Source organism: Trichomycterus rosablanca, chromosome 19, assembly GCF_030014385.1.
Source record: "Trichomycterus rosablanca isolate fTriRos1 chromosome 19, fTriRos1.hap1, whole genome shotgun sequence".
In the NCBI taxonomy this organism is placed as follows: domain Eukaryota; kingdom Metazoa; phylum Chordata; class Actinopteri; order Siluriformes; family Trichomycteridae; genus Trichomycterus; species Trichomycterus rosablanca.
In genome coordinates this window covers 4,170,206-4,314,384 of record NC_086006.1, presented here as the reverse complement: position 1 = coordinate 4,314,384, position 144,179 = coordinate 4,170,206, and the positions used below count along the sequence as shown (strand labels likewise).

The 144,179-nt window shown below is 39.0% G+C and overlaps 5 protein-coding genes across 6 annotated transcripts; 3 read left to right on the top strand and 2 right to left on the bottom strand.

The window, feature by feature from the left end:
• The first annotated feature begins 14,261 nt into the window (after positions 1-14,261).
• Positions 14,262-53,320, top strand: znf385a (zinc finger protein 385A). 2 transcript variants are annotated; one of them, XM_063015623.1, is made up of 7 exons: positions 14,262-14,372; positions 22,618-22,728; positions 29,742-29,907; positions 40,998-41,309; positions 47,091-47,269; positions 48,122-48,211; positions 49,268-53,320. In XM_063015623.1, exons 1-7 carry the CDS (start codon positions 14,277-14,279, stop codon positions 49,493-49,495), a joined length of 1,182 nt encoding a protein of 393 aa, XP_062871693.1. In that variant the 5' UTR covers positions 14,262-14,276; the 3' UTR covers positions 49,496-53,320. The 2 variants fall into 2 exon arrangements, with proteins under 2 accessions (XP_062871693.1, XP_062871692.1); XM_063015622.1 differs by lacking the exon at positions 14,262-14,372 and adding an exon at positions 18,468-18,867.
• Positions 53,321-82,773: 29,453 nt separating this feature from the next.
• tac3a (tachykinin precursor 3a) lies at positions 82,774-86,459 on the top strand. Its single transcript, XM_063015832.1, has 7 exons — positions 82,774-82,903; positions 84,371-84,483; positions 84,998-85,097; positions 85,243-85,275; positions 85,382-85,435; positions 86,034-86,103; positions 86,275-86,459. Exons 2-7 carry the CDS (start codon positions 84,382-84,384, stop codon positions 86,291-86,293), a joined length of 378 nt encoding a protein of 125 aa, XP_062871902.1. The 5' UTR covers positions 82,774-82,903; positions 84,371-84,381; the 3' UTR covers positions 86,294-86,459.
• A 4,096-nt stretch (positions 86,460-90,555) lies between these two features.
• On the bottom strand, positions 90,556-96,745 carry c1galt1la (core 1 synthase, glycoprotein-N-acetylgalactosamine 3-beta-galactosyltransferase 1, like a). Its single transcript, XM_063015591.1, has 4 exons — positions 96,574-96,745; positions 93,995-94,199; positions 92,122-92,786; positions 90,556-91,252 (listed from the first exon to the last, which is right to left on the bottom strand). The coding sequence occupies exons 2-4, from the start codon at positions 94,173-94,175 to the stop codon at positions 90,899-90,901; spliced, it is 1,200 nt and encodes a 399-aa protein (XP_062871661.1). The 5' UTR covers positions 94,176-94,199; positions 96,574-96,745; the 3' UTR covers positions 90,556-90,898.
• Positions 96,746-115,408: 18,663 nt separating this feature from the next.
• On the top strand, positions 115,409-128,241 carry b4galnt1a (beta-1,4-N-acetyl-galactosaminyl transferase 1a). Its single transcript, XM_063016012.1, has 11 exons — positions 115,409-115,414; positions 115,938-116,161; positions 117,338-117,514; positions 117,977-118,083; positions 118,184-118,221; positions 119,358-119,538; positions 119,790-119,882; positions 120,757-120,944; positions 123,193-123,333; positions 123,962-124,199; positions 128,033-128,241. The coding sequence occupies exons 1-11, from the start codon at positions 115,409-115,411 to the stop codon at positions 128,239-128,241; spliced, it is 1,602 nt and encodes a 533-aa protein (XP_062872082.1).
• Positions 127,954-142,108, bottom strand: slc26a10 (solute carrier family 26 member 10). The gene is made up of 18 exons (XM_063015670.1): positions 141,850-142,108; positions 141,168-141,278; positions 139,403-139,560; positions 138,698-138,862; positions 138,056-138,208; positions 137,679-137,761; positions 137,279-137,426; positions 137,061-137,174; positions 136,890-136,967; positions 136,574-136,669; positions 136,381-136,487; positions 135,383-135,452; positions 133,038-133,217; positions 132,725-132,779; positions 132,548-132,636; positions 131,826-131,880; positions 130,018-130,124; positions 127,954-129,941 (listed from the first exon to the last, which is right to left on the bottom strand). The coding sequence occupies exons 1-18, from the start codon at positions 142,106-142,108 to the stop codon at positions 129,906-129,908; spliced, it is 2,064 nt and encodes a 687-aa protein (XP_062871740.1). The 3' UTR covers positions 127,954-129,905.
• Positions 142,109-144,179: the final 2,071 nt, after the last annotated feature.

Below are 144,179 nucleotides of genomic sequence, written 5' to 3'. Positions count from 1 at the left end.
ATCACACCAAAATCAGGGCTTAACAAGTAAAGTCATGAGCAGGAAAGAGTAAGAGATGCTTATGAAGTAAAAGGACAGAGACTGAGATGAAGAGATGAAGTTTTTGAGACAGGGAGGCTGATATGGATTTCGCGGCACGTGTATGCCGTGTAGATAACCATCTTTCCTGCAGCTCTTCACCAAAGTGCTGTTTGCTCAATCATTGACTGCAGAGACACACAGGAGAAAGCAGGAGCAAGTGCTAGAGAGAAAGAGGGGATAAATGGAGGGGGTTAGTGACGCAGAGAGAAGGAAGTGAAGGAGTTTGAACAAAAAGAATGAGGAGGAAAATTCACTTTGGAGATCCAGGCAGAACCAGGCGGACTGTGAGCACTGCTGCAGCGTGACGCAGACAGCCAGACGTGTGTTTGTGTGAGGCTGGGAGTGAAAGCAATAACCACACACTGTTTATTTATCAAGAGAGGTAGTTCTGTTTGTCTGGTGTTCTCTACTGGGTCCGGTCTTTGTAATTGCACCACCATTCTGATGGCTAGTTTAGTTCATGTGTGTTCCCGTGGGCTCTTGTTACTTGCGCAGTCTTGCATAACAGTCCACTGCATACCACGGCGCATTTCTTTTCGTAAAAGAAGGCTGACGAAAGCACTGAGGATTTTACCTTCCACTCTTCCTCATATATACAGACCATAATTTTAATCTGTGAGCCTTTGTGATCTGTGAGTGAATGCATGCCCCAGTACGTAGCAATTACTCAGATGATATCAGCTGTCAGTCAGTGGTGCGTTGATGAAGCCTTGGCTGTTTTACATGCTAATGGAATTCACATTCAATCAGGCATCATCTAAACAGACGTCTAGAAACTAACACAGTCTATAGAATAATAATAATAATAATAATTAATAATAATAAGTAAAGAAATCTGCGCCATCATACAACGGCTAACCCATTTCTGTTCTCGGTAAAAACCTAGGAAGTGTGTGAGTTTTCTGGATCTAAACCGAAGCAGTAAACAAGAAAAGGATGCAACCTCAGCATTGTCATTCTGTCCCTGTCTCTCCCCAAAGAGCAGTGGCCTCTGCCAACCGCCGGCCAGAGCACAAGGTCAGCGGCAGGACTTACATAAGGAGCGTGTCAGCAGGCATTTATAAAAGCTTTGCATGCAGTACTGCAGTCATTCCTGACTTTTCGGTTTCATTGGGTAGGAAACAATACACAGATGCTCAAGGTTAATGGAAAATCCTCATACATAGTGTGGCTTTTCAGAGGGTAAAAGGAAGCATAGGAAGGTTTATTTATAGACTTGTGCCAGCAGTAACGTGCTAATTAAAGTGAAAGAAAGGATTTTGTGTGCTAACTGTACTTCTCTTAATTATCTGGACTCACAAGCCTGCACAGAGATGTTACTTTTAGCCGGGCAATTGAGGATTTCCTTTTTTGCAACCCTTAATCTCACTGCTTTTGTTTTGCTGCCAGATGCCTCTGAGGTCTTTATTTGGAGACATGATTCTAGTCTAGTCTAACCTAGATTGGATGTGTTTATCTTAAATTAAAATGTTAAGTCGCAATAACAAATGTTCGCTGGCATATTGCATGAAATGAAGTGAAGCTCTAGGCATAAAGCAGAAGTGGGTTTCTTTTCTAATTTATACTTTCGTCAAAGATGTTTTCATAGTGTTTATTTAATCGATGGTGCTTTTTTATCTTAACGTAACTTAATATAACACAAAATAACCAAGTGACAATTAATGGTTTTGCTGAATGGCCCAATAATGGCAGCTTTGTAGATCAAGGATTTAGACTTACAACCTTTCAATTAGTAAATCAGTAGCTTAATTTCAGAGCCACAACTCCTCTTTTATTATAGATTCATCTACATTTTCTATAATCCTGATGTTTGTCTGCAGAAAACAATGAGTGCTAAATGTTCCACTCCTAAAATGCACCACATGTTGACTTTTGCTGTCATATTACAAGGACAATGGTGCACTTAGCCAGATTGGACTCCAGCTAATAGCATACACACACATACACAAAGTGGTTGTTTTGCCAAGAACTCATTTGTTAAGTAGCTACATATTAATAAAAAAACACACACACACACACACACACACACCTGAACCCATTTTTGATTGATAATCCAGTACGATGACATTACTTGATTTGCATTTTTCCCGCTTTTTTCCACAAGATGACAAAATTCCGATGCTTCCAGGCACCACTAATAAAATGAGCTCTGAGGAATCATGTTACCTCCGGCGCTGTTATCTGTGAAGGAATCTTATAGCCCTCCTAGATGAATTTGGGCTAATCCACCCATTTGCGCTGAGTGCTAGAATTTCATACCTGAGGGCAGGAGGCTTTCAGAAGGTGGGTGGGAAAGAAAGGGTAGCTATTGTTTTGTCTGGGCGTGCACTCCTGACTTTTGGAAGTTACGCGAGAGGAAGGCGGATGGGGGTGGGTAAAGGCAGGAGAGATGAGAAGAGCTTGCAGGCTGGTCTCCAGGTGGAAGGAGATTCAAAGGAGTGGCTTCGTTCCACAGAACTAGTCAAAGGTGAAATTCTTTTGTCTCCTTCGCTGGACGATAAGTAGCCATTGGTTTGGTGGAATATGTCACTTCCTATCAGTCACAGACCAACAAACAAACATAACACACATTTTAACAGAGTATTTCAGAAACTGTAGTACTACATATAGTTCCTGGTCACATTCCTTCAAGGCAAATACTCAGATACCTCCCATACCGGAGTGGAGGTTCAGAGCGAGCTGCTACTCTCCATTACAAGCAAAAATGCTGCAGATCTGAAAAACCAGAACTGAGAAAAAACCATATGATGTGTTCAATCAGGCAAAGAGTTTCATTTAAACCTGCCCAACATGCAGTGAGTTTATTTTTCATATTTTCATTCCATTCATTTCATTTTTTCATACTCCTGGAAACAGACAATGCTGAATATTTTACAGTGTTCACTGAGAAACCCCAGACACAACATTCAGTCATTCATTGTCTGTTTTACCACCGCTTTATCCTGGTCAGGGTCACAGTGGGCCTGATTCATTGGGCGAAAGGCATAAAACACCCTGGACAGATCGTCACCCCATCACTGGGCAGACACGCATGCGTTGTATTAGTCTCAGTTGGCCTGACTGCATGTTTTTGGACTGTGGGGGGAAACTCACGTGGACACAGTAGAACATACAAACTCCACACAGAAATGACCCTGGCTGCCCAGCCAGAGAATCAAATCCAGGACCTTCTTGCTGTGAGGCAACATTAACATGCATAAAACTACAGAATATCACCACAAGCACACTACAACCACTGCACTTATTTAGGACCATGTCATATTTCATTAGAGAACTTTGTGTCTAGGGTCAGTGACCTGTCAAATCTTTTTAAACTAGAGAGACTGGTCAGGATTAACTTTAGGTTCTGGTAGGTTCAGGGTAACTTTAGGTTATAATGAGATTACTTATTGGAACATATCCCACAAAGGAGGAGGGTCCATTGTACTACATTCATTAATAAATAGGGACTTAGAAGCACATTTTGTCCCGGTGCCCTGACCTCCCAATTTGATTAGAGGTGTAAAATTACAGCTTCAAATAATAAAAGTCCTACCAGAATTTTACGTAATCTTACTAAATTTTACCAGCTGGCTTGAGGTCATTGGAAAAGCCAGATGGTTGAAACTAATTACTGAATACTCACTGAATATTCACAGAATACTGTGAACGACACTTTCTTAACACATTTTATAAACCACGGCACTTCTTCTGGTGTGACTCCATCTATTAAATACATTCACAGGTGAAACTGTGATATGTAGACAATGTACTGTATCAATATAACTTAAAGAATGAACACCCAGATTAACAGTTTTGTCACAATGTAAAGTTGTGCCAATTGTATAAATATATAAAGAAACATGATTTTTAAAAATGCAATGAATACAGGGCAGTGTTTGGTCAGCGGATTAAGGTACTGGACTATTTCTCAGAAGGTTAATGGTTCAAGCTCCACCAGCACCAAGTACCAAGAAACCTTTGTTGCTTTGTAGCTCCAACTACGCCAGCAGTACCACCATGCCACTCCAACAGGAAACCATGTTTGCCACAAGTTATAAAGCAGCCTACAAGGACAACAGACTTCAGAGCTGTGTCATCAGCAGTATATAGAATCTGAAAATGACTAGGTGTCATGCCAATCTGTCATGTTCATGCACATTGACAGTGGGGTCTAGCTGTTATTCTCTTCCTTTGTACAACCTAGTTCCATCTATTATGTCTCTTTTGCATTTACTTATTTTCTTTTCGCAGTAGGTAGAATGTCAAGAGCTTCACATCACTATTCTGGCATCAGTGAGTCAGTCGAATCTGCCTCAAAGCTAAAAACATGCAGTGGCTAAGATCAGATAATCTTCCCAGGCTGGATTGCAGCCAATCCTACAACATATGAAGAATAACTGATACAACAGTGAATAAATATTGGAAATAAAAACATTATGAGCATTAACATCAGAAGAAAAAAGAGAAAGTGTGGCTTTGGAAAGGTGTTTGCAGTGTTTTGGAAGACTTGTCTGCAGTGTTTTCTAGCACAGCTAAATTGTGGCACAAGCTCAGTGACGGTATTCATTGTAATAGATATGGGTACCTTGAAGCTATGAAATATGATCTCTGTGGTGTGTGTGTGTGCTTGTGTGGTGGGGGTGGACAAGCAGATTTACATCTATATTTTTCATGTTGTGGGTACCATGTTGGTGTTACACGTTTATGATATGTTTTCTTTGTGCCTGTGGGGCTTCCTTCAGTTAACTTCCAGCTCTCAATAAAATGCCAGCAGGTATATTTGCCCTTTAGGCTTAAGTGTGAGTGTGTAGGTTACTGTTTAAAGTACTGAAACGATCGGAAATAGACACCGTAACCATGTTTATGCTAAAGTGATTACTGAAAATGAATAAATAGGAGCTGCTCGGATGGGCAGGAGCCTAATACGCACCTCTGCTGAGACCAGAGTCTCTAGTTTGAGTCACAGTGGTGCAGGTGCTCGACAGACACAAATAGCTGTGTCTGAGGGAGGAAAGGCCTCCCTGCAACTGGAATAGCGACGGCTACTTTATTAGTTAAGGTACTGGAAAGAAGCGTGGTACTCTGTATGTACCAAGGCTCTTTGTTGGCTACTTCAGGCATGTCAGAAATGGTGTGTGCTAGCCTGTGATCCTCTTTGGCCTATGTGGGTGCCAGGATGTTTAGTTTAGGGTTTTAACCTGTGAGGTACAAGATAATAACATAAGATGTTAAATATCTTATCATCCAGCTCTGCCCAGCACTATAGCTTTATTTCTGTGGCCAGTGAGCCACGGTGGTCCTCCCAACTCTCTGAGCAGATTCTTTAAAAGATTAGGGAATGTATCCACTCCTAGACCTAAAACATGATCAGAGGTGGGAGTCCGTGGAAGGGGGTGGGATGGGATTCATAGAAAATGCCTGTAATCCCCTGTTAAAATTTGCTTAGCTTAAGGCAGCTTCCTCAAACCCGTGTGCAGGTGGTCTGTAATTCAGAAGACACGCCGGCACTTTTTCATTAGAGCAACAGACTGGTAATTAAAGCCTTACAGCCTGAATTCACCTACTTAAATGATCAGACCGTCATCCATTTGGGGATTTTGGCTTTCAGTCATGTTATTATCTCAGCAGGGTGTTATTATGGACCTACTGTATACTTTATTATTTAATTCGACTGCATTTAAGTTGTTGCTGTCTGAATATATGGAGGCTGGACAAAATAACAGAAACCCTAACTTAAATATTTATACAAAGTGTTAGGATAAATCTTTTAGTTCAAAAGGTCCTGAAGAAAGCAGTCGGGAAGTCCAGAAAGTACTCTTTAAAACACTTTATTAAGTGTAAAAATGATCTGTGAATATATATCAGAGCTAAGCCGATCAGCGCTCCTTTCTCCTGCAGTCTAGAAAACCAACCACCAAGAAAGAGACCGGCGTCTAAGCCCGCCATTCTTTTAAACTAGTCTAGGCTCCTCCTCCGCCGCTGCTGTTGGAGCCAATGAAATGTGCTAAAAAACCCAGGGCTCCGCCTCCCCCCCTTCGGTAGGAGTCAGGGAGGACCTCTGCCAAGAGATCATGGCAGCCGCCATTTTGAAAGACCATGCGGCATGAATGTCGTAAAACTTGGAAAATGCCGTAAAACTTCCCATATTGAATTTATGTTTAATAATGATGTTTAATAATGTTGTTATGTTCCAAAAATCCTAACAAAAGGAACTATGGACATGCCGGACCTGCTTCAGCCTCCAGAACAGCTGAAATCCCTGCAATGGTGTGTGGTACAGTAATAAAGCATAAAACTAGAGATCTTCTTTATGGCTAGGCTGTTTAAGCCAACCCCCGCCAGTTACAATCATGTCCATGCAGACGCCTAACCGGCCGATAGACGGCAGACATTTAAACCCTGGATTCCAAGATCTCAGTGTGGGCTAGCACACTTTACCTCTTAAATAAAGCTTTTTATTATTATTATTATTATAGTAGTTATAGTAGTAGTAGTAGTATATTATACATTATTGTGCTACAACATGGTTGTGTATAAGCACTATTAATAATTGACTTGCCCAGTGTACTAGTGTTTAAATTTGTTTTGTTTCCCCCTGTGGAATATAATCTACTCAGAAGACTCCACTGCTCCACCGTTAATCATGTGTTTGTACACAGACCATAACCCATCACGTAATCCTGACATAGTACATCAAGTTAAAAATAGTGAAACAACAGCACTGGTGCGTTACCTCAAAGCCACTGTGATGCCACGTCTCATGTAGGCATGTAATTTGACGTGACGTTTTAATTCACAGGTCTGTCAGCATTTACAGTCGCACATATTTTATCTCCTGCACTCTACCCTCGGGTCCCTCTTTACACACCCACACAGTAACTCACATGTACATCAACTGGTATTGAGATTAAAGTAAGACATGCTGGGACGTTCTTCTTCTCTTTACTGTGCTTAAGGCATCCCAAATCATTCTCAACCCGTTCACCTCGACTGAAGCACTGAAATGCCTTATTTACGCGGAACCAGCACATTACTTCTTGTCTGAAGGGGATAAAACTATTCACAGTACCCAGCGGGCAGAGTTAATATGACATTTTAGTAACAACTTATTACTGGGCATGACTGAAACGAGTGTAGCACAACCCAGAAACACTGGACACAAGGCAGACTTACAGTACATCCATGGCATGGTTATGCTAGCGCCTCCTTGTGGATAAAACACGTTTTGCTAGAAAAAAGACAAAACTGCAATGTTGGCAGGTCATTGAGTTGATCTGTAGAGATTTGGAAAGGGAAAAGTAGTGTACTTTTCATTATAAATGTTCAATTAAGGCACACATCGGTACCTTCAAAGAAAATTGAGCAAGTTTTTTTCTCTGTACATTCTGGGAGCGGTGATTGGTATGTTCTCCCCATGTTCACATGGGGTTGTTTCTGGGTAATTAATTTTCCTCATCTCCTAAATATTGATTCATTGTCTGTTTTACCACTGTTTTATCCTGGTCAGGGTTGAGGTGGGTCTGATAGATTGAGCAAAAGCCAGAAAGCACCCCAGACATGTCGCCAGTCCATCACAGGGCACACGCACACACACTTACTCTTAGGGCAGTTTTTAGTATCTCTAGTTAACCTGACAGCATGCCTTTGGGCTTGTGGGAGGAAACCGGAGCTCCTGGAGGAAATCCACACAGACACAGGTAACAGGGCCACCGAACCCCAGAGCAAAGTGATTATTCAGGCAAAATGTGACCATTTAAAAGAACTTATCATATAATTTTAACACTTTTTAACACTTAATCAAATATCTTTTTAATTTGTTTACCACTTTTTGTGTCACTGCATAAACATACATGATTACTTTATTTTTTATTATATATATTTTACAAATTAAAAGGGAAATAATAAAATCCTCAAACTGATTACATTTTATGCATTATGTGCTTCTGCTTTTAGCTGTCTTGTGTGAAGCCTTTGTAGCTGAGTGATAATAACCATCCCAGGATGTTTAATCATGGTGATAATTGCAGCCCTACAGCAATAATTGTATAATTTATATCAGAATAATTTCAGCCTGTATTGCTTAATCATGTTGATTGACCATTACTGTTTTCTGGACCCGGTCACCTATGAGTTAGCAGCAAAAATGTGCAAATAAACTTTGCTGCTTGTCTGTGGGGAGAGCGAGTGTGACTTTCATGTGTTGGCATTGAGGTAACATGATTGCCAGCGTTAGTATTGTTGCCCAAGTTGCTCACAGTAGAAGTGCTGCAGATCATTTAAACAGCAGCTATGCATGTGTAGAACTGTAGTCTACACACGGATGAGGAGTTTGTCTCCAGATTCAGTTTATACACCATCGCAGCACAGATTCAGTTTGGATGGTTGATTTAGATGGTTGATTTGGATGGTTTATTAGCTTGACGGTCAGGTGAAGGCCCTGGCTCTGCTTTGTCTCTCTGCAGACGGCAGCGGAATACAAAGCAAAGCTGTGTTGGTGCTCTGCTAATTGGACATAAAGTAGCTAAATTAATGTGTTATTTCTGCAGCATCAGTCACAGCTGAGCACAGGACGTACATGGAAACAAGAGAGGACAGCTTATTTTTTCTAAGGAAAAGTGGGTGTTGCATCCCAACAGCTGATGTGCCTTTACTGCTTCTATTTTCTGTCATTGTAAACAGATTTCTACTCCAGTGCTCATCCAGAGTTCTACTCCATTAAGAAATCACTGGAAAACCTAGTAAAAGTCAGTAAATGTTTATCCAAATGAGCGCTTTTGTAATATTATAAGAATTCATCTCCCAAATGTATTTATTTAACATATTTATAGTTGAATTTATGTGCAAATAGTGAGGGATTAATACTGAAACTGCACGCATCAGTGCAAGTCCACAGACACACAGTTTATGGTCAAAGTATGTAAAAATTTCTCCAAATTTTTGAGTTCAGGTTCAGGATTTAGACACACTATACAGTATATAAAAAACAACATGTTTTTAACTTTAATGCAACAATTTTACCCTGATCAGTTCCAGCGCACAAAACAAGGTCCATAAAGACCTGATCATGAGGTTTTCTTTATGACGAACCTCTAGTGACCTGCACAGATCCTGCACAGATCCCTGACCACATCCCTTCTGATCACCTTTGGGACGAATTAAAACTTCAGTGCTTGGCCTTACAAATGCTTCTTTGTCTAAATGGCTACAAATTACTATAGACACACTTAAAAATCCTGTGGAAAGTCAATGCAGAAGAATGAAGGAGGACTTAGTGTCTGGATTTGATGAATAATAAAGCATTTTAGCCCCCTTTTAATTTTCTGTATTCAAAGAAAACTACAGAAAAGTTGCAGCTCTTCTATAATAACGCTCTTGTAGTAAGTTGTTATGAACAGCACATCTGAGACTCATTCCTGAATTATTAAAGTGTCAGAGAGACACTGTGTATTCAGAACATAATGATGATGAGTGAACAGTGCTTTCCTTGTTGATTGCCACCTCAAACAAGCACTAAATGTTCCTGTTTAGCTCCTGCATTTGATCAGCGAGAGGCGTTACCTGCCGACTGGTGTTTAGTGCAGAAATAATTACTGCTTTTTTCTGACCCTATGTTATTCAAAGCCAATGTTCGTCTAATCAGACGGTCCTGATCGTTCTTTTGCTTTGTTCTACTCTAATGATGCAGGCATGCTAATAATGCACTCAAAACCATCCTTGTTATATCGGGAAACGCTTTCAAAAGGAAACAGCATGTTATGTTTTATATGCAATTGCTGCTTCTGTGGTGGAAAAAACCCTAAATGAAATTCCTCAGAGACTGAATTATGGGTAGGAAAGAGTTTTATTCTTGTCTGCAGAGAAGGATCGCACTGATAAAGTCTCACATAGAAACTTGGTGAATGTGATAAGACGGAAAGAAAATAATCACCTTTATACTCCCATCAGTGACCTTGTATGATTTCTTGGTTAGAACACAGGAACTGGTCTAAACCAGCTATAACTGGGTTTTGGAGGTCATACAATGCCATTGACACACTTCTTGTCTCATACACTACGTACACATCCAGTAACATTCTACTGTAGCAGTATTTTTGGTATATTAGAATGTGACTACTGGCAATCCTGCCCTAAATATATCTACATGCTCTAAGTATCAATACTTAGGGTACAGCACTGTACAAGGGTCCCAGGGAACTGGGTTGAATCCTCACTTCCCTAAACTGCCTGTAAGTGTTGGCATGTTGTCTCTGTGCCAATGTAAGTTTCTCTGGGGACAGTAGTTGTAGTTCCAAATGTGCCATTAAATATGAGTTGGTAAGTAAATGGGTGAGTAATAAAGTTTTGTTTTGTGATTGACTGACGCCCAACTGTGCACTTGGTGCTTTGTTTCAGTTCAGACTCATGACTTACTGCAGTCTTATTCAGGATGAAGCATTACTCACATTTTTACACTGGTAGCATGGTGTTTGTTCAGCATTAAATGTTGTGTAAATGCTACAACCAGCAATAAGTTGTCAGAGAGCTAGGTGAATCGCTTTCCCTCAACTTTTGATCCTTCCATGTCCTGCTGTCTATAAATAAACCTGTAGCACATTCAATCCTGTTCCTGGTTATTAACAACCAGCTTCCAAATCCTCCTCCAGCACTGAGGATTCGTTTCACATCAGCGTCAGTCCCCCTTCACTCTTCTTGTTAACTTTTATTTGTATACAACAGCTCAGATGCCGCTGGCTGCAATACTGTGGACATTGGCTTGGTCTTCCTGCTGCAAGATGTGATTATAGCCTGTGCATGTGTCACGACATTCCTAGCATGTCAAAAGCTTTCAACGACTTTAAAAAAACATACTGTTCCCCTCCCGGTCCCCACAGACAGCCCTGTCTATCATTTGCCCATGCATCCACCCAGGCTAGATCAGGTTTTTGTAGCCAGCTTGTTCAGATTAGGAAGCACAACAACATCTGATGGTCACCGAGGGGGTTCGATGAGGCCGATAAGACCATCATATTAATATCACGGCTTTCAGCAGAGGATCTGATAGGACGATGATGGCCAATCAGCAGTGATGTTCAAGTTTATCTAAAGCACTGTGATCTGAAACAGCTGCACATTTAATTTGGTTTTTGTTCAACACATGCTGATGATAATTGAACCTAATCCACCAATCATGAGTCTATCAACACAGTTTGAGATCAGCTTATTACAAAAACAATGATTCGTCTTTTATAGATATTTAATTACAAACATTACAAATGGATGTTTCATTTTACCCTATTAACTTTATTACATTTTGTTAATATACAATAATTAATAATTTGATGTCTGCAACTCCAATACAATTGGGACAGAAGCAATATAAAACCGAGAGGATTGTAAAATGATCAAAACACTTGCTGATGCTATAAGAATTTGAAGAACCTAAAAGTAGATTAAAGAAAGGCTCAGTTTTTATGAGCACGGATGGCTGAAAAACAATTTAAGAACTTTGTTTCTCGATGCACACTCGCAAGGAATTTAGTGACCCACAATTCATAGAAATGTCAAACTGTGGTCTGACTTTTGAATTGTTTTAGAAAACAGTGGACGTTGTGTTCTCTGTTCTCTCAGTGTGTTCTCTCTTATTACTAAAACAAAGTTCAAAAGCCAGAATCTGTCATGATATAGTATATACACTGATCAGCCATAACATTAAAACACCTCACTGTCCATTTTATCAGCTCCACTCACCATATAGAAGCACTTTACTTTAGTTCTACAATTACTGACTGTAGTCCATTTATTTCTCTACATACCTTTTTAGCCTGCTTTCACCCTGTTCTTCAGTGGTCAACATGGTGAACATGGGCCCCTGTCCCAACATTTTTGGAGCGTGTTTTAGACATAATTTAAAATCAGTACATATTAACAAACCACTAACTTAAAAAACATCAAATATCTTGTTTTTGTACTGTTCAATTCAATGCGAGATGAACATGATTTGCAAATCATTACTCTCAGTTGTTATTAATTTATTCCCCAATGACCCAACTTTTTCAGAATTTATATTTTTACTTATTTATTTCACTAAATAGTACATTGCATTTTGATATACATGCATACACACATGTGGTCATATGCAGAATGTGATTTATAGCACTAACAAGGTCCCGAAAGGGTGCTTTAATTTAATGTGGTAATTATACACTGGATCCGTGAAGCAGCCAGGACCTGATTTATATGTGCTGGCTGTGCTGTGCTGTCAAACACACTGCGACTCTCACAACTGCAAGGACAACTGCACCTGCGACACTCGCACACACACACACACACACACACACACACACACACACTATATATATATCTCTCTCTCTCTCACACACACACACAATCTCTATCTCTCTCTCACACACTCTGTCTCTCTCACATACACACACACACTCTCGCTCACTCTCTTTCACAGACAGACACACACACATACACTCTCTCCCTTTCTCGCTCTCTCTCTCTCTCTCTCTCTCACACACACACTATCTCTCTCTCTCTCACACACAATCTCTATCTCTCTCTCACACACACACTATCTCTCTCTCACATACACACACTCTCTCTCACTTTCACAGACACACACATACACTCTCTCTCTTTTTCTATCTACAAATATGAATAAAAACAGTGCAAATAGTAACAATAAAAATGGTAACATTAACAGTTATGAGGTCGTCATAAAAATTAGCTCTGTGTGTGTGTGCATGCGTGTGTGTGTGTGTGAGACATGGTCACCCACTGTCCCTCACCTGGTGGCAGGTGTGTGTGTAGCTGCTAGTGTGCAGCTCTCTCTGTTCTCCCCCAGCAGGTGGGGCAGTTTGTCGGGGTCTGGGAGGGAGTTGAAGTTGGGGATGATGTTATTAAATCTGGGAAAGAAATACTCTCTTTCACACACTCACTGTCACACACGCACACACACACACACACACACACACACCCCTTGATCATTATGATTTTGCTATATTCAGCCTCAGTCTTCTCTAACCCCCCTCCCCTTTTCACCCTTGGGTGCCGCAGTTTCCATGCTGTTGCACTCAGATTTGACCCTGAATCAAAAAAGAGCAGAGCTCAACTTAAATTCGATCGGCTTTACACGTTCACAAACTGCTCATGGCTGTCTAGCAGTGTGCTAAAGTTACCTAAACTGCAGCACAGCAAGCAAGCAGTAAGAGTTCATGCACGCTCACGATTAGACTTATCATTTATATAAAAGATAGCCCAAAATCTGGTGCACATTAGACTTTTATGACTCAGATTTCCCTCAGTTATCTCTTTTCCCCTGTTGCCTCTTTGGAATAGTATATAGCATTGTGTACTGCATAGCCCTGCCAGCATATTGCTTTAAAGGTGGATATTTAGACACTTTCTTTTTTCAATATTATTTCAAAGGTAAAATTACTCATTTAGAGTACTTTAGTGATGCAGAAGCAATAGAGCAGCTAAGCCTTCGTGAAATAGTTAGCTAAATCCCATCTATGTCCTAAAGTCTAACATTTTTTCTTTGAATTAGCTATTTTCCCTTCTCTCTTCACTCATCCAGGCAGCTACCTTTAGCAACAGCAGCAGCCACCGAAGGCTTTCTCCTCAGCTTATTCCAGTGATAGGTCTCACTGAACCATCTATTTGAAAACTGTACTGAAGAATCAAGTCACAAGAGCTGACAATATTGAAAGGAAAGAAAGGGGGTATGGAAAGAGAGAGGACAAGAGATATGAGAGAGAGAGAGAGAGAGAGAGAGAGAGAGAGAGAGAGAGAGAGAGAGAGAGAGAGACAGAGAGAGAGAGAGAGAGATTGAGAGAGAGAGATGAAGCGAGAAGCTTTAAGCCTGCTGTGAAGTGGATGCAAGGAAAATCCAACTGTGAAAATTAAGCAGCTTTAAGCAGCTACTTGCTAAAGCTGCATTCTGAAGAGCAGCTCTTTTCAAAGAGTCCTTCACAAGATTGCACAAGTACCAGGTGATTAAAGCGAGGGAAATAAGAAATAAAAAGAGCAAAACTTGGCAACAGAGACTTAGTGAGATGCAGGACTGACAGCCAAATGTACTCACTTGAAACTAGAAAGACAAAATTAGATTGGATTTTGTTTCCATCTCTGCATGAGTAAGATATAAAATAACACTTGGCTTCTTTTCCTTAACAGGAAGTATCAACAGGACAGGGGCAATCCCTACGTTTTTGCGGACCCCCACAATGATCCAACCACATCTGGATATGAAGCCCTTCCTGCAGTTCCCCATAGAGACACCTATTCCCCACAACGTTGGGATCTTCCACAATTTTAACACAGTAAGTAAAGTCACACTCATCCAACTGCTATGGTGTCACTTTTTTTTAAAGACACACACAGCCTTTTTTCTTAATGTTTCCTTATTCATCATGTTTACTTATCTTAACTTTTATGTATTCGTCATACTGCAAGTGCAATCCTTAACAGAGCACCTGGATCCCATTGTCTAAGCTTGGTGCTGGGTCCTTTTTTATTATGGGTTTTATAAAAGACTAAAACACAACACACATAACCACACAATCCACTCAATGAATCTGGATCACTGCTTGTGATGGCCAGGATCCAATCAGGAAACGTGTCTGTGGGCAGTGTATTTTTATTTATTTTAATTTGCATGCTAGTGGTGCAATATCCAATCAATTTTCTTTCATCCACACCTAAAACATCTCCCGGGTGTTTTTATTCGGCTGTTAATATTAGTTTCCCTTGATTCATGAATAATAATAAGTCTGCTATGGCTAACTATTTCATATCCTGGCCGATACTGTCACCCAAAATCTTTCCATGTCTGCAAGGAGTGTAAAAAAGAAGCAAGCGCTAGATATGAGTCAAAGCCAATCGCAATTTGCAATTCTAAAACTGGCTTTAGTCTTTGCTAGCACTGGTCGCCAGTGTAAAATATGCAGCGTCCTTCGACTGTGTTTGATAGCCAGAGATGGAAAGAAAGAAAAGCTTCATTGCCAGCTTAGCAAATCAAAACCAAATGACTGAAACTGTTCATTTTTTATTCCAATCCTAACATCATATTTCTCCATAAAGGCCAGACAATCTTTTAATGCTGTAAAACTATGAATGATGGGATGACTTTTGAATACTGATAAGAACTCAAAGCAGTGTCTTTTGAAGGCGTGCTCAGAGAGAGAGACTGACTTCATAGCAGTTTGAACTTGTAGCAGTTTAAAGCAATCTAGCAAGCCTTAAATGTTTATGGTTTTTGCTCCTTGGGGCTTTGGTGATGGTAGAGTTGTATCTGCTGCCCAGCAGATGGGGGTGTTGGAGAGGCTGGAAGGACAGACTGACCTTTGTTTGCTTTAACACTGCTGAAGGCACACTGCAGTGTCGACGTCGACGTCATTACTTAATGAAATTAGCAACAATTTCACCATGCAGGTAGTACTGACAAGGCTTTCAATGAGTAGGACAGGACACATGGACATCAACTCAGGAGTTGCTGCTACGTCTTTAATTGGTCTCTGACAATGAGTAACATTGGCCAAAATGATGGTAAAAGATCATATATACTGGGTTGCTGCAGGTCCAGTTTCACTAGAAACACTGTTTGCAAGGCAGGAATACCCTGGACCAGGAGCCAATCCATCTCAGCCTATCATATCTGTGTAGATGCCTGTGCAGCCAGTAGCACCTCTGAGATTCTGGAATTTGTGGCCTAATGTAATAGACTGCTGTTCCATCTAAGCGCCTTCATCAGATATATGTGAAGCACATCTTTACACCAGTCAGCGGTCGATTTCAACATATAAAGAAAATTAATTTCAACTTCTTATGCTGGTGTTGCTACAGTAATAACCTTCCATACCTTATACATGACCAGTTATGTCTGTTGAGCACCCAGCCATCCAATGACACTGCTGGGACTGGGATTTGGGGTGGGGTAGTGCATTAAACTGCTTCAACTTCAAACTGAGTGTCTATCAAAATCAATGAGTCATTTTTAACTGTTTTTATAACTAGAAAAAGCAAGGTTTACTAAACCAGATGCTGACCCTGATATGTGTTTGGTATGAACATGTTTGAGTCACCTGCACAGCAAATACAAATAGAAAGTGAAAGAAACTTGGCAGTCCTTCAGGTTTGAACATAGTCACATTGGAACAAAGTGTTTATTATTTTTATTATAGTATTAAAACACTCTAAGAATTACTTTAAAATAATCTCCAGTAATTGAGAAACATGGTGGGTCCTGAGCCCACATGGAAACACTTAATACAAGACAGAAATACACACTGGGAAGGGCAACAAACCCAGTGGCTAATCCACCTACAGTGATGTTTTTGGGAAGTGAAAGGCAGCAGAATTAATCCCACTCATACATACTCTAAACTTCTTCTCTGTCTTGTCTAGAAGTAATATTTAAACCTAGGTCTTCAGGGACCTGAAGTCTTGTGGTCTTAAGATGTTTGAAATGTAAACCCCTTATACCACTGACACAGACAAGCTGTTTGTGGTATGATGTTCAGAGCAGCAGAACAAAAGCATCGTGTCTATGTGTGCTGTTTAGGTTCAGTGCCTTTCCTGGCTATCAGACCGAGAAGGAATCTATAAACAACTGACGAAAGCAGATTTCTGCATTTGATGAAGCCCCACAAATGAAAAGAAGCAGACCGCTGTAAAGAGGTTCCTCCTCATGTAACTCATACACGGGTCAGGAGAGTAATGCTAATACAACAATAAATCACCCAGCTGGAGGCATTGTGGCACACTTCCACCACAGTGCAGCAACCCTTATAACTGAAAGGAACGATACGTCCGCAAATAAAATTCAGAAAGATTTAGGTCTCTGATATCGAGACATGATACTCTTTATATCTAGGCTAACAACATTTTCCAAAAGTAATCCACCCCTGTTTAAACCAGACCTTGTTTTGTGTACCTGAGGGAAAAGTACCTGCTGTGTCCTGTTTGCTGGAGCTTTTATGTGACTTTAATGTGGTTTGTCATGTACCTGCTGCTCTGAATGGATGTGCTCATAGGTGGTGACATGCTTCTATAATTTATAGCAGCTGGCTGTAGTGTGGAGCCTTGTAACCGCCTGACACAGGCTTACATTGCTGATTCAGGAATTTCCGAGTCGGTTCTATGTTATTAGATATGAGAAGTTGTTGATGTTCACATGATGCATTCTCTAGGAATCCGGTCTCATTGCGGTCCTGCATGATGCAAAAGTCCTGCAGGATTTCAGAAACTTGTTGCTACTTTACTCAGCTGTTTTCAGACACATTATTCAAGATTTACTGAAGAATTAAAACGTAAAAAAAATCCACATGACTGCTCAGGTGGCACAGCGGTAAAAACACACGCTGGAACCAGAGCTGGGATCTCGAATACATCGTATCAAGTCTCAGCTCTGCCTGCCGGCTGGGCTGAGCAGCCACATGAACAACAATTGGCCTGTTCAGATAGAAGTGGGATATTAAAAAGCCGGATAGGGACAGAACTCTCTCATAACTAATGCAATTACGACCTCTGCTGGCTGATTGATGGTGCCTGCACAGAGAAGGGAAAAGTCAGGGTGTGTCTCTCCATACTCAGTGCTGATCCGCATTGCACTCGTCAAAGTGTAGGTGACAAGATGATTACAGCTGCTGCCCACGTGTCGGAGGGGGCATGGGTAAGCTTCGTTCTCCTCAATTGGAGCGGGGATCGGCATTGGTGGAGAGGAAGCATGACGCATTCGGGACAAAAAAGGGGAGAAAATGCATAAACAAAATAATAATAATAAAAAAATTCAACATAAAATGTAGCAAGGTTTTGGAGCACCACAAACAACAAGTAGAGATCCAATGTATGAAACACACCTGAATGGTTGGCTGGAACAACATTCTACAAAATTAAATTCCCTTAACTGTTTGTTTACGATGGTAATAAAACAGTGCTGTCCAAAATCTCCCAAGATGTTCAGCTGGTTGGAGATGGTAGCCAAATTTTGCAATGACTTTTTCCAGACAGAACTTGCAAGATTTAATAAGCTGAAAAAATAAAACTGGCTGTTCCTCTAAACTTAGTTATTAAAATAGGGATACTTATTTGTGATAATATCACACAGACTACAGAGGAAGTAATCAAGATTAGATTTAAACAAACTCTGGAGTATGGATTTAATTCTGAGACAAGAGCTGTAAGAGTTATGGTCTGATGTTATCACGTTCTTGCTTTTGAGGCAGAGCTGCAGCTGCTTGAGATCTGCTGAAGGTTGGGAAGTATTTAGTGTCAGAGTTTGAGTCACTATAGGGGGGCAGGGGGAGGGCTGACTTTGACAGGCTGTGCTGAGCCTAATGGGGGCGTGGAGGAAATACAGACAGAGTTTCTGAAAGAGAAAAGAGAGAAAGCGGCTGAAAGAATGCCGGGCAGTGAAGGAAAGTGCACGACATTTCCTCTGCATCAGGAAAGTTTAAGTCAGTTTGGTGTTTGGATGTGACAGAGATAGAGGAAGGAGGAGAGAGCTTGCTGGAGCATCAGATCCAGGCGTGAGGTCGATGGCAAGGTTCAACACTACAGTGTAAACTGTGAAAAGAGGACAGGGAGGAGGAAGACAATCAGACCTGTATATGATTTATCAGAAATGCAGGATGTATGTATACAGAGAGGTTCTTGACTGTTACATACGATGACTGCATGAGAGTCAGGTGGTCCTGTGGGAAGGGACCCTTTCTGGACACACACCCCTTCTTAAATTAAACACAAACATACACTCACATGCATGTGTGCATTCTCACAGAGGACGGATGCAGCTCTACGAATTCTGAGGACGAAAAGGTGAGTGTCTCACAGTGACAGTAAAATAATAACATATAGTCCTGTACTGGGAAATAGAAAGGACAATGCTTGGGGTATTAGATCTTCTTACCAGTTTGTGCTTATATGCTGTGTGTTGTTTTTTGTTGCCATGGCCAGAATAGTCCACCTTGGCATTGTGTGTTCATCTGAAGAATGAAGTTTGCTCAGGTTGTGCAGTAATGGAATGCAGATGCAGATATTCAGAATGTGTATTAATAATACAAATGATGATACGAAATAGAGAAATTGTATTTAATTTGGTTAAAAAAAAAGGCACAGCGGAACCCAATACAGTGGCTATACAGTATACTGTCTGCAAGGATCTTCACCTATTCAGCCTGTGTTTGGTTGGGTTTCCTTTGTGTACTTTGGTTTTATTCCACTTCTCAAAATATTGCTAAAGGTTAGCCCTAGATGTGAGTAAATGTGTGTGTGAGAAACAGTAGGCTCTTTTCCCTACAGCTCTCCATACTGTGTAGTTAGCATAAAAGTGCCAGCAGCTCATACCAGTGCATTATTTAGTGGATTGATTGTTGTGCATGATAACTGTAATTATACACATGTAAAACAGTATGATTATTATCAGATGTAATGCTGTTTAACTTTAAAATGTGTAACTATTACCTTTCTAGTACCCATGTTGTTTAATTTTAATGTTGTTTAATTTGTTCTTTAATTTCCTTCGGGATCAATAAAGTATCTATCTATGTATCTATGTATGTATCGATGTATGTATCGATGTATGTATCGATGTATCTATCTATCTATCTATCTATCTATCTATCTATCTATCTATCTATCTATCTATCTATCTATCTATCTATCTATCTATCTATCTATCGATGTATCTATCTATCTATCTATCTATCTATCTATCTATCTATCTATCTATCTATCTATCTATCTATCTATCTATCTATCTATCTATCTATCTATCTATCTATCTATCTATCTATCTATTGTTATGTTTTAAACTTTACTATAGAGATGGTGATTACATTATGTAACTATAGACCTTAACTAAATCATTGTTTATGCTTGTTTTATAGTTACATTATTACATAGGTTTTATTGTAGATTATCAGGAACAATTATTTATTTATGGAGGAACAGTGGTAGCCTAGTGGGTAGAGCTTTGGCTATCAACTGAAAGTTTGAGGGTTCGAATCCCAGCTCTGCCATGCAGCTACTGTTGGGCCCTTGAGCCTTAACCCTCTCTGCTCCTGGGGCGCTGTACAATGGCTGACCCTGCGCTCTGACCCCAGCTTCCAAACAAGCTGGGATATGTGAAGAAAGAATTTCGTTGTACTGTACATCTGTATATGAATATATAACAAATAAAGGCGTTGTCTATTTTTTTGCTGTAGCGATGGAATAAAAGGCAATATTTATTTATAGATTATTAAAAATATTATAAAATAATTTATAGATTATTTATAGATTAGTGTGTGACATTGTCTTGCTTAACTTGCTTGGCAATGTTTTTCTGCACAGTTGGCCACTGTGTTGTTCCATTGTTAGACTTAATGAACATGGCATACAAATAAAGAAATCAATAAAAATATTACTTCTTTTATTCCATTTTTATTTAATTATTGATTTAATATAATATCTAATATTGCACCATTCTTTAAAAATTACAAAAATGCCAATATGACACTGTTTGTTATTTTAGCTGAGATGGTTTGTTGCTTGAGAACACTGAGTACTCTTACATTCCTGGTCTAATGTCTCAGTCCTCCAAAGTAAGTAAAATGAATGTGGAGGTAAAAGGCAAAAAAATGCAGTCCTCACCACTTAAGGCTATTTTTGTTCAAAGGACAGAAGGGCGATTTCTGGATTTGAGGCTGACGCAGCGTTGTGGAACCTTGTACGCTATTAAATGCTTGTTATGTTTCATCACCTTAAAACTGATTTCATTTCAATAAAAGGATTTTTCAGAGCTGAGCTTTTTTGAATGGTCAGCCAAAGTCTGTTGGTTTCTGGCTGAGATGGTTATTGATGAACTGAATCTGTTTTGTTGAGGCTTTCCGGCTTATGGTGTTCCAACCATTTCAAGTTAATCCCTACAGGATTCATGGCAGCGTGATCATAGAACATCATTACTGTATCTAGCCCAGTGCTTTTCTGTTGGGTGTTATAGAATATGCATGTGCCCTGAAAGGCTTTGGTTTACAATTTGCAACCCAAGCGAGTTTGTGATGCTCAGCCAAAAAAGATAAAGCCTGTGAAATTCAGGAATATCCGCTGCTCGGCCTGTTATTTCTCAGATGGTGTAAGTCTGCACTGTAGTTATTTGCTTAACCTCTTGCATATTTTCTTCTAATCAAGGGTTGGCTGGACACAGTCTGTACAAATCTGTTTTTGTTTAAGTTGGCAAATATTAATTGGCCTCTCCTCTCTTATCCAGCCATGAAAAGCTCTTGTAGGCGAGCCTGTTAAAGCCGATTCTTCGTTTAAATAAAACGCATGAACGTCATGATAATTAGATAGAAAATGTCCTACAGATTCTTTGTATTAATTAAGCAAATGTTCTATCAACCGACTGAAATGTTAAACACATCCAGTGTGTCTATATTAAAGCTTAAAATACACTGATCAGCCATATTATTAAAACCACATCCTTGTTTCTACACTCACTGTCCATTTGATCAGCTTCACATATAGGAGCACTTAGTTCTACAATTACTGCCTGTAGTCCATCTGTTTCTCTGCTTGCTTTTTTAGCCTGCTTTCACCCTGTTCTTCAATGGTCAGGACCCCCACAGAACCACCACAGAGCAGGTATTATTTAGGTGGTGGATCATTCTCAGCACTGCAGTGACAGTGAGGTGTTTAAAAATTCCAGCAGCGCTGCTGTGTCTTATCCACTTACACTAACACACACCAACACACCACCACCATGTCAGTGTCACTGCAGTGCTGAGAATGATCCACCACCTAAATAATACCTGCTCTGTAGTGGTCCTGTGGGGGTCCTGACCATTGAAGAACAGCATGAAAGGGGGCTAACAAAGCATGCAGAGAAACAGATGGACTACAGTCAGTAATTGTAGAACTACAAAGTGCTTCTATATGGTAAGTGGAGCTGATAAAATGGACAGTGAGTATAGAAACAAGGAGGTGGTTTTAATGTTATGGCTGATCGGTGTAGGTTTGAAAATTAAACCATTAAGACAAATAGAAATCGTTTACAGTGGAGGATAGAGGATACAGTGTGTAAAAACTAAATTATCTAATAAAATGAAAGCTCTATTTGACACTTTTTATTGTACTGTAGATAGAAAATAGATAACTCAGCACAAATCTAAAGTGGTGTGTTTTCAGAATGAAAGCTATAAATTCAGAATGATCTCATAAATTGAATATATATTGTTTATAATTCATGAAGTATTAATTAAATAGACCTGATGTGCATTCTCATTGTTTAATCATCAGAGATGGCATACTGAGAAAATCAACTCAATTACACTGGGAAATTTGTCTGGCTTTCTTAATGAATTACTTAGGTCTTTAACTTACTGTAGTATAAATTAGAGAGGCCCAATCCATAATCACTCACTTGGACTAACTCACAGTGTCCTAATCTTTTTCTTTTCCCAGCTCTGCATTCCCAGATGATTTCTAACTCCCTCTTTCAGAAATGATTAATGACACTGTAGATTTATGGACATGGAGTAATTTCACTCCTTTTTTTACTCTTTGTCTTTTCCCCTCTCTGTACTCCAGATGGATCCTGTTCAGAAGGCAGTGATCAACCACACCTTCGGGGTTCCACTGGTCAAGACCAAGCGACCCATCATATCCTGTAATGTCTGCCAGATTCGATTCAATTCAGAGGTAAGCTGTCTGATCAGGATGTTCTGTTCGGATGTTCTTTTAATGTTTCCATGCTGTTACTGTTATTGTTAACTTTTGAGGTTGCTGGTGTCACACAGCAAAATGGGTCCTAGGAACTTGGGAGCAATAATCACTGCCATTTACTCTCTGTTAGGATTTACTGATGCTTTCTTTATTACTTCTCACCTCACATAAACATGCCAGTAAGTGTACTGGTCACACTTACTTGCCCAAGGTGTGAGTAAATGTATGTGATGCCCTGCTTTAAAGTGTCGCCCCTGTCTAGTGTGAATTACTGCCTTGTGTCTAGCGGTTCTAGATGCCACCTTATCCATTCCCCTGACCAATATAGCGGTTGGTAAAATGAATGAATAAACAAATAAAAATACTTGATTTATATAGTAATTATTAGGGGTGTGCACTGGGGAAAAACTCTGTTTGAAATTTGGTTAATAATAACAAATTTACATGGCAGAGTCGTTTGATTCCCAGGTGTGGTGGTCTGGGTCCTTTCTGTGTGGAGTTTGCATGTTCTCCCCATGTCTGTGTGGGATTCCTCCGAGAGCTTTGGTTTCCTCCCACAGTCCAAAGATGTGCAAGTGAGGTGAAGTAGAGATACAAAATTGTCCATGACTGTGTTTGACATTATAGACCAGTTATTACCTGTCCTGTCATCAATGTAACCAAAGTGTGACTTTAAAATCCTAATAAATAAATACATGACAGAGTCAGTTCTGTGATTCTAGGCATTCAGAATGAAGAGTCGACTCTGAAGCTGTGTGCAATATTTCACACATGTATGGGTATGGGGACAATATTGTGACAGCGTTACTCCTCAAAAAAACCACCAGCATGATGTCCCTGCATGTGTCGTTTTTATTTTAAGCACCTGTCTTTTTAAAGGCCTGCATGGTCCTCAATCCTATTTGACAGTAAACATGAGAACTTACTGTCTTCATGAGGCTGAACTATCATTAAAACAGCGATCCTTTAGACACTATTATTATTTCTCTTAAATGTGCGGGGTTATGCGTGTTAAGGAAATCCAGAGCCTAAAATGTACTGGCTCCAGGTTTAGATGGCAGCTGGGATGAGCAGCGTGCCTAGCATAGAGCTAGTTATAGAGCAAAGCTTGGGAGTGTCCCACAGTCCTGCGCTATTTTTATGGCGCAGCACTGTAATCATGGGTAGAATGTGGCATTTTTGCTGGAAGGGTGTAATCTTGAGCTTCCACTCGGCAGATGCAAAACTCTTTTTAAATCCATGCCACAGACTCGGAGGGGCGAGGACGAGGTGTAGAGGTCTGGACTGCTGGTCTGTTTAAGGCCAAAAGTAGTAACAAATGATTTATAGGGAGGCCCCCTTAAGCTGTCCAGCTGGCAGTAATAGTTACATAGTAAGAACTACATGTTTTTATAGAGGGGATATTTGGTTTGGCACCTCATGCTGCTTTAAATGTTTTTCTTTAGATGTGTAATGGTTGTTGACTCTGTTTTGAAAACATTTTTAATGTGATGTTGCAACCAGTTGCAACCATTATTACTATTATTATTATTATATTATGTAAGTAATGTAATGTGCCCTGTGATGGACTGGCACCCCGTCCAGGGTGTTACTGTGTGCCTTGCGCCCATTAAAAAGCTGGGAAAGTCTCCAGTACCCCCGACGACCCCAATTCTTTAAGCGGTTAAGAAAGTGAGTGAGTGAGTAATGTAATGTAATGTAACACAAGTAATGGCCAACTAACATTACCAAATGATTCATTAATTCATTTACTGTTTTACCACTGCTTTATCCTGGTCAGGGTCGCAGTGGGTCTGATTCATTGGGTGAGAGGCAGGAAACAGGACAGGTGGCCAGTTCATCAATTTTTAGTAGCTCAAGTTAACCTGAGAGCATTTCTTTGGATTTGTGGAAGGAGCACTGGGAGAGCTCAGGGAGAACATGCAAACTCCACAGTGAAAAGACCCTGGCGGCTCGGCCTGAGAACTTAGTCCAGGCCCTTTTTAAAGTGAGCCATCATGCTACTAGGGTCAGAACTTAAGTATATTTATTTCTGCAGTTCTGATCATGTTGTGTTGACCTTTTATAACCTTTGTGGGCGTGAATTCCAGATTGACCCATGTGGTCTGGTGATGAGCTCCTGACCTCCCAGCCAACCCCATAGTGCCAGCATGCCTGGGAATTTCAGCATATTTTAATTAATGAAAGATTAAACACTTTAATTGTTAGTGGTCATCTCTGACACCAGTGGTCAACTTTGAAATAATTTCAACACCCTTTATGTCCTCAGTGTCCCTCTCACACACAACCACAGTATTTAGCCACCACACAAACACTGATGCTCTCTTTGACAGAGGTTTATCCTGGTCAGAGTTTTACATGGACAGAGGTAGGAAGCATAGAAGAAGGTCTGCTCACTGAAGCTCATAAACTTTGGTAATTTGGTGGAAAATAAAGTGCCACTGTCATTCCGCATTATAGCTCTCATGGCTTTAATATTTCAGCTGCATTTTGTCACTTCATTGAGGAAAATCATAAAAAAATTCTTGTGTCAGCAAACACATCAGGTTTTTTCCCCTCAAGGCCTGAAGAGCACAATACGTTGAGTTCTTCTATCCTCCATCCGCCCCATGCCACCATCATTTCACGCTTCATTATGGATCTGTATATTTCTAATCCGCTTCTCTGATAACAGAGCATATTTACTGTGGGAACAGCTGCACATTGCCTGCCAGCTTTCATCACGCGCTGTATTCATCAAACCCGAGCACGGGGGCTTTCTCCAGCTTTGTTGCTGCGCTGGTGTTTGCAGTAGCTTTTAAATGTCCCCGTGTCCTCGCTGTATGTCATGTGGAGGTATAACCTTGCCGCGCTGCAGTAGTGATGTCACCGCTTTGTAGCACTGATGCTGCAGGATTGGGTTGTGTGCACTCCGTTCCCTCCTCCGCCGCCTGGTTTTCGAGCTGCAGACGGCGTCCCCTGTGGCTCGCTGGCTGTCAGTCACTGGGCATGTTACCCCCTCTTTTTTGAGTGAGCAGGGTTTAGGATACATCAAGCTCGAAAATTATTGTGGCTGCTGCTCCCCCTGCTGCCACATTTCCAGTTTTACTATTGGGTTTTACGTTGATTGCGTCTTTCACTGTTGCCACACATGGATTAGTGAAAAATGTTCTTCTCCACAGCTAAGGTGCAGTTAAAGTGCTGGTTTTAGAGCATAATTTAGTTCTGTTTTGCATTTATCCACCCAATTTATCCACTAATCAAGTCTTAGTCAGCAAAATTGGTTTTGTTTCAGCACCAAATTGCTGCTGGACTTTTTTACTATCAATATTTGTAAATTTCTCAAGTACTCTTGACAAACTGATATTGTTTAAATGGTTAAAAAACACAGAAACTAACAAATAACACAGCCAGTGTACATGGGGGTGGGGATTATTGTTAAAATAGCTAATAGAGCTCCTGGAGGAAACCCACACAGACACTGGGAGAACATGCAAAGTCCACACAGAAAGGACCCGGACCGCCCCGCCTAGGGATCGAACCCAGGACCTTCTTGCTGTGAGGCGACAGTGCTACCCACCAAGCCACCGTGCCACCCCATGGCTAAAACACCTGAACTTAATTAGAAGGAGTGTCCATATACTTTTAGTCATATGTAGCACAGACATTACATTTGTGGATAGAGCCTAAAATAATTTTATATCAGTAATAGGTAAATGACATTCTTTTTGTCCTTGGAAATGAAAATGTATGCATATTTTAATTCAGTATCATAAGCTGTTGCCATGTTTCTTGCTTTATTTGCCTTGAATCTTAATTAGATCTCTTACTCAAAGCAAACAGATATTAATCACCAGCCTAAACTGATCTGGCACTTTTGTCCAAACATGGTGTGGTGACGCAGATGAAAAGTATTTGTTTAGCTTTTTTACTCTAATGTTTTGTCTCCCTTAATCAGCTATTTTTTCCTCCTGACATTTATTTTCCTCTCCACATCCTTCACCCGTGTGTCTGCTTTTAGCACTTACTCAACACCTGGACTGCGACAGGGTGCTTGTGTTGTTTTGGTCTAAGTATGTGGACATCTGTTTTAACCTTTTAGCTTCATACATGCTTCCAACTTGTCCTAGAGATCTGAGCTCCTTAAGCAGTGACATGCCTCCTTGGTGTCACCCAATCTGATCTCACAGCTTTAGACACCCATCAAGTAGCCTAAAGGTCTTTAACTACTGACCACAAGCTATATAAAGCTCTGTCAACACCAATTACAGTCTACAGCCTGCCATCAGGGGCTGGGAGTTCTGGCCAGATTTCTCTCGCAGTGTGGCTGTGTGGTGCCGCTACACTTGTGTGATCACGTCAGAACTTCCTCTGTACTTTTTTGTCCATTTCTTCGGGTTTACTTGGTGTACCTTAATTATTAGTTTCCTTTTTGCTAAAGTATAATGTGTTTGTTTGCTGCTTTAAGCACCAGACGCTCTCTCTCTCTTCAGGACTCAGTGCCAGTAGCAGCTGTCATCAGCTCTCAGCTTTTTTGGAAGAACGACAGCAGGATAATCCCGCTGCTTTTTATAATCATCGTTGCCATTCTGATAGGGACCTCAGTGGACTGTTTGTTGCTGTAAGTTATTATTAGGTCATGTGTTGGAGTTCCCTCGCTCATGGTGACCGCCAGACGTTAATGTTTTAAACCATAACAAGCCTCTAGACTGCAGGCAACAGTTTCTGAGTGTGCATGTGCATTTGTTTTCCCAACCTGAGGTCAAGCCAGCATTATGATGGGTGACCAGATATACCAGTCTGCATGACAAAGGCAGGATTACTGTTTTTGGAGATTAAGGATTACACAAATTTGTATTTGGTGTCCGTCTGCGGCTTGTATTTTGTTGACCACAAACTTCTTTATAAATATCTATTTGTCCTGCCTAATAGCACAGCTAAATATGAGGGTTTAACTCTATTTATCACCTTCTGATGAATTTTTCCAGCGTCGTACCAACTTTTTAATGCCATCAGCAAAAAATGTTTTTTGTTGGGCGTGTAGCCACTGATGCGCCGCTGCTTTCATATCATCATCACATGAAAATCTTCTTCCTCTTAAAGCTTCTTTAAGCGTCCAAAAAGGTGGAAATCAGATGGCGCTAAATACATATTATAAGCGTCTCTCAGTCTCTCACACATGATCAGTTACTACTCCTCCCATCTTCACCATTTCCAACCAAAATATAAAAGTGAGGAAACTTTTTGAAGATCCCTCGTATATGGTGTTAGCACAATAAGATTTCCAAGATAAATAAAGCACACTATAATACTTTCAATATTAATTCTAATATCTATCTTAATCAAAAAAAAAAAAACAAGAACAGCTTTATAGCATGTTTACTAAGCAGTACCTGCAGCAGTTCCAGCCTCATATACAGGACACTGACCCTAAAACCACGTCTGTACAGGTTTCAGTAGACAGAAAAAATCCAGCAACACAACAAACATAAGGAAGGTTGAATATCAAGCTGTGTTGTTCTCACCAACAGTAACAGAGACTTCTGAGTGTAGAAAATTGTTTTGAAAAACCTTGACAGGTAACATACAATTAGGCAGCTTTCACATGATGCGCATCACCGCATGGCTGGGTGCGTATTGGCCCTACCACAGCATTTAAATGTTTTACATAATAAACATCAAAACTGTTTTCTGCTGGCTGTGCCAGTGAGTGGCAGACGTAAAAATAGTATCCAGTACTGCAAGTGTTGACTGAAATAAGGCATGAGAAGACAAAAACACAGCAAAAACTAAAGTGGGTTCATGGATATAAGCAAATTAAAGCTTATTTAAGAGCTCAGAAGCCATGACAAGCATTTTCAGCAAGTCTTAGAAGCAAATACAAAACACATTAAAAGTATTTTGGTAAAACAAATTCAGTAAATGCATTCTGAGCGAATTATCAATCATAACACAGGAATAAATTTGTTCAGTCCACTGGAGAACGGAAGATAAAGGTGCACATCGCTATTTTTATAAGCTTAGTAATAGGGTTGGGGTTGTATTCTGTTTGTGGTGGTATATCTAGTGAATAGGTGTCCCAAGACAGCAAATACAAATGCTTCTCTTTTGAACTGAAATTGGTTTGCCATGGCACATCTGTAATACAAAATTAAATTAAAATTAATGGTAAAAAATGGCCAACAGGTAAAAATGTGTTTAAGAACAGTCCTGGGTCCCTGCAAGCATTTTTATGGATGGAAAAACACCTTAAACACAAAGATCAGTACCGGAGCCACTGCAGTTTATTTGCAGGTTGTTGGCTAGCGCAGCTTCTCGGCAGCCTTCTGTCCTTCAGTTTCCTTTGGGTATAGAATGACACTTGTGGTTTTATTTAGGTCTTTGCCTTTGACCAAGGTCAGCATTATAAGTTCCTCTCCAACAGTTCTTGGTCAGCAGTAACGAGACTATTTTGGACTAGAAAGGGTTTCTAAGTATAGTTTAAAAATAAAAATAGGCATGAAAGATGTGTTCAGCAGTACTGAAATGTATCAGATCATTTGCTGTGTGACTTCCAAAGTTTAGTACTAAGCAAACTGGTGCTGATATCACTGGTGCTCTAATTGTTAGCACACAATTGCTAGTTTCATGTCTCTGGTTTACTTTGTCGATCAAACGGAGACTCTGCTGTGCCTTATTTAGAAGGTGATCATTATGCTCAGTGCTACCACTTTGGTGTACTTGTTTCCCTGCAGCATTACATCACGACTGTCATTGTTGTATTTTCACAGTGTCTAATAAGTAGCTTGTGTTGTTAATGAGCATTTGCTGATCCCTTGAGTTTATTTATACACCCAACTATGCCAACCCTGAAAAAGATATTTATTTCCAGCCTCAACTACAAATTAGCCCTGAAAGCAAAGAAATATGTCGCCTGTTTAGACCTGATATTGAACAAAACAAAACCAGTCTCATGGGTTCTGAAATCAACCTCTCTGCATTATTCTAAAACATTGTTTTTATTATTTCAGAGCCAGGCAGAGGCACATTACAAAGGAAACCGTCACGCCAGAAGAGTTAAAGGCATTGAGACCTCCAAGACTCGTCCACAGGACAGTGACAAGCCTCCTCCTGGACCTACATCCTCCCCGTCTCCCCTGGGCGCCACAAACTCTGACAGTGACTCCACCAAAGCAGGTCAGAACTGCAAACTCTTCACACAAGTCAAAAAAACAAACATAGGAATAATTTATTGCAGATAATAGCAGAATCCAAACTTAAGTCCACTTCTAAAAACTTGGTATGAGAGCCTAGATTTTACTAAATTATATTCTGCTGAATAAATTTTGGAAAAGTCATTACCATTAACACAGGAACCACAACAATCAACGTTCACAGTTCATGTGCTGTTTAATAGGTGCAGTCTAGTTCTATTTAAATGTCCACAATGAAATGACTGACTATAATCAAGCATAATCACTAACAGGGAATTAGTTCTGCCACAAACTTTAACGTTATTATAGAACTTCCTACAGTGACTAGAGCAGATAAAATTGCCCACCGAGTCTGCTGAGTCTGCTGAGTTGGAAAATTCTGGACTAAGTGGGTGGGGTCTTTAAAACACTATGCAAGGACCCTGGTTAGCAGACCAAGGCGCCTGTGCAGTAGTGGAGGAGCCTTATGTGCGAATCCACCAAAGCACGGGCAAAAAAGAAGGGGTTGAGTACTGGCAATGCATCCGTGGAGGCTGGAGCAGGTGAATATACCCTCCTCGCAAGCAATCGGGATCCCCATGCAGTGGTAGACTAGTTGGCTTTCGATGCATAAATAAACAGAAAATAAATGTATGTAAATATTCAATTTGAACACTATGCTGTGTCTGTATCTATCATGGCTCATACTAGGCCATCACATCAACAGCTGTTCTTTATGTAAAACTAAGAACTACTATTCTTTACAGCTAAAAACAAATATGTGAATTAACTAGAATCCTACCTGATTGGCTAAAGTCATCATTACATACTATTGCACTTAAAGTGTGTGGCTAGTACTCGGTCAAAAGTAACCACCTTTGCTTTTCAGACACTTGGTCTGAGTGGTCAGCGGGAGCCTATAGGCACCAAAGCTCTGACCCTATAAAATCAAGAAATAGCACAACCTGGCTGCTAATATTCTATAAAAATCAGTTACTGTGCTTAAATTTTATTAAGTCTAAGACTTAATTCTAATCCCTATTCAGACACTAATCTCACATGGATGGTGTGACTTTGCATGGTGCCACAGGGCATCGCACTTGTTTCAGAGCTTTATTAGGTGGGACCAACAGATGAGCTCACAGCAATGTATGTGGTCTAACTAAGTATTAGAAGTCAATTTATCCCTGAATCAAAATAAACTGTGGGATTTACAGCTGTGGCTGGAGGTGCTTGCTGAATAGTGAGAGAGAAAGTAAGGAATGGTGCGAGATATTAGAGATGGAAAGAAAAGCAAATGAACAAAGAGTATATGAGGCTGATAAGCTTACAGTGAAGGTCAGATGCATTGTATTGCAGAAAACATCACAGTTGATCCCTTTCTAATCAGAAGTGATTAGATGTTGGCAGCTGATCGAAACATCAGGTTATAAGAAGAGAATAGAGAGGGGATATGGGGAGGACAGAGGGTGACCAATGTTATTTTTTATTTACTTTACTTTTATTTACTTTTTTATTTACTATTATTTAATTTAATTTAGTCACCATCAACGGTTGGATCAAATTATTAGAACAGTTAAAGCACACAAAGCTGATTGTCCAGACGTATTAAGCAAAAGTTAGACATTTTAATAAGGATGATATTAAGTTATATATGTTACTATTAATGTCAGTATGTAATTGCCTTTTAACTTGTCACTAAAATACCGTCTGCATTCGATTAAGGAACCTACCATTCAAATTGCATTTAACACTCATTGCTATAACTTTTAAAGCCTAGGAGCTCCTAAAGGGGGCAATAGTGAAATGATTTTAATCCTGACACTGCCATAAGCATCCTTTATGGGGAAAATCGGTTGATTGCTACCTAGTCATCTAGCTAATTAAGACTAACTAGTGTGTAAAGCCTAGAGGTTAGCTAGCAGTGTATTACATTTTCTACTTAATTTTTGCTTCCCAGATTTCTTCCCAGAAGTCTGTGTGTTGTAATAAGCAACTAAGCCTGGGGGGGAAGTGGAGTAAAAATAAAAAGCAAACATGTAACGCTGTAATCAAATGAAGCAAATACAAGGTCTTACAATAAGCAACTGGCAGATGTGACACAGTTGTTGATCAAATATGGCTTTGTCCTGGCTAGCTGCTTTTCTGTGAATGCAATGATGAATCCCAAGAAGAAAGACAGTCATACACAACAGTCATTATTGATGTGCGGAGAAAAAACATTCCAGATCAGACTTTATGTATCATAACTAACAGTATAGCCCTGTCACGCTTGAGGATTTGCCTGTACTCTTACAAAGCTTTTATCTATTCATCAGGCCTAGAAAGAATTCCAGCAGTAGGGAGGCAAAAAGCTGACCATGATCTAAATGTGAAACCGGATCCATGTGAAAGAATGCCTTTTTCCATCCAAATCTCCAACCTGTGACCCTGCCCCCCCCCCCCCCCCCCCCCCAGTACACATACACTTTTGTTATTCCAGTGTATTGGCAGTAATCTCAGATCTCCTAGCAGCTTCATATCATCTGAATATCAGCCTTTCTGCAATACTAGTTTCACAGAGAGCTTTAATAGAGCTCACAGCCCTGAAGGACTCAACAGCTGCACTTCCATCTGGCCGCTGGAAGCCCTGTGTTGGGGGGTAGAGGAGAATAATAGAGTGTGATTATATGTCAGAACAGTTTGGAGTTCACTGAGGTTTTTCATCATCTCACACTGTGACTGAAATGTGTGTTTGCATTATAGCAACAACTTGTATTACAGGTTTAGATTTTTTTTATACAATTTAGTTATATTATACATTCATTATGGGTTGTCTGAGAATATACCTGTATAAAACAACTAAATTAACTGTACCAATGAAAACATATATGGATTAGTGGTATTTGCCAAAGTATTTGTCCAAGAAAACCCAAACCGTCACGTTATGCTGAGAAAACATTTGTCTAGATGGCAAACAATTAGAAGCTACTAAAACATGTGACAAGCTCTACATCATTTATGTAGTTAAAGGTTACCCAAGATTTGCACCTTAGAGCTTAAATAAAGTTTGTTGCTAGTTGCACAGGGAAAAGCAGGACCAGGGGCTTCTATCTTGCTTGACAGCCTCTAAGCCCATGGCAATGCACTGACTCTGGACAGTGTCAGTACATTGCCTAATTGCCACTAATTTCTAAATAAACACCTTTATTTAAAAATGATACATCAGAATTGCTTGATATTAACTGAGTGACATCTACAGATGGTGTACTTTTATTATGAAGTGGAATTGTTCTGTGGAAAGTAGATTTCTTTTAATAACAATAAAAATTAAAGAGCTAAGATTAAATTTTAGTTGACTTTGAATTTAAAGTAAATAAAAAATCAAACTAAAGTAAGAAAGGTTTGCTTAGATTCCCCAGAGATTAACAACGCTTACTCAAATTAAATGAATTAATTAATGCTTTTTACTTACATTATGTGCTGCATTTAGAATTTCTCCACTCGTTTCAACAACTAAAAATATCTCTACACCACGGTTTGTTAACAACGTTTATAAAAGCGAAGTCACTGTTTCACACACGTATGTGGATGCAGAAGCATCTGACAGCAGCATCCAGTTGCTTTAATGTTATTTACAATGCAGTAACTCAACAGGCTTCCAAAATATTTGAGTAAAATTCAGAGTAACGGTCCAAGAGTCGGTTTGCTAACAGTGTAAGAGTCGGTTCCTTAATAGACACGGCTAGTGGTGGAAAGATTCAGTAACTATCACTAGTTTGATACGGTGTTTTATCACAGCTTAACAGACTCTGTCTATAGTTATTTAATATTCAGACCAAAGTAAAAGCGGTAGTGGTGGAGTTACGTTTAAAAACATATTAAAATGATGGAAACGTCCTCTGTGCAGCTTTCAGTTCAGTTTCAGTTCGTGAATAAGATGTAATGATGTTAAGATACTTACTGTTTGTTTGAAATCTCATTGTTAATATAAAACGGTTGTTTGAAAGTTCTCTTCTCTCCATAAAAACTGGCGCGAAGACGTCCCTCTGGAGCGCATGCGCAGAAGTTTCCTCATTCTTTTTTTCATTTACATTTTCAGCATTTAGCAGACGCTTTTATCCAAAGCGACTTACACAATGAGCAATTGTGAGTTAAGGGCCTTGCTCAGGGACCCAACAGTGGCAACTTGGTGGTGGCGGGGCTTGAACCGGCAACCTTTTGTTTACTAGTCCAGTATCTTAACCACTGAGCTATCACTGGCCCTTTTTCATTGGACTTGAAATGTTGAGTGAAAACAGTTGTACTCATTTACTGAACCTAACATTTTAAGTTGAAGAGTAAAACTACTACAGCTAACGGCACAACACATTTTTTGTTTTTGGACCAACTATTTCCATAATTCATGTTGTGCCAACATTTATTTTTACATTCTCAGAACATAACCAAACAAGGATTTTTTACAGTGCATCCTAGCATGTTCCCTCTTATCATACAGTGATTTCACAGCAGTTGTGATTAATGGGAGTATGTAGCTTCATTTATATGGGCACAAAGATGACACCAGCTATGCCATGCCACAAAGTAAACTTTATAAGTGTATTGATTTATTAAGGTTTCTGATAATCAGCTGGGTTGAAAATACACACACAGCAACTTAGATTATTTATTTAATAGTGTAGAAAAATCTTTAACCTTTATCCATCCAATATATTTTTTTACACCTGCCCAAATAAATGACCAAAAAGTTTATAAACATCTACAGGAAGGACATAGACATAATCAATGTGGCCCAGCAGCAATGGACTATGGATAAATATGCAGAAAGTACCCCCACGGACCAGTTGTACTGGCCATAAGAGTGCAATGACATTTTGGTCTGGTCCAGCAGAGCTCGACTTATAAGCAGATAAATAACAGTTGTAAATATCATTATATGTATGTAAACTTTCGACTTCTACTGTATTGTACACTAACACAAAGAGGTCTGTCAAAATGGAATGTCAAAATACATAATATAATATATAATGTAAACAAATAATAAAACAGACATTACAGGATGGCATAATCCAGTTTTCATTGCTAGGTTACTCATAACAAAATGATACCCATGGTAAAATGGACCACATCTTTTAATCTTAGGGTGGTGAAAGTGTGGTGGAGATGGGTGAAGCAGACCAATTGGAAAACATAAGCTATTTAGATTGCAGCTTACTCTGAGGCTGCCACATTGAAAGATAATGAGACCTTTAGTATGGTTCATTTGTGCAGGTTAAACTTTCTAGACTCACTAATTAGAAGGAGTGTCCACATACTTTTGGCATCTTTAAACAAGTAGCAGATTTACTGTTCATCCCTGGTGATCCTGTGTACGTGTGTGTGAGACTCGGCTCCAGGGACTGAGCTGGTGAGAACAGGGATAATTCCCACGCTTTATGAGAACCATCGATGTGCAATGTAAACCCACAAACTGCCTCCAACTTATTATTTATTGAACGTTTTCTCTCACGCATCACTGGAGCCGGCGTAGTGCAGAAAAAAGAAATTCAATACACAGATCAGCAGCATCACCTTATAACCAGCACGGGTGTAGAGTTTCAGCTGCTCAGAGCAAAGCCAATCGAATTATTCTTCACAAGGGAAAAAACATTCTTTACTGGACAATGAATTCGTTCAAGGCCCTTGAGGCCCGACCGATCTGAGGGGATTTGGGTTGATGGGTTGAATTGGATCTCAAGACACTCAGTTTACTCCTTTTGGTTTATTTTTTCTTACTCCTCACCGTTCTGTCAAAGGGTCGTGCTTAAACCAATATGCAGTCTTAAAAACATCTACAGCTACAGCAGAACCTTGATAGGTCAGGATTAGACTTACTGTGTGACTAGTATGTTTAGTATGTTTACTGTGCATAGTACATTTAAAAGGAGTTTCAGAGGCTTGCATTCCTTTAATGCGCCTGATGATTTTGAAAGATCCCCACTGGAAATCTGAACAGTAATAAAACCATCTAAAACCAGCAGGTTATGTTTCAAAAGCATAGTAAGCAATGGTAATTTGTCATTTATACATATACAGACGTACAGTTTTTGCATATCCCAGCTTGTTTAGAAGCTGCGGTCAGAGCGCAGGGTCAGCCATCTGGAGCAGAGAGGGTTAAGGGCCTTGCTCAAGGGCCCAACAGTGGCTTCATGGCAAAGCTCTACCCACTAGGCTACCACTGCCCCAATTAGCGTCATTACTGTTTTATGTTAAATAATTATTGGAAACCATGGTAAAGATGAGTATAATAGTTAAAATAAATCAATCTTCTGGTTAAAAATTAAATCTAACTTCACTTGACCCATTTTTAGTTTCTTGACAGAGGCAGACAGAATTTGCTTTAAAACACCTGGTATGTTATGGATTCCATGATACTATGTACCCTAGCAAGGTTTCCCAGGGCTTTTAGAGGTAAAACAGCCCCACATCATTACATACTCTAAACCAGAGTATCTTAACAGTGGGCACCTTTATAGTATAGTATATAGTAGACATCTTTATAGTATAGTTATCTTTAGTTACCAAAATCGTAATTTTTGTTTTATCCGACCATAGAATGTGGTTCCAGCTGGAGTTCCAGTAGCATTTAGGAAACTCCAATAATTGTGGAGGAGACTGTATCTGTTTTGTAGCCACATGGAGAGTCATACAAACTGTAAATCTGTATTTTTTTTAAATGAGCCACCATTGTAAAATGGGACAATTGTGAATTAACAGGATTACTATGTGGGGAAGTCGTAGCAAAAGTTGCCTTTGATCAACACTGGAAATGAGCATGACTACACCCATAACCTTTCTAAAACTCACCCTGTCTCCAACTTTAGTAAAAATAATGCTTTATTATAGGCTTACCATTAGTTCAGTTCTCTCAGAGGATTTTCAATGCATTGCTGTACTTTTTGCATTTTTTCTCATGAATGACAGCAACGCACTTACCTCCATCCTGTGTGCTACATTGTGTGTAACTAGACAGTTTAAGTTAACTTATTAGACGTACTCATTAGTATGCCAGAATTTATTTATGGAACCACTTCTGTAAGTCGTTCTGGATAAGAGGGTCTGCTAAATGCCGAATGTAAATGTAGAATTTCATGTGCAATGCAACCTGTTTAATCAGTTTCTTTAATTTCTGCATTTAGGAGGCTTTTAAATCTCAAACTGAGTTTGGCCTTCCCTTGTGGGATGTCATTTTCACCCATCTTGAGCCAAAATCCCTCACAAGTTTCTCCCAACTCATCTGGATTAAGATAAAGTCTGTCCATTTGAGACTATAAGCAAGTATAATCCAAGCTTAAGTGTGTAAAGCCTGAATATAAAAACTAAGATCGTACTGTAGGACTTGAATTTTTCCAGCTGCTGTGAAGCTGCCTGAAGCTGCAGTGGCAGAACAAGTAAACATTTAAGTGTTTCTTGAGAAAAGAGATGCATGTAGAGCTTTGTGAGACTTGAGCAAATGAAACCAAGCCAGACAGAGAGAGAGAAAGAGAGAGAGAGAGGTAAAAGAGTGTGAGTAAACTTAGCCCTCTTCATAATTAAACACTCCTAAGCCTTGTGATTTCAGAGCTGATGAATGATTAATGATGGGAGGGAAGTGGTGCTATGGTGAGCGACTGGCTCTCGATCCTGTCTAACCTCTATCATCTGATCCACCTGTGTGTGAGGTTCAGCTGTTTTTGCACCGGTCCTCTGCTTCATCTGGCACAAATACACAGGCTGTGTTTCTGCAGCTCTTTGCTGCTGTAGATCCCAGTAACACCACAGCAAGCTGACAGTTTCCTGCTGACAATACAAACATTTAGGTTGCACTTTAAAAGGTGTGTTTATGGGATGTGTCTAGCTAAGACACAAACAATTTTTAGCTTTATTAAAATATATAGAGGCGGTACGGTGGTTCGGTGGGTAGCACTGTCGCCTCACAGCAAGAAGGTCCTGGGTTCGTTCCCCAGGCAGGGTGGTCCGGGTCCTTTCTGTGCGGAGTTTGCATGTTCTCCCCGTGTCTGCGTGGGTTTCCTCCGGGAGCTCCGGTTTCCTCCCACAGTCCAAAAACATGCAGTCAGATTAACTGAAGACACTGAATTGCCCTATAGGTGAATGGGTGTGTGTGTGTGTGTGTCTGCCCTGCGATGGACTGGCGCCCCGTCCAGGGTGTTACTGTGTACCTTGTGCCCATTGAAAAGCTGGGATAGGCTCCAGCACCCCCTGTGACCCTGATTGGATAAGCGGTTAAGAAAGTGAGTGAATAAAATATAAAGACCACCTCTGAATTCTCGGGTTGCTTAAAACTCTGGTCACGACTACATCCAGTGCATTCACTGACTGACACTTCAGGTGTTTTAGACATACTCATTGCTAATGGGTGTATTATTATGGGTGGGAAAGATCCTTACTACATGTTTTAGCATGACTGTACCTATGTGTACACAGCAAAGTTCACGAACACATGGTTTGATGAGTTTGGTGTAAAGGAACTCCAGTGTACGCAGAGATCTGAACTCAACCCAAATAAACACTTTGGGAATGAGTGGAACCTTGACTGCAAGCCACTTCTTCTTGGCCTACATCGGTAACTCAATGAACATAAACTTCTATAGGCACATTCTAAATCTTGTGGAAAGAAAACTGGAGACTGATATAGCTGCAAGAAGGTGTAACTACATAGCAAAGGCTTTGAATGTGATGTCCAGCAAGCTCAAGATTACGTGTCCACAAAATGTTAACGCTTTTTATATGGGGTAACTAAAACTGCTTTAAATAGTTTATTCTGTTCAGTAGCTAAGTGTACGGTTTGAAATGCAGAATTTTTCTGCTCATCTTCACACTTCACAATAGAAAAACACACCAAAATAAATTGTTTAATAATTTGCCAAGTATCAAAAATCTGGGAACATTTTTCAAAGTTGCCAGAAATATTTAAAGTTCATTAAAATACAACAACCAACAAACATACAGTATGACTCTCAGTTCTTCTACTACCTCTTCACAGCTCTTGAGCACTAAACGGATTATGAAATCCTCTATCACACTTTCTCCACCCACACTCACTCGTACAGGATTCAACCCAAACCACTTCAACACTCAGATCCAAAAACATCCCCACACCCTCTCAGATTAATGTTCCTTCAACAGCGAGTTAACTGAGTGCTTAGAGAGAAAGAGAACATGTTTAAATGTGTGTGTGGCTCTGAGTTTCTGCAACATGAGATGAAAATTTATGGATGTGTACAAGAGAGCGCTGTGTTGGTGCTATTTAGTTACATTAGGAGTTCAGACCTTTTCAAGCTACACCTTATAAACTTAATTAAAGAAACAAACCGTTCGATATATCGACTCCTTCACAGTGCAGACAGGGCGCAGTGGGGATTTTCGTAGGTGATGTCATTTATCTACCCCATCCAGTAATGGGTCACAGGCGCTGTTTGTTTAAACAGCCTGCAGGACCATTCAGATTCATTTTGCACTTTAGTGAATCTAAAAGGCCTTTGAAAGGCTCGGAATGTATTTCATACACTTATTAATATTTACCAGCTGATAAATCATGCGGGTTCTGTGTCGGCTGGAAACAGGGGGAACCTGGAGTACCGTCATGGTTATAATAACTTTGTCAGTTGCCCATAAAATTTAGTGCAGGTGTAGTTTATAAAATAATCAAAGTGTGTACATAACATATAAGTGTACCTAATAAAGTGCTCAGTGTACGATCCTATGACCCAAATGTTTTGTGATATATTTTTCTGGATTGATATTAGCTTTAAATCCTGTGGTATTGCTCATTTGTTTTTCTTTTTACTGATAATACTCTCCCACCAGTTATGGGGGTATTTGCAGCAACCCTCCCAAATCATGCCGAATTCCAAAAACTTTACTCATACAGTCACTGATTTATTTAAAACAGCTGCGGTCTGTGAGCACAATGCGTATGTACAGTGCTGTAAAAAATGATAAGCCTCTGCCTGACTGCGTCTGTAACATGCGTGTTAGTCATGCTACATGTTTTTGGATTATTAAACAAAGCTTTATGCAAAAAATAAAATGAAAATAATAAAAATTTTTTGCAATGTACCTTTATTTTATTTAATGTTTTGCATTTTTTCACCATTGTTGCATTTGTAATGGCACTGAGGAACGTTGTCAACCTGCTGCCTTCAGAAATAGCCAATTGTTCCTGCCAGATGCCCAACGAGGTTGATAGCACAGTTGTGATTGGAACTCAAGTGCTCAAGCTCTAAATGATGGTGGACTGTTTCATTAGACTGCTGTGCCACATAAGCACCAGAAGGAACACACTTTTCTCTCTGTATTCTTTTACCGCTTGTGTCAGTGCCTAGATAAGACAGTAGAAGCTGCTGTTGCTGTGTCACTAAGGTATTTCCCCATTTGGCCTTCCTTTCATCACACTTGGCTGGTTCTGCCTGTTGAGCGTCCAACCTCATCTCACCACATCTCGTCTTAAACCTCATTCTTACAGTCAAGGTTCAAAGTCTTTACAGAAACACTTTTCATTTATATAAATATGTATATAGAGGATACATGTTACAGTATTTGAACTTAAGTAGGGCAGTGATAGCTCAGTGGTTAAGGTACTGGACTAGTAAACAGAAGGTTGCCGGTTCAGGCCCCGCTACGACCAAGTTGCCACTGTTGGGTCCCTGAGCAAGGCCCTTAACCCTCAATTGCTCATCGTGTTCAGCTCATTGTGTACGTCGCTTTGGATAAAAGCGTCTGCTAAATGCTGAAAATGTAAATGTAAATGTAAGTAGGGCAGTGCAGTGCTGCTGGGCTTCTAAGCAGGGCCCCTAGTGTTCAGTTGCTTGCATTGTATTTGGTCATAATTGTACGTCTTACTCAAAAATCAAAGGGCAAGAGAAATATGTTTGTATTTACTTTGGAAAATTACACAAACTATTTGTCCAAACTATTCTTTGAAACTTTCCAGTTGTACCTAACCAGTTCAGTCTGGGTTTGTGATTCAGGACTCACATTTGAATCCAATAGGTCATCAGAATTGCAAAAAACAAAAACCTAATGGCATTGTAATGACATTTTTGTTCTAACTGTTGTGTTTGTTCTCTTTTGTAGAAGAGACACAGCCTGTACCACCACAGTCAGCCCAGGAACCCATGATCGTGTCAGCTCCCCCTACTCCAGACTCCCCTGGTCCATCCTCTGGTGCTCCCATACCAAGCCCATCAACCACTGTTCCCCAACCTGCTAGCAGCTCCTCGCCTGGCTGTGTCTCTGTAAACCCGGAGCCGTCTGGAGCCCCTGGCACGACCACGCCTAGCCCGGGCAACGGCGAGACTGAGGACGACAAAGCCAAAAAATTGCTGTACTGCTCACTGTGCAAAGTGGCTGTTAACTCTCTCTCGCAGCTGGAGGCTCACAACAAAGGTGAGGCTTTCACACACGTGGGTTTATGTTTCATCTGTAGTGGTTCTTATCTGTCCTTTAAACAAGTGACCAGGCCAGGGTGGTATTATGGGATGGTGTGATGAGATGAAATGCTGACAAGCTTTAACAACGGTGAGGATTTTTGGTCTTGGCGACTTTGATTTGTTCATTTCATTTTCGGCAGACACCTTTATCCAAAGCGGAATACAGTACTGGGACAGTATACAGTCTGAGCAAATGAGGGTTAAATGCCTTGCTCAAGGGCCCAACAGCAGCAACCTGGCAGTGGTGCGGCTTAAACCAGCGACATTTCGATTACTAGTCCAGTACCTTAACCACTAGGCTACGGCTACGACTTGTTCCTGGTGAATTCTTCATGGTGGTAGGGTCATGGGGATGTGATGCCCTAGATACAGATCAATGCAAATATGACCTTAACTGCTGTAATGGAGGAGGATGACCGTAAGGCACAATGCCATGGGCCTGATGTGATTAAATCCCTGCCCTTTTGTGTTAAAGATAATAGGGTGACCGCAGGTATAAGTCTTAAGAAATGGCCAATCTTATTTAGCATGTGATAACCCTCAATAATGATGCTGGTCAAAACACAAAATAAATGTAGATGGTTTAAATAACTATAAAAAGTCTCTGCACTTTTTAATTGACTGTCAAGAAATAAATAAATATGAAGCAAAATTTGATGTTGTACTAATTTAGTATTCTGTTCAGTAGTCTGTGGTTAAGCACGCAGCTATGGGACTAATTTTTAATTTAGAGAAACACTCTTCTGTATCTGAACAACAATATAGCTGAAAAAAATCAATACAAAGTAAAACTAAAACCAATATGTTCTCATTAAAATGTTTTGACTGGTCTCGCTGTTCTGAACAAACCCTCTGAGTTTATATCATTTTTATTTATAATATCGACTCAGCAAAAATCTGAGACTAATTTTCAGTTTTCTGCTTACCACAAAATATGCTTGAAATGGCAATTTTGCTGATTTTGTTCTGTACTTGAGATACACGGTTTATGTTGCTAACAAGCAGGGAACCTTTAGCTATCAGTGTGGCGTTGTGCAAAGTTCATGCTTGATTTAAAGGTTTGCATTGTAGGATCATTTTTTTATTTATGTATTTATTTATTTGATCCTTTTACTCTATCTAGTCATCAAATTTATCCTGATTGCATCCTTTCCCCTGCTGCTGTAGCCACCCACCCCTAATCGAGAAGAGCCAGAGCCTGTCGCTCAACCCCTTAAACACGCACCAACCACTTCTTTTTACTTCGTTTCTTCGTTTTCATAGAGTACAATATCACATATGTAGAGCCATGCTTTGCAATCTGAGATCAACTTTCCCTGCCAGCAGAGAGTACTTGTTGCAGCAATTATGAACCACTGCCCAGCCATTTCCTTCTCCCACAGGCACATCTACATTTACATTTACATTTTCAGCATTTAGCAGACGCTCCTATCCAGAGCGACTTACAGAAGTGCTTCCATAGTGAACATTTCATTTCTCAAGTTTAGGTAAACAACAGTCGAAGAACACAAATCTGCTAAAACCTGTTAGAACGTGTTTTTTTTTTTTTTTTTTTTTTTTTTTGGAAATGGAAAAGGATGGAACAAAATGTTATTAAATAAGTACAAGTCAGCTTAAGTGCTTAAGTGTTTTTTAAAGACAGCAAGAGGCTCAGATGTTCTGACAGACAGAGGAAGTTCATTCCACCACTTGGGCTCTAGAACAGAGAAGAGCCTTGATGCTTGTCTTCCTTTAGTCCTGGATGGAGGCTCAAGTCGAGTGAGACTGGTGGCTCGGAGGTTGCGTGGTACAGAGCGGGGTTTGATTAGACCACGAAGGTAGCTTGGGGCTGGTCCATTTTTGGCTTTGTAGGCGAGCGTCAGTGTTTTAAACTGAATGCCTGCAGCTACATGTACATGTACAAACATCTATGTTTGTACATATTTGCCAAAGTATTTCATTAAGATGCAAAGTGCTTTAAAACAAATGTTGGTTACAGGTATACTGAGGACTTTTTTGTTCCACTTTCCCAAACACAATCAAGTCTTATAGGATATGAGCCAATCTGAGCATTACACCTGACTGAGTTAAAGGCTGGACTATCAACTACAGCCAATAAGGAACATCACACTGACCTATTTGTGATTTACACATGACTAGACTCCATAACTATGTCCCAAAGGCACAAAACCCCTTCAGCTAGCAGTTTCTTTAATAAAATACATATTTTTTTTCTTTCATAAAAATGCTTATTTTAATAAATGAGCTGCTTCATACTGCACACTTAGCAAACACAAGCAGTAAAATATTACTTTTACAGCACATGGCTGTAGCTTTTCTTTGGAAGGTAATTGAAAGAAAATGGCTGTGGGGATGCTCTGACTACAGCAGAAAACATGCCACGCTTATTAAGTTAAACATTCATTCAAACCATTTTTACAATTTCCAGTTGATTTTAAGAACCTGAATCAACATTTGATGCCGAACCTGTTTTTTTTTTTTATCATTTAACCTCACGCTGTGTCCACATCTAGTCAAAAGCACAGTGCTTTTAAACTAACTTTGTAGTATAGGTGGAGACTATTTTCATTTATTGTCTGTTTTACCATGGCTTTTTCCCGGTCAGGGTTGCGGTGGGTCTGATTCATTGGGCGAAAGCCAGAAAAAACACCCTAGACAGGTCGCCAGTCCATCACAGGGCAGACAGACACACACACACACTCACACCCGTAGGAAACCCACACAGACACAGGGAGAACATGCAAACTCCACACAGAAAGGACCCTGGCCGTCCAGCAGAGGAAAATAACCCAAACCCATTTTGCTGTGGGCCCACAGTGCTACTCACTGTGCCACCGACAATGCAGCAAAAAATACAACGTTAAACTCAACAACTCAAAGACATTTTAATAATCTCTTATGTAGTCTGTACTTCCAAAATTATATCCTTGCAAAGAAACGTCCTAAATATGCTCAAATTTACTTCACATTTTTATTTTGATATCAAAAACTAGATATTTTGGCAGATTTTTGCTAATCCTGCTGTACTGGTAGATCATTCTGGGAAATATCTGCCAGTGAAATGAACTGTTGATGATCTAAGAGTCTGATAAATCAGCTCTTGGTTATACAGAACAAATGAATCATACATCTGGATTATCAAACAAATGTTTTTACCCTTTCAGGGCCCAAAATAATATGCACATGTTGCTGGTGTGAATAAATACACTATGTGTAAATGACATTAGGACTGGAGGAGTGTTTGGTGATGGCTCTGCTGGTTTCCTCAGTTCATTCTCCACGTTCAGCCTTCAAACTTTGATCATCTGTTTGCTGTTAATCCATCTGTTTGTTTCAAAGCTTGACTGTCAATGCAAGTGAGAATGGATGGAGGTAAACACTGCAAACATGTATTTGGCAAGAATGTCACATACACACACGTTCCCCCACATTCCCCCAATGGCTGAAACCCAAACTCTTACACACAAACATCACTCATGGATTTGGGAGGGTCGTGCAAACTCTTGGTCAAAGGAATCTTGTGGCTTCTTTCAGTTTGTAAAAGATGTTTTAAATAATTACTAAACAGCTAGAAAGGAACATTGTGTTTTAAATAATTTTGTTTGGCATTACACACATGAAACAGACTTGTGTTCATTCCAAATAACAGATCCATGATTTCATTCACACCCACACTAAAACACTTCAACAGAATTGTTCTGCTTCATCAGTTCATACAGAGAAAGTAATGAAGTTCAGTGCAGTTTGTAAATAATACACTCAGAGTTTTAACTAAGAAAGGTAGTCTGATAAAAAAGCTACACACTTTTCTTCAGCTGAGACTTGTTTGTTATCTGATTGTTGCTAAAGTAATTTAGGACCAATTAATATGTATCATAAAGAAAATAATATTAATTCTGTGAAGCACTACAGAGTCTGTGTTTAGAAACCAAATCTTTAAGATTTGTCCAATACTGCAGTGGTCCCCAACCACCGGGCCGTGGACCTGTACCCGTCTGTGGGTCATTTATTACCGGGCCGCACAGAAAGAATAAATAATTAGAGATTGCTATAAAAGCAGTTTTCACTCTCCACCAAATGGATCAGCAACCAAATGAATGGTGTAAAATACTCTAGCACACCAGATCTGGGATTTCAAATACGTATCGAATCTCAGCTCTGCCATCTGACTGGGCTGGGCCCTTACATGAACGTTTGGCTGATGTTCATACAGGGTAGGGAGCCGGATAGGGACCTCATAACTGATGCAATTATGACCTCTGCTGGCTGGTTGATGACGTTTGCACAGAGTGGAGGAATAATGCTGAGCAGGGTGTGGCTGTCCGTGCACAAAGCTGATTCGCATATGAACTCTCCTAGTGCAGGTGAAAAGAGGCAGTCGGCTACTGCTCACGTGTCGGAGGGGACGTGTGTCAGTTCCCTATCCTCAATCAGGGGCGGGGGTTAGCACCAGTAGAGAGGAAGCATAACACAATTGGGTAAAAATTGGACGCGCTAAAAAATCAGCAGAAAAAGGTGTCGATTCTGTAGTAGTGACCTCCTTTTTGCAGAGCAGCCTTTAAACACATGGTGATGTAACACTTGCTCTACTGTGAACAGTGACACCCGTGTTTCAACACCTTCTAATTCATGGCAGACCTGTTTTTGATGATTTTTGGATTATATCAGACCATCTAGACCATTTTCCCTTAGCATGAACTGACAGTTTGTCTTTTCCTACTAAACTTACATGTAATTTAAACCTAATGTTTCCAAACATCTCAAAGTGGCATTTCTGACTTCTATGAACTGCTTCCTTTTTCTCAGACAAAGAAGTATGTTTTTAATAATTTAATCATAAAAGATTAACAGTTGATAACAAAACTTTCAAGCTAACTACAATTTAAAGCCAGGAATTGTCCTTTAGTTACATTTAAATTGCTTAGCATTTTCATGGAAGTCTGGATGTGTTTGTGTTCTTTTCTTAATGGTTGGTTGTTTTTTGGAACAGCATTAAAAAGTAGTTAATTGTATTCTGAGCATAAGTGCATTTTTGGCCCCAAATGGTCCATGCTGTTCTCATACATCAGTCAGTGATCTGTAAAATGTACCTGATTTATTAGGTTGTACCATCTTCGATATATTAGAAGATTTGATTTCTGCTGAGTGGTTTTTAAAGCTGAACAAAATGCACATTTTACTCTAAAGGAACTGTTTCAACAGGAACATGATATTTGGTACATTATGAAATATGTTTAATGTTTTTGTGATTGAAAGCATGTGGATTGTATTCAGTCCTGACAGCTTTAGTTTTACGTCCCCATTCATCACGTCTTTTGGTGCCATGAGCAAATCACCATTTCTAGTCTGTGACCAGGTTTACTGGCTCAGATGATGTTTTTTAGAAAGTAAACTTAAATTGCATGAATTGAAGATGGCAGCTCTTAGAGCCAGCACTTCCTGTTGGATACCACACTAGTAGCAGTTCTTATAATGTCTTTATAAGCATGGTGATTGCCGACTGAACCCTCTAGTGCTGGAGGACTCATGTGTTGAGTTAAATCCAAACAGCTGCATGTATAATGAAATCCAGAGTGAAAAGTCAATTGCGGCCCTCACTGTGGGTGACAAAACGAGGGCCAGCAGTTGTCTGATAGATGACTACATTGCAGGAATAGCCCCAGGTTTTATAATGCTAATATGTTTAGACAGTTTTTTGTAACTTTATGATTAACACTGATGGTATTTTGTCTCCTAGGTACCAAACACAAAACCATTCTGGAAGCCCGAAGCGGCCTGGGTCCCATCAAGGCGTATCCTCGTCTGGGTCCCAAGCCCAGTGGAGAAACCGGACCTACAGACCCCAACACTCAGGAACGCACCTTCCACTGTGAGATCTGCAATGTGCGGGTCAATTCAGAACTGCAGCTCAAACAGGTGAGGCACAATAAAGTTGTATAAGAACCTGTGTTATAGATACTTCTAAACAAGTTTAGACACAAAATAGTGACATACTGCATTTATTTGCTTGTAGCTGTTGGGAATCTTTATCTTGTCTCTATGGATTACTTTATAAGTGTTGAGAAAAAAATATTTTTAATATTTATTAATCATCAAAGAATAAAAAAAGAAGTCAATATCAATATGAACAGAAAGCTTTATACAACTAGATTTAATATAGAACTACAAATATATATAGAACTTGAACTTTTAATGTAATCTGAAAACATCTTACCAGTCGAAAAAACAGCCATTAGTTAAGCTGTGAGTAATTAAGTATTTTTTTATTTAAATTGTAATTACATTTAGTATTTTTACATAAATTTTAAATTTAGAATGAAGTTCTCAGATGGCCTATACTGCGTAGGACATTAGTGATGTATAGATGAGCAAAGTCATTTAGAAAACATTGTTTTTCAGTGTTTTTCCAGGTTTGGGTAAAGTGAACAATACGATAGACTAACATTTCTAGATCATACTTGAATTTGGAATCCAGCAGAAATGGCTTAACGTATAAGGTCTTGGACTATTAGACTACTGGCTGGAAGGTCAAGGGTTTAAGCCCCATCATCTGCTGTAGTTGCAAGTAGACATGCAAAATAATAATAATAATAATAATAATAATAATAATACAATGCAAAGCAGCTGCAGTATTTGGTTTTCAAATGTTTACTTTGCTGTAGTGTAAGTGTTTTTCTGCAGTATAAAGAATGAAAGGAACTTATAGTAACTCTAACTGCTTACTGGATCTATACGTGTATTTATTTTTGTATGTGTTTGAATCTTCAGCACATATCAAGTCGAAGACACCGGGATGGAGTAGCAGGAAAGCCCAACCCACTTCTAGCCCGAAAAAAGCTCAGGGGTGCAGAACTCACAGTAAGCTTTAATCAGTTAAATACTCTTATTGCACTGCACTGCTGACATGTGAAGAGCATCTTTTATTCCCATTCTTCCAAGTTTACAATTTTTCCATCTTCAGTCATTTGTATTGGAAGTGGATCACTAGCTCACTCACTCAGTTACTAAAAGTGCAAGAGGATTTTGGTGAATTACTATTTTTAAGCAACTTGGTGCCACATGTAGACAGATAAAGTGGTTGGATAAGGAAGCATTGAGACTGGATAAGGAAAACAGACTCTTCTTTAGAGTACATTATGTAGGAACTGGCTGTGGTTTGAGGCGTCTGTTTATAGTAATGTCTTTGGAGTCATGAAGCTTAATCAGTTGTTGAATACATTAGCCTCATAGTTTTAATGTTGAACTAAATAAGTAAACTTTGGGGAACAAAACACACAATGATGTCTGCAACAGTTCTTTTTTGAGTGATTGCTTCACTTACTGCACCCAAGTCCCTCAATAAAAAATGGAATAGAGGAGGTCATAGCTGCAAAAGAGGGGCCAGCTTAATGTTCAAGTCCATGGTTTTCTTCAGTTCAATTATTTAGGCCAAATTCTGAAGAACTACAGGTACAAATGGTCCTGCATTTGATTTAGTAATCATACTGTGCCATACTTCACTGTCCATACTGCACTGGGCAGTTGTAGCCTAGCAGATAAGGTACTGGACTAGTAATCAAAAGGTAGCTGGTTCAAGCCCCACCACTGCCAGATTGCTGCTGTTTGGTCCTTGAGCAAGGCTCTTAACCCTCAATTCCTCAGACTGTGTACTGGAAAAAGGCGTCTGTTAAATGCTGAAAATATAAATGTCCAGTAAAAAGTGGCAGTGATTTGTTAATTCTATTTCCATACTTATATACAGATAGCATTAAATTCTGATCTGCATATGAACAAAATTTATTGGTGATTCTAGATTTTCTAATAATAGCACTGTGTATCCACACAGAGAGGAAGGACACAGCTTTAAGAGTCAGGATTTATTGATGCATGTCAGCTTAAGCTGTTTTTAATCGACCTTCTATGTCCTTCATGCAGGATCTCACTAAAGCATTGGGTGCCGGCCTCCTCCCGAATCCTCTGGCTATGGCTGCAGCAATGGCGGTGGTAGCTTCGTCCAATTCACTCGCTCTCCGCAATGCAGCTCCCGCCCCTCACCCTCATCACCATCTCTTACAGGCCACGCCTCTCAGCCACGCAATTTTGAGACCGGCCCCGGGGCCAATCCGCACCTCACACGGGCCGATCCTGTTCTCGCCCTATTGACACCCAGTCGTGAACTACAGTCAGCCGGAAGCAGCACCTCCAAAAGCACACTGTGAAGTAATCAAGGGGAAAAGGAAAGGCAACCACAGCAAAGGCTTTACTCATACACTGACTGCTCAGATCACAAGCTGGTAAAGGGAGAGCAAATGAAGATGACCTGACAGGAGTCCAATTTACTCTTGTGTCCTACCTATTGACCTTTTATTGGAGCAACGGACTGATTAGTGAGGAATATAAATAAAACAATGATGAAATGGAGAGCCGTATTTACTCCACTTCTGCTTTCATCTCCTTTTCTCACAAACATTGTCAGACAGAAATAGATGTATGAAACCGAATGCTGTAACTACAGACAAGTGTAACTTGGATGCAAATATGTAACATACACAAACACGCACAGTAAAAGACTACTGCTGACTGGTTCCATATGTAGGCAGCCACATCATCTGCAGACGTTTAGTGTCCTCAACCCTATGCACCTTTAAAAAAACCTACAAAACCCAATTCTGTTAGTCGAATAGCTGCTTCAGTGATCTCTTCTTTGGTCATGTTTAAAAGCTGATAATATTTTTCCAGAAGAGAAACGTTGCTCTGCATAATGCACCCACATTAGTCCTGCACAGGAACTACATTCTGAGACAGGACACTGGGGGCAACACTGTTTGTGGCCAGTAAAAATTGGCATTTCGTTTAATGCTAGTGTATACCCACATCACAAAGTCCTCCGACAGTGGTGAATACATTTAGCTCTGCAGAAATGAAAGAAATAAGCTGATCTGCTGGTTGGCTAAAATCAAATTTGCAGATCCAACCTCCCAAAGGAAGACCAGCCTACATTGTTTATTGTAGCATAGTGTAGCGTAGTCCAGAACTTCCAACCTGGTTAATATTGACAGTAACGTTTATAAGATAAATATGTAGATGATGTTATAGCAGTTACTAGACTCATGGATGATGGTGTTCAATAGGCGGTGGGGATCTCAAAGAGAGACAGACCATATAAAAGGGGTGTCCAAACTAAAATCCCAAATCATTTGCAGCCTGTTATCATTTTTAAAAGCTGGTTTGTTCCCATTGAATGAGAGCTACAACCTGGGTGAGAGCCACCTTATTCTGTTTATTATGGCTTCATTATAGATGAAAATACTTCCATAAATTGAGGAGTTTTGGTTAAGCTAAATAAAGAAGAAGACTTAAGAATAAACTTCCTTTTGGAAAAGTAAAAACTACAAACGTATAGTGTTAGAGAGAGAGGAAAGCCTCTCCTGATTAGTATTGACCAATTATACAGTTTTGGACCTCTAGCCACAGAGCTAAAGCACCATTGGCAATCACATGTATGACCTCCTCTCAGTAAGGTGATCATTTTACTAGGAAATCAATGAATTTACAAGTGAATTAAATCTAGCCTACTATTAAATTCATTTAAACAATTGATCTGTAAGTGCATGTGAGCGAGTGTGTGATACCTTGTGATAGATTGGCGCCCTATCCAGGGTGTGTCTTGGTGGTACCAGACCCATCATGACCAGAATGAAAGCAGTTACATTGAATCCACAGATCCTCCAAAAGCCATACACCAAACATGTAGACTCTCAATAAAGCAGGGTAATAGTGACAATCGGGCAGGTCTTTTGTATTTTTATTATTATTATTTTAATATCACCACAAGCTTGTCTCCTGCAAATTATTATGAGCTTAAGTTTGGACCCCCCTGCATCATAAGCACAGGTATGAACTCTCATGTGTTCCTCAGTCCATCTTCTCTCTCTCTTCCACATATATGTGATTAAACTGATTATGCAACCTTGAAAAAAGTCCAGCAATATAAAAACCCAGCTCCTTCAACACTCCCTTCCACCTGCAGCCCCGCTAGGATCGACGCTCCATACTGTGAGGGGCAGACGAATAAACGAAGTGTAGAGAGGGACGGGGTGAATAATAACTAACAAGAAAGGAAATGAGAAGATACCCAAGTAGCCAGACTGTGCAGTCTTCTGGGTTATGATCTGAACTTCCTGTCTTGAATTTAAAGCCATGCAATGCATATAATTTCTATTCTTTTATTATGATGATAGATTTAAAGTTAATATTGTTGTTAATTTTCATAAAACACTGATTTGATGCTTATCGTTGTGAAGACTGTGGTGGGGATAATATTTTTTTATGTAAGCCTGTACAGGAGAGGAAATTCAGGGGGGCGTGGCCTACTCTCTGTAGATAATAACTCACCTGGTGAAATATATTATTTGGACACGTTTCTCCACTGGTAACCATCTTCAACCGACAAGCGATGCGCTAAAATGTCTTACTGTCTGGATTTTGCAATGCAATAAGCAATCGAACTGTGTTCTAGATGAGCATAAACCAAATGTACAGGGTTCTGTGAATGGATGCCATGCTCATGGGTATCTGGGATCATTCTCAGAGATGCCGACCTTTCCCCGAGCACCAGGACGGGCTGGCATGGACTCGTTTGCCCTTCACATTAAAGGGCTTATGAATCTGCAGAAAATCTGAGTGAAAATATTTAGTCAGCCATACTATTCAAACATGTAGCCTAGTTTTAGTTTCAGGTTGTTTGTTTCATATATGTGTGGACAGCAGGTTTAATAGTGTGTCATTATCATGAAAATGCCATTACGAAATGCTAACACTTTAGCATCCACCATTGTGCTTTGATTAAAGTGACCTCTATTTCAATTATTTCATTTTGTCATTAGTAAGGCACTAGGGTGCTTATAGGGTTCCATGGGCACTATCGGGTGCTATAGTTCTAGTTGGTGTGTATCCTTTAGTGTTAAGTGTGTATAGACCAACAGCTGGATGTATAAAATGAAAAGAAAAAAAAACACATCTGGCCCCGGTGTGCTCAGTGATGTACAGTTGAGGTCAAAAGTACACTCGTAATGGACATGTGTGTCATAGCAGTCCTGGGATTTCAGTGATTTCTGCAACTCTTATTTTGAGTGACTAAATGGTTGGAAATTGATTTAGTCTATATGTGCTGACGCCAATATAAATATTATAACTTAGTTGCTGAATTCAGTATAGATTCAGTATATTTATTAACCATTAAACTCAAAAAGAAGAATGTGTTCTAACAATTCAGTCACACAAAAAAAATTGTTGCAGAATTCCAGTACAGAAGCCATGACGTACATGTCACCTGTGTGTAAACTTTAGACTTTAATTGTATGATAAACTACCTGTAATTCTGGATCTGTGGCTGTATTTTAGTACACCACTGTGGTGATTACTGACACTGGATACGTGTATAAGGGGCGATGTGATGCCATCAGGGGCAAATCAAATGATCCACTTCCCAGCACACTAATCATAATACAGGTCATGAACTCTTTAAAGAATCTGATTTTCTCATCTGTGGTCGTCATCGTTTGCATCGTCAATGTACATAAATGTCTGAAATTCCTTGGTAGATTCATCCACTGTTCAGGGCAGGTGTAATGTTAGTGATACAGTGTGTTTTAGCCGTAGCCTTACTCCACCCTAAGCCTCTCCATGAGCAAAGAAAGGGAAATACTGGTGAAAAATACTGGTGAAACCTTGTCTCACCAAGGCTATTTCTGAATTTGTCCGAGGGGAAAAGAGTACGTCTGGTGAATCGTAGCAATATTCAATCCATACTGGCTACTCTTGTTTATTGCAATAAGGAGGTCAACCAATAAATGCATAGCCTATGTGAGTAAATATTATAGTGATAATTTAAATGAAACACAGACGTTTATGGAAAATATTATTGGTATCAAAAAATAAAAATAGTAAAAAATGTCTATAAGTCAATAAAGAATATTAAACATGGTACACATGTCTCTCAGTTGGTTTGTTTTATTATGTTTTATTACAACTATTTATTTATTATTAATTACATACACTTTACTTACTCATACTACTAGATTAGATAACTTCTACATGTTTTTTAAGAAAGAGGAGAAAACCAAAGTACCCACAGGGAACCCATGTGGACACAGAGAGAACAAGCCAAACTGCTCACAGACTGTGACTGGAGACAAGGACCGAACCCAGGTCCTGTGCTGCTCTGAGGCCCATGTTGTTATACAAGTAAATCAGCCAAAGAAGAATAAGGATTTAAATTCACTATTTTCTTACACAAGAGTCAAGTCAAGAGGGGCTTTATTGTCATTTCAGCTATATACAAGTACATATTGAAATGAAACGTTCCTCCAGGACCAGAGTGCAACATAGAACAAAAAGTGCAAGACAATACAGCACACAGTGCAGATAGACAACAGTACAATAAATACAAAAAGACATTTCTAAAAACTTGTGCAAATTGCAATCTTGTGCAAAGATGCAAGTAATACAGTCCAAACATTTTTCGTATGTTTTGTAGGTTTTCTTATGTAATAATAATATTAATATGAAATCAGATCTAATATAAGACACCAAGTTACAATTATTAATAACCCAGTTGGCAGGTTTTTTTTTTATTTTAGGATTGATTTTAGGATTTTATTTTCTCAAATGAGGAAAAAAACATCATATAGCACTAAATTATTACTGACCTGCCTGTCTGCTTCTGCATCTCTGATTTAGGGTTATTTGTATAAAAGTGTTTGTACACTAGATGGCGCTCAAATCACTGTACTCAGCCATCGTTCTCTTAACCTTTACTAGCTCTACTGAGCTGTACCGCATTAAGTGCACCAGAGGGCGCTGTTACTCCTGCTACTGAATAGAAAAATCGCCTGTTACCAGCTATATTAACAAGATATACAGAACATAACCAGAATGAATGTTTCACATCATATAAAATATATACAACACATCTTCTGAACCCGATACATGACTTCATGAAGATCAGGAGCAGCACATTGGCACAGCTGACAGAGTGGGTGCCTCACAGAGAGGGTGTTTTGGGTAAAGTGACAAAAGTTAAGTGAAAGTGATTTGTGTTTACTTTCATTTTTTTATATTTAATTTTTTTTCAACAACATTTTTAATTCCTCTAAAAAAATAAATATTTTTATTATATCTATTATATTTAAACATTTGTGTGAAACAACTGATGTTTAAAATAATAATAATAGTTATGTTATGATGTAATAATAGTTATTAGTTATGACTTGTAGATGAAGTTTCTCTGAGCTGCAGAGGGTACACCAATACTTTTTTGACCCTTGTTTATACTAATCACTGTGCTCAGAATCCAGGTGAAGGTTTCAGTGCTTTTCAGTGTGCAAGATGAATGTTGCTGAATAAGTGTAGATAAATAAGTGATGTTTCCAGGCAGTGCGCTTCATTTCTAAGGTAAACCCAGATCTGCAATAGTGCAGTGACATCTGACACACAATGATGTAAGTTCAGCGCCAGTAAGTCAGTGTGCTAAAGTTCAAAACAAAGAGAGTACAAAAATACGTACATGAAAAAAAAACATACAGACAGACAGACAGACAGAGACATACATACATATAGACATACAGACAGACAGACAGACAGACAGACAGACAGAAATACATACATACATACATACATACATACATTCAGACAGACAGAAATACATACATACATACATACCGACAGACAGAAATACATACATACATACAGACAGACAGAAATACATACATACATACATACAGACAGACAGACAGAAATACATACATACATACATACATACAGACAGAAAGACAAACTACGTAACATACATACTTACATACAGAAATACATACATACTTATATACATATGTACATACGTACATACAGACAGACATCAGACAGACACACATACAGACAGACAGGCAGACATCAGACAGACAGACAGACATACACAGATACATACAACCCCTGGCAAAAATTATGGAATCACCACTCTTGGAAGATGTTCTGTCAATTGTTTAATTTTGTAGAAAAAAAAGAAATCACAGACATGCCACAAAACTATCCTTTCTCAAACTGTCAACCCTCTGGCATTAAGAAACAATAAAAAAAGAAACAAATATAATAGTTGTGGTCAGTCACAATTGCTTTTTTTAGATCAAGTAGAGGAAAAAAATATGGAATCACTCAAATCTGAGGAAAAAATTATGGAATCACTCTGTAATTTGCAGTTTAAAAACAAAACATCTGCAGCAGATTAGATTTGCTAATTATTCTTCAGTTTAAAAAGAGTGCTCACACCTCGGAGAGCTGTTGCACAAAGCAGATTGTCATGAATCATGGTTCCAACACAAGATATGTCAGTTGAAACAAATGAGAGGATTATAAAACTCCTTCAAGAAGATAAATCATTGTGGAATGTCGCAAAAGATGTTGGTTGTTCCCAGTAAGCTGTGTTTAAAATCTGGACCAAGTACAAACAAAATGGGAAGGTTGTAAAAGGGAAGCATACTGGTAGACCAAGTAAGACATCAAAGCATCAAGATAGAAAACAAAGCAATATGTCTTGAAAACAGAAAATGCACAACAAAACAAATGAGAAACAAGTGGTTGTACATGCATACATTAGTAAAATCTGCAGATACCACACTGATGCTAAGCTTGTGCAATTATATAAGGCACTTGCAGCACAAAACAAGTAGAAGTGGCACAAGTTCAAGGTTGAATTTCTCCTGCAACAATATTTAATCTAAGATATTCAAGATTTTACAGAGAACAGTCTTCTATCCACAAGTAGGTCAGATTTAAATTGATGCAAGTCCTCTCTGTTTGTACAGTTTGTCCACCAAAAAGCTGCTAATGGTTGAACCAAAGTATTAACGCTGAAACACCCAGTATTTTACCTGTTTCAAACACTTAAAAGCAAAAGAGACAGGACAGGCATGGAGACGGAAGAAAAAAACAAGGTGTTAGAGGTACTACATCTCCTAAAGAGAAACGTGGCTGATACTGAAAGGTTCAGGCTTTGCCCTTACAAAAAGAAAAACTCCATTAGCTGCCAAATACAGGTTTTTTTTCATCAACATTTTAAGGCAAAGCTAATGTACACAACATTGAAAAGACTGGAGCAAGACACTTTTAAAAACTAGCTATGAGTGAAATATAGCATGTTTGGTACAACAGAAGATAACAAATTAAAGAAAAAATGGACAAAGTTTCTGAGTAAGCCGTCAGAACTTTAACACACTGTGGGAGAAATGTTACAAGCCTCTAAAATTATATTAGTTGGATGAAGGACCATTTTTCTATCAGACGTTCCATTAATAGAACCCCCATTCAGGGTTCAACTGAGTTTAAATGTAGTGGCTGGTAGGGTTATTGCATATGATCTACATCATTCTCATATTTATTGAACCATTCAGTGAGAAACTCATGCCCTGTGAATGCGGATATTGTTATTCGGAAGGAGACCACTCTCATCAGGATAATCATATTGTTCAGGTGTTTGGTCAGAAAAACCAAAGATGTCTCCCTGACTGCAGGGGTCATGCATTTAGGCCTGTACCATTCTTTTGGTGTATGCCAAACATGCACTCAACCATTTGCTGTGAACATGGAACACTACTCTTGATCTTTTCTTCTAATGGAACAGTTGAACCTAAGCCGTGCAAGCTTTTTCTCTCACACAGCTTCAGCAGTTGTTGTCTTATCTAGTGATTTTCTCATTTTTTTGCTAACTTTTGTGTACATGGTGATGTGAAGATGAAAGATGAAAGGCTGTAAACAAGATGGTTGTTCTCACTCACATCACAGACTGTTACCCACATGAGAAATCAACATGACACAGTGCCAGTGTAATCAAATCATGATAATTAGTTTAATATGAGATGAAATGATAACGCTGCCATCCATACAAATCACTGCAAGAGAAAAAAAAACAAGTGGTGGAAAATCACTAATTCATCATTTTACCTTTATTTATTTTGTCATTATGACCACCTTCCTAACTGACTGGTCTGTGGCTATGCAGCCCCATACGCAACAAACTGTGATGCTCTGTGTATTCTGACACCTTTCTATCAGAACCAGCATTAACTTTTTCAGCAATTTGAGCTGCAGTAGCTTGTCTATTGGATCGGACCACACGGGCCAGCCTTTGCTCCCCACGTGCATCAATGAGCCTTGGCCGTCCTTGAACCTGTCGCTGGTTTACCACTGTTCCCTCCTTGGACCACTTTTGATAGATACTGACCACTGCAGACCGGGAACACCCCACAATAAGTCACCCCTACCCCCCTACCCCCCTACCCCCCTACCCACAAAACAAAATCATATACATGGTAAACTGTATACCCTAAATGTAAGATAACTAATAAAATGTTAATGAGTGAACATGTAAGTATGAATGGGATTGTTGTCAGACTTACTTTTTTTCTATTTTATTTATGCGTTGTCTTCCATTTTCTCCCAATTTAGCTTAGTCAATTTTTCTTCTGCTGCTGGAGGATCCCTGATTGCAGTCGAGGTGGGTATATTGCTGCTCACGCCTCCTCCAACCCAAGGGCAGGCCTTTGCAGAACCCTTTTTCTTTCTATGCATTCTGCACAGGCGCCTCTCTATCTGCTAATTAGGGTCCTTACACAGCGTTTGAAGACCCCACCCACGTAGTTTGGTCATCTCGCCCTAGCAGAAACACGTCTGCTGCAGGCACTGCCAATTATGCCCGCTAGATGGCGCCCAGCCGACCGGTGGTAACTCCGAGTTTCGAACCGAGGAGTTCAGAATCTCTGCGCTTTGTCATCTAACATCAGTACTTGACCTCAATGTTTCTTTAACTAAATTGGCACAAATCCCCACAGACACAGAGGGGACAACTCTTGGGATGTCCAAAAAAACCATAATCAAGTAATATAGAGTACTTCCCAAAAACATAACATAGGTGGCTTGGCTACTCTAGATTGATTAGTGGCTCACTTCTAGGTATTTGAGCCATTTGCTCTCACTGTTGGGTTACAGCTAGATTTAACTTGTCTGGTCTCATCTTAAGCTTTAGTTGGTTCAGCTTACATTAACTGATACTTATTTTTGCAAATATGTTCACAGTTGGGCTGTCCAAAGAAAATGGGTCACTTATTCATTGTACATTTTCTTTATAGTGTCTGTCCTCTTGTCTCATAAGAGTATAGAGTGAAGAAATAGCCTATCCAGGTTGCTCTGAGAAAATAATACAAGCTCTCAGGTGAGATCTTGTTACTCAGATAATTAGTCCGAGCTCTTCACATGCTCTTTCACACCAGAAGCTTCACTCCGTGACCCTATTTCGATTTCTTGCTTCCAGATGAGTCAGCCTATAATAGACTGATAGAGAATCAAATATCAGTGACAAGAACAGCTCTGTCTCAACCACGGAGACAAGGACGAACGTTTTGGCTTTATGAATACATGAATAGATTGGGATAGTCTGGATGTTTGAATGGATAGCTGGATAAATGAGACTTAAATGAACATTCATATGTCAAAAGCAAATTCAATTGAACTCTTCACAGCACAGTGTCTGATGAGTCTTTCTAATCATTTATCTTCCACCAAGACATCTTTAATCTTTAATTAACCAATTTATAATCGGAACAGTCAGGCTTCTCCCAGTATCTGTTGTAAAAACTTTATATGAGACCTAGCACCTCACAGAGACAGAGATGGAAACAATTTTTTGTAAATGTCCTGTTTAAAGTTCAACAAACACAACAAATATAATCAACAGAATTTAATAGCAGGGTTGTAACAGCAGCAGACCAACTACAACTACATCTGCAGATTTCTTCCCAAGTGTTCCCAAGCCACCTGGATCTGCATTGTAGGCTGAAACAGTTCCAGCAGATCATGACCAAAAGGTCTCCTTGTGAGTGTCACCCTTGTTGAGTAGAAGTAACAATATCAATGCCTGCCACCTAATTGGCATTGCATCCCACGACGGTCCTATTCAGGTCAATCCTGTACAAAGCTTATTAGCTCCTCTTAGTTGTACAAATATTGATTTTTATCTTGCTGCTTATCCTGATGTTGCAGAGGGTCTTGCACTATCCAGAAGTACTAGGCCAAATAAAGGAAGACAACCTGGACATGCAGGATACAGATCATACACTAACTTACCCATATATAAGGACAATATATGCCACACATGTAGAGCATACTATGTAAGCATGTTTTTATTTGTTTTAAAATGGGGTTAAACATTTAATATTGCGTGTAGTTAAGTGCTGTTAGTAATAGATCCAGGAAATGTTTTAACGACTTTATTAAATGCATTAGGACATACGTTTTATCTACAGTTATCCTTCCTTAAGCTCTGAATTTTGTGACCCCACCCCAATGTTTTTTTTATTATTATTATTAAAGAGCATTAGATTTCCCAGTACAAACTTTTAACTCATTTAATAATAAAAAAAAACATTAGATTTATTGCTATTGCATATAATTGGGATTAAGTCCAGTGTTCATACCAAAAAGGAAAAGATCACATAATATACACTGATCAGCCATAACATTAAAACCACCTCCTTGTTTCTACACTCTCTGTCCATTTTATCAGCTTCACTTACCATATAGAAGCACTTTGTAGTTCTACAATTACTGACTGTAGTCCATCTGTTTCTCTACATGCTTTTTTAGCCTGCTTTCACCCTGTTCTTCAATAGTCAGGACCCCCACAGGGCAGGTATTATTTAGGTGGTGGATGATTCTCAGCACTGCAGTAACACTGACATGGTGGTGGTGTGTTAGTGTGTGTTGTGCTGGTATGAGTGGATCAGACACAGCAGCGCTGCTGGAGTTTTTAAATACTGTGTCCACTCACTGTCCACTCTATCAGACACTCCTACCTAGTTGGTCCACCTTGTAGATGTAAAGTCAGAGACGATCGCTCATCTATTGCTGCTGTTTGAGTTGGTCAGCTTCTAGACCTTCATCAGTGGACACATAATGATGCCCATGGGGTGCTGTTGGCTGGATATTTTTGGTTGGTGGACTATTCTCAGTCCAGCAGTGAAAGTGAGGTGTTTATAAACTCCAGCAGTGCTGCTGTGTCTGATCCACTCATACCAGCACAACACACACTAACACACCACAACCATGTCAGTGTCACTGCAGTGCTGAGAATCATCCACCACCCAAAATTATACCTACAGTACTCTGTAGTGGTCCTGGCCTGACCATTGAAGAACAGCATGAAAGGGGGCTAACAAAGCATGCAGAGAAGCAGATGGACTTCAGTCAGGCTGATCAGTATATACAGTGTATCACAAAAGTGAGTACACCCCTCACATTTCTGCAGATATTTAAGTATATCTTTTCATGGGACAACACTGACAAAATGACACTTTGACACAATGAAAAGTAGTCTGTGTGCAGCTTATATAACAGTGTAAATTTATTCTTTCCTCAAAATAACTCAATATACAGCCATTAATGTCTAAACCACCGGCAACAAAAGTGAGTACACCCCTTAGTGAAAGTTCCTGAAGTGTCAATGTTTTGTGTGGCCACCATTATTTCCCAGAACTGCCTTAACTCTCCTGGGCATGGAGTTTACCAGAGCTTCACAGGTTGCCACTGGAATGCTTTTCCACTCCTCCATGACGACATCATGGAGCTGGCGGATATTCGAGACTTTGCGCTCCTCCACCTTCCGCTTGAGGATGCCCCAAAGAGGTTCTATTGGGTTTAGGTCTGCAGACATGCTTGGCCAGTCCATCACCTTTACCCTCAGCCTCTTCAATAAAGCAGTGGTCGTCTTAGAGGTGTGTTTGGGGTCATTATCATGCTGGAACACTGCCCTGCGACCCAGTTTCCGGAGGGAGGGGATCATGCTCTGCTTCAGTATTTCACAGTACATATTGGAGTTCATGTGTCCCTCAATGAAATGTAACTCCCCAACACCTGCTGCACTCATGCAGCCCCAGACCATGGCATTCCCACCACCATGCTTGACTGTAGGCATGACACACTTATCTTTGTACTCCTCACCTGATTGCCGCCACACATGCTTGAGACCATCTGAACTAAACAAATTAATCTTGGTCTCATCAGACCATAGGACATGGTTCCAGTAATCCATGTCCTTTGTTGACATGTCTTCAGCAAACTGTTTGCGGGCTTTCTTGTGTAGAGACTTCAGAAGAGGCTTCCTTCTGGGGTGACAGCCATGCAGACCAATTTGATGTAGTGTGCGGCGTATGGTCTGAGCACTGACAGGCTGACCCCCCACCTTTTCAATCTCTGCAGCAATGCTGACAGCACTCCTGCGCCTATCTTTCAAAGACAGCAGTTGGATGTGACGCTGAGCACGTGCATTCAGCTTCTTTGGACGACCAACGTGAGGTCTTTTCTGAGTGGACCCTGCTCTTTTAAAACGCTGGATGATCTTGGCCACTGTGCTGCAGCTCAGTTTCAGGGTGTTGGCAATCTTCTTGTAGCCTTGGTTATCTTCATGTAGCGCAACAATTCGTCTTTTAAGATCCTCGGAGAGTTCTTTGCCATGAGGTGCCATGTTGGAACTTTCAGTGACCAGTATGAGAGAGTGTGAGAGCTGTACTACTAAATTGAACACACCTGCTCCCTATGCACACCTGAGACCTAGTAACACTAACGAGTCACATGACATTTTGGAGGGAAAATGACAAGCAGTGCTCAATTTGGACATTTAGGGGTGTAGTCTCTTAGAGGTGTACTCACTTTTGTTGCCGGTGGTTTAGACATTAATGGCTGTATATTGAGTTATTTTGAGGAAAGAATAAATTTACACTGTTATATAAGCTGCACACAGACTACTTTTCATTGTGTCAAAGTGTCATTTTGTCAGTGTTGTCCCATGAAAAGATATACTTAAATATCTGCAGAAATGTGAGGGGTGTACTCACTTTTGTGATACACTGTATATATATATATATATATATATATATATATATATATATATATATATATATATACTGTATATATATATATATATACTGTATATAGCACTGCATTGTCTCTAGCCAGTGCAGAATTAACTTCAAAAAGTAAAATAAGATTTGTCAAAACCAAACTCTGTAATGAGAGAAAAGTGGAGACAGACTGTTAGGGTCTATATATTACACAGCTGATAATGAGGTGTGAGTGGAGCTCCAAACTAAATCAATAGTCAATAACATTATAAAATGGCACAAAACCTTTAATTAAGCCAGAGTAGGTTTTGAAAACCACACCCCTGGTGTCCCAGTGCTAATCAGTAATCATTGCTGTCAGCCGTGAGGAGGATTTAAAGCCAGGCTGGTACCTCAGCTCTGTGCTGAATCTTGCATGTTGCATGATTAAGCTGGTAAGATAATCGGTCGGTTTGGTGCGATCCAGCTTTAAGTTAGAGAGTAAAAGAGAGATAAATATTATATAGTAGAGAAAAGGAAACGATCAGTGCTGTCTGACAATCACGTTTGCCTGTTAGATTTTTTTTTTGATCATCTGGCTGTTTAGGGCTGTACAGCACAGGTTCAAACCCTGTGCTGGCTGATTTGAGTTTGTCACTTATTATAGTATAATTATTGTTATTTTTTTTCTTATTTGGTTCAGCTTACTACACTTCAGTCCAAATTATTTGGTTGGTAAACCTGTTGATTTGTGGTTTTCATCCCACTGTTTCATTATATTTGTAAAAATCCTAACTGAATGTGCTGTAGGATTAGCTGAAACAAGCTGATTAAAATGCTTTATTTTATGACTCCAGTTTTGGATGGAAGCGATGGTTAATGAGTGCTGTTGCTTCTAATCAGAGCTACCCGGGGCTGCCACACTGCTCTTCCGTTATTTCTTGATTATTATTTATAATGAGGCCAAATAAATCCTGCCACTAAGCATGATGTTTTAATGAAAAAAAATAAAATGTCAAGAATATTACTAATAAGCAACCGTTGTGTTGAGCAGTTTTGTTCTGTTCACTCCCAATACTGTCCACACACTTAAGCATGAAGAAAGGAAAACACAACTTACCACATAACCTATGTAGTGTTTGGCCAAGACAATTGGTCTTGTAATCAACGTTGTCTTCAGTTGTGAGTCTAATGCAGCTCCTAATAAAGTCATTCACCCAAAGTATATACATGATGTATTTAGTAATAGAAATAATACTTGCTAACTTAAGGTCAAAGTCTGTCATTACAAACAGCCTCTATTTATCCTGTACTAATCCACATTTCTACATCTTGAGAATGGGCCCATTTTATATAGAACTGTAAGGTTGTGAGTAACCTTTAATATGTGTAATATTCTGAAAAGTAAGAGCATGTTTTACAGTTTGTGTAAATGTTGGAGTGAATTACATTTGAAGTTGGAATAAACTTTACCTGTCAGCTGATTTCACTGAATTTTATCTTTCCACGTATGCACACTAAGTAAATCAGAACTGGGTTACAGTAATGATCCCTGGCATAGACACTACAGACAGTTGCCAGTTTTTATGTGAATTGTGCTGTTTCTAAGGATTAGATCATAGAGTTTATTCAGAAGTGTATTTGCCAGTAGTTGAGTTTAGATGTAATTAGATTTTTTTAGTACTTAGCAGCCAAGATGCAAGCAAGCACAGCTCTGTCAATCAGGCTCTTCATGACTTTGGATGGTTCTGCTATTCATGCACAAAATGATCATTAAGTTTTATATCCTTCATGATTCTACATTAGAAAGATGAAAACTAACCCAACACCCATGTACTCATCCTGATGTGTCTGTAATAGTGCACATGATACAGTAACTACAATAAACTACTTTCATCATTGATTTCTTTTTGCTGATCTTTACAAATAGTGTACATTTTTATTATTGTTTTGTATAATCTTTGATAAAGGGTGTGAATCATGAAGTAATAAAAATATTTGAAGTATGTTGGTGGAATACTGGTGTGTCAGCACATTTGCTCTATTTCTCCATCTCAGTAGTATGACATGGTCATATCTCTTAGTTGATCTTACCATGAGGTCATGCTATCATCCACCAGACTAATTATCCATCTCTGAGACTAACTGATTATTTAACTCGGTTAGTGAGCAGATGGAAAATGGATTAAGATTATGTTTGCTTGTATACACAAAGGGTAATGAGTTTCTTCAGAACTCACATGAACACCTGCTTGTCTAATACATTAGAGATCCTCTCATGTTAGACTGATACCATTACTGTTCTTCTTTAAAGGTTAATATGCAATAAAAGTACAGCTAAACCGATTCTCGTTCAGATAACCCAGAAACCAGGACTAATGTTGAGCATTTTATTTCAAAACCTTAGGTGTTAATAGTCATTCTCCTATTTCTTTTATCAGACTTCACTGTTGTTGGACGATCAACACGATATTCACCGCAGTCATGTTTCAAAATAATTTGCATTTGAAATTGCATTAAGTAACCCAGTAAACCTTCATCCTTCAGACACAAGTGCATTAGAAAAGTGTGCCACCTGAGCATCATCTGCACTTGTAAGGTTGAGCATTGTATGATGAAGCCTGACTTCAATCTAAAATTTCAATTAATTCAAAAAGTGATTAATGAATAATCAGGACTCTCTGTATATTAGTTAAATTCTTAGTTTTATTTTAATCAATCAAACCATTTTTGGACTAATTTTATGAAGAGGGCGGCATGGTGGCTCAGTGAGTAGCACTGTCGCCTCACAGCAAGAAGGTCCTGGGTTCAATCCCCAGGGGGGGCGGTCCGGGTCCTGTCTGTGTGGAGTTTGCATGTTCTCCCCATGTCCGTGTGGGTTTCCTCCGGGTGCTCCGGTTTTCTCCCACAGTCCAAAAACATGCAAGTGAGGTGAATTGGAGATAGTAAATTGTCCATGACTGTGTTAGGTATAACCTTGTGAACTGATGAACCGTGTGTAATGAGTGACTACCGTTCCTGTCATGAATGTAACCAAAGTGTGTAAAACATGATGTTAAAATCCAAGTAAATAAATAAACAAACAAACATTAAGTGTTTCACAGTAGAAAACCTTTTAACAGAAACGTTAATGTTAATCTATTTTAATAATAATTGCTCTAAATGAGAAAGAAATTGTGTTAATTTCAGTCCATGATTTGAAGGTCTTCAGAACCCTGCCGTTTCAGTCTTAGTGCTTAAACAATTCAGGGAAAACCCTATTTGTAATGACAGTTTTTATTCTGAAGTAATTTAGCAGTGTAGTCATTGTAGCTTTACACCTGCCATCACTGTTGCTATGTGTGGAAAATCTTAACAAGAGAATTATAGTGCAGAGCTTCAGAAGGAGTGTTCACTTCAGCTCTGTCAGGAGTCATTAAAGATGATTTCAAAATGCCATTGAAGTAATAACTACGCCTTTTAGATTGTAATGAATCTGGAGTGGTAGGAGCCACATGAATAATGTGTTTAATAGACTTCAATTTCTTTTGTCTTCTTTCCAAAGAGGAAAGAAAAAGAAATGTCAAGGGGAAATTGACTACATTATTGCTTTTGGTATTACCTTTACATCTCTGGCATTTGCCCTGGAGAGGTGGTGGGCTGCTCTAGTAATACATCACATCATAAAGCCAGGGGTCTGACCACGACACCTGCAGATGTGCATACTCACCACTTAAATACACAAACCCTCTAGGTTTCTATTTTAATATAGAAGAATCAGATCTGATCAGTGTATGTTTGAGCTTTATGAGATTGTTTCTGTCATGGTACAATCTGCGTAAACACCAATATGCATGAACATACCTGAACATGTAGCACCTTCATGTTCTCAAAGCATGAGCCAGTATGTCTTCTCAAGTGGTCTCCAATTGCGATATTATAATGGCTTCACACAAAGCAAGATGGAAGAAAGTAGCATGGGGTAAGGGCGTAATAAGGTAAAGATTGCTCTCTCTGGTGCAATCAGCAAATGCCTAATGCAGTGGAAAAAGAAAAAAAATCATGTCCAATCTCTTTTTCTGCTATTGCTTGGCCTGTCCTGATCCCTGCCATGTTGCAATTTCCCTTAAAAGTTTTTGCATAATTCAGAGGGAAGCCGTGAAAGAGATCGGAGAGAACAATCAGACTTGTATAAAATGGAGAAATGTGAGATGAGTAATAAGTAATAGTAAGTTCTACCGTTACTTTAAAAAATATGCATTCAGAGCATTTAGGTATGCAGCTCACTCTTCAGGAAATATTTAAATAAAACTTGCTTAGAAACTCATTTCGACACCATTTTGCACCATGTGAACCCTTCAGAAATGGAAGAAAAAATAAAATGCAAAGAAACAAATGTTTATTTTTTCATCATCAGGGTGGAGAGGATTATTTAAGCTCTCTGAGAAACATCATTTATAGGATGCCAGCTTATCAAGACAACACATTTATTCACTCAATCATACACCTGCTGTAGATTATTTTAATCAAGAGTCAATCTACCAACCAACATGTTTTAGGTGGTTTCGGGGAGGAGAAACGATAACTCAAACCTAAATGCTGTCAGGAAATTTGTGTTTTGCCTTGTGAATTGTTCTTGTCAGTTGTAACATGAGTGTTAGTGTCCACATCACTGGCTTATCGCTGATGTTTCACCATCTTTGGTTTGTTCTGATGGTTCCATATAACCTTATGAGTCAGTAATAAGGTGTGGCGTGCCCTGTTACATGTACTGTATGTACGTAGATGCCTTGCTGAATGCCAGCATCAGGTTAAATACATAATCATGTAATAGTCCAAAAAGACTGAGGCGTCAGTGTGTTTGAATCCTAAAAGCACTGCCAAACTCAACCCAAAAAATCACTATGTTAAATGTTACTCAACTTACAGAGGTCTTACATTTATATTTAACTGACTACAACTGCACAATGTGGTATAAATTTAAATATAAATTAAGTAAAAACAAGAGGAATTAAAATTATCAGTGTATCAGCAACTGTGCAAATGCAGTCTTAACATTTTCTACAGTTAAAATAAATGTAGTTGGTTGATGTGAGTAACACTGGACATCAATGACTTTAATACAAGCCTTTATAGTAAGTGCTGATATCTTATACCCATCTAAACTTATTGTGAGGCTTGCTCACACACACACACACACATACACGTTTTCATATTTTGTTTAAAAATGCAAAAAAATTAGTATTAACCTTCCACCACTGTTTTAATGATAATGGTCTCACAAAAGCACTCAGATATTTTGAAGTGTAGCAAATGTGAACATTTTCGAACATGCAAGTACTCTCTATGGTTATTTTCTACATTTCCAATGAGACTCTTGGCCACTTAGTGTACATTACAGTGTGTGGATTATTGTTAAGATCTCTCTGCTGCAGGCTCAGAATCATTTTAGCGCAGTAGATAGCCACTAGGATTTGTCTTTTCCTGTGGAAGAGTGAACTAAGCTTTTTCCAATCACTATCACAGTTTATATATTAGTAATGACTACGAATGATCATGTCCATAGCTGAAAGATCGGTTATAGGATGTTATAGGAACTTGATTATTATACTTGTCTCCTTTTGGTTTAGTAAGAACCACCTGTTTTTGGAGAAATTGTGCAATATAATATAAATGGTTATATTCTCAACACTTAAACATGACATCAAGGAACAGTGGTTTGGTGGGGAGCACTGTTGCCTCACAGCAAGAATGTCCTGGGTTCAGTTCCCAGGTGGAGCGGTCTGGGTTCTTTCTATGTGGAGATTGTATGTTCTCCCCATGTCTGCGTGGGTTTCCTCTGGGAGCTCTGGTTTCCTCCCACAGACCAAAGACGTGTAAGTGAGGTGAATTGGAGATACAAAATTGTCTGTGACTGTGTTTGACATTAAAGACTTGAACTGATGAATCTTGTGTAACCAGTAATTACTGGTCCTGTCATTAATGTAACCAAAGTGTGTAAAAGATGATGGTAAAATCCTAATATATAAATAAGGGTAAGGAATTAGGGATTGCTAATGTCAATGAGGTTTGATAGCTTTTGTGCTGTAACTGCTTAATCCCAAAATAGAGAATGAAAAGGCCACTCCAGAATATTCCAGAATATATTCTTTAACTGTGTGCTTTGGATCAAAGTCCAGTTATCACCAAGATTCTCCAGGTTTTAATCTTTAAGATTCTAGAGTCTAGTGTGGCCCTGCAAGAAAAGGTGCCACGTATTACCATTCAGCTGTTCTATGATGTGATCGTTTGAATCGATCTGTGAGCCATGACATAAAAATGATCATGTTCATCATGTCATCAATGTTCAGTCACCTGCAGCAAAAAGATATGAAATCAGATCATTACGTGTCCAGGAAATGGTTCTCAGATCAGTGTAGGCCTGACAAATTAAGAGAAGACAGATTAAGGTTGAGTACCTATTTAAAAAAACAAGAAGCAAATGAGTAAAAGCCTATTCTTTAAGATCACTGCTATATTTTCCCATTTGCTATGAAAGGCCATGAATAGAATGTGTTCACTGAGTAGCTTGATCAGCCTCCTGAAGAGCAGCATCAGGTTTTTTGAAGAGCCGAATCAAAACTTAAGTGGTGTTTTTTAAGTGTCCACAGATTGAATCATGTTATGTAAAAGACTCAAAGCAGTGAGTGGAATACAGAATAGATTATAAAGGTTCAAAAATATATAGACAGACATTCAGACCAGTGGATTTAGCTGTTTTACACTACATGCAAGGTTTGGTGTGGCAAAGAGAAGTGGGTGGCAACATTGTTTTAAATATTATTTTACTTAATTTTACTAAAGTTATTTTCTTGAACATTACTTGCACATTACTTTATTCATTAGCTATCCACCTAAGTCAGTGGTCAGATTTATACATATTATCCACGTATACGTATATACCACGTTTTTTACTTTTTTTTTTCTTTTTCACCAATTTCCCCCCCAATTTTCTCCCCTAATCTTGTTGTATCCAATTACCCTAATTGCATTACACTTCACCTCTACTGATACAACCCTCCCATGCTAACTGAGGAGCCTCGCAACTGACACACGCCCCCTCCGACATGTGTGCAGTACCGACTGCATCTTTTCACCTGCACGAGGCAAGTTTATATGCAGATTAGCCTTGTGCACATACAGCCACACCCTAATCAGCATTATTCCTCAACTCTGTGAACAACAGCAAATCGTTGTTCATGCTGCTGCCTAGCCCAGCTGGATGGCGATACGATGTATTCGAAATCCCAGCTCTGGTGTGCTAGCGTATTTTACTGCGCCACCTGAGTGGCCTTTTTTACTTTTTATATTTTTATTGAATCTTTTATTTTTCTTCCATCCTAATCTGTAATTACTTTACATTTAGTATGGCTCTGTGGAAGAAAGATGTAAATAAAGGATTCCACTTCTCTGTGTACATCATAAAGAAGTCGAACATTAAGAATAGAATATAATAAATTGCTTTTATATGTCATACATACATATACACGTGTACAGTACAATAAAATTCTTTCTTGCACATCCCAGCTTGTTTGGATGCGCAAGGTCAGCCATTGTACGCCCCTGGAACAGACAGGGTTAAGGACCTTGCTCAAGGGCCCAACAGTGGCTGAATGTCAGAGCTGGGATTTAAACTCTCAACCTTTCAATTAATAGTCCGAAGCTCTACCCCATAGGCTACCACTGTCCCTATTATTATTATTATTATTATTATTATTATTATTATTATTATTATTATTATTATTAGGAATTGTGTTCTAATTCCTAGAAGAAGTTGAAAAATATATTACAATAACTTTAGAGTAAAACATAAAATACCACTAATTTTAAAAATATAATTTAAGGGTTTGTGTCAGTATATTCCAGTCTGTCAGTGCTGTTCAGTTTTCTATGACTCAAAAGACGAAACTGTCTGTGGCAAAACTGTCTGGCTTATGACTGTCTGGCTATATTTTCTTCCTTGTCCTCTTTTACCCCCACATGTTTAAATTCCTCTGTGCGTGTACATTGTAATGCTGTATCGATCCTCTGACTGATATGTTCATACATTTCCTTGGGAGCCCAGCGGAGTCTGTGAGGTCCCTCAGCTCGTCACACCCAATTAATCCAATTAACACTGAGTGCCTGAAGTTTCACGTATGGTGAGGAGGAATGAGCTTCTTCTCATCTGCTTTATTTTCGTCCGTGTCGAGTCGCCAGTGGGCACCAAGTGGACTTGGTGAACACCGCTCCCCCACCCCCAACATGGCTCCCTGTAATGTCGTGTTACAAACTGTCACACCTCGGGCTGAACTCCTCATCAATCACCTGCTGTCCTGATGAAGCCTGTTCACACGCTCACACAGGCAGCTCCGGCTTTTAATAACCCTGATGTTCTGATTTTTAGAAAGTGAAATGATGCTATTGCTGCTCTTATACACAGCAGGTCTGCATGGCAGATTAAAGAAGCTTTTCAGTGATTTCTGCAACTGAAAACATTAATACTTGTCTGAGGAAAAAAGGTTTATTGTGAGTTTCCTGGAAATGTAATCTGCTCTCTGGATTATTAACAACGTGGTGTAGAAAGTTGTGTAATGCTGTTTAACTTTTGATCATAATTCCTTGATTATAATTATAATTAAACAAATATGGTGATTTTTTTTAATTATAGGTCTTTTTGTAAATATTTTTACAGTTTGTCCTATAATAATCTAAAATGTTATTTCCTTTAAGGTTTGTTCTATGGGGTCAGTGCTGGTCAGGGCAGTATAGTTTCCTTTTAAACGATTTTTTTATAATCAAGGACGTTCTCACTTAGCGAAACTGTCTCATCTATGACCTTTTCTTCTCTCTCCCACATGCTAAACTATTTTCTGTGCATGTACAGCGTGATGAATGGTGCTGTATTGATATGAAAACTTAAGCAATTTCCTCACAAGTTTAAATTAAATAGTAGGACCTTACGTTGCTTAGAAATGACCTATTTATTTATTTATTAGGAGTTTAACGCCATGTTTTACACACTTTGGTTACATTCATGACAGAAACGGTAATTACTCATAACACATGATTCATCATTTCAGGTTTTAATGTAAAACAGAGTCATGGACAATTTAGTATCTCCAATTCACCTCACTTGAATGTCTTTGGACTGTGAGAGAAAACCCATGCACACACAGGGAGAACATACAAATTCCACACAGAAAGGACTTGGGAATCAAACCCTGGACCTTCTTGCTGTGAGGCGACAGTGCTACCCACTGAGCCACCGTGCCACCCTAGAAATGTCCTAAAGTCACATTTAAACAGCTGTGATTTACTTTCTGTCTTCTGTACCGAGCTTCCCAGACTTTCTCACTGGAATGCATGTGTAATAAGTCCATGGGTCCAAATTAGCCCTTTAAATGGACACAGATCTAAATTACTGTATGTACATTTCAACCCATCAGATATTATTCTCAGAAGACCTATAATGTACGTATATGTATATGTAAAGATTTCAAATTTGTGAAGGTTTCTTTTAAATCTGGGACAATAAGTTTTAGTAATTTAGTCACAGAAAAAAATTAAATCTAGTGACTGTTATGACATTCATGTCTCTTACAAGGAAATGTAATTGTTTGACTCTATGTTTTTTGGACAGATTGCTTCACTTGTTTAAAGAAAACACAATCATAAAGAAAATGTCAGATTATGTTTAAGTCATGTGACATATTGAAGCTGTAAATATAAATAAGGATGGTTCTAACCCCTTTCCACAGTACCAGTACCCTGGACAGGACAGCAGTCTATTGCATGCAGGACATACTTATTCATTTTGTCACTCACATCTAGTCTGTGTGGTTTTATAAAGTGGGTACAGAATGTGGACCCCGAAAACATGCCAAACTATATTAATTTATTTTTATTGATATTATATTCCAAATGTTTTACATAATCTGTGCTTTGACTCTTCACAACTGCATGTTTACTCTCTGCCCCTTTTGTTTGATGAATAGATAAAGAAACTCATCCTAACTACCAATGATGACATCTTCACCTCTTGCAAGGTTCATTTTGGACCACGCTTAGGTGCACTTATGAGGTCTTCAGATACGTGCTGAGACGCATCACACAGGCAAAACCTTTTCTCCTCAAAGGTGCAAATTGCATGCAAAAAATTTCTGAGATTTGACAGGGCTGCACATAATAAAGACCAGCAAATCCACACAGCACACAGCTGGGTACAGAGTCTTTATTCTGGTCAAACTTAATTTCCATTTAGACTGTTGTAAAGGATTTGGCATGAGGCTGGATAGGAGTCAGTATTTTTTATGTGAACGTGATGTTTCAAGAGACTGAAGTAATTAAAACTGGATGTGTTTCAAACCACACTTTACTGTAGGTTTGCCACAAGAAATTGAGAAATTGAGACACTGATTTGGTTTGATTCTTGACTAAACTTATTTGTCATTAAACATAGACAGGACAATAAAGCCTGTGGGTGTAGCTGCATTAATTTTAGCTCTGTTAATTACCAGGTTATGTAAGGATTTCTTAAGATTTACGTTATTAGAGACCACAGCAAGCGTACATATACTGTTTCTTTATACTTACTGTAACTCACATCACTAACTTTGATGTGACCTACTACATTCCAGATCTTGTTCTGTTGCTTTAAAATTGACAATATTCTTTAGCTCAGTCTTCGGTTTAATCAGCTTTCTGTAGAAATCTTATACTCTTTAATCTTTGTGCTTTTTCTCTCCCATCATGAACTTGAGAAGAGTAGAAAGAAAGCAGACAGACTGCTGCGTCATCCTGTCCTTCAGCCATTGTGTCTTGTATTACATTAATACATACAGGTCTATGAACTGTTTGCTCTTCCAGTCAAATACATCGTAATGTACCAACGACGAGGGTTTCTGAGGTCTCTCGCTGTAGCTGGCAATGAAGTGGAACACAGCCCTGTGCCTTTATACCTCTGCTTATGTGTACACATAGTCAGCATGCAGTCATGCAGGTCTTTACACTTGCTTTCATTTACTGACTTCTCTTGAAGGTTGCTTTGCAAAATAGGACAAACTTTTATGAGCAAAGGCTTTTATGAGCAGGATAAGCATGCTTACAAGGTTACACATTTTCATTAATAACACAAATGATCTACTGCACAATATTGTGTACCTAATGTTTAATTATACAATATTGTTCTTTAACGACGGAGCTGTAAATGCACAGTCATGTCCTTCTATCAATCACATTCCTGGAGGTTCCAGATCATCTACTGAGGGAGAAAATGCATAAAAAAAGAAAAAAAAATAGTGATAATAATATATTTAAAAAAAAGACCCTCTAAAAGACAGTGAACATATTTATTTATCAAGCAGCATAAATTCCATAGTGTGTGTGCAGGACACAGGCTGGTGAGTAAATTGCTATCATGCCACTATGACAGCAACCATTACATTTTGGCTAAGATGCAAAAGCAGTAGAGGAATAAGAAAATCCAGTGCTGACTGGTGGAAAAAAAGCAGCCAGTGTGTTGGAGAAGGTATGTCCTTGCAGAACAGATTTGTGATATTTTTTTATGAACAGTACCTTTCTTTTCATCCCCAATCTGAAGAGACAGACACAGTCCACATAATGCTGCCAGTTCTCCATTCCCCAAATCCCAGTACCATCAAACTATACTTGCAAGTGTTGTACAAAATAAACAAAATTAGAACATAAGAGCTCAGCGACAGTTTGACTTTGGTATATTTGACAGTTTGTCAAATATATATGAAGATTTTCATCTGTCCAGGGTGTTTTGAGCAATGAGGTAAATCATTAAACTACTAATCAAGTCGTCCTGACATGTTTACCCTGGTGGTTTCTCACCAATTCACACCTCCGGACCCCAATCATCTTATCAGTCTCATGATGTCACAGGTCTAATTGCATTACTCCCTGTTTGAATAGGAAGGATTTTACCACAGTTCACAACAGCTGATGAAGTCCCTTGATGAATCAGCTTCATCACTCAATAACATGTTCGATCACTAAATCGTACTACACTGAGGTATACCATAATAAACCAGTCTGTTATTCATTTTCATCCATCTATAATAACAGCTTTATCCTGACCAGCGTTGAGGTGGGTTTGGAGACTACACATTTATTCACTTACATCTTAAAAAACAAGACCAAGTAATTAATGATAATCAATATTTTCCACGTAACTCCAGAGTTTTTTTATTAACATTAAATTCCTCATAAATATCACTGAGCCTTTTTTATTTTTCCTGTAGCCAACTTGCCTAACTACCATGGGTAACATCACTAGGTGTATAAAACGATTAAATAATAGAACAACCAAGTCATTACATACAACAATAAAGCTATACAATACACTGAAATAACACTAAATATAAATAACACCATGTAGAAAACTGATTAAACACACACACACACATAGGCGAGATCATCAGATGTCTGGATGCACAGCAGGCGCTAGCCAAAAGTAAACAGACGTTATGTACAACGTTACATACAACATGCATCATACTGCAATAGGTCTATTATTTCTGTTTTGCATGTTCTCTTTGTGGCAGGATACCCTAATGGAATGGGATGCAATGTTTTGGCACCCTCTCTGAGCTACAACTAAAATAGAATTTACATTATTAACAAACTCTTTCATTCAAACCTTTCATTGTTACAGCTGTGACTGAATACAGTGCAAGCAATTAAAGGTTAAGGGCCTTGCTCAGGGGCCCAACAGTGGCAATTTGGTGGTGGAGCTTGAAACAGTGACCTTCCCATCAACAGTCAAGTACCTGTGCTGATGAACTACCACTGCCACAGTGTTTTTATACACACACAACCAATGTAGATACACTATTTGTCCAAAAGTATGTGGACCAATGACCATAAGCTTTTTGGACATCCTATTTCAAAATGGTCAATTTTTGATTGACAAGATTTGTAGGATCAGACACTGATGTTTGGTAAGAAGAACTGGTTTGTAGTCATTGTTTCAGTTTATCTCAAAGGTGTTTAATGTGTGTTGAGGTCTCTGTGCAGGCCACTAAAGTTCCTTCTCACAACTCATCACACCATGTCTTCATGGACCTTGCTTTGGGGTGCAGTCATGGTGGAACCTTCATGAAAAAAGCATGTTATTGATTTTATACATTGATTTTATTTTTAGCAGTGGGTATGTCTAAAACAACTGAGCTTAACAATTAGGTGGGGTGTCCACATACTTCTGGCCGTTTAGATATTAAGTCAAATCACTGGAGACCTGCTCTTGTACTTGGACGTCGCCACTTGTAACCTGAAATGAGAGAAAACGTAGCAAGACTGCATCACTGCTCCGACTTGTTATCAATCATGTCTATGAATTCTTTCATACAGAGCCAGTTAGAGTCCCTCACCGCACCCTGCTGTTATTGAGTCCGGCATTATGACCATCAATCTGAGCTATCAGCCACCATGTCATCAAGTGTCATATCTCATTCACTTTTCTTCATTCTTACTGAGAGCGAACTGTCTTCTCAACAAATAATGTTAGCAAGATCTAAAAAAGCTCTTAGCTATTTAATCCCCACAGCAGCAAAGTCTACCAGTCAAATCTTCAGACTGACCACATTCTTTTATTGTATACTGAGTCATTTGGTACCAGGGGTGAGACTCTTGCCCTCACAAATGTTGTGATGTTTTACATAGTTAACTCATATTTAACAGACTCGCCAACGGGTGCAAAATGAATCATTTTGTTTATATAACAGAAACTTAGTCACAAGTAATATTCTGCTAAGTGTACACATATATAAAAAAGAATTTAAGAATTAAAGTGAGCAAAGAGCAATGGACAGTACACAGTGAGGTAAGAAGTGATGTGCAAAAAATCATGTGTGCAAACTGTAATATGCAAAAACTTTAAGGTACTTGAGTGGGAATGTTACTGACTCCAGCCATGTCTATAAAAATACTGTTTATGGTGCTATAGAGATACGGCCTCTGTCTATAAATCACAGAATGTAGCCACAAATCAGTTAAGTTGCATAAGTAATCAAGAGACAATGGGTGTGTTCGAAAACCTAGTGAGCTCTCTACGTAGACAGCATTTTACATCATTGCGAGAAATAGGCTGTTCGAATTCCTAGATGCCTTAAAATGCCTTAAATCTGAATGCTATTTTGACAGAATAACGAGGGAGCATTCGATACTGCCTTAACGGTGAGGGCAATCCCAGCATTCAGTGTGGCACAACTTTTCTCTCCGAAAAATAAAAAATATGGCGGACGGTGCGGAGAAACGTAAATAAATTATTATTGATGTTTAATTTGTATAAACTTGTACGAGTGTCGTTTATTTGCAAATTCGGCCTTATCAGTGAATTTAACTGTTTTCACTACACGGAGGGAGATGTTAGTTGACATGCTAGCACGTTGTGCCACCCCATCCCATTGGTTTGAATGGCATGAGGCTAACTGCGTTAGCTTAGTAGGTGAAAACTGATTGAATTGTGCATTTAAATAGTGCGTTTGAATAACCTGCCTTAAGTCAATGACATAAGAATCCTCTCTACTTATGTAGGCAGTAATACAGCAAGGCAGCTCACTAGGTTTTCGAACACACCCATAGTTTAATCATTAACAAGTTTGTAATGATTAGCATCAGGTATCTTAGTTGTCAGATGGCAGTTTGCTGCATTTAAAAATCCGAATTATTAAGAAAAGGAAGAAAGTGTCCTGAAATGTTTAGGGCTGAGCAGAAAGCTGGACAAGAACTTAAACCCTAACAATAACTGTGTCAGGCACATGTGGCACGGCAAAATCAAAGTTAAGAATTAAAGACTATACGTATTAAAATTGTATGTTAGAGTATCAGAAAGATACAGTACGTAGTTTTGTTGTTTTAATTTTACAGAGGTTAACCGTTAACCAAATACAGAATTACAAAAAAAACTTGTAATCTCACGGTTGGACTACTGCAACAACCTGCTGGCAGGTGCTCCTATGTCCTCTATTAAACCCTTGCAGCTCATTCAAAATGCAGCTGCTCGCCTGGTTTTTAACCAACCTAAACACTGCCACATCACCCCACTGCTGCGTTCTCTTCACTGGCTTCCTGTAGCTGCACACATTCAGTTTAAAACACTGATGCTCGCCTACAAAGCCAAAAATGGACCAGCCCCAAGCTACCTCAGAGGTCTAATCAAACCCCACTCTGTATCACGCAACCTCCGAGCCACTAGTCTCGCTCGACTTGATCCTCCACCCATGACTCGAGCAAGACGAGCATCAAGGATCTTCTCTGTACTGGCACCCAAGTGGTGGACGAACTTCCCTCATCTGTCCGAACATCAGTTGCCGAGTCTCTTGCTGTCTTTAAAAAATGATTAAAAACCTTCATCACCTTTTTACTAAGCACTTAAGCTGACTTGTACTTACTTGCTAACGTTCTAATTCATTTCTTGAAAATAAAAACACTAACTTTGGTTCTAACTGAATTTTAGCAGATTTGTGTTCTTGGACTGTTGTTTACTTAAACTAGAGTGAGGTAATGTTTACTATGGAAGCACTTCTGTAAGACGCTCTGGATAAGAGCATCTGCTAAATGCTGAAAATGTAAATATTAATTTTAAAAAACACATCAAAAATTTCTAAATATGGGAAATGAAATAACAGGTACTCTGGGAAGTGATGTAACAGATGTTAGTCCTGATTTCAATCTGTCTCTTCACTAAGTGATTATTGTATTATTCTATGTTTCCACCCTGCACATGCTTGCTTAATAATGAACAATGTACTGGGAGACCTCCTACACTTGAGCATGCTCTAAATAAACAGCCCATGGCTTTCTCCCATGAGTCCTCATTGATAGCCACAGGATGTGGTTCTTTGATTAAGAGGAAGTGAAAGTCATTAATTATAGACAGGTGCAATTAATTATTTTCTGCCCCCGCTTCTGTTAGATCTCCCTGTTGCCCCAACTCAATCCTCCTCCTGACCTACTGTGTTCCATGTGGTGCAGGAAGAGACAAATATGGGTGTGGACTCATTACCCAAACACCAGAATCGTAATGCATTACCCTTAGAGGGAAGACACTTATTAAACCCTCATCTGCCCTTTCTTGTTCAACATGCTACCCTTGGCCCACCTGGTCTCTAGGCAGTACAGATATCTAATGGCAATTGTTGACTTTATTCTTGGCAAACTAGTTTTAGACACTTAATATATTGTTACTTATGGCTAAAGTAAAATTAAAGTATAGAATAGAATACAAATGCTGGTTTATAACAAAGGCCCACACCCACAATGTGGATAATATTAAAGCTAAGTGTTAGCAAATCAGTGCCCATGTTTTTGTTTATACACCAATCAGCCATAACATTAAAACCACCTCCTTGTTACTACACTCACTGTCCATTTTATCAGCTCCACTTACCATATAGAAGCACTTTGTAGTTCTACAATTACTGACTGTAGTCCATCTGTTTCTCTGCATGCTTTGTTAGCCCCCTTTCACCCTGTTTTTCAATGGTCAGGACTTTCCCAGGACCACCACAGAGTAGGTATTATTGAGGTGGTGGATCATTCTCAGCACTGCAGTGACACTGGCATGGTGGTGGTGTGTTAGTGTGTGTTGTGCAGGTATGAGTGGATCAGACACAGCAGCGCTGATGGAGCTTTTAAACACCTCACTGTCACTGCTGGACTGAGAATAGTCCACCAACCAAAAATATCCAGCCAACAGCGCCCCGTGGGCAGCGTCCTGTGACCACTGATGAAGGTCTAGAAGACGACCAACTCAAACAGCAGCAATAGATGAGCGATCGTCTCTGACTTTACATCTACAAGGTGAACCAACTAGGTAGGAGTGGACAGTGAGTGGACATGGTATTTAAAAACTGTCTGATCCACTCATACCAGCACAACACACACTAACACACCACCACCATGTCAGCGTCACTGAAGTGTTGAGAATGATCTACCACCTAATAATACCTGCTCTGTAGTGGTCCTGACCATTGAAGAACAGGGTGAAAGCAGGCTAAAAAGGTATGTAGAGAAACAGATGGACTACAGTCAGTAATTGTAGAACTGCAAAGTGCTTCTATATGGTAAGTGGAGCTGATAAAATGGACAGTGAGTGTAGAAACATGGAGGTGGTCATAATGTTATGGCTGATCGGTGCATTTTTTGTGTGTGTGTGTGTGTGTGTGTGTGTGTGTGTGTGTGTGTGTGTGTGTGTGTGTGTGTGTGTCGATGGATGGATGGATGGATGGATTATAGATGGATGGATGGATGGATGGATAGATTATAGATGGATGGATGGATGGATGGATGGGATGGATGGATGGATGGAATGGATGGATGGATGGATGGATGGATGGATGGATGGATGGATGGATGGATGGATGGATGGATGGATGGATGGATGGATGGATGGATAGATAGATAGATAGATAGATAGATAGATAGATAGATAGATAGATAGATAGATAGATAGATAGATAGATAGATAGATATTTTTATAAGAGTATAAAATGATTGTAGAGGTTTTTGATATAGCTCTATCATGGCCACTTATCTGCAAGAGTTTCAACCATAAAAATACTTCAACAAGAGACCTTTGAACATGCAGTGGTAGAACACGAGTCATTTTCACCACAGGAAGTATGCCTGTAGGTTTCCAAGCTATTACACTGGCTTCTGCTCAAGTGTGAATTCACTTCAGTAGAACTGCACTTGTTGCACTGAGCTAATCTCCACTAAACAGCCGAATTGGAGCAGTTCAGACTTTTTTTAAGTGATGTAATATGTTTCTGTAGATGATGTCTGCAGTCATGCTCTTTAAATGCCGAGTGTTCGTTGTGGATGACCACCCATGTTTCCATCAGTCATCTGTGCACGTTGCCAGTCACCCAGTCTCCCTTACAGAAGCTGATGTAGGCTGTGAGACAATCATGCCATGACTATCTTTGTAATTACTTCCTTGTGAGATTACGTTCTTGCCGATAGCTCTGTCAATTATGCAGCCAGGCAGAAAAAAGGACAATAAGACTGTACTTAGCAAAGAGAATAGTTCAAACAGATCAAGTCAACATGGATGACATTTAAATATATTGCACTCTAATGCAAAGGTGCAAATAATAATGTAAAATACAATATTACATCAACGAACATAAACTTGGAGCTTCAAAAGTACACAAGGTTTTCATTTCTGTCTTATTAGTAAAACCTAAATGTCCTTATTTGTTTCTTACAAATTATGATCTAATATGCAAGTGTTTGTGGAAAAGGGGTAAATGTGTATAAAAACAATTAAATAATAGAACAACCAAAACACTACATACAACAATAAAAGCTATACAATACACTATATATAAATAACAGCATGTACAAAACAGATTAAACACACACACACACACACACACACACACACACACACACGCAGGTGAGATCATCAGATGTCTAAATGCATAGCTGGAGCTAGCGAAAAGTAAAAAGACCATTATTTCTGCTGATCACTGTAAGATGTTTTGCATGTTCTCTCTGCGGCAGGATACCCTAATGGAATAGGATACTCATGCAATGTTTTGGCACCCTCTCTGAGCTACAATTAAAATAAAATTAACATTATTTATTAGATGCTTTTATTCAAACCTTTTATTCTTACAGTTGTGACTGAATACAATGCAAGCAATTTAAAGTTAAGGGCCCTGCCCAGGGACCCAACAGTGGCTTTTTTGGTAGTGGAGCTTGAACCAGTGACCCTCTCATCAACAGTCTAGTACCTCTACTGCTGAACTACCACTGCCACAGTGTTTTTTATACACTCACAACAAATGTGGTAGATACACATGATATGCAAGCTCAATTCCAATAAGTTAGGACTCTAAGAAATGTAAATAAAACCAGACAGCACTGATTTCTTTTTGGCCTGAAAAGTTTTTGTTTTTGTACTGTTTTAACTAAATAATATTTCAAATAATCAACTGTTTTTTAAAATATATACCCTCATTCGTAACACAAGGGCATGTATACCACTGTATTTTTAAAATTTCCTTTTATATCCTTTCGTAATAATTTGGAAACTGAGAGCACCGACTGTTATGGTTGCACTTGTCTTCAGTGGGGTTCAGTTCTGGGAATTGGGCTGGCCATGACAGGACCTTCTTAAAAACTATTCTCAGAGTGGGAGAACATTGTGAGAGCAGAATAGGTTTTTTCATAAAACAACTGTATGTGGTTTCATTCAGGTGTTGTACACAGAGACAAATCTGTCTGATTCCAGTCTTGCTGAAGCATCACCAGATCATTACTAATCCACTACCATTTTCTTTCAATGGGTAAGCAATACTGGGACTTGTAGGTTTCTCCAGGTGTTGGGCCAAGCCAAAAAAAATGGACTCATCAAAAAAGATTACCTCCAGTCCTTGTTTTGCAAACATCTGCCTGGTTCATGTTGGCTTCTTACAGCTAAAAGGCTTTTTCTAGCTTTACATGATCACTGTCCTGCCCCAAGACCCTGTTTTAAAAGCATTTTACCTGCCAACCTGCCATAGTTCTTGTCACTTTGTCATTCTACAGTTGTTGTGTGACATTTAAATGTGATCATGAGAAAATACAAAATGAATTGTCATCTTTGCTTTGATTATTGCTTTGAGTCTCAAGTGTGTTAGAACAAGTGCAGAGATGCAGCAGCAGCAGTAAAATGTAGAGTTGTGGGAAAGTAGTTTACATTGATACAAACACACAGGATAGATCATTACAACTTTTTTCTACAGGCTGTATTATTTCAATACCAACCAGAATCTAATTACACATTATATTTAATTATGTAATTATATATTGCTCTGTGGAGGTTATGTATTTACTGGGATATTGCATTTGCATTTTGTCCTGTGGCAACAGTGCAGCTGTAGCTTATTGTTTAAGGTACTGAACTTGCAATTGTAGGTTGATTGCCACTGTTGGGCCCCTGACCAAGGTATTTAACCCTCAATTGCTTGGATTGCATTGAGTCACAGTTGTAAGTCGCTTTGAGTAAATGAGAGAATATATTGAGGCAGTTGTTTTATTATTGTATTATAAGCAGAATTTTTTTTAACAACATTTATTCTACATGGAAAGTTGTTCATTATTGTCCGTGATAAATACTAATACCAATATACTACAGGTGCAGTGATTAAATTAAAAATCACTTGAACAAAAAGCTAAATAACTATATACACACGCACACACGCAACTATCCAGTTCAAATTGACCCCTGTGTTATTTTGTGTGCATTATTTTTACAGATTCTTTATACTGACGCGTATATTGCTCCAATTATGTTTAGAAATGAGAATAGACCTATTAAAACGTGTAAATGACGACAGAGGATACAAGGCGCAGCATTTTCTCCTTCTATGGCACAATCCCGCACATCGTGATGTCAGGAGCGCGCATTTGCGTGGCGCTCGGCGGACAGAGAGGCTATTTAACCTCAAACCACACCTACACAGTGGCGTCTGATTGGACTTATCTGATGTGGCTATCTTTGCTGTGGCATTTATCTTCTCTGACAACTGATCCAGGCAGACAAGAAGAGTCTTACATCTTTACCAGAGCAGAAAAGTGAACCAGCCTGTTGCGCGCATCACCTGTGAACTGCAAAAGCGCGCCAGCCGCTCAGGTAAGAGCATTCAGGAACTTGAAATAATATTTTAATTATTCTTCCACTTCATACTGCATCGATTTGACCTGTAATTTGATCATTCTTCTGATTTTGTCAACAGTAGGTTAAAATTTACAGACTTTTACAACATAAATAAAGCTGATTCATTTATTGAAATAGACACCCTGAGCGCACAGAAACGGTGCGCACCGAACGTGGTGTCTTTAAAGATGTGCAACAAAACATTCAAAGTGCAAATTAATAATATATAAGTCATACTAAAATTCAACATTTTAACATATATTGTTGGCTATAAATCCATGAAAGCTAAATTAGTTGTACTGTTTTTCAATACATTTTCATTACGCACAGTCGCACATCGACTTCTTTTTTGATAAGTGACTTGTTTTCCTAATCATATTTAACACTGTATGTTAATTTATCTTTGTATTTAAAAAAGTTATATTTCTATGCATTATGTATACCTACTACATTTTATGATAAAGTGAACCAATCAGCTATTTATGCTTTTACGCATCGCTGGTGCGTAATTTTGTTTGAATGTATCTACATAATGCACACCTATTTCATTAAGTCAAAATCTGATTAGTAAACATTTCAACTCGAAGTAAAAACAAAAGTATAAATCATGTCAGTGAGGGAGGTTTTAAACAAATAACTTAATAGCTTCTATGATTGTAAAGGGCAACCTGGTGGTATAAGCCAAAACATCTCTTATGCACAGACGCACATGGAGCGCTTTTTTGTTTCTGAAAATTTTTAGAATAGTATGTCAAATATATTTACATTACGTGTCACACATGAACATATATGTTTCTGCTTTCCATTCTTAATCAGGTAATGGCAGACTTGGTTTTTACTACATAAATTGTGTCACTTTCTCTTGGTTGACATTCAACTGCACTAATAAGCGGTAATTCCTTTCAGATGGACGTTTTTCTATATATCACCTGCTCAGCTGGCACACATGCTGTTTTTAAATGTGTCACTGTGCCATTTGGTCTGGTCCAGTCTTCTGCTGGCATGTGATGCCAGGACTCTTGGGACTCACTGCAATGTTGTGGTATTTTGGGCCTCAAGACGAAACTTCCCTAAGAGAGTGGATTGCCCCAGAGGCAGCGTGGTACCCCTTTTCCAGTTATGCACAGTTATGGTTGTGCCAGTTGGTGTGGTTAGGGTTCCGCTCAAATGTTATCTAGAGAACAACAATATCCCAACCTAATCAGACATTAAACTTGGAAATAAACAGTGAGATAAAACTTTACCTGATCAGGCAAGGCTGGGAGAAAATGGTGGAGGAGACAGATGATTTACTGACTTAACAATCTGTAATTCCAAAAAATATCAAACCTGTGGATGACGATGCAGTATGAGAATCACTTTGCTATGTTTTATTTACTGTAGTTGCTGAATATGAGTGTCAAACCACATTAATTAAAGACCACCACTGTATTTCCCTCTCAGACTGTGTGAAGATGTACAGAAGTTTGCTTTTGGTGCTCCTCATTCTTCTGGTGGAGAATCGACTCAGTCAGTCGAGCTGTGCAGATGAAGAGGCACAAAGATCTGCCTCAGATGTAAGTCAGTTGTCTTGTCAGTGGTTCTCAAACAGTACTAACAGTATCGCTGTTGGTATGTACAAGTGGTACTTATTATATCCTGCTTTACATCAACAACACCGAACACTACAATTTCACTTCCATGCATGATGTACTACTGTTGTTTACACTACCTTACACAGTTATGCATGTTGTTTGTCCCTATAATCTGTATTTTACTTGTATATTATATATACTATACAGTATATACTTGAATATACAGTATGTGTAGGTTGTGTGTAGTCTGTACATTTTCTGTATATTGAACATAACACTAGAGACACCAGGGTCCAAAAACAGAATTCTTGTGTGCCAACTTACTTAGCTCATAAATCTGATTTACTTATTTTTATTATTATTTAATGTTACATGTTTTGTTTGTGTGAAGCTTTGTTTAATGGTGTTGCTACTGCAATTTTTCAAGATTAATCTGTGATAAGCCTGTCTGTCTCTCACTATTGCTCTCATTCTTTACTCTCTCTCTCTCTTTTAGGAGAGTTCAAGTTTTCGACTTGCTGCACGCAACTTGCTCAAGAGGTATCACGATATAGACTATGACAGTTTTGTTGGCTTGATGGGACGAAGAAGCGCAGGTGAGAAAGCATCCTTTAATTTACTTTAATATATTTGTTACATAATTATATTACATGTAGGTTAGGATCATGGTGCAGTAGTTGTTTTGCTGTTCTAGGATCCTGATTTGGATCCTAAGCTGACTGGCCTGTTTTTTTGTTTCAGATCCTGCTGATAATATACAGCCCCAGCGTAAAAGTAAGACCACATTTCTTTTCAGTTTCCATCTATTATCCTATAATTCTCTCTGACAGACATGCAGGAATAAAGTGGGTTTATTTTATGCATTATTTGCTCTTTTCAGGAGAAATGCATGACATCTTTGTGGGACTCATGGGTCGGCGGAACAGTGAAGATGGTGAGAATACTGTGTTGTAAATATGCTTAGAAGGGCTGTGGAATAATTCAAATAAAAATATACCACGTATGCTTAAATCTGTCAGGTTTTGTTTCTCTGCACCGTTCTCATATAAAGAGGGCTACTTTAATTGCACTTAATAAAAACCATATGGAACAGTCGTCTCTTGCCAATGTCTGGAAGAAAACCCAAACTATAATCCAAGCATTCAACAAGTTCCAACAGTTTCTCATTCATAACAGACCTAAGTGAGACAGTCAATTGAGCTTTATTGTTTGACATGGCATTTGAGACTACAGTTTAAAAATAAGTCCTTGCTTTAAAATCAACATCAAGTTGACATGGATGAGGACTAAAACAGAAGCTGGGGCTTTTATTCTTGAACAGCATTGAAATCTCAAGACCATGCCATGAAATGCATGTCTATTACAGGTGTATGTAAACCTTTGGACAACTGCAAGTGCACATCAACATCCGCAGTGTTTTACAGGATGTTCATGCTCATTTAAAACTATGGTTTTAATTAATATATTCAGCCTTGGGGATTTACTTGTGTTAATGTCAGATCAGCTCAGACTTGTTGTTTTAACACTGGCAGACACTGAGCGTCCATGGAGGAAAGAGTACCCAGAGCAACGAGGTCTGTTCTTTAACAAGTGCAGACTGAGGTAGGAGCTGAATACAGAATCTCTAACAGAATACATATACATTATTAATCACTGTTACATAATCTAGCTAACTATACATGTTTGGTTGCTTTTAAATTCATTCCTCCCTTGACACTAATATGCATTTGGTGTATTTTATATGGAGGAACTAATATGGCTGTTTTGTTACAGGTATCGCCGTGGGTTATAGGACCTTCCAGTTCATTCCAAGAAAGTACTAAGCAGTTATTTCATTTTGTTTAATTTAAGTTGATTTATGTTGAATAAACACTATAAATGCTATAGACTGTATATAACAGAAAACCTAAATCTACATCTTCATTTGAGCATTTTATGTCACTATCTTTCTAATGTAAAAACCCAAATTTTGTAAATAAATGAAATTATTTAATTGAGCTTGTGATTAATATCTAAATTTGTCAATATCTCATAATCCACTAATTCCCTGTTAAACTGCTGTGTATGTAAAACTATGTGATAAATGACACCAGCAAAAAGAAAAATACAGTGTAATATACACTGATCAGGCATAACATCATTTCCTAATATTGTGTTGGTCCCCCTTTTGCTGCCAAAACAGCCCTGCAACTGTGATGCTCTGTGTATTCTGACACCTTTCTACTGGAACCAGCATTAACTTCCTCAGCAATTTGAGCTACAGTAGCTCATCTGTTGGATTGGACCACACGGCCCAGCCTTCGCTCCCCACATGCATTAATGAGCCTTGGCCGCCCATGACCCTGTAGCTGGTTTACCACTGTTCCTTCCTTGGACCACTTTTGATAGCTACTGACCACTGCAGACCGGGAACACCCCACAAGAGCTGCAGTTTTAAAGATGCTCTGACCCAGTTGTCCAGCCCTCGTCAAACTCGCTCAAATCCTCACGCTCGCCCATTTTTCCTGCTTCTAACATCAACTTTGAGGATAAAATGTTGCCTAATATATCCCACCCACTAACAGGTGCCGTAATAAAGAGATAATCAGTGTTATTTTCTTCACCTGTCAGTGATCATAATGTTATGCCTAGTCGGTGTAAAATAAAGAATGTCTTATAAGTGAGAAAATGATGGCATGTTTTTTTCACCTATATTGTTTTTCTCAACAAGTGCAAAATACAGAGCAAACTGATTTATTTAGCACCAGCAGTCCTGTTGTATTAAGCCTGAAAGTGATTTCTAACTATAGCTGCATGTGTAAATTAACAAATAAAAAGCAGTTATTGATGTAATGCACACTTTGCGCAATGGTTGCAGCTATTGTGACGAGAATGAGGCTGTAAGAAAGGATATTTTAGAAAATCATAACTGATTAACATTTACAACTATTAACATTGTAAAACTATTGAAAATAGTTTTGATTATTTAATTCATTATACAGTCAAGAGGAATAGGAACTTAATTCACACCAATCTCTAATGTCTCTTTAGTTACTTTTAATGTTCTGTACAAATATTTTAGCCAATTTACTTTCTACAGATTTAAATGCCTTATTGAGTTCACATTCCCCATAACAGCAAATATACAAGTCTGGTATAAGAGGAGGTTTCCCACAATCACACAACAGCAGTATGTTAAAACCACCCTAATAATTAAAACATGCAGCCCAAGCACAGCCTGTGTGCCAGGTTACTCATGCCTGTGATTAGTCCTGACTGACTCCTGGGGTAACAGTAATTATGTATGTAAATGTTACGACCTCTACTGGTTTGTCAGAAAAAATAAATGAGATAAATTTGCCATGTACCGAGTGGCTTTATTTATTAAAGTCGGTTTACAACACATGCCCAGTTTTCCCAGAGTTCCCATCCCTTCCATTACAGTCTTATAATCACTCTTCTTTCAGTATAATTGAAGATGTGGCCTGCACTATCAGCATTAACCGTTTCCCCATGATACTCAAGTATTAAATATTGATAAGGTGAATAATATATAACTTAAAATGCTCGATAAGGTTTCAGATGAATTTATTGAGTCCAGGGAAATGTTGACGTTATAGGCCTTGTAACATAAATATGGAATTCCATTGGAAGACAATTTAAGGCCCCTAGTCTGTTTTATTGGGTCATATTTGTTACATTAGGATTTAGGATTACCAACTTTAAAACTGTAAGCTTAATACATCGAAAAATAAACACCTACTGGCATGTAAATTTCTCTTCTGCTAGATCCAGTCCTTAAAAGACATTCGAGCTGGTAATGATCATGGTAATGATAATGATCCAGCACAAAACCTCATCCACTGTCCGAGAACACAGTAAAGCACATAACACTGAAATATTGAAGATTATCCCCAATAAGCCTTTTATTTGTAGAGTAACTAAAATTTACAAAAATGTTTGTCTGCTGAGACCCAAAGTGCATAAACATACAAAGAAACCAAACCTCTTTCTTTAATAAAGAAACTGATAGTGTGATTATTACAGAAGAAGACTAAAGCAAAACACTAAAGCAAAAGACTTCAGGCGGACAGTTTAATTAACTGCTATTCAGAAGCACCTTCTCCATAAAGGAGAATTTTGTGGTCAGATTAAACAAAGATAAAATTTCTTGGCCAGAATGAGCAGATATACTGTACTTTGGGACAAAAGTTTAGGGACTGTACTATACATGCAACCATAAAGACAAGGTTTAATTTGGTGTAAGCCATGCCTTTCTGTTCAACATAAATGCCTGACCTCACAAATCATGTGACTGAATGGGCACAAATTCCCACATCTTGTCGAATGCCTTTCAAGAATAGTGGAGACCGTTTTAACCACAACTCTCTATTAATGCCAATAGTTTTGAAATAGAAGATACAACAAGCTCATGGTCAGCTTTGCACATACTTGTGGCCATATAATATATTTCTTAAGCAGAGGTATTACGCCCTAATTTACATTTTCAGCATTTAGCAGATGCCTTTATCCAAAGTGACTTACAGTACAGTTACAGTATACAATCTGAGCAATTGAGGGTTAAGGGCCTTGCTCAAGGGCTCAACAGCAGCAACCTGGCAGTGGTGAGGCTTGAACCAGCAACCTTTTGATTACTAGTCCAGTACCCTAACCACTAGGCTACGGCTTGGTCCTCATGAGACCTTATGAAAAAGCTACAAGAAATGCAAAACACTAAAGCAAAAGACTTCAGGCAGACAGTTTATTATTTTTATTTTTTTTGTGTGTTTTCCAAAATTTCTTGATTGTGACCGTGTGCTGGTCAAGTGGTTGGGTACCTAAGAGGGCAACTACCAGATTACACTGGGGTAGTTGATGTTGGATCCTTATTTTTAGTAAATAAAATTATATATGACAAAAACACATTTCATTTGAAGATTTCTTTTATTTGAAACAAGCGTGTCAACTATGTAAAATACTGCAGAAATCAGGAAGGAGCAGATACATCTTTATGGCACTGTACAGATACAGTAGTACATGAGTCTCTCTGCCTGGTCTGCTGATGAAGGACTTCCTGTTTAATAATCTCAACATTTACAGAAAATATTCAAATATTCACTTCTGTTTTTGTGTAATACACCTTCATACATCCACTTCACATTTACACACACACAATGTATTTTGAAAATAAACATATGTATTTATCAGCACAAACACACAGTAATAAATACATATTTGAGAGGAAAAGACAACACAAGTACTGTACAGCTAAAAAATTATTACGTTTTTTTTGCATCATTGTGGCTCTTGTCTGACTTAAGATACTAAATACATTATCAAAATGATTTCAGTCAGGAAAATAGCGAGACCATGTAATCACAGTTACTTCTTTATACAGTAGTCTTGTCATGTCTGGTCTTACCCGACAGAATGTATCTCTTTCCCAACATGCCCCAGTACATTGCTCTATCCATTACTTCCTTCTTACAGCTGATTAGATTCATATTTAGAGGAATCTAAGGAATACCTTTAAACCCCACTGCACACGCTCAGTACAGCGAGGGAACTTAAAAGGTACAAGTAGCATCGTCAGGTGGTGATAAATGTTTGTTTTGCATTAATTTGGTTAAATAAAAGCCAAACATTGCAATTTAAAACTGAGGCCTATGTAGCAATCAATCTCTCATGATGATGTTTTAAATTTATATCAAGCCTTACTTAAACACCGATTAGGCATAACATTATGACCACCTTCCTAATAATGTGTTGGCCCCCCTTTTGCTGCCAAAACAGCCCTGCAACTGTGATGCTCTGTGTATTCTGACACCTTTCTATCAGAACCAGCAGTAACTTCTTCAGGAATTTGAGCTACAGTAGCTCGTCTGTTGAATCGGTCCACACTGGCCAGCCTTCGCTCCCCACGTGCATCAATGAGCCTTGGCCGCCCATGACCCTGTCGTTGGTTTACCACTGTTCCTTCCTTGGACCACATTTGATAGATACTGACCACTGCAGACCGGGAACACCCCACAAGAGCTGCAGTTTTGGAGATGCTCTGACCCAGTCGTCTAGCCATCACAATTTGGCCCTGGTCAAACTCACTCAAATCCTCACACTCGCCCATTTTTCCTGCTTCTAACATCAACTTTGAGGATAAAGTGTTCACCTGCTGCCTAATATATCCCCCCCACTAACAGGTGCCGCGATGAAGAGATAATTGTTATTTACTTTACCTGTCAGTGGTCATAATGTTATGCCTAGTCGGTGTATTCCCTCTCCCAGATGCTGACCATTTGTATGTATTTTTATAATTTTCTAAGAATATTTAATCTCCCAGGAGTGTAAGGTAAATTGGTGTCATATTAGGAATTAATAAAACATTAAATCATTATTTCAGCTATTTGTGGGTCTTTGTAGGTTATCTCCGGCTCTTCGGGTTGGCTGCAGTGTTGTTGTTTGCTGGTTGTTTTTTCATAACTGTCCTATCCACAGTGTGTTCCTCTATGTTTCCCTCTTCCTCTGATTTGTCCCGGCTCACCCCTGTGCTCCTGGATGTGTTGGTATTTTCTGCTACATGTTGTATTACGTTTACATTGGTTAACACTGGTTTCTCAGTCTGATTTGCTATATGAAGCCCAGCTGGATCTGGAGGTTTGTAACGGTACTGGTAGCCGTAAGGACGCAGGTGATAGGTGTAGTACTCTAGCGTGTACATCAGCTCAGCGTCAACGTAATGGAAGGACACAGCTAGATCAGAGCAGCACTGTGGACCCTGTGAAAGCACATCACTTTAAATGATGCTGAGACAAAAAATGACACAATCACAGCAATCACATTACTGCAGGACATTAAAATTTGTCATTTTATCTTCTTGAATGCAAAAGAAGTAAAAATAATTTTAGATTTTATTTTAATTTTATTAATCGCTTTATCCTGGCAGGGTCATGTTGGGTCCAGTGCCTTTGGAAAACACTGGCACAAAGCAGGAGTGAATACTCTGGACTGGACATCAATCCATCACAGGGCTTTGGCCACCCCTCAAGCCCTGCCCGCCTGCTCGCTCTCCACCAACCCACCCGCCACAATAGTCAATCATGTCTGTGCAGATGCCCAACCAAAAGATAGCACAGAGGTCCAACCAATAAAGACAGTTTAGATTTAGGCCAAAAGTTTGTGGACACCTTTACATTATGTTGCTCAGCTTGCTGTGCAATTCAGAAACACCTTCTCCATTAACTCCATTTCTTATTCTCCAAAGTTCAAATGTCTTGACCAGAATGACCAAAAATACTTAAATAAAAAAGCATAAGGTAAGGCATTTAAACACAACACTGTACCTACTGTCAGATTAAATATATTTTATGCTTTTAACTTTGTGATTACAGTCTGGGGACTGTGCTGTACAACAGTGACCATATAGACAAGGTTTAATTTGGTGTAATTTGGTGTAATCTTTCTGTTTAACATTACTGTTCATAATGGGCACAAATTCCCACATCTTGTCGAAAGCCTTTCCAGAATAGTCAAGACTGTTTAAACCACAACTCTTTATTTATGCCAAAGGTTTTTTAAATGGGAGCTACAACAAGCTCATAGTCAGCATGGACATACATCTGATAAAAGATGAAAATAAAAACTCACCTCAACAATAGGATAGTAGCAGTAAATCCAGTACCAGAAGCTTTTTGAGAACTTGCCGGTGAGATGATGTTCAGGGACGAATGGATGAAAAGTCTCACGGTGCAGAGTGTCTCTCGAGTCTCCTGCTAGCACACCCATCTTCTCCAGACACTGACCCATCGCAAGGTCCTCTACTGAGCTGGTATGAGTGCACACTTTGGTATTGAAGCCTTGCACAAACCTCCTGAGTGCTTCTTTGCTAAGCACGTAGCCAGCCCCTCCACTCATATAGCCCTGCTTGGTGTAGGGTTTAAATCGCTTGCCGAAGTAAACAGGCTCTTCAGAGGAGTAGTTCGACAGGATCCAGCGCAGGTTGTCCACCACCACGTAGGTGTCGTCGTCTGCCTTGAGAAACCAGTCTGCATCATCTGCGTGGTTCTTCAGGGCGTAGTGGAAGGCCCGGATGGTTTTCCAGTAAAGCTGATTGCGCCCCTCCTCCGTTCCCAGGCCCACGGTCGGAAAACTGTGGTCCTCTTCTGAGCTCATGAACAGCACCGTGTTGCAGTGACGAGTCCAGGTTGCTTTAACATGCCGTGCCTTCGACATCAAGTTGCTTGGGCCCGTCATGATCCAGCACAGGATACGCACCTTTTTATAGAGCTCATCTGCAACACGACTGTGCTCTCCTGTTAAAAATGCCAAATAAAATTAAAATGGTCATTTCATTGCTGGACAATGAATGGCTCTTAATTACATTCCTGACAGTGAAAATTGCTAAATGGCAGTGTGTAGTATTATAGCATTTTTCTACTATGTAGAAGTGAATAAAATCGACTTTTAGATCCTCATTCATCTCTTTAAAGGATAAAGTGGATGTGAATATATACACCAATCAGCCATAACATTAAAACCACCTCCTTGTTGCTACACTCACTGTCCATTTTATCAGCTCCACTTACCATATAGAAGCACTTTGTAGCTCTACAATTACTGACTGTAGTCCATCTGTTTCTCTACATACTGTTTTAACCTGCTTTTACCCTGTTCAGGACCCCCACAGGACCACCAAAGAGTAGGTATTATTTGTGTGGTGGATCATTCTCAGCACTGCAGTAACACTGACATGGTGGTGGTGTGTTAGTGTGTGTTGTGCTGGTATGAGTGGATCAGACACAGCAGCGCTGCTGGAGTTTTTAAATACTGTGTCCACTCACTGTCCACTCTATTAGACACTCCTACCTAGCTGGTCCACCTTGAAGATGTAAAGTCAGAGAGAATTGTTGCTGCTGTTTGAATTGGTCGTCTTCTAGATGTTCATCAGTGGTCACAGGATGCTGCTCACGGGGCGCTGTTGGCTGGATATTTTTGGTTGGTGGACTATTCTCAGTCCAGCAGTGACAGTATAATATATGACAATATATTTATATTATATTATAATTGTCATCTGCTGACAGTTCTTAATGACAACAATTCTGAAATGTGTCAATTAGGTCTAAAAGTAACCTATAGCTTTTAGTAAAAGTACAACTGTAACCCAATACAATGCAAGCAGCTGAGGGTTACAAGACAACAATTGTGGCAACTGGTGGGTGGTGGGGCTTGAACCAACATCCTTCTGACTACTAGTGTAGTATTAATTCACCACTGCCCTGGTATTTTTGCATGGGTTTTTCTAATCAGTCTTAATGTGTCAATTAAATTAAATTAAAGTTGTAATAGTTTGTAGCAGAGGTAGTTCCCTCCTATGTATTTGAACAAGGGTGCAAAAACTTTTGCATACAGCTGTATCTATCTGTTTGCAGTAGCTTATTTATACACGATTTATTTGTATAAAATATTTACGTTCTCCTCTGTTGTTACATATCGACTCCACTAGAGAGAAGCATTGATTCACCTGTGTGATGAGGGTGATTCAGGTTCCAGCTGAGGTTGTTGGTGATCTTGTCGTTGTGTTGGGCATCGTTCCACCGTCTGAAGGTCTGCTCAAACCACACCTGCCTCAGGAAAAAATAGAGAGTGCAGCAGCCTACCAGAAACCCCAGGGAGAAAGCAGACCTGGAGCTCACTGCTTTCATAGCAACACAGGTTTGCAGTCAATGCTGGAAAAGAAAGAAAAAGATTGATCTCAATGTATTCATTTATTAATTCATATTTATTTATTTATTGGGATTTTAATATCATGTTTTACACTCTTGGTTACATTCATGACAAGGCAGGTAATCACTGGTTATACAAGATTCATCATTTCACAAGTTTAATGTCAAACACAGTCATGGACAATTTTGTATCTCCAATTCACCTCACTTGCACGTCTTTGGACTGTGGGAGGAAACCGGAGCTCCTGGAGGAAACCCACACAGACACGGGGAGAACATGCAAACTATACACAGAAAGGTCCCAGACCGCCCCAGGGGAATCAAACCCAAGACCTTCTTGCTGTGAGGCAACAGTGCTACCCACTGAGCCACCGAGCCACTGTGCCACCCCATTGCAACAGAATAATAGCAGACAAGGACATCAGATATAAGGAGCACATCGGATATTAAGAAAAATCATGCCTGTAACGCCTCCTTAAATGTTTAACAGAAAAACTGTGCTTATTATTGTTCAACTGTTTTAGTTATTAGAGTGGCACAGTGCTGCAGCTATTTACGTGGTTGGGGATGTGGGTTTATTAATTCCATCTGCTCACAGTTTTGCATGTTTACAGAATGTTTCTTCACATTTATAGCATTATTCTGATTACTAGTCCAGTATCAAGTTACCACGGGCCTAATATTTTCCCTGGCATTAGGGTGGCACGGTGGCTCAGTGGGTAGCACTGTCGCCTCACAGTAAGAAGGTCCAGGGTTCGATCCCCAGGTGGGGCGGTCCGGGTCCTTTCTGTGTGGAGTTTGCATATTCTCCCCGTGTCCACGTGGGTTTCCTCCAGGTGCTCCGGTTTCCTCCCACAGTCTAAAGACATGCAAGTGAGGTGAATTGGAGATACAAAATTGTCCATGACTGTGTTTGATATAACCTTGTGAACTGATGAATGTTGTGTAATGAGTAACTACCGTTCCTGTCATGAATGTAACCAAAGTGTAAAACATGATGTTAAAATCCTGATAAACAAACAAACCCTGGCATGCTGTGACACAAGCTCTTACTCACTGAGACGTGGATTTCACAATACATCCTTTACAAGAGTCCTGGATTATCTGCTACCACAAAAATGTGGATTTTTTTTCTTGTTATGCAAAAATGTTGTTGTACAAGCATTTTCTTTTGCAATATTAAGGCTGCATACAGCTTCACACCCAAACTCTTATTGTATCTCATTCAGCCAAAACCAAAACAAAAAAAACAAGTACAGTGGTACCTTGAAACTCAACATCTTAGAAACTCAACGCCCTTCGTCGAGAAATTTGTATTGCTGCTTTGTGCAGCGCTTGGCTTATGCGGTGTGGTAAAACATCATGCGAACATGAGACGAATCTGCATTTGTGTGGAATAACAGTCAAATCCAGTCTGAAAGCTCCACATGTATCTGTGTTCAGCTGTTTCTCCTGTTTCACTTGTGTTACAGCTCTGAGGTTTTAAGAAAATGTAAAAATCAGCTTTTCCGAGAGTCTAAAACACATTATTAAAAAAATAAAAGAACAACATAAAAACAATAAACCTCTCTTAATTATTACTGCTTATAAGTTCTCTCCACTAATTAAGAAGCATAAGAAAACAATAAAGAAGTGAAGCTAAAGTGCAGATTTTATTGTTTTTGATTGGTTTTAACTGTTTTTTATTGTACTTCAGTTATATTCGTTTATTAGGATTTTAACGTCATGTTTTACACATTTGGTTACATTCATGACAGGAACGGTAGTTACTCATTATTAAACACAGTCATGGACAATTTTGTATCTCCAAATCACCTCACTTGCACGTCTTTGGACTGTGGGAGGAAACCGGAGCACCTGGAGGAAACCCACGCGGACACGGGGAGAACATGCAAACTCCACACAGAAAGGACCCGGATGACCCCACCTGGGAATCGAACCCAGGACCTTCTTGCTGTGAGGCGACTGTGCTACCCACTTTATGTTTATATTATTCTTGTGTTATGTTTAGTGTATAAGTGTCAAAAACAACCCCATTTTTTTACATTAACCTAAAATATATGCAGTTCCACGGGACCATGGAACACATTAACAGGTTTCCCAAACATCCTTATGGGAAAAAATACCTTAAAACTCAACGCCACTCCCAGAACCAATTGACGTCGAGTTTCAAGGTATCAGTGTAGTTGCAGAAAACACTGACATCCTAACATTGAGAATAATTATATACTTGTCAGTCTTTCCAGGATCAGTTTTAACTAAAATACACATTATTAAGATTTAGGGTTGTGGGTATCAGTAAATCTGACAAACACAGTTGTAAAACAGGAACCTTATATAGAAATAAAAAGGTAGTAAGATGTTTGATGTTACAAACCCTACAGGCTGTGGATGCTGTGGATCAGGTCTCTGTTACATGCTGCAGATATTATTTGACTCCAGACTGTTTGGATGACGTGCAGCAGGAGGTTTTGAATCATTTGAAGATGAATCGTTTTGCCCACGTTACACTTTCGCAAACGTACAAACCCGATTCCGGTACCGGATCCTTCAGGAGAGCTGGTTTGTTTCTGAAGCGTCTGTGGTCACAAAGGCCTCCATTGTGTATTTACACCAGCATCAGCCCCTCTAATCCCTGCACCGCTACACCATCTGATTGGATAACAGGCAGTGACGTCACAGTGAGAACCTCCTGCTTACGGGTGCTGAGAGGACCACATGGGTTAAAATCATCTCAAACCATCAGCATGAGCAGCAGTGCTCTCGTTTTCTTGTAAGATTCCCTTCCTGTAGATATTTAAGCCACAGCAATTAATTAAATACAGTAGACACTTGACTCTTCTTAAGTCAAAGTGTTCTTAAAGCTATTTTTCCCATAAGAAATAATGTAAGTAGAATTAATCCGTGCCAGACCTCCCAAACCACCCCCTTACCTAATCTTTCTAATGTCTTAAATGGTCTTTTTTGTTATAAATAGAACTATATTTTCACTTAATCTTAAATGATAGAATATACAGTACTGTAATAAACAATAATAAACAACAATACACAGAAGTACTGTACATAAAAAACACATCACATTTCAGTACAGTGCGTGTGCTGTACCATACACCATAATACATTTCCTTCTTTTTATATAAAATGTATCTACCAGAAACAACAATAACTCTCATATTTCTCTATTATTTCCTTCTTTATTTTAATAGTGTTGTATTTTGTAGTTGTAATAACACGAAAGAAAGAGTACTTTACTGAGCCGAGTTCCTTCTTCTCTCTCACTCACGGTCCCCGCTGTCTGATACACAGTGACAGCTACTGGCAGGAGTAATTATACAACAACAAATGTAATAGATTTGTTCATTTTCTCACCACTGCACTTTCTCTGCACATTCTTTGGGGCCATTTTAATATTGAATTTTACTAAATATAAAGAAAAAATGAAAAAACACCGTCCGTTGTCCGAATGTTCACTCACTATATATATATATATATATATATATATATATATATATATATATATATATATAGATATACAGGGGTTGGACAATGAAACTGAAACACCTGGTTTTAGACCACAATAATTTATTAGTATGGTGTAGGGCCTCCTTTTGCGGCCAATACAGCGTCAATTCGTCTTGGAAATGACATATACAAGTCCTGCACAGTGGTCAGAGGGATTTTAAGCCATTCTTCTTGCAGGATAGTGGCCAGGTCACTACGTGATGCTGGTGGAGGAAAACGTTTCCTGACTCGCTTCTCCAAAACACCCCAAAGTGGCTCAATAATATTTAGATCTGGTGACTGTGCAGGCCATGGGAGATGTTCAACTTCACTTTCATGTTCATCAAACCAATCTTTCACCAGTCTTGCTGTGTGTATTGGTGCATTTTCATCCTGATACACGGCACCGCCTTCAGGATACAATGTTTGAACCATTGGATGCACATGGTCCTCCAGAATGGTTCGGTAGTCCTTGGCAGTGACGCATCTAGCACAAGTATTGGGCCAAGGGAATGCCATGATATGGCAGCCCAAACCATCACTGATCCACCCCCATGCTTCACTCTGGGCATGCAACAGTCTGGGTGGTACGCTTCTTTGGGGCTTCTCCACACCGTAACTCTCCCGGATGTGGGGAAAACAGTAAAGGTGGACTCATCAGAGAACAATACATGTTTCACATTGTCCACAGCCCAAGATTTGCGCTCCTTGCACCATCGAAACCGACGTTTGGCATTGGCACGAGTGACCAAAGGTTTGGCTATAGCAGCCCGGCCGTGTATATCGACCCTGTGGAGCTCCCGACGGACAGTTCTGGTGGAAACAGGAGAGTCGAGGTGCACATTTAATTCTGCCGTGATTTGGGCAGCCGTGGTTTTATGTTTTTTGGATACAATCCGGGTTAGCACCCGAACATCCCTTTCAGACAGCTTCCTCTTGCGTCCACAGTTAATCCTGTCGGATGTGGTTTGTCCTTCTTGGTGGTATGCTGACATTACCCTGGATACCGTGGCTCTTGATACATCACAAAGACTTGCTGTCTTGGTCACAGATGCGCCAGCAAGACGTGCACCAACAATTTGTCCTCTTTTGAACTCTGGTATGTCACCCATAATGTTGTGTGCATTGCAATATTTTGAGCAAAACTGTGCTCTTACCCTGCTAATTGAACCTTCACACTCTGCTCTTACTGGTGCAATGTGCAATTAATGAAGATTGGCCACCAGACTGGTCCAATTTAGCCATGAAACCTCCCACACTAAAATGACAGGTGTTTCAGTTTCATTGTCCAACCCCTGTATATATAGATATATAGAGATAGATAGATAGATAGATAGATAGATAGATAGATAGATAGATAGATAGATAGATAGATAGATATATATAGAGAGAGAGGGAGTGAGAGAGAGACGCTCTGAGTCAACTTGTTCGTGACGTCACGTGTTTCGCGAATTTTAGTTCGTAATCCGAAATTTGTTCGTTAAGTTGAAAAAGATTGTTCGTAACCCAAAATGTTCGTATGGTAAACGGTTCGTAACTCAAGGGTCTACTGGTATTGGGGTTTGGGGCAGCAGGAATCCCTACCACCTGGGGTTCCTGCCATTCTAGAAAATTCCTTTCATATCAACCACTGACTGGAACACTGACAGATCCTTACATTATGCAAAGCTTTTAAGTGGAATATTGGGGGTGGGGGGGGGGGGGTATTGTGATTACAGCCTTGGTAGATACATCAAGTATAATGTAGTACATAATATCCAAACCTCCAAGTCCCAAAATTATAAAATTAATCTTTTTTGTTCGTCTTCTTTGAAGTAAATGTTGACCTTTTTATTTGTATTTAACGTGACACACTGTTTCCAACCATTCATCTAAAAAAAAAAGGATTTTAATAGATTTTTAAAACAGAATTAATAACAGGGCTGGTCCCTCTCAAGAGAATGGCATGCTGCTACCTCTGGGGTTAAGCTGGTGGTTGTCAAAAGAGATGCTGGGGTTGCTACCTTTTAAGACACACTGGGAAAATAGCAAGGTGAAAACACAGTTTAGGCACAAAGCAGCACTGTTTTATTTAACAAAACAGTGAGTCAAATAAATCAGTCAAACCTGCTTCATTTCAAAAGCCAGTGAATGCAAAATACATACTGGACCATTTTAGTTACAAAAACAAAGAAGTCAGTGAGCTTCAAATATTCATGCAAATTAATATTAAAATATTATAGTCATGCACTTTGAGCCCAGCTTCCAAAGAAGTATTTTATTCTGTGATGTACATGTGTACTAAATTCACCACCACCATGATAAATGTTGTTATTGTTATTTTCCCTTAATCTTAAATGATAGAATATACAGTACTTTAATAATCAATAATAAACAACAATACACAGTAGTTCTGTACTGTACATAAACACACATCACATTTCAGTCCTTTTTTTTTTATAAAATGTATCTACCAGAAACAACAATAACTCTCATATTTCTCTATTATTTCCTTCTTTATTTTAATAGTGCAGTATTTTGTAGGTGTAATACCACGAAAGAAAGAATACTTTACTGAGCCGAATTCCTTCTTCTCTCTCACTCACGGTCCCCGCTGTCTGATACACAGTGACAGCTACTGGCAGGAGTAATTATACAACAACAAATGTAATAGATTTGTTCATTTTCTCACCACTGCGCTTCCACTGCACATTCTTTGGGGCCATTTTAATATTGAATTTTACAAAATATAAAGAAAAAATGAAAAAACACTGTCCGCTGTCCGAATGTTCGCTCACTGTATATATATATAATATATATATATATTTATATAGAGAGAGAGAGAGAGAGAGAGAGAGTCGCTCGAAGTCAACTTGTTCGTGACGTCACGTGTTTCGCGAATTTTAGTTCCAAAATTTGTTTGTACGATAAGTTGAAAAAGATAGTTTGTAACCCAAAATGTTTGTATGGTAAACGGTTCGTAACTCAAGGGTCTACTGTATTGGGGTTTGGGGGAGCAGGAATCCCTACCACCTGGGGTTCCTGCCATTCTAGAAAATTCCTGTCATATCAACCACTGACTGGAACACTGACAGATCCTTACATTATGCAAAGCTTTTAAGTGGAATATTGGGGGGGGGGGGGGGGGGGGGGGGTCTATTGTGATTACAGCCTTGGTAGATACATCAAGTATAATGTAGTACATAATATCCAAACCTCCAAGTCCCAAAATTATAAAATTAATCTTTTTTGTTCGTCTTCTTTGAAGTAAATGTTGACCTTTTTATTTGTATTTAACGTGACGCACTGTTTCCAACCATTCATCTGAAAAAAAAGGATTTTAATCGATTTTTAAAACAGAATTAATAACAGGGCTGGTCCCTCTCAAGAGAATGGCATGCTGCTACCTCTGGGGTTAAGCTGGTGGTTGTCAAAAGAGATGCTGGGGTTGCTACCTTTTAAGACACACTGGGAAAATAGCAAGGTGAAAACACAGTTTAGGCACAAAGCAGCACTGTTTTATTTAACAAAACAGTGAGTCAAATAAATCAGTCAAACCTGCTTCATTTCAAAAGCCAGTGAATGCAAAATACATACTGGACCATTTTAGTTACAAAAACAAAGAAGTCAGTGAGCTTCAAATATTCGTGCAAATTAATATTAAAATATTATAGTCATGCACTTTGAGCCCAGCATCCAAAGAAGTATTTTATTCTATGATGTACATGTGTACTAAATTCACCACCACCATGATAAATGTTGATTTATCATGTATATCTGTATGGATATGTTAATGATATTGGATGTATATATACTACTTTCATGTGAAGAACTGTAAAGTTGTCTATTTAGCATGCTTATCATGAAGATGCCTTTATACATCTGTACAGAGAACTTAACTGTATTGTTGCTAAACTACAGTACATAAAAGACGACAAAGACCAAAAGTGTTTTGTTAAAATTGTATTTAATTAATAAAAAAAAAAATCAAGAGCAAGAAGTGCCTTTAACCACCTCTTTTCTTAATATTCAGGAAACACCTGTTACATGCCCCCCCGTGCCATCGTCTTGCTTACGTTTCAAATACTTTAATACATTTGAAATGGGCCTTGGAAAAAGTAAGATTAAATATACAATTTGATCAATACTTATATGCTAAATATTGTATTAAGGCTTTTATTGCCTGTAGCGCTTATTTTCTGCTGTTAATCAAACTAGCCTGTGATTCATGCAGCAACACCTACCAGAGCCAGTCGGTAAAGCAAAGGCTTTTTGTTTCACAGCTTTCATTTGTTGCAATGTCTGTCACAACACTAAGCTGACTTGTTTTCACCATGAAAAGTCACCACGAAAAACAATCTGACCCATTGTGGCCGGCCGAAATGATTTACAATGATTTTGTTGTCTGCTCTTGCCAGACAGAACAGTTTTGTGTGGCAAAGTATTGTATGCTGTTATGTGTAAGATCCTCCCACTAAGTGTCTTTTAGGAGGTTTAAAACATGTGTGGATTGGCACTGATTTTTAATGTTATGTCTTGTATGCTCAGCCTCACTTTCAGTGATAGACATTATGGTGGTACAGTGTTTTTCCTGGCTTTAGTAATATTATCTTTACAATAAAATAAATACAACTCTAAACAGAAAAAGTATAGTCACAAGCATGGCTGGATTACTGACCGGGCCAGTGGGGCCAGCGCCCAGGGGCCCTTGAGGTCAGGGGGCCCCGGGGGGGGGCCCTAGCCCAAAACATTTTGCGATGCCTATCAACATTTATGATACAATATATTTTTATTTCCGAGGGCCCTCCATTTTAAGGATCCTCTGACTATTAGGGACTTTGACCCCAGGGCCTCTTGGGGGCCCTAGCCATGCTTTTGGGGGCCCTAGCCATGCTTTTGGGAGCCCTAGCCATGCTTTTGGGCCCTAGCCATGCTTTTGGGCCCCTTATGAAAATGGATGAGGCGTTGTGGCACTGCTCTGACTTCGACTTCTGGCAACTCTTTGCCCAGGGGCCCAGACTATCCTTAATCCGTCCTTGGTCACAAGCAGAGGGTCAGTGTCAGGAATATTGGGTATGCCACCAAAATAACCAACATTAATAGAGAAGTAAAAGAACATCTCCATCACAAGGACTGTGGATTAAAAGCTTCTCAAAACTTTTGTAACAAAGATCAGTGGACGAAGACAAAACTTGGTAGTGCACAATACCTGGACCCCTGAGCAATGAAAAATATTATATGAATTAGTAAGTTAACTAAACAATATACATCAAAGTATGTACCCTTCTATTTATGATGGGTAAATATTAGGAAAAGCATTTTTTTGGTTCCAGCCAGACTGAGCCTTTGTAAACAAAGGAGGAACCCATAAAAGAACTCAGCTGTGGAGTATCCAGGTTGTTTTTTTGTTGCTACAGGTTGTTTGTTGTTGTAACCCTTGGGTTATTTTTTTGTGCTTTGTACTCTTTGTACTCTTGGAACTCATTAACCTTGGTACTCATTAGCCTGAATGGTAAATTATTCATCAACATTTTGTGAACAGAATGCATGTGTTTTATTATGAGTTAAACAGAATTCCGACCACATAGGTCAGGTCAGAGGGATTACTCAATAGCTAAATTATTGTTGACCGAGACATTCTGTGGAATGCTGTGGCTGGTTTGGTCACAGCGATGAGCAGCATGCCATGACTGTTCTTGAAAACGTCAACTCCGTTCTCCACTTACTGATTCATTAGTATTCGTTATGAATAGATAGAAATAAATCTATCTTAACCAACAGAGAAACCTGCTTTGCATGATTTATGCAGTCAGCTTGTAGTAGCCTCAGCTGTAGCCATTAGAAGGAAGAAATATTTTGTTTTCAAATTTGCCATTTCAGGTAAAGAAACATATTTTTGGTGGTTAAAGGTTATTTTTTTTATTTCGTTTGGTTAATTAGCTTGTCATTTGTGTTTTAATTGTGGGCCAATTTGCTGCAATAACAAAAAGTTTAGACCTCTTCCTCAATGCTTCTTAAAACTTTTTGATGCTTCTTGACACATCTCAACACTTCTCATATACACCGATCAGCCATAACATTAAAACCACCTCCTTGTTTCTACACTTACTGTCCTGAGAATAGTCCACCAACCAAAAGTATCCAGCCAACAGCGCCCCATGGGCAGCGTCCTGTGACCACTGATGAAGGTCAAGAAGATGACCGACTCAAACAGCAGCAGTGGATGAGCGATCATCTTTGACTTTACATCTACAAGGTGGACCAACTAGGTAGGAGTGTCTAATAGAGTGGACAGTGAGTGGACAACATGGTATTTAAAAACTCCAGCAGTGCTCATGCCAGTCACTGCAGTGCTGAGAATGATCCACCACCCAAATAATACCTGCCCTGTGGTGGTCCTGTGGGGGTCCTGACCATTGAAGAACACAGTCAGTAATTGTAGAACTATATATATATATATATATATATGGAGCTTAGTATACACTACATACTCACATTCACTCGCCCATTTACTTATGTACACTTGCAATTTAAAGAAGCTAATTTATCTTCTGCACTTGGGAAAGTTGGAGACACACCTAGACTAAAACCCCACAGTACCACCCATTGCTAAATACTGTTTATATAGAAATTTTCAGTTTGTACCACATAAGAACTAAAGAGATTAAATGAAAAGACTTAAAGAGATTACATTTGTATATGAGTTATAAGGTTCACGCCTTACTCACTCAATGACTCACTGAATCAAATCCCATCATACACTATATAGCCAAAAGGATTTGGACCCCTGACCATGGTTCCACAGTTAACATCTTTCTGCTGTCCACATGTATCCATGCATAGCCATAAGGCCATCTCTGAGGTATGTGAACTCGGGTTCAGTCCTCGTATCTGGTGTCTGTGCAGAGTTTCTTTTGAGAATTCATTTTCTTATAATGTCTAAGTGGGTTTTCTTCTACCTTTAAAAACATGCAGAAGGTGGATTACGTATATGACACTGCCCAACTGTAGACTGGCATCCTTTTCAGGTCTTCTGCTCAGTGATTCCAGTTGCACCTGACCAAAAATAATTAAATAAATAAATGAATATTGTGATCTACTGAATACTGATCTACTGACTGACTTTCATCAATGTATTTATTGATCTTATATTAACCTATAAACATATTATTTCTTAAGATGCTTTGGGTAAAACGTCACTGATTTTGTAAATAAGCCGAAAACATCCTAGCTACTGGGAGGCACACTTGTCAGTGCACTCTCAGTGCCTGTCCCAAGCCTGGGGAAGGGTGCCCGGTGTAAAGACCAGATCCACTCTATCAACCCCAACATACTGAAGCAGATGCATACTTTTTTCAGATGCATTTTAAATAGTCATGTATTAAAATCACTGTAGTTTAATTGTTTAAAAAATTTTTCATCATGTTCTGTAAATACGGCCACCTTTTTTGTAATAGTAAGAACAATAAACTATCAACCAGTGCACCCTACAACTGAATAACCGAGTCATTTACCATCGGTAAAATAAAACTCAAAGAATCGACTCAAGTAGTTCATCTAAAGAGCCGACTCATTCACAAGCGACACACCTTCAGCTTAGTGAGGACTAATCATTTACAGCTGCAACCGTCCTTAAACGGAGTAACACTTCTGCATACATGCGGGTAAGAGCAGATTTCTGTTCTCTTATTATTATTTTATATTATTAATTTATAGATTCAGCATGTATTTTACCCTGTTTTTTATTAGACGCAAAAATAGTACATTAAAACTTTACATTAAATAGCTCATGTAACCTACAGGGGAAGTTAACCACAGTTAGGGCCAGTTTTCCGTACATCTGCATTTATTTCACATTTTCTTTGTAACTACACACCAGTCTAACATTACAGTAGCTACATTAATATTCTCAGTTTCTGCTCAATGTTTTACAAGCATTTTAAATATTTACTTGTTTGATTTTAAATGTTCAATTTAAGAAATAAAAGTTAACCCGCACAGCACCCGGTATTCTTAAGTCTAGACCAGCATTTTGTTATCAGACCAGTTAGGTGCTGCTGTTTTCACTGCACATTTAATATTTACTCACAACATATAGGGCAGTGGTAGCCCAGTGGTTAAGGTTACTGGACTAGTAATCAGAAGGTTGCCAGACCAGTGCTGCTGTTTTCACTGTTCAGTCATAATTGTAAGTCGCTTTGGCTTAACAAAAGTAAGGTCACTGTATAGTGTAATGTGTGCCAAGTGTTCCTTCAAATCATCTTACTACATATTATATTGTTGGTATATAAAGACACAAGATATTGTTAGGATCTTTTTGTCGAATGAAGACCAAGAACCTCAAAATTAGCCACTAAAATATAATTATTTATTTAGAAAAGATGGAAGGAGTCTCTGAGCTCTGCAGTTGAGCGCTCGCCTGCAAGTTTCTCTCTGCCTGTGTTATGCTGCCAGCCAAGGAGGAACTCCCTCGCCTCAGTGCTGAGTTTCCTTTTTATAGCAGAGAGCCCCAACTTAAAATCTTCGTCTCTTTAGGTTCTGCAGAACCAGTTCAAACTAGTTTACTCTAACCAAGGTTTAGCTCTGCATACACTTCCTACTCTGCATGCTTTGTTTAGATTGTTGTTTAACACCCAGGCCGACTTCTGACCACCATAACCCCCTACTTGACCCTGATCAGCTTTTTATCTTGTTTGTGCAGTTCCATCTTCTGCTTTCTTATGCTAATGTCTTCGAACATCATGCACACAGTATGGCCTGCAGATATTAGGTGCGTTATTAAGAACACACAGCAACGGTTGAAATCTGTCCCAGAATGCTAACAGGATTTTAAAATTCTAACAGTCCCCCCCTTTGGGAACCCCAAGTTCCCAACACAATAACAGACAAAGTTCAGAGAGAAACTCCATGCGAACACACTCACTCAGTACATCTCTGAGAACCTGTAAGTACATGGTCACAAGGACTAGAACGGATAAATAACTAACCTTAAGGCTAAGTGAGTGAGCATAAGCTAAAAATAAAATAACAAAAGAAAAATCACATGGATATTTGCCACAATTTCCATGGGAAGGTAACGCCCAGAAGTCAAAAATGTAATCAGGTCAGATAATAAAAAGAATAGCAAATCAACACCAGATGAGTAATATGTGTAATTGTAATGTAATACCACTAGTTACCTGGGTAAAGGTCAGGACACTCATTCAGTAAGATAAAATTCAAATATTAAAATACATGGACAACATAGTTGAGTGAAAGCATGTGATGCTTATCTTTGACCCCACAGACAGAGTCCTGGTCAGAGACTTGTTTCAGCGTGTCACCCATCACCTGTCCTCACACGGCCTATGGCGTGGTCACTCTGGACGTCAGGCTTAATGGTGCTGGTGACGTGTCATGATTGGACGTTCCCTATAGTCTCGGCGCACAGCTGCGCCTGCCTTAGGTTGTCTCTGCAACGAGATCTTACCCGTCTTTGGCTAACAGCTCTATTCGCCCCAGCCACACACTGGCCGTCACATGTTTCAAGGGAACCTTGGACACACATTTTCATGTGACCGCTGTCAGCTCCTTCCCAGACCCTCTGCTGCTATCCAATTCCCTGTTTTACCCCACGTTCCTGATTTGAAAAGTGTCCTGGACCCTTCCCGTGTAAGTAGTTCGACGCTAACGTGATCATAAATGTTAAATGCACATATAAACAACAATCTCTTAATACTAGTAAGCATTGGTATCAGGTTATAGGTGTGTGTATGTATGGTTCTATGTGTTCTGCTATTAACTTTACTTTAATGATACATCTGTCTATCAAGTGTGATGTGCATGTAATGTGTATATCACTAGTTAAACTAAAATAATAATAATACGCAAAATGGTTTAGATGATTACAAATTGCAGCAAAAGAAGGTTAAAAGCAAAAACACACAATTGATCGTTTCATGAACATTTTTAGGATCAGATCCACTCATTTTTATCTGCAAACATTGGCGACTCGTTGCTGCCGTCTCGCAACAGCAGTTGGGTAGCTTTTGCATCGGCATGATCAGCTGATCCTTTTTGAACAACTCCGTCTATCAGCCGAACGGTCAGTGACCTAATACAGGGCACACACCATCATCCACATACAACAAGCAAAGCAAGTGCACAGCATAAAGAAGTCAACAAACTCAAAAATAAGGCCTTATACTGGCCAAACATTTTGGTCATCCATGTGTTGAATGGATTTTTAACCCCACTGTTTTCAGCCAATTCGTTACTTAGTGAGGTAAGGCCTTCTAATGCCTTGGTTATTGTTCCATCAGGAGCAGTGTTATTTATTTAGAATGAAAGAGCAACACTGCTCCCCAAACATTCTGCAAACCCCTCCTTTTTCTGCCAATAAGAAATCAAGAGCTATTCTGTTTTGCCAAGCCATTAGACTAGTTTTATCAAGTTGCTCATGTATGCCTCTTACAGCATCTCTGGTGTAATTTACGAATCGCTGTTAATTATAATAAATATAGTTTATCCAGTCCACATTTTTGTTAATTGTAGACCACCAGAAAAACAAACTATCAAAGTCGGCCGCAATTTGGTCTCTTGTCTTAAACTCATCAGGGACCCCCCTTGGATTAATTCAAATAGGTTTATTGCGCAATATTTATTGCAATAGGACACATCTCATCTACAGTCAACCTGCAGTCCATCAGAGAATGAGCAATGTGACCAAGAAAAGTCACAATACTTATACCCACTTCAGGGTGTTGGCCGAAGCCTTAGTCGTTACCTTATATGGTGATTTCTAGAACATTCTATCTCTAGGCAGATTTCAAAGCTAACTCAAATTGTTATTCATAAGAAGTTGAAACAGAAGAAACTCTTTACATTGTCAAAGACAGGAACTACTGTCTAGTTTCAAAAACGGAACTTGTCTCATTAGGAGAGCTAGTCTCCAAAAATAACAGAACTTACAGACATACAAAATAATTAACTTTTTTTTTTTTTTTTTTTTAATAGAATTTCAGATGGGTTCAATTTTGCTTTGGTCCTGACCCGTGTTTTCATATAGAACAGAACTAAAGGAACCGCTTTTACCCATCCAAGACCTGTTTCCTCACAACATTTCGGCAATTTGTTTTTCAGGGTACCATTTTCACGCTCAACTACACCTCCACTGGAGGGATGGTATGCACAGTGTTGTTTTAGATCAAATCCCATATACTCTGACAGGGATTAAAGTGCTTTGTTCATTAATGGTGTTCCATTGTCGGACCCTATTCGTTCAGGAATACCCCACTTTTTATTTTACTCATTAAGGCCTTAGCTACGGCTCCTGCGTCTTGTTTTTGGGTAGTCCATGACCTACATCATTTTTGGCGCATATGATGCATTGTTCACAAAAATTTTTCAAAAATTGTAAACCCTATTGTGAACCAATGTGATGTTATGAAGGATTAAGTCACCCTCCCCCCTTTTGACACATGGTCTTTGCCATGGGTCAACCTAGCAAAGTGTGTGAAGGAAGGCAAATTTGTTTTTTGTTGGGCCCATACCAAATGCTGTCAGAAACATAGCATCCCGCTAACTTCCAAGTTTCATGGTCCTTGTCAGAAGAAGATAACTGAATGGTAGACAAACTCATTGTCTGTGGTAATAAGAGTAGGATCATATTTGAGCAGATTAGCTTGTCTGTGCCTGGCTGCTCTTTCAATGTCAGTGTGTATCTGGTGTTAGTGTGCAAAATCAGGAAGTGAAACTACACTGGACAACTTTACAGCTACGTCTTTGGTCCTGTTGCCTGTAGAAATTAGGCCAAATAAAAATAATGTGTGCAGCACATTTAATAACAGAAACTCATTTTGGTACCAGAACAGTATCCATTAGCTCAGAAATAAGGCCATGGTGGTTAATTGGCTTCCCATTAGACGTCAGAAAACCTATATGTTTCCAAAGATTACCAAAATCATGTAGTACACCGACTGTCAGTGTAAATGTTAACTAATTTACCTTTCGTCAGTTTATACGCCTCAGTCAGAGCAATTAGCTCAACCGCTTTGGCCGAAAGTTGATTTGTCAATAAATAGAATTTCATGGTTCAGTGTGAATCTACCACTGCATAACCCACCATATTACGGCCTGTGTCTGAACACCTGGAGGCTGATCCATCCACGAACAACTCCAAATCTGGATTCGAAATAGGTTTGCCTATGGACCAAACTTGGTTAACATCAGCACAGCAATCATTCGAGCCCCCAGTCCCACACAGCTTCTGCTTCTGTATGAAGATTAATCAACAAACAGCTACATATCTGGATTTTGTAGTTTCCTGTAAATCTGGTCTAGGAAAGCAAACTTCATTAACAACATTAAAACAATCATTTGTTTCACCTTCATTTTCTGTGGAAAGAATGTTATTAGGATTAAATACATTATATATTTTCATTTTGATGTTAGGCATTTTAAGTAATACATTGATGAACCTCAGCCATCTGGCTGCCGTCATGTTATCAGTTTTTTTTCTTTTTTCAGCAATCGAGAAACATAGTTTTGTACCAACAAGGTGAAATTTCTGTTAACTTACATAAGTCTATTGAATCATTTACCACCTTTTTTATTCAGCTGGTCGCAGCTCTCAAACAAATTGGAGACCTGCTTCTTTAAGGTCTAATTTAGCTAGAAAATTATTTATTGGTCTTAGTTTACCTCCATGACCCTGGAGTAATACTGACGTCATACATCCCCCTTTTTTATTCACTGTCTGAGTGAATGGTCTGTTTGGATCCAGGATTCGCAGTGTTGGTGTTATCTGCAGAGCTCTTTTCAATGTTTCAAAGGCCTTGTCCGCTTCGATGTTTCAACTAAGTGCACTGTGGGCCTGTAGGCCCTTCCCATCAGCAATGTCGCTTAAGGGAGCCTCGAGGACTTCATACGTAGGGATGAAAGTTCTGCAATAAAATCACATACTTGAGAAAAAATTAGTTGTCTATTTTGTGATTGGCAAGGGTATTTTTCGAATAGCTTCTATTCTGCCATTTTCTAATCTTTTACCTTCGACACAGATCAATTAACTTAAAATTTAACTAAGTGTTATACAAATTGTAATTTTGAAAGGCTGTTTTTATCTTTGCTAGGACACATAGTAGTGTCACTGTGTCATTCTCACAATGCTTCGTCATTGAAGCTGCCAACAGACAATAATTCACTATTGACCTTTTGGACACAACCAATCATGTCCTTTTTACACATTTGTACACAACTCAACTGTCCTCTCCTCATGAGAGATATAGATCAACCTAATACAGAAATCAGACATTTCGCTTATTCTCAATCATCAAAGTATCCACCATGTCTGTTCAACCATCACTTGACAACAGTTCCAACACTCAACAACCCAAAACACTCCAGTGATCATTACAACCTATATACATTGGCCCGTTTGGGACGCAGCCCTTTTGTGAATCAGCTGTGGTAGCTACCCTTTACACACAACAGCTAGGCACTTCATTAACACACATATTTTCTTCTTAAATTAACTCCTTTATATTGTCATTACCTTAAACTCCTTTCCAATTAATTTACTCCTTGGACTACTACAACTCTTAATGATATGCATTTAATTGTCTCTACTACCTTAACTATTTGCTATCTGCTCCTCATCCTTCAAACCTCCTCTCCAATTTATGTGGTGTCAATAACTCTTCACACACACTTAACTAAAAACCAAACCACCACCAGAAAACATATAGATTTATGGCATAGTACACTCGCACTACATATAACTTTACAATTTATTGTTTTACTTATCCTAAGTCTTCACAAAGGTGGGCTTATAGGTCTCCTTACCATTTGATTTCCTTATTTCTTAGGCCAAAAAACTCCCCTTTCTAAAATAACTAGCCAACTGTCTCGCACCCGCACCCTGCTCTCCACTCACAGAGGGAGATCAGAGGAAAACCGGACTATATTACTATATGAATTCAGTAAATTCTTATAACACAAAAAGTAATTCAACAAGATTTACATACTTTTATCCCTCAACCCCGCATCTATAACAAATGTTGTTCACATTTAAACACTACGCCATAATTTCACACTATACTTCATCAATGAAAAACATCTAGTTTATTTTGCTCTAATAATATCTCACCATTCTTAAATATATCACTGTCTCATTCTGGGAGTTGATAATTTTAACTGCAAAACGTCCTCTTATTTATGAGGCTCATGGATTATTTAACTATGTAATCTCCCAAAGAAAGCTCATTTATTAATATAATTAAATAACATTAACTGTCCTCTTGAAGAATCTTATTGACATTACTTATTACTTACTAAAATCTTCTTCAAGGACTCATTTACATGTAATAACAAACACATCATTTTTAACCAAAACACCTATTGACCACCACTGCAATTTATAACAATAATCACACCCCAACGATTAAGACTGACAACACACAAATACACCTTTTGTGTTTTATTCTTATGTAAAAAGCTGGGCTATTCTTATGGGAGATAGCTCTCTCTCCCTTTCTCACCCCAGCACAGACGGAGCAGAGCGCACCTAACACACACACATGGAAAACTTCCCTACGCACACACATACAAAGGCCCCCTCTTTTTCACCCCCATTGTCACTTCCCCTTCCTCATACTTCACGCTCTCAACTGAACTAGACAACATACTACGCACGTCTTCATCTTGCTCATCAGTATTTTCAGTAAATATACGAATGTCTCCCTTGTGAGATGGACTTTGCTTTTTTCCTGATACATAGGGTGGAGGTTCTTCATCAAACATCTCAGGAGCAGACGGCGCTGCCAAGCCAGCACTACAGATCACACTTTCACCAGCATTGTTATAAATAATTATTATACATATGTTGCACTAACAGTTTAGCTAAAGCTAATTTATCTTCAGCCTTGACCACTTCAGCTTTGTGTAGCATAGTCTGAAACCTACCCTTATTAACTTTTACTTTAGTTAAGCCAGCCATTTTGGTCTGAAACTCCACTAACTCTTTCCTTTCTAACGGGCCAGGAGCGGGAGAGTCAGGCTTGGGATACATGTCTTAGGTTTCCCATGGTTCAAACAATTTTACTGTTTTTTAACAAAATTTTAGCCCTTTGATTTGTGAAAATGGTAACTTCAAGCCGCCCTAAAACCTTTTCTTTTAATTCTTTGAAGATAATCTTAGACATTCTGAACAGCAATTTACAATTGGTACCACACTAAACTACGCTTTTCGCAAAAATACGCGATAAAAATATAATAAATCACTTCACAAAAACACATCAGCTGTTTAAGCACTCTTGCTCAAAATCTCACATACACACTGCGTCACACACGTACTTCCCACATTCACTCAAAGCACTGTTTCCTCAACAGACAAACAATTCAAAAATGGACAAACAAGTCAAACAATAGACAAACAAACAAAAGGTACCTTTAATTCAGAAGTACATGAATAGAGAATTTACAATCTGGGAATTTAGTACCAATTTAGGGTGTCCTTTCTCAGGACGCGGGAGAACGACTCACAGGTGTTTCCTCTCTAGAGGATTCCGGGGCTCCACTACGTGTGAGTTCTAATCCCTTTTCTGGGACTCCACTACGTGTGAGTTCTAACCCCAACTACCTTGAGAATCCCGGGGCTCCACTACGTGTGAGTTCTAATCCCTTTTTCTGGGACTCCACTACGTGTGAGTTCTAACCCCTTCCCGTCTAACTCCAAAACCTACCACCCGGTAGGTACAGGGTTTCCCTGTGTGCAACGGAAAACTGGGAAAATTCCACAGACACAACCCCGATTTCAAATTGAATTGTCCAGTTCCTAGCGGTGTACTCCAGACACAGCACATCCAAAAATCAAGTCACTCGTCTCGCAGACGTACAAGTCTTGATTATAGTCCAAAAAGAGTCCTTACACAATCAGTACTAGTACCTAGGTGATCTCGTTAACACCCTCCACTGACTTCGTTAACAGCATAAGCAGCACGGACTCTGTGAACACCCCTATGTACTTCTGAATATTCTACAAACACATATAACAACTCAGAGACTCCTTTTTCAAGACTATGAGTAATTTTAGAAATAATTTTAAAACACTTACGGAATCTGTTTGGCCCTCCACACTCACTGCACTAAATAAAAATGCAACTAAATATGGACTACAAATGGTCCTTACCTTTTGGCGCGCGCTGAGTGAGTGTGGGCGGCCTTCCAGACTCCAGGTTATCCCGGCACGGGATCAGTCAATCAGTTCCTCAGCTGGCTTCAAGCAGTCCTCATTCGACCATCCTCCTGCTACCAAATTGTTAGGATCTTTTTGTCGAATGAAGACCAAGAACCTCAAAATTAGCCACTAAAATATAATTATTTATTTAGAAAAGATGGAAGGAGTCTCTGAGCTCTGCAGTTGAGCGCTCGCCTGCAAGTTTCTCTCTGCCTGTGTTATGCTGCCAGCCAAGGAGGAACTCCCTCGCCTCAGTGCTGAGTTTCCTTTTTATAGCAGAGAGCCCCAACTTAAAATCTTCGTCTCTTTAGGTTCTGCAGAACCAGTTCAAACTAGTTTACTCTAACCAAGGTTTAGCTCTGCATACACTTCCTACTCTGCATGCTTTGTTTAGATTGTTGTTTAACACCCAGGCCGACTTCTGACCACCATAACCCCCTACTTGACCCTGATCAGCTTTTTATCTTGTTTGTGCAGTTCCATCTTCTGCTTTCTTATGCTAATGTCTTCGAACATCATGCACACAGTATGGCCTGCAGATATTAGGTGCGTTATTAAGAACACACAGCAACGGTTGAAATCTGTCCCAGAATGCTAACAGGATTTTAAAATTCTAACAATATAAACTTAAATACTACACCATGTTATAACATTATAACATTATAATATTGTAACATTGGCGGGTAGTGGGGCAACACTCACCGGACTGTAACTGGTGAACAGATAGACATTATATAAGTAGCTCTTAATGTAAAGACGTGTGTGAAGTACACCCTTTTCAAGGTTAGGCTGTTTGTTTTAGGAGCTTGACTGATGTGATCTTGAAAACAAGTTCTGTCTGGGTTCTGTGGAGAAATAGCCGTACACTACACTAAAAGGGACCAGGGAGTGCCTCAGATTAGCAAAAAGGGCAGCTATTAAAAGAATAAAGAGTGGAAAGGCAGTTGGCATAGATATAGGGTTTACGAGAGATGGCAGTGGAGTTTTTGACTAGATTGTTTAACAAAATCTTGGATTTATAAGGGCGATGTACAGAGCTGCAGGAGCTACAGAGGCAAAAAGTTGATCAGCCACAGCATGAAGAGTGTTGGAAGCTAGGGTGAGAAAGGAAGTAAAGATTTGTCGGCAGCAATATAGTTTCATTTCAGCAAAGTGCACCACAGATGTGATGTTTGCTTTTAAGGTGGTGAAGCAAAAGTGTAGGGAAGGCCAGAAGAAGCTGCACTGTATGTTTGTGGATCTAGAGAGAACTTGATTGTGTGCCGAGAGAGGAGCTGTGGAAAAATCGGGAGTGGCAGAGAAGTATGTGAGGGATATTTATTAGGACAGTGTGATGGCAGTGAGCTGTGCAGTAAAAATGGCAGATAGGTTTAAAGTGGAAGTGCTACTGTATTAAGGACCAGCTCTGAACCCTTTCCTGTTTGCAGTGGTTATGGACAGGCTGATGAACAGGTTAGGCTGGATTCTCCATTGCGATTTGTAGCAAGATTAAGGTACAGGTTGAGGAGAGCCTGAAGAGATGAAGGTATGCAGTGGATAGAAGGGAAATTAAAGTTAGCAGGAGTAAAACTGAGTACATGTGCATAAATAAGAGCTCCTTACAGTCCAACCCAGTCCTGTGTGGCACCCACACTGCCTCATGCGTAATGCTGCCACACTTTATATTATGTTACCTTGTTAAATGATACAGCACAGTACTTATGTATTTACATTTAAGGAGGAATAGCTGTAAATGAGGGTTCTCATTCCGCAACTTACAACACAGCTTGGTGGGCAAGGTGCAGCCTGCATTTCTATATTATAGGTGAAATATTTCTACATATTAATAATTTTGTCCACTGTTTCTGACATAATCCAGACTTGGAATGAATTCATTTGTAGGAATAAATATAGAAATGCAAGCTTCACTAGCTTTAAAATGAGACGTCTAACAAGCTCTATGTTCAGGTGTCCTTATACACAGAGTGTATGTGTTATCACTGGTATAATTCTGCTACAATCAATGCCATAACTGGGACCCATTTGCTTTCCGTCTCTGTGCTCCCCAGCTCATCATGCGTGTTCTGAAAAGGAAGATTCTTGTGTGTTGTGTAATACTGATATCATTTGCTGTTGCTGTTCTTCACTGGACATCACAAACACCAACTTTGGTCAGCTTGGTCAGCATTCAGAAACAAGCTGAGTCCACCATACAGATGCTGCTGGAGAGTAATCTTAATCAGTTGAAGAATTACAGCAGTATTCCCTACCACCTTAAACCCTCTCTAGCAAAGTGAGTATTATCAGACTGTTGTGGCACTATGGGAATACAGTGAGGGCAAACGAGTGTTTGAAATGCAGTATTCAAGTGTTTTTTACTGCCAGTGCATAGATCTAGTCTTTTGGCCTTGTACTTATAAATGGAAATAAAGAGAATGAATCAATAAGCAAAAATAATTTCTATTTACAAATAATTAAACAACACTTGAATGAAAAAGCTATAGAACCCTACAAAAAAAGTTTAAACAACATAATTTTTCTTGGGATTTAATAAATGTCGTCCATAGGCTTTATTATTTCTGACACAAATGTCTATTTAAAAGAAGAAATGTCATTTAGTAGTAAATTGACATAATTATTGTTCTATGTTTGACCGCTCTGTAGTTTAATATCATGATCTTCTCTTAGAACTTAATATGATAAGATAATAGAGAGCAAGGAAACTAGAAGCACTTAAATACATGATATATTAAGATCCTTCAAACTCCTATGTCCTTTTAAATAGACACTCCTGTTTAATGATTTCACTACTGTGTCAAATTTCTTTCACTTCATGGCTCTCATAGTAGTTTGGTTAAGTCATAGAGCCTTAAAATGGCTTCGTAAGCTATTTTTAACCCTTCTGACACTCTGGTATAGTGTTTCTGTAGAAACTTTAAAGTGACAGCTTGACCTTAATATTATTCACTGGCTATAATGCAGTCTGTGTTTAATTAGTTTACTCATTAAATTCGGTAAACTGGTTTACTGAGTAACCAAGGGCCAAATAATTTTAAGGCTAATATGGGTTTTGTTGGGTGTTAAACTAGATTATATGGCCAAAAGTATGTGACAGTGGGGAATGTCATTTTCTTTTTGCTTCAGCATGACTGTGACTGTGTGCAAAGTGAGGTCTGTAAAAACGTGGTTAAACAAGTTTGGTGTGAAGGAACTCCAGTTGCCTGCACACATTGCCTGCCAGTTGCCTGCTTATCACAAATGCTCGTGGCTTTGGATTAAAATTTCCAGCAAGCTTATGGTCAGGTGTTCACATACTTTTGGCCATATAGTACATACATGCTCTGTTTATTCTAGCTGATCTCAACAAATCTTTAAAGGTCTTCATTATTTTTTATAAGACAGATTGAATGTTTGTTGTTTTGTCTTTTACCAGCATTAAAGCTTTAATTTACTCTTTAATTTTACACAGCGCCGTTGCCAGAAATGGATGTGTTTGTGAAGGAGATAAATGGCGCATTAAAGTGCCCTTCGGTGACCTGCTGTTTTCTCAGGTTTGGGCTGCGGACCTGCACACCGCATTCAGAGCCTCAGATCTGGATAACATAAACCAGCGCAGGCAGAAGGAGTACCTCAACTTCCGCAAAAGGTGAAGCTCCAAACAACAAAAATTATATGAAAGAAATGAAACAATTTAAAACTTATTTAGATACTAGTTAGTTAAAACTGCTGCATTTACTTTAAAACATCTAAAGTTATTTTAAAATTGAGTATTTAAGAGTTTTAGGCTAAATGTTGCCTAGTTTTTAGCTGAGACATGTCTAAGTATTATGTAACAAGCATAAACAGGTGATAGTTCTATGCTACCAGTATAAACATGTGTCTTACTGGTGTATTTCACCAGCATAATAAGGTGTCTGTACAAACTGCCAGCATTAACAGGAGTCAGTGATACTTTACTGATGAAAACAGCAGTCTGTACAACATTAACAGTTTAATCAGCAATTTGGTTTAGGCCTCCACTTCTTTATTTCATGTTCATTCGGTTCCATGTGTACACTAGTGTGTTGTTTAACATACTTGGCTACCTGTTGGCTTTTTGATCTTGAAGGACTAATACAGCTGCAGACCTTCTTATTGTTGCTCAGGCCAACAGCCCTCTTCAGTACCCCACCCAGGGTGTTGAGGTTCGACCTAGGAAGTCCACTTTAATTCATGGTAAGAAGCCTGTAAATAGATGACAGAAATGAACCTGTATGAACAGTACCTCTGTCCCAGCTGTTATATTAAGTTTTAGTTTAAATTGTCTCCTTTTAAGGTTTGGGTCTAAACTACAAATCCCAGAGTGTTTATTCAGTAAGTACAACGTTTTTATTACATCCTGCTACATTTGGTTAGGTTAATGAATTACAATACAGTGATTTCTGCAATTGTGCTTCTACCGTGACTGAATGCTCAAATGAAGTTACTAGTTTAAAACGATTTGACAGAACCCAAGTCTTCCTAAAAGTTCCTCTTTCAACTCATTCTTCCTCAAACTGGTGTTGAGGTTTAACAGGGCTGGCCTTAATCAAGCCTCGGTGTGTCTCATCTCGTCTTAGACCAATCAATTAAATCTGGTTATGTAGTTAAATGAATAATAGATTTGTTGCCTAGTTACTATTTTACAAATGGCTAGTTGGTGTTCCATGTTTATTTTTTTAAATAATTTACAAAATATATTTTGCGTTTCCTTTTTTGCAAACTACTAGGATTTAAACTATTAGGACAGGCACCCAGGTGGTGCAGCGGGATATTCCACTAGCACACCAGCGCCGAGATTCTGAACTCCTCGGTTCGAAACTCGGCGTTACCACCGGTCGGCTGGGTGACATCTAGCGGTCATAATTGGCAGTGCCTGCAGCAAGGGTTGACCGGAATATGTGGGCGGCGTCTTCAAAACGCTGTGTAAGGACCCTGATTGGTGGATAGAGGCGCCTGTGCAGTACATGGGTTCCGCTTAGGGCTGCGCATGGGTCGGAGGAGGCATGAGCAGCAATATACCTCCACAACTGCAAGAAATTGGGGATCCTCAGCAGCTGTAGTAATATGAACTAAAGGTACATTTATTTATATGCACTAGTGGAAAGTAACTGATAATAGCCCCCCTTCCCTTCCAGCCAAGCCAGTGGCACCGCTAAGCCATATTAGATTTAAACCACCATGTAAAATCTGATTAAAGTTTCATAAATAAAACAGTAGGATCATTCTATTAAAATTATTTGCTTCCAGTGAAGTAAACATACAAAACATCACTGTTTAAAGACTGCAGGTAGTTATGAAAACCCTCCAAAGTTTTCTAGTGTATAAATGTAGCCTACTTGGTTTTATATTTTTGCCCTTTAACATCATCTGTTTTTTTGTTTTGTTTGTTTGTGTTACTTAGTTACTCATAGAACCACTACATTATTGTCTGATATGCATGGCTCACATGTCTTTCTGTTTGTGTCTAGGTCAGTTTAACTGCAACTATGGGAACCTTTGATGTAGCAGCTTTGGTGGACGGGGTCCAAATCAGTGGTGAAGGAGAGATGCACATGAACATCTCCAGTTCACAGCTTTCTGCACTCAACAGACAACTGCAGTTCATCACCTACACTAATACAATTTTTCATCCCAATACTGTAGATGTTGGTAAGCTGATCATGATGGCTATTTAACTCAGTGTTAAGCTTCCCAGACCAAACATTTTAACCAAACTTTCCATTTTATTTATAACACATGGTTGCACCTCCTGTTGCCTAAAAACAACGAATTATAGCAAATTATGATTCCACCTGGCAATTCTATCTCTTGAGTTTGTGGGTGCCTACTTCACTCTATGTTTCAGTGTCTTATAATGCTAATAAAGTCTTATTAATGTTTGTCTGTGCTTTTTATTACAGTTCAGTTTGGAACTGAAGGTTTCCTGGCTGCATTTACCATTAAAATCCGCCATGCAATACCTCCTAAGCTCTACGATCCGGGTTCTAAAAAAGGTAAAAGTACCTCAACCATTGTTTCCATAAAGATGAAACTGTTTCCTTGTTTGTTTGTTTATTAGGATTTTAACGTCATGTTTTACACTTTGGTTACATTTATGACAGGAACGGTAGTTACCCATTACACAAGGTTCATCAGTTCACAAGGTTATATCGAACACAGTCCTGGACAAATTAGTGTCTCCAATTCACCTCAACTGAATGTCTTTGGACTGTGGGAGGAAACCGGAGCACCCGGAGGAAACCCAAGCGGACACGGGGAGAACATGCAAACTCCACACAGAAAGGACCTTGACCGCTCCACCTGGGGATCGAACCCAGGACCTTCTTGCTGTGAGGCAACAGTGCTATCCACTTAGCCACCGTGCCGCCCCTGTGTTTCCTTCATCAGTCATTGATCACATGCTGAAGACTTTAGTTTTAGCAGTTCACCAATTAGGTTTTTAAAACTAAGGCAAGCATTAAAGGCATTGTTTTATAATAGTTTAAAGTTTGAATACAGATGCACTGGATTAAAAAGAGAGGGCTGGTGCATTGAAGTCCAGTTTTCTGGAAATTGGATCTGATAATCCTGATCACAATTAGGCACTGCTTTTCAGGAGCTTTTCACCCCATACAAATGTGATTGTATGAGGATACTGCCTTATTTAAATGTTTATTTACTTTTTTTAAAACAAGTGCATTCAGGTATATTTAAATCTACATGATGGTAAATACTGGCCTTTATTAACTAATTATAAGCTCTCACTACACCTGATACCAAAAAATCTGGCAGGGACATTTGCTCAGTCCTTCCTGTGTACTTTTTTGTACCGTCAACGTGATTCCAAATTTCCCTGACTGAGTCATTTCTGTGTTTTTCCGTTTCTAGAATACAACATAAGTGCACTTGTCACCATTGCTGCAAAAACATTTCTGCGTTACGACAAGCTTCAGGACCTGATTGACAGCATCCGTCAGTTCTACCCGACCATCACTATAATCATTGCTGATGACAGCGAGCACCCGAAGCCTGTAACCGGCCCTTATATAGAGCACTACATCATGCCTTTTGGAAAGGTACATGTATTACTGGATTGCTGGATACAAAAACATGATTTTAAATGTTTACTTCTCTTGGATGGCAATAATATTTAAATAGTTAATAATATTTGCATTAACTTTAGCAGTTATCTAGCCAGCCTGGTCACATGGCACTTATAAAAAAGGCTGGTTTTTAAATTATGAAGTACATGGTCTGTTTAATACTGATAACATAATGGGAAGTGCAGTTTGATGCAGTATTTCTTACACTGCCATGCAAATTGGGCTGTTCCTGTTTATTGTGGCTGTGGTTTTCCAAATTTGGCTTGAGTTACATGATGAGCTACATGATACAAGATGATACATGATAAAACTCCTGACTATATGCCCAGTTTTGACAAATGCAGTCAAAAAATATTAGCAGTTAGTAAGCAGGCTGCTATTATGGCCAGCAGGTAAACATAAAGCATTTCTATATACGTTATGAGGACCTGTAAGGAACATATAGGCAAAGATTGATTTGAACTAAATAAAAATGGTTCATCCTGAGCACAGGAGAAATGTACTGATGTTAATAAGCGTATCCACTGCTCTAACAGGTTTGACTGGTGTCACTTTGCAAACCTTAATCTTAAAACACAAATAATGGCCAGCTTATCTTTGTTTGATCAGTATAAATGAAGGCCTTAATGTAAATGCAACCCTAATTCTAATTTAATAAATCAAGTGGTGGATGTTGTTAATGTGGAGGTGTTATGGGCTGGCAGTTTTGTGTGAAACACCAATTATTTATACTATTTATACTATTTAGTTTTCTTATATTTTTAGACACCATCTAGTTGTCAAAGATTATTTTTTATTATTTAAATTTTTTATTTGATTTTCTTAGTTAATATGTTCTGACAGATATAATACATATATATATATATATATAATACAGGGGTTGGACAATGAAACTGAAACACCTGTCATTTTAGTGTGGGAGGTTTCATGGCTAAATTGGACCAGTCTGGTGGCCAATCTTCATTAATTGCACATTGCACCAGTAAGAGCAGAGTGTGAAGGTTCAATTAGCAGGGTAAGAGTACAGTTTTGCTCAAAATATTGCAATGCACACAACATTATGGGTGACATACCAGAGTTCAAAAGAGGACAAATTGTTGGTGCACGTCCACCTTTTAACCTCACGCATAATGAGCTGGTCAGCGAACATCAGGTGGACGAGGTGGATGTTATTTCATATAAAAAATTCTGGTGGGAAAGTGGGATTTGTGTGACTGAGGTTTTGCCCAAGTGTGGAGCACTTGATGTAGGCAGTCTCATCCCATACTGAACTCCACCAACACATTTTCGTATACTGATATTAAACTCTAACTTACGACATTTGCTATCACCTGACCTCAATTTCAGTTAGCTGGCCAGTAAAAACCAGACTGTAGTTACTGCAGAGTATTTCAGGTTGTGAGTGAATGCTTTGCTCTAAAGCCATTAGTAGATGTTTAGTTCTGGCATGGTTTGTGCTCTGCCTCATTCTGAAGAACAGTTCAGAAAGTGTTTGCCAAATAAGTAAGATCAAATGCACTGTTTGTTTTTACAGTATTAAGTGCTGCATAGTCTCACCACACTTCCTTGCTGTATCAAAAGCTACAGATTACAGGTCTGATGGTGGTATAATGGTTGTACATTAAAGACAGATACAAAATGTTCAGGTTTTACTCAGAATTTAATGTGAACAGGCCTTTAGAATATTATTAATGTACTTTCCCCTTATTTAATATCCTTTAAATGTGTTTTTACGTTTTGCTGCCTTTGAATTTTTATCCACCACTCTTTTGGAAAAAAGGAGGCCAAAAGTCTGAGATTACCATAAAAGTGCTTATATTTAACATTTTCTAGAATTTATTAGGATTTGGCACTACTGAAATTCCTTTGACTGCGACATAACTACCGGGGGGGCAGGTGCACTGGGGCCCATGGCGAAGGGGGGCCCTCCACGACATGAACTCGACCCCCCACCGCACTGCCCCCCTTCATTGGCTGCAATTGCCAGGTCGATATGTGAGTGATATTCAGCTCAGCCAATCTGAATGCAGCACCCAGTTTGCGTTAGTTAGTTTTGTATATGTGACTCACCGTATGACCCCAGCATTAAAGTCCTGACTAAACAGTTAAAGTGAACTCTACCATCGTGTGCCATACCTTTGAACAACAAAATACTGACTGACCAGTTTAACTTTCATTGTTAATGTAATATCTCTACTTTGATGTATGTACACTTTTGCAGGGTTGGTTTGCTGGCCGTAATCTTGCCATATCTCAGGTGACCACCAAGTATGTGCTGTGGGTGGATGATGACTTTATCTTCACCTCCAATACAAAATTGGAGAAGATGGTGGAGGTTTTAGAAAGCACCACTTTAGACCTGGTAAGAGAAACACAAATTTTCGACTCGCCCTTTTCACATGATGCATGACGCATGCTGATGTTACTTTGCATGGACTGGCTGAGACTTCACAACTGGCACCAGACTTCATGTGTATTTGCATTCCACAAGAGCACAGTGGCTGCAACTCTCTCGATGCAGCAAAGTAAATGTGCTGGTACACCTAACTATGACCCAGTATTTTTCAACTATAGTCTTGAACTAGCAACCATCTGATAAACTGTTGTGGCCATGAAATGGTTACATTCTGCTACAGTGAAGATGAAATGATGTCGTAAAATTTGTTCGTACTTTTGTTTCACTGCTTATGATAATGGTAAAATAATTGATTAAAAAAATAAACAGGTAGTCTTTATATATATTTATTTTCATTAAAAATAAAAATACAGTTGGTGGATCTACCATGATCATGCATCGTGACTTATGGTGTACAACAGCCGGCTGCCAGTCTTACTTATTAAGAACAAATCATTTTTACTGCATTAAACAGATTACTGTGCATCAGTCTGTACTGCAGATTCTGTACTTCTGTTCTGTAGATTAAAACCTGCTGTTTCATGATTTTTACTTGTATTGGACTGTAACTGGCTGTTTGGTATGTGTGTAACAGGTAGGGGGCGCAGTAAGGGAGGCAACAGGATATACTGCCACCTTTCGACATACACTCTCAACTGAAGAAGGTGGAGAAAATGGGGACTGTTTACACTACAGGAAAGGCTTCTACCATGTCCTCGAAGGATTTCCTAATTGTGTGGTCACAGATGCTGTTATCAACTTCTTCATGGCTCGTACTGATAAGGTGCGACAAGTGGGCTTTGACCCTCGCCTGGCACGAGTGGCACACCTTGGTAAGCAGTTTGGCTTAAGATTTGTCTTTTTTTATTTATACAATGTCTGTTCTAGGTTTGAAAAGTACATCATTGCATCATGAGGCAGAGCTTGAAGCAACATCAGCTAGCTGTGTCTCAATACAATGTGTAATTCATGCACTGGGAATGGTGTAGTTATACACTATGTAGCATTCAGGATAGAGTTTGAGATGCGACCAGTAAATCACTTCTAGACTTCAGAAAAAAATTTCTTTATTTGCCATCTGTACATATATTCATGTACAGTACAATGAAACAAAAAATTCTGTATATCCTAGCTTGTTTGAAAGCCGGGGTCAGAACGCAGGGTCAGCAATTATAAGGTGCCCCTGCAACTGTGAGTTTTTGGGTACATTACTGAACACCTCACTGCCAGCACTGTTCATAGCCTTGGTTTTTTTTTAATAAAATAATTTGTCCCTAAAGTATCTGGTGTAGTTTTAATATCTAAACATCTGTCAACTCTGGTCATAAAGGCTTATAAAGAGTTATATTTCGGTAAAGTGCATTTTAAGATCAGTGGCTTAAAATAGGTATACAGCCATGAAATTTAGTTTAGTTAGAAAGTTACTTACATGAAGACCAATTGATTTCATTTTAAATTACCCCAGTGTCATCACATTGTCCGTGTACAGTACAAAGACGTGCAAGTGAGGTGAATTGGAGATACAAAATTGTCCATGACTGTGTTTGACATTAAAAACTTGATGAATCTTGTGTAACCAGTAAACTACCTGTCATGCCACGAATGTAACCAAAGTGTGTAAAACATGACGTTGATATGCTAATAAAGTAAATAATTAACTTATTTATAACTTATCTTATAAAGTCTGCATGCAACGTGGAATCTTTGAATGTCTGTTTGGACCTTTTAATAGACACAGTGTTACATACTAACATTTTACCAAATCAAGCTGTAAGCACTGGAGAAAACACTTGTGATGTACTCCACAAGGCCAATGTCTGGGTATTAGGATAAGGACTAGCTAATGGGGACATTCAGACAGCGCAGCACTACACCCTTGTGGAATTTATCAGGAATAAACAAAAATCTGTAAGTCCATGTCAGTGAAAGGTGCGATTGCATGTATATAATGGTACCATTCACATGGAGGATTTTGGAGTGACATACTGCTCTTGAGGCAACCACTTTTTCAGGGACGTTCATGATTATTTTTGCAAGAAAATTCCAGGCCTCACTGTATACAAGCTGCAATAATGTGGCTTTGTAGACAGAGAGTGTTTGTGCTTGACTGGCCTGTCTGCAGTCCATATCTGCCATCTGTTGAAACAGACAACAGGCAGCAGTCACCACAGACTGTTACACCAATGCCAAGTTCACACTACACGACTTTCTGATTTGCCGGGTCGCTGTACAGTTCACACATGACTGAATCTTTTGCACTCGGGAGTCTTTCAGTCTGTGTGGCTTTCACACTACACGACTGATCGGTGATAGGGGGTTTCACACTACACCATCTATCACCAACTGGAATCGCAGGCGAGCTTCTCTTTGTCGCGAAAACAAACGCGAGAAGTGACGAAAGGTTTAATGATACCACGTCCAAAAATGCACGTCAGCAAGTAGCGAGCGATCAAAGTTTGTGCACGTAAAAACAAAGAGAAAAAATAAATGAATCTTAGTGGATTTTGCTTGGATTGCTCTATAGTGAGTTGGAGGTTAATAAATATTTTTGCAATGCAACGTTAGTGTTTTGTAGAGAACGATCAGGTCAGAATTACTGTAAAGCTTGTGTGTGTGTGTGCGCCTGTGTATTATGATATAAACTGTATTAAGCCCCTGTACAGCCACACTCCTCCCCTGCGGTTCTCCTCGCACCGCATCTTGCGTTCTCATTGGCTGTTCGACTTAGCACTCATTGCCAGTTGTGCAACTCAGATTGAGATATCTGACTGAGTTGTTGAGTAGTTCACACATAGCGATCGAGAGCCGAGTTTCGATCGCCGAGCAAACGCCGAGTTGCTCCCGAACCGGTAAATCTAGCGCAGACCAGTCGCCGAGCGAAAATCAGGGCAAAAGTCGTGTAGTGTGAACTAGGTCAGGTTGCCACTGTTGGACCCTTGAGCAAGGCCCTTAACCCTCAATTGCTTAGACTGTATACAATAAGTCGCTTTGGTTAAAAGCGTCTGCTAAATGCCGAAAGTGTTCAATTTTAGTCTGGTTTTAAAATAATTTTTTTTTTACTTTGCACTGTAATATGTTTATCTACAATTGAAATCTGCACTGAGGCTGAATGATGGAGCAGACCTTGGGGGAAGTGACGTTTCGGGACCAAATTTGTAATTAAACATGTTAGCGCTTTAACGCTAGGGAAAAATTCTTGTGGTAAATATTCCTGTTGGACTGGATTGCAGTATGAATTGAAAATTGAGAAATACGTTTTCAACTGGGGAGCAACTGGAAAGCTTTAATGCGAAAAAAGAAATATTAATGATGTAAACACTATATCCACCCATACATCATGCTGGCTAATAAGCTAATGCAATTCTTTTATTCTTTTTTCTCTTCTCATTTTTACTTTGTTTTACTTTGCTTCAGTATCATAACTTATTTACACACATGCAAAACACTGTCTTAATACTATTCTCTCTCTGTAAGAAACCAGATCATTTAAATCTGTCCTTCTGGCTTTAGCTAACCAAATAAAATATTTTACTTGATTGGAAATCAAGAACAGAACTTACTACATTACACTGGCTAAATCTCTTAACCAACCACACTCAATCAAACATAAAAAACACGTATAACTCAAATTACTAATGCAGTGTGATATACACTGATCAGCCATAACTTTAAAACCACCTCCTTGTTTCTACACTCACTGTCCATTTTATCAGCTTCACTTACCATATAGAAGCACTTTGTAGTTCTACAGTACAATTACTAACTGTAGTCCATCTGTTTCTGTAGATACTTTTTTAACCTGCTTTCACCCTGTTCTTCAATAGTCAGGACCCCCACAGGACCACCACAGAGCAGGTATTATTGAGGTGGTGGATCATTCTCAGCACTGCAGTGACACTGACATGGTGGTGGTGTGTTAGTGTGTGTTGTGCTGGTATGAGTGGATCAGACACAGCAGTGCTTCTGGAGTTTTTAAATACCGTGTCCACTCACTGTCCACTCTATTAGACACTCCTACCTAGTTGGTCCACCTTGTAGATGTAAAGTCAGAGACGGTCGCTCATCTATTGCTGCTGTTTGAGTTGGTCATCTTCTAGATCTTCATCAGTGGGCACAAGACGCTGCCCATGGGGCGCTGTTGACTGGATGTTTTTGGTTGGTGGACTATTCTCAGTCCAGCAGTGACAGTGAGGTGTTTAAAAACTCCAGCAGCGCTGCTGTGTCTGATCCACTCATACCAGCACAACACACACTAACACACCACCACCATGTCAGTGTCACTGCAGTGCTGAGAATGATCCACCACCTAAATAATACCTGCTCTGTAGTGGTCCTGTGGGGGTCCTGACCATTGAAGAACAGCATGAAAGGGGGGTAACAAAGCATGCAGAGAAACAGATGGACTACAGTCAGTAATTGTAGAACTACAAAGTGCTTCTATATGGTAAGTTGAGCTGATAAAATGGACAGTGAGTGTAGAAACAGGGAGGTGGTTTTAATGTTATGGCTAATCAGTGTATTTGGATTTGTGTTGAGTGTTTTTAGGACTTTGAACCTACTCTTTAGGATAAAAGACACTGCTCAGAATAAAGAATTAGATTTTATTTACAGTGGTTCACTTTTTTAATGCTCTAATATAATTCTTGTGATATTTTTCCCATTGTAGAATTTTTTGTTGATGGACTCGGCTCTCTCCACGTGGGTTCTTGTGATGATGTCATAATCAACCATGCATCCAAAATCAAAGCCTTGTTGCCATGGGGAGAGACGGAAACTGACAAAGCCTATTCTAAATTCCGCCATCACAACACCTCAAGTATCCAGAATGCATTGTATTACTTCAAGAACCGCCTTAAATGTATAACCGGTAATTAACTGATATGGTTGTGTGCAGTTTTAGCATGGTGCTGTATTCTGTACAGGGTTAATTTGTTTATATATTCTAAAGACATTCAATCATGCAAAGTTCAACAGCTCTTTAGCTCAGTTGAAACAACGGGTACATAACGGGTGGACATAGTTGCAAAGATAGTTGCAAACAGACTAAACATGCACTGGAGGATTTATGCTGTGCCTGATTATCTGTGGACGTTTTGTGTTAATTTTTTTGTAATTTATTAATAAAAGATGAAAAATGTCAGTACTGTACATAAAGCCAAACTTTTGTAAATAAGCTGTTTTTATACAGATCTTGAACATTTAAAATGTGTTTTTATTAGGTGAAGGAAAGTGTTTAACCATTTTTGGTTTTGGTAGGCTTATTAAACATGCTTTTATTGTGTATATCATTGTATGTACACAGTACATGTGTCTTAACATTGTACTACAACGTGAATAAAAAAAGTATGTCTTTATAATAATGAAAGGAAATTAAGAAAATGTGTTTCTATAATAAAGATGTTAAATATTAAAGGTTACTGCCTTCCTGCCCAGTTTTATTTTTTTTAAACCTAAATCAATACAGCAGAGCAGTTTTACAATTGGTAAATTGTAAATTAAAGTTTAACTGTAAATCTTTGGTGGACTTGCACAAGGATGTAAATGCATTTGCCATCTGTACATATACCAGTATACTGAAAATTATAAAGAAACATATTCCACTCACTAGCTATGCGTAATGTTTGGAATGTCTGTCGACAGCAATGTTTTGGAATGGCAGGATCCCCCTTTACTGGTACAATTTGTCTCTCCAATGTTGCCCTGCCCCAGGTTCAATTCATGGCCTTGGGCTGGCACCCTGTCGAGTGTATTTCTGCTTTCAGCAGTGTTTTGACCCTGTTGTGATTTGTTATACAGTTTATAGACATTGATAGGACATTGATTAGTCACTTGTGTTTTATGTAGTGTGTCAGCACAGGAGGTCATGGCGAACTGCTTTATACTATCCAGTAAAATTGATAATCTGGTTATTGAGTAACCAAGGGTTTATAAATAAATTGCTTGCTTGTTTCTGCTTAAGTCTTCAATGTGTAATACATTTTTGGTCTAAAATCATACAGTGGCAATTAATTTTTTATAAAGTATAAAATTTTAATACCTTACATTTTTTTTATTTACAACTTTTATTTGCACAATTAATTAGCCCAGTCTACCTCATCCACCAGTAAAGAGTTTTGGCATGTTTGGCTTTTTGTTCTTTTCTGTCCTACCCGTCTACTAGTTAGATAATGCCCCAGACGTCACATGTCGACATGCTAATTGGTGGCTAATGTTGGCTGACTGCTCCATCACTTTGCATTGTCTGTGTACTTCTCTTCTGACCGTACAGAGTACAGATTAGTATCTGTTCTTCACTCATAATGTGTATTATTCCGATTAATAAAACACACTTTAAGCAATGAAATAATCTGTTTCAGTATGTTAGTATTTTACTCACTAAGTTAGAAATGTCCTGAAGTGCATATTTATGATGATGTACTGATTTTAACCCCTAATCCTGCATAATGAAGTTCCTGGTAAATCAGCCTTCACATTCATGCAGGTGTTTGTCAGTTTTTACATCAAGTTTGCAACATCTAGAAAGATATGTCTGTCGACATTCACACCCAGATCATTGTGTTTTCCGAAGGCTTTTCCTGTAAACAAACAAACACAAAAGTCAGTCCAGTTTGTGGTCAGTATAGAAAACCAGAGAATGTAATATCACTGTACCTTCTGTTGTTGAATGTGAACTATGGCATCATGGACTGTGACAAAGATGTGCTGTGGGTTTATGTAGTTCATCAGGCCACTGGCTGTGAGGATCTTTAACACACTTTCTATAGAAATAACATATTCACTTCTGTTACAGTGAATATACATACAGTGTATCACAAAAGTGAGTACACCCCTCACATTTCTGCAAATATTTTATTATATCTTTTCATGGGACAACACTATAGAAATAAAACTTGGATATAACTTAGAGTAGTCAGTGTACAACTTGTATAGCAGTGTAGATTTAGTCTTCTGAAAATAACTCAACACACAGCCATTAATGTCTAAATGGCTGGCAACATAAGTGAGTACACCCCACAGTGAACATGTCCAAATTGTGCCCAAAGTGTCAATATTTTGTGTGACCACCATTATTATCCAGCACTGCCTTAACCCTCCTGGGCATGGAATTCACCAGAGCTGCACAGGTTGCTACTGGAATCCTCTTCCACTCCTCCATGATGACATCACGGAGCTGGTGGATGTTAGACACCTTGAACTCCTCCACCTTCCACTTGAGGATGCGCCACAGGTGCTCAATTGGGTTTAGTCCATCACCTTTACCTTCAGCTTCCTCAGCAAGGCAGTTGTCATCTTGGAGGTTGTGTTTGGGGTCGTTATCCTGTTGGAAAACTGCCATGAGGCCCAGTTTTCGAAGGGAGGGGATCATGCTCTGTTTCAGAATGTCACAGTACATGTTGGAATTCATGTTTCCCTCAATGAACTGCAGCTCCCCAGTGCCAGCAACACTCATGCAGCCCAAGACCATGATGCTACCACCACCATGCTTGACTGTAGGCAAGATACAGTTGTCTTGGTACTTCTCACCAGGGCGGCGCCACACATGCTGGACACCATCTGAGCCAAACAAGTTTATCTTGGTCTCGTCAGACCACAGGGCATTCCAGTAATCCATGTTCTTGGACTGCTTGTCTTCAGCAAACTGTTTGCGGGCTTTCTTGTGCGTCAGCTTCCTTCTGGAATGACGACCATGCAGACCGAGTTGATGCAGTGTGCGGCGTATGGTCTGAGCACTGACAGGCTGACCTCCCACGTCTTCAACCTCTGCAGCAATGCTGGCAGCACTCGTGTCTATTTTTTAAAGCCAACCTCTGGATATGACGCCGAACACGTGGACTCAACTTCTTTGGTCGACCCTGGCGAAGCCTGTTCCGAGTGGAGCCTGTCCTGGAAAACCGCTGTATGACCTTGGCAACCATGCTGTAGCTCAGTTTTAGGGTGTTAGCAATCTTCTTATAGCCCAGGCCATCTTTGTGGAGAGCAACAATTCTATTTCTCACATCCTCAGAGAGTTCTTTGCCATGAGGTGCCATGTTGAATATCCAGTGGCCAGTATGAGAGAATTGTACCCAAAACACCAAATTTAACAGCCCTGCTCCCCATTTACACCTGGGACCTTGACACATGACACCAGGGAGGGACAACGACACATTTGGGCACAATTTGGACATGTTCACTGTGGGGTGTACTCACTTATGTTGCCAGCTATTTAGACATTAATGGCTGAGTGTTGAGTTATTTTCAGAAGACAGTAAATCTACACTGCTATACAAGCTGTACACTGACTACTCTAAGTTATATCCAAGTTTCATGTCTATAGTGTTGTCCCATGAAAAGATATAATGAAATATTTGCAGAAATGTGAGGGGTGTACTCACTTTTGTGATACAGTGTAGCTATTACTTGTCCTTGGTCATACTATAAATGATTATGAACCACATTTGCTTACGCTACAATCTTACCATTGCAATTTGCCAGATATATCCTCACTTCCATCTTCTGGCATTCAATACACATCTGTAAAGCATGATATTAAAAATAATCGCAAAATTTGAGTTAGTCAAACTTATTTAAACCTTTAACTGAGTAACATAAAACAATCAGGTTCTATTTGTTAACTTATTAAGAAGTGACAGCTCAGTTAAAATCTTGATGCAATTTATTTTTGTTTAGGATAAACCCCTTTATAAGTTAGATACTGTATGTTTTAGCATTTGACAAATTTGACTTTTTCCAAGCTTTTAGATAAGATTTTATTCTATAATAATACTTGATACCAGTTGCTATTAAATGGTCCTGTATAATAACAGAACATACATCATTTACCTCAAATTATGATCCTACCTCCCACATGTTTCAGCAAAAACCATGATTCATGTTTAATGAAAATTTTGGAGATTCTCAATAATATTACATTATAAACTTGCTTCCATTTATTCTTGGTCTGATTCAAAAATATTGTGATCTGTTTACGCAGTTCTCGTAGAATCATGAAGAATGATTGAGGTGTTAATACAACATATACAGAGAACTAAAATGTAAAGAACCAGCAAAATGTGTCCCACAATCCAATTATATACTGTATTAATACCCCTAGATACCGGCGTACAAGAAATGCAATACAAATGTTGAGTTTAAAAAGACTTTTTATGTGATTAAAACAAGCCAATCTGGCTCAGCTTACCTGTATGAATAGTTTTGCTCCTGCAACATCAACAAATATAACACTGCTGCAATCGATAAGTACTGCCTGCACCTCGTTTTCTGCCATTTCTACAATTATACAGAGAAATACCACTACATTATACATTCTTCAAAACTATATCACAAAGATTTAAGTTTGTAAATGAGAATCACCTACCTGATTTAAAGAATTCATTCTCAGAGGAAAATGACTCGTTTGCAACTCCTCTCTCCTAATAAAAACAGTTTAAAAAGCAACAAAAGTAAGAGAGAAGAATTGATTTGATCTTCTAAGTCAGAAATAAATGTTTATTGTAAACATTACCCTATTAAATCTAATGGGTAAAATGTTGAAGTTTATTTTCTATTTAAATGTATACTTTGACTCAACTCAGCATAATTTGCATATACAAAAAAGACTTGATTTACATGCATGTTGGCTTGACTACACCATTGGTCATGTAAATAATGTGCACTAATTGTTAACTGACCACAGTATTTATAGAGTCTCTCTCCCTTTTCTCCAGTGCTTTCCTGGCCTTCTCTCTGCTACGGATACGTTCAGGTGTGAGACCCAGCAGCTGGTTCACATCTGCCTTGAAGAAGCTGCGGTTCCCATAGAAGATGGGTCCATTATAGGTCAGGATCTTAACTCCAGGGACTTCATAGCACTGTAGTACAGAGATGATGGTTTTGGTGACAGCATTGTTAAGAACAAACAATTACTGACGTTCCTGTGACCTCTGTTTTTAACTACGCTATTTAATGGATTTAAAACTGCTATAGAGCTAGACATTTAGTTTGTTTGTTTCTTGTTTGTCTTATATACTTGCCTGGAAAACGAATAGACGATAAATTTAGACCACTAGGGTGGCTTCTACAGGGTGTCCCTAAAGTCTGGACACATAGGAAATATCACTAACTATAACACTATGTTTATTAAAATACACACACATACATATTGCATCACAAATAGTGGAAAACACATTGAAAATGATATTGATTAATATTCTAATTAAATAAAATGTTGTGTATGTACTGGAATTTATTGAAAATATGCATTTTGTCTATGTGTCCAGACTTTAGGGACACCATGTATTATACAGCATTCTATACATTCAGCAACGTATTAGATACTACTATACAGATAAACTTATACATTTACATAGTGTACAATTACTGACTGTAGCGCTGCACACTTTGTCACCCCCTGTACCCAATCTGTCATTCAAAAGGAACCACATATGACCCACACTGAGCAAATGTTAATTATGTGGTGAACTATTCTCAGCACTGCATTAATGTAAACATGGTAATAATAAGGTAAAGTGTGTTGATTAGAAATGAATGTTTGTTTATACTTTAGCACTTTATAATTAAGATGGTCAGCTGTCTTTGTACTTTTGTCAGTTAAATAAAGGTTCGAAAGAATAAACAAATCTGTAATGAATAGTCCTGCGACACCTCACACCACCAGTAGAGGGTGCACAGGACGACTAGTAGTAGCGGATCTAGTAGGACAACAAGCTCCAAGAGCCGCCGCGCTCATCAGCGCTAATCACCCACAGCTGAGACCGACGTTATTTAAGCCAAGCCCGGTGATTAACTCGACGCTGCGACGTTGCCTTGTGTTAGACGCAGCCGGTAAGGTAGAAGTTAGATTTTGCGTTACTACTGGCGCATGATTAGGGGGTTGTTTTTGTTAAAACTTTAATAAGTAAACTTGAGATCAGAGATATTTCTAAGCGACTCCCAGAGTCGGTTTATTGATATACGTTGTTCATTGAACCGACTCTCCGACAAATTCCGTTTTCCTTTTTTTTACTTTGTTGATAGGGGGAGCACTGGGTCTATGATCGTATTTTGGTGTTAGTGCTGCAAGAAGCTAAAATACTGATTCTAGTCACAGTTCCACCTCGCTTTCTCGCCCCATAATTTCTCTTAATCTAATTTTTTTGTTTGTTTCTTTTGACTCGTGAACCGAGTCAGTTCACTTCGCTCGTTCGCGTCCAGGCTTGGTTAGCTCTGTAGAGCTTCATTTCAAATCTCTGTCCTTAGTATACACATTTAGTGATTGACTGTTTTATTTTTAAATGAATAAACATTCTCATTTTTAAAGTAAATATGTTTTTGTGTGTGTGACTGTTACCTTTAACCAACCTGTCATACTAAACAATGTTTTTATATAAGGGGATAATTGTGTGAATCTTTTTAAACCATTATTATTTGAGACTACTGTGGACTGGAATATTTTTGCCTGTTTAGAACCTTGACAATGAGACTATTGTTCCAACATGGGTTCATTTACCATACTATTGTTACCATCTCTTGCTATTTATATTTTATATTTTATTATGTTTACACACACCGAGACCTGAGTAACTGCATTTCGTTTTAATCATGTACATGGTTTTGAATGACAATAAAGCTGAGTCTGAGTCTGAGTCTATGCTACACCATACTGCTATAATTCAAATAAGCTACAATGTTGAATGTAGGTGACTGACTTGCTCTGTATTTTCTTTTTTTAGAACTCTTTTAAAAACCTCTTTACAAAAACATCTTTTCTCTCAGTACTTCCTTTCTCCACCCCTGTCGTGAATGTTTTCCCCCTCACCTTTTGATATGTAAAGTGACCTTGGGTATAAGAGGTGCTATATAAATACAAATTATAAATTGTGCAGAGAAACAGTTGAGCTACAGTCAGTATTTTTAAATGAACTATAGTACATATACCAGGAGTATCTACTGTATGTAAACCATGTTAGAATTGTATGATATAAGTGTGATGTGCTTGCAAAAACGTATCTGCCATGATCTGGTGATCTTGAGGTACCTTATTGTGGTTGTCGATGGGCCGGTAGATCTCTGTATTAGCAGCTCTGCCCAACACTGAACATTCAGCTCTGCAAAAACAGTTTCTTGTTAATGTCTGTACATTTAAGTGTCCTTGTTTAATATTCATCTACTTCATTCACACAATTTATCTGTTGAGCAACTGATGCTGAAACCTCACCAGTTTATAATTATTTCTGTCCTAGTTTATCATCAAAACAAAACTGAGCTGGCCCGGCTTACCTATGTGAATAGTTTGGCTCCCTTAACGTTGATAAATAAATGTAACACAGTTGCAACTGATTAGTACTGGATGTGTCTCTGGAGTTTAGTAAAGATTTTTGTTTATAGTCCCACTTTTGCCCACTTATTATTTGATATACTTTCAGTCCAAATAACCTCTTTACATGCTGTACATAATGCATATTGTATTTGTAAATATGAAATAAGAATATATACACAAACCACAATTTATAACAATGCTTATGAGGGCCCTGAGTTACACACAGCAAGAAGGTCTTTGGTTTTGATTCTTGCTTTAGGTTTAGTCTAGAATAAGTTTTAAATGTGAAACCCACACCAGCATAAGATGTAGGGAAATAGACTTAATCCTTGTTTGTAGTCACTGTCTATAAGAAGCAGTGCCTGCATGGGTTTCAGTGTCTGCATGTTTCTCGAAAACATGCAATGGACTGGCTAAGTTGACCCTTAGCTGTAAATGAATGTGTGAGTTTGTAATGCCCTGCATTATAATTCTCAGGGACTCTTGGTTCAGTGTTTCTGGGAGATGCCAAACCCACGGACACTAACTAGAATGAAGCAGTTAGTATAATTCAACATCATTAGGCTAATGAGCACATCTAACAAGGCCCTCTAAAGTCTCCCATCCACACCTACGGTTAATTAGGGAAACATGAATTTACTATTAAGAAATGTATTTTAATTATGTGATGTAGCCATTCAGTGCAGTTATGTAGGTAAAGTGATTCATCGTATTACCTCTGTGTGCGACAAATGACAGTCATCATTGAGAAAACCACACCGATGGCAAGACCCAAATCCACATTAAGCACAACAACGGAAAGCCACGTCACCAGCCACACCCCCTGTTGACACATTTTACAAATGTTACATATAGAATTTTTGGACATTTCCGTTTATATTGGTGGTGCACTGATGGTGTCAGGCTTACAAAGTCAATCCTGCTAACTCTCCATAGATCAGGAAGGTCCTGAAACTGCAGGAACATTTGTCTCAAACTGGTAACATTTATACATGCCAGCACAGCCTGTATTAAAAGCAAAAAAGGAACAGGAAAAAAATACAGATTTAGTTTGTTCATAGGTTTAATGTGTATTTTGTGAAAATACTTTTACAACAATACAGATGAATAACTGACTTTAGCTGTTGTCCATTACAAGTGTATGCAAACTTAAGCTAAACTGTATTTACTGTAATGATACTCACACTGATCTGTACACATGCTTTTAAATTTTACTGTTATTTACCTTTGGTAAGAAGTAGAACAGAGGGCCAATGAGAAGCAGCACCACCAGCACCACCAGACTTGTGAACAAACCTGAGAGCTAGCACATACGAAACAATCAACAAATCATTTAAACAATATGTACAAAGCACATTTATCAATAAAAAACAGCTGTCAGGCTTTGTTCTGATACCTGTGTATAACCACCAGCACTCTCTAATATGTTCGTGGTGGCCAGTGTAGCTGAACTGGGAAAGCAGGTGAAGAGAGAGGACACTGTGTTGGAGATGCCATGTGCCAACAGCTCCTGAATCAGAAATTACATAACATTAATATATTTAAAATAAAAGCACTATTCATTTTTAAATTCTACATTGTACTGTATTTGTGTAGATTTAATTTTAAAGTTACCTGATTAGGCTGAATAGAGTAGCCATGTTTATCAGCGTATATCATTGCTAATGACACAGATACAGCGTAGCCTACAAATGTGATGGCAACTGTATCACCAGCAATCTCCGGCACCATGTGCAAAGCAGGTAGCCGAGGCTGAGGAAACCTAGAACATAAAAAACTTTTACGCTGAATATTGGAAGAAATTACAAAGCAAATTTTAAGACTTAAGGACATTACTAAACTACAGTAATAGCCGTTAAATAGAGAATAGAGAAAAGATAGAGAAAAGAGTGGCCAAAGACTGACCAGCCAGCTGAAAATGTTTCAATGGCTCATCCAGGAAATCAACAAAAACGAAATAATGCTAATGACTTAGAAAATGAGATTGATGTAATTATATAAAATGATTTGTTACCCTGCTGGAATGTGACCCACTATCTGGATGTCATATGTGGAGTCCAGTGAAGAGACATAAGTAACTCCTGTGGCGATTATAACCTGAAATAATTAAAAATATAACCTTAATATAAGCTCCACAACAAAAACACTGAAATAAACTAAATGGAGCACCAAATAATAGGTAAACACACATTGTTATCATAGACCAGTGCCAATATATGACCAGAAGCAAGTGAACACATGACTGAACCCAATCATAGTGTTAATGTAATTATTAAGGTCGTGTCAGATTATTTTTTGGATATATTGCAAAGCAACGTAGCACAATAACATTAAGTAGCACTGTAATTACAGCATACAAGTGTTTTTCTGATCAATAGTAGGATGGCTTACTGTGAGAATCTCTACAGGAATGGGGGTGCGCAGACGCTGCCGAAATCGTGTGTTCACTTCTTTAATGGGGACGAGAACGGCCAGGCACAGCAGTGAGATTAGAAGCTCGGCGAGGTTCGTGTGAGGCAGGTTCTCCATCACTGAGGCGAGTGTCTGAAACATTTAACAAGACATTTTGTGACCTCATTTTGTATTTACAGGTTCTATCTGGCAAGTTTTTACCACACATGCTTCATTACGGGAGGTTCGGGAAGAACTAGATTCTCTAGTGGTGTTATAATGTCAGGTGCAATATTAAAAAAAAAAAAAAAGATTCTTTATCCAAACTCTGATATGAACTTTAAAAGTCAATTATAATGCAATATGAATATTTTATGTAGGTGGCCATAGCCAATCTACATATATCCAAGATTTATTTACTTTTTATTTATTAGCCAGATAAATTGTAAGGGTTTTGAAACTTTTAATCTATATGAACTAATGGATTGCTTTTCAAGAAACAACCAGATTAAACCTTATAAAATAAATAACAACAAAAGATTACAAAACATGATACTCTTATTGTACACTTTAATCCAACATTTTAACTCCCCATAGTTCTTGCATGTAACGTTATGCTCCAGGTTACAGAAAATCACAAACCTTGAAGAGTGAGAAGGTGCCTGTGTGGCGGGGAAGTCGTAACCCCAGCATGTTCTGCAGCTGTGAGACGGTCACATGTAATGCAGCGGCACTGGTAAATGCTTTAACAATGGGTTCAGATAGGTATGTGGAGAGGAAGCCCAACTGCAAACCAAACATGCAAAGCTGGAAACAAAAACACAGTTGACAGTTTATCAATATTAAGCAAAATCTGAAGTAATCTCATACAGTATAATTCAGCCAGTAACGGATACTGTTCACAAACCACTCTCAGACCTGTGTCAGATTTAAGCTTTTAAGCAAATATCACTGGGTGTTTCTGTGACAGGATATATTTTGATGGCTTTTTAAAAATATAGTTAAATTCGAAAAACACATTAGAAATGCACAGCTTTAAGTCTCGGAAGCTTAATGTAAATAGATTCTGGGCTTATTTATAGCTGCATCTGTACAATAGTGTCTGTTGGTCTTTGCTGTTTTATTTACCTAATAAAGTGTTCAGTAAGTGCAGTTAAAAGATTAGCACCAAGGAGCAATAACATTTTAAACACCCCTCCACAACCCTTCTCCCATCTCTCAAAAAGAAAAGTCAGATAGGTTTTACTGTCCAGTGTCTGTATTATATGGTCTTTGACCTGAGCTGCTACAGTTTGCTGCAGTGGTGTGAAACAATAATAAGAATGTTTCTGTTATCAGATTTTTTACCATCATCACTCCTGAAAGGAAAGCTACTGCTGAAGCCACACTGATCCTCTGATCTTCCAGCTCCAAAGCCTCTGGGCTGCTGGAGTTCAGGGCAGGAGGGGTGGGCACAAGCTGCTCCACCACAGTGCCAGTCATTAAGCTCACTACAGCAAACGTACCTGTGCAGAATGATATACAGCCAGCATTAGAAATAATGTCTTATCATAAGGAAAATGTCTTATTATCCTTGTCAGTTCAGCTAAATGAAAGTTTACTCTTGACTGCTAACAATATGCAGATGCCTGATTATGATCTTACTAGACAATCTATTTTAAAATTGTGGCCATTAGTGTGGATTTCCCCTCCACCTTGCAGCTATAAGTGCATTTTTAAACCCCAGGCACTGATGTTGACAATTTCTTTACACTACACTGTTCAACATGGTTTTATAGATCTCCATCACAGTGATGCTGGAACGAGGAAGGGTCTGTTCCAAACTGTTGCCCCAAAGTTGGAAGCAAATATGTAACCTATGTATATAAAAGTAATTATACTGTATATACTGTCTGAAACACCATAATACAATCAGTAGGAGGAGTATCCACATAATTTTAGACATGCAGTGTATTAAAGTATGGGTAATGAGAAAATTAGTTCTTCTAAATCCTTTCCAAACAATTTTAAGTACAAACTAATTAAATTAATGTTGATTTGTAAGTCTGCCAAAAACCAGGTCAGTGAGTTGAAAAACTTGAACCTGGCTCTGACCAGGAACAGAAAGTCAGATCAAGCAGATTGATTAGCAGCATATTAAGTTCCACATACACATTCAACAACTGTTAAATCCTATTTATAAATGGTGTTGTGGTGATAAATGGTCTATAATGTCATTCAAGATTATTACTGGGTAAAATGATTAAATGATTGATATTGTTCACAGTATTACTATGGGTTTAGAGGCTGCCAGGCAAGAAAGAAGCACCAACTTAATCAGGGGCTTCGTTTTTGTACTGCAGCTTCTAATCCCATGGTGATGTAACACTCTCATGACTATGAAAAGGTCTATCGATGCTTCAGAACTCTGAATCTTGGCAGGTTTGTTTTTTTGGTAATTCTTGGATAAGGTTAAATCTGAACATCCTAACCAAGTTTCTTTTTTAGCATAAGAATAAACTACTCTCTTTTTCTTTGGCTAACTTTGTGGGTTTTAATGGGTGTAATCAGCTAGCATTATTTATACAAGCACAAAGAAGTAGCCCAGCTGTAGCCACTCTTAAGTACTATTAAGAAATCAAGAGGTCGTGGCAAAAAGTTAAAGTAATCATCTGAGTTGCTGTATGTACTGGTCATAGTCCTTTGATTTAAACTTAAGTTGTGTGTAGCTCAGAAACTATCCATTTTCTTATTTTAGTATATTAAGGTTATAAGACATCACAAGAATGGGCACAATCCCACATTTTTAAATTGTTACATTTAGATTGAATTCTACATTCTTGACACATTAAAAGTCTTAAATGTGGTTAGATAAAGCATCTTCTATGAGGCTTGTTTACAGTAGGACAGTGATGTGTATGTATTGTGGCTCACCTAAAAACTGAATCTGTTAAAGACTCATACCTATTAAAAAACAACATACCTGATAAACCGCATGCTTTTAGATAAGGACTAACCTTTCAGTAAAAAATAAATAAGTATGTTTTATTAAACTATTTTAAAAATGATCATCCTTTTGAGAGAACTGCACTTTACAGAGTACTATGACAGTAACAAAGAAGAGTGGGTGTACCTGTGGATACATGGCGGCCTGTCCCAAACAGCATGTAAAGCACCACAGGAAAGAACGATGTGTAGAGTCCATAGATTGGAGCCACTGATGTTAATAAAGCAAAGGCCATTCCTGAAACCAAAAATAAAATGCAAATCAAGTTCATTAGAACAGTTTTTGTCACAATATGATAGGCTGTCTGCGACAACTCATTTCTAAGAAAAAACTAAACATAGGGAACTCCCAGAACCACCTGGAACTGCCAATGCATGAGCAGAACTCCAGCCACACCAACTGGCACAAATCTTTCCTTGGCACCAATCTTTCTTTAAGAAATTTTGTTTGAAATCTTGGCACCAATCTTTCTTTGAGGATTGTTTTAAAGCATTTCAATAAAACATTAAGTGCAGAGATATTTTATTATTGATGCACAATGTGTTTTAATCTTCCTCTAGTCTTTTATTAATGTACACTGCAGTGCTGAGAATGAGAATTGTCCCACCAACTAAATAACATCTGGGCAATGGGGGTAATATAGGGGTTGCTTTTGAATGATAAATGTAGGTAAGAATAGTGTACAAAGCCACAGATAGGCTACAGTAATTGTATACTCACTGAGTTAATCTGTATGGCAGGTGTAGCTTATAACAGAATCACTGAAGTATGTACCAGTTATGTAATTAATGTTAATACTCAGCTCTACCTTGAGGAATGTGCAGTATCCCAACGGTCAGCCCAGCAACGGTGTCTCCAAGAATCCATTTCCTAAGTCTGTATTTTGGAAGCCAGTTGAAAATGGGCATGCGCTCCTTGAGCAGGTGAAGACAGTGGACCTGCGAGCAGCGCCAGCGTGCATTCAGCCTCTCCCGGAGGGGCTGGCGGGGTTTGGCCTCAGTACCATAAACCTGTCTGAATCTGTCCTCTGTGTAAATGTTCCTGTAGACAGCTACAGACGCACTCATCCTGTCCTCCTCGTCCTTTCAGATTGTCCTGGAGTTCAGTGTAGAAGTTCAGTGCGACGTTGCTTCCCAGCAGTCAGGATGAAATACCTGGCTGTTTGTGGATATATATAGCTGTCAGAAGTTTTGACCTCAGGAACCATTGTGTTTTCCTGTCAAGTGCTTAAACCAATTGTCCAGAGTTTTTCCCCCTCTGTAACTGAGAAGAACTACTTAGTGAAGCCCTTTTGACATGCTGATTTGGTGGACACCCACATAAAGGCGTACTTGTCCAACTTCAGTGCTGATGGATTGAAGAAGTCCTCTGGGTCCTACTGCTAAACGCTTTTAAAAGAGAAAACACCATGAGACATCCAATGCCCACTCCTCTGATCTCTCTCAAAAACTCTCCTGATACTGCCGGGCTTCACCTCTTAAGTCCCTCTTGTCTGAGTGACGTCCAGGGAAGAAGTGTACAATGTCTACCTCTGTGTAAGGTCTGCACTCGGATCAAAGTGCTATTGTTTACAGGCTGAAGGTGTAACCTCAAACCATGTGTATTTAGCAGTTATTAGGGTTGCTCATTTCCTGAGGGGGGTAGATTTCTCTTTCCAGTTCTGCTTTTTCAATATGCTGTTCAGAACCAAAGAGCTGTAATGATATATGCCGTCCTTGCCTCGCTGATCAAACTGCAACTTGACTCTGATGACTTGAAATGACTTGGCATTGTCTTTTTTCCAGCAGAAAAGAATGACCTGTGCTTAACATTTAGTTTGTTTCTTAGTGGCTATTGTTTCCAATGTAAGTCAGTCAGAATTTCCACTTCTAATTCATACATCTTATAAAACGTAAATGAATAAAGTGATACAAACAAACAGTATCATTTTTGCTGCATAAGTACTGTGTGTGTTATATTTTGGCCAAGGCAAACGTAGTTCTAACCACTTCAATGTCTTGCACGTTTTGGCATTTTCCATCTAAACATTTCATAGTTAAAATCTAAAATTAAAAGTAATAATTTTATTCAGAAATGCTGTGCCACGTCTCCTTCCACAAACACACAAAATTACAAGAAAAATCTAATGTTTTGAAAGTGTTCACTTGAAATGCACTTATATTTTTTTAATCTAAATATTGGTGATTATAAGTACGTGATTGCATGTACTGCATTATTTTTACATAATAATCCTGTGCTACCAATAATTGTTTCTGGGTTACTTTGTCATTAGTTATTTAACCTAATGTCACATAACTGTCTAATGTACACCGATTAGGCATAACATTATGACCATCTTCCTAATATTGTGTTGGTCCCCCTTTTGCTGCCAAAACAGCCCTGCAACTCTGATGCTCTGTGTATTCTGACACCTTTCTATCAGAACCAGCATTAACTTCTTCAGCAATTTGAGCTACAGTAGCTCGTCTGTTGGATCGGACCACACGGGCCAGCCTTTGCTCCCCATGTGCATCAGTGAGCCTTGGCCTCCCATGACCCAGTCGCTGGTTTACCACTGTTCCATCCTTGGACCACTTTTGATAGATACTGACCACTGCAGACCAGGAACACCCCACATGAGCTGCAGTTCTGGAGATGCTCTGACCCAGTCGTCTAGTCATCACAATTTGTCCCTCGTCAAACTCGCTCCAATACTCACGCTCGTCCATTTTTCCTGCTTCTAACATCAACTTTGAGCATAAAATGTTCACTTGCTGCCTAATATATCCCCCCCACTAACAAGTGCTGTGATGAAGAGATAATCAGTGTTATTCACTTCACCTGTCAGTGGTCATAATGCCTGGTCGGTGTATTTAACTGCTGCAGCAATTTTCTTTATCACATGACTTATTTGAAGCAGGTTCTTCATAAGATGTATTGTTAAGACTTAAATCCTGCTAAAGAAAAGTAATGAACAAGAAAGTAACCTGTCTGAACTTACTTGATATTTGTTTCCACCTGTTTGAGACATGAACGTGATTGAGCTCACCAATCATCTCAGCCAGCAAATCTCATGACCTATTTACCCTGTATAAACAATGTCTGCATGGGTGGGCAGATCACAGTCTCACTCAAAAACCAACACAGTAAGAAACCAAG

Coding starts and splice junctions, on each gene's coding strand:
- znf385a (XM_063015623.1), top strand. CDS start 14,277: ATGATCCAACCACATCTGGATATGAAGCCCTTCCTGCAGTTCCCCATA. Junction 14,373..22,617: donor TCTTCCACAATTTTAACACA/GTAAGTAAAGTC, acceptor TCTGTACTCCAG/ATGGATCCTGTTCAGAAGGC. Junction 48,212..49,267: donor TCAGGGGTGCAGAACTCACA/GTAAGCTTTAAT, acceptor TCCTTCATGCAG/GATCTCACTAAAGCATTGGG.
- tac3a (XM_063015832.1), top strand. CDS start 84,382: ATGTACAGAAGTTTGCTTTTGGTGCTCCTCATTCTTCTGGTGGAGAAT. Junction 84,484..84,997: donor CACAAAGATCTGCCTCAGAT/GTAAGTCAGTTG, acceptor TCTCTCTTTTAG/GAGAGTTCAAGTTTTCGACT. Junction 85,098..85,242: donor GATGGGACGAAGAAGCGCAG/GTGAGAAAGCAT, acceptor TTTTTGTTTCAG/ATCCTGCTGATAATATACAG.
- c1galt1la (XM_063015591.1), bottom strand. CDS start 94,175: ATGAAAGCAGTGAGCTCCAGGTCTGCTTTCTCCCTGGGGTTTCTGGTA. Junction 92,787..93,994: donor GAATCACCCTCATCACACAG/GTGAATCAATGC, acceptor CATTTTTAACAG/GAGAGCACAGTCGTGTTGCA. Junction 91,253..92,121: donor GCTACTATCCTATTGTTGAG/GTGAGTTTTTAT, acceptor GTGCTTTCACAG/GGTCCACAGTGCTGCTCTGA.
- b4galnt1a (XM_063016012.1), top strand. Junction 118,084..118,183: donor GAAGTCCACTTTAATTCATG/GTAAGAAGCCTG, acceptor TCTCCTTTTAAG/GTTTGGGTCTAAACTACAAA. Junction 123,334..123,961: donor AAAGCACCACTTTAGACCTG/GTAAGAGAAACA, acceptor TGTGTGTAACAG/GTAGGGGGCGCAGTAAGGGA.
- slc26a10 (XM_063015670.1), bottom strand. CDS start 142,108: ATGAGTGCGTCTGTAGCTGTCTACAGGAACATTTACACAGAGGACAGA. Junction 136,488..136,573: donor GAGTTAGCAGGATTGACTTT/GTAAGCCTGACA, acceptor ATGTGTCAACAG/GGGGTGTGGCTGGTGACGTG. Junction 133,218..135,382: donor CCATCGACAACCACAATAAG/GTACCTCAAGAT, acceptor TCTGTACTACAG/TGCTATGAAGTCCCTGGAGT.